At 43.8% G+C, this 134646-nt stretch overlaps 2 protein-coding genes across 2 annotated transcripts; one reads left to right on the top strand and one right to left on the bottom strand.

The window, feature by feature from the left end:
- Positions 1 to 34829: 34829 nt before the first annotated feature.
- USP31 (ubiquitin specific peptidase 31) lies at positions 34830 to 71520 on the bottom strand. Its single transcript, XM_075830367.1, has 16 exons — positions 70891 to 71520; positions 58048 to 58173; positions 57076 to 57164; positions 56818 to 56910; positions 55023 to 55158; positions 54259 to 54403; positions 52637 to 52805; positions 52438 to 52549; positions 51754 to 51848; positions 49417 to 49494; positions 43402 to 43531; positions 43082 to 43201; positions 41752 to 41977; positions 41308 to 41466; positions 40324 to 40476; positions 34830 to 40053 (listed from the first exon to the last, which is right to left on the bottom strand). Exons 1-16 carry the CDS (start codon positions 71404 to 71406, stop codon positions 38663 to 38665), a joined length of 3738 nt encoding a protein of 1245 aa, XP_075686482.1. The 5' UTR covers positions 71407 to 71520; the 3' UTR covers positions 34830 to 38662.
- Positions 71521 to 78249: 6729 nt separating this feature from the next.
- SCNN1G (sodium channel epithelial 1 subunit gamma) lies at positions 78250 to 105120 on the top strand. The gene is made up of 13 exons (XM_075831430.1): positions 78250 to 80427; positions 84698 to 85027; positions 93197 to 93497; positions 95130 to 95323; positions 96890 to 96993; positions 97098 to 97261; positions 98320 to 98418; positions 99108 to 99225; positions 99681 to 99759; positions 100323 to 100380; positions 101443 to 101504; positions 102687 to 102762; positions 102929 to 105120. The coding sequence occupies exons 2-13, from the start codon at positions 84705 to 84707 to the stop codon at positions 103313 to 103315; spliced, it is 1965 nt and encodes a 654-aa protein (XP_075687545.1). The 5' UTR covers positions 78250 to 80427; positions 84698 to 84704; the 3' UTR covers positions 103316 to 105120.
- Positions 105121 to 134646: the final 29526 nt, after the last annotated feature.

Below are 134646 nucleotides of genomic sequence, written 5' to 3' on the forward strand. Positions count from 1 at the left end.
TAATTTTTTTCCTAATGCATAGTCCTATTCTTTTCAATGGAATTGCCACCAGCATTACTCAAGCTGAAGAGATATGATGCTGGCGCCTCTTCATTCCAGCAATTGGCGCGGGTCCCAGCTCACAGACCTCCAACAATGCTTTTTTTATGGCATGTTAATGACCATAGAAGGGATTTTCTGGTATAGAAAATAATTTTTAAATACCCTATTAGGAAATTCTAAGTTAATAGCGGGGGATCCAATACAGAGATGCTACAAAGTGTGTCCCTTCCTCTGGAGGACCTAGCAATTCCATGGATTACACAGACAGTCTATTGATTTAAAAGGAAACTGAGTAATGCTTAATTTCTCCTGTGGTGGCGCTGCAGGGAAAATGAACACTTGCTGCCTTGTCCATCACAGATTACACATGATCACTGCGGAGTGGGGACCCAGCAGTAGTACAACTTGATATCAGTTTCTTGTCGGGATATACTTCTAACAAAAAGAGATTTCCAAAACGGTCAACCCCTTTAAACATTCATATACTCTACAAGGTGACAGCTAAAATGCTCTGACACTAAAATACCCATTAAAAAAACCTTATACCGGTATTGTTAATCTGAGGTTTCAAGAAACTAAAAAGATATTGTAATTTTTTTATATATATTTTGTTTATTAAGCCCATTTCCATATTCCAGCTCATAGTGGCACCAGTGAGGCATGAGGCACACTAGGCCTCATACCTGTATTACTAGCAAAGTATCTGACTGAGGAGACATACTTTACAACGTTTGTTTCTTTTGTCCTTTCCCTTAGGACCCATTCACACGAATGTGAATCTCGTCCGTGTGCTGTGCATGGAACTCACGCACAGCACACGGACCCATTGATTTCAAAGGGGCCGTTCACACATACAGGAATTTTCATGCAGCGAGAGTCCGTTGCGTGAAACTCACTGCATGTCCTATATTCGTGTGTTTTCATGCACCTACGCGCCCATTGAAGTCAATGGATGCCTCAAATCCACGCACAGCACAAGGAAGCACATCCGTGTTCTCTGCGTGACTTGCGCAATAATTCCATTTAAAAAAAATAAATTACTTTCTGAGTGCGCAAAAACACATGCCACTCTTAAAGCACAGACGCAATAACGCAACGCACACGGACCAGATTTAGACGCGTTTTTTTACGTGGGTAGATCTGATACGCTCGTGTGAATGTGGCCTAACGGGTTATATGTTCTGCTGTTCCCATGGTCTGGGGGATTAGTATTGTGATTATACAGAGATAAGACTTGTTCGAGGCACCGTCCAAGTCATTACAACAATCCTCCCTGGTTTTGAATATCTTCACTCAGAAGAAATTAAACTTTGGAGTAAGAAGCCTCGTCTGCCAGGAGGCTACGGGCATATTACGAAACATTTAAATCCAATAAAACCAGTGCGTGATGCTCTATAGATGTGTGGCATTTAATCTCTTCCTGCCTCTACATACCCATGATGCATTGCACCACTAAGACGCTGCATCAAGGGATCTTTTTTGGTCAGCATTGATTCCACAAATTGTATACTGTCTGCCAGGTAGTAGACCGCACAGTGCAGGATAAAAGGTTCGTCGTTCTTCACACCTGGTTATTAAAGTAGGTCTGTTACCCCCGGAGAAAAACCACAAAACCTCCAATAAAATGTTAACTGTATATTCAAACATAACTAAATCTACAGTATGTGCTTCTTTATATGATATTATGCAAAGATATTGCTAAATTGAATTCTCTCGCACGGTACATGACACTTCTTTTCCCACAGCAGCAAATATTTGTCAGACTCCACCCCTTAAAGGGGTTGTCTGGTTTAGAAAACCTATATTCACTTATGCTCATCTACAGTATTAGCTGAGTGGAGAGAGCAGCTACAAAGAGCGTCTCTCGCTCTGGAGGATCTAAGATGTCCATGTATTGTACAGACAGTCCATTAATTTCAATAGGCACTGTATAATGCTTTATTTCTCCACTGGTGGTGCTGCAGGGAAATAGAACACTTGCTGCCAGGTTTCCCGACAGATTACAGATGATTGATAGGCTCCAGTAGCAGGGTGCCCATTGATCACCTCATTGTCAGGGTAGCTTTCCAACAAAAGGCATTGTTCAAAGTGGACAATCCCTTTAGGTATTTTCCTGACTCACCCTACAGAGGTGTAATTTGGCAGGTGTATACAATTAGGTGACAACTAAGCTCCACCCCCTAATTACAAGAATATTTTTTTCTTTAGGATAGCTATTTATAAGCATATGTTTACCTTTGAACACCATTTTACAGTTTACATAGAGAATGAATCTACATAAAATGTTCAGTAAATTTTTAAATACATGACATTACTTATCTTGTACTGATTCTGAGATGCAGCCTGTTTTATATTCCAGAGCTGCATTCACAATTTTGCAGGCTTCAGAGCTGAAATCTCCTAGTATTTCCTGCTGGATCACTGTATGTAAAGTCACAGAAAAAACCGACTGATCAAATAAAGCTACACAATAAAACGTAACTTTTACTTCATATTGATAAAAATGGAGGTTGTCCTTTAAAAAAGAGGGTGGGTCAAAAAATGCTAAAAGGGAAAACAAACTGACCCTGTTAAACCCTTCCAGGTCACCCTGCCTAAACAGAGCAACGCGCCTGCTCAAGGTACGGCCCCTACCTCCAACCTATACCCTGTTAATGGCCTATCCGATTTAATAGTCTAGAGAATGGGTGGGGAGTAAACACACAGTGAGATTTGGTGTGATACCAATAGGTCAAAAAAAGAAGAAAAAAACAGCAGTGCAGTATTCAGATAAATAACATATTGGCCTCAAGGATGGAAAAGGTGTATTGTAAAAAGTAATAATATACATGTTACATTCCAGATCTTATGTTTCTCTAATAGAGGGAGGTCCTGCACATTAAAAAGAAACAAAATAAGTACAGATAATAAACACAGTTCTGACGCGTTTCACCTGGTAAAATTACAGGTTCATCAGGGAACCACACAATCAAGAAAACAGATTGCCACCAGGATAACTAGTGCAACCTAAAAGAAAAAATGGATCAAGGAGCTGTCATAATGTATAAACTGCCCAATATATTAGACAGAGAAGAAAACACTTCAGTAGTCACAGTGTTGTCTGGGTCATTTGTATGTTGCTACTTCCGACCCCTGTCAGCATGTCAAGTCTGGGGCAGACCGCTGATGGGTCTGATCATGTCCAGTGGTGATAGTCCAGAGATGATGAGGATGGAGATCCCTCACTGTGGATGGTAATGGATGTGTTGATGATAAGCGTTTCCCTGGACATGATCTGACCTACCAGTGGTCTCTGGCAGACTTCAAATGGCGACAGGGATCGTGAGTAGCAACATACAAATAAGGTGCTACTCACGACTACCACATTCAATTGTATGTGCATCCTCAGGACACAGATACAATTGAATACTATAGGCTGCAGGCCTTGTTAGGCCTGCAGCCTATAAGGCGCTAGGAAGAATCCCTGCGCAGGCCAGCGTGATGACATCACTGTGCAATGTACCCGCCCGGAGGTTGTGAAGCGATGTCCGTTGGGGGAAAGGGGCAAGGTAAGTACAATTTTTAAAAATTTTTGTGAGGGCTGTGTGGCACTATATACAGGGGGGAAGCTGCGTGGCACTATATACAAGGGGGCAGATGTGTGGCACGATATACAAGATGGGGCTGTGTGGCACTATATACAAGGGGGGGCTGTGTGACACTATATACAAGGGGGGAAAGCCGCATGGCACTATATACAAGGGGGGCTGGGTGGCACTATATACAAGGAGGGGGCTGCATTGAGCTATCTACTAAGGGGGGGCTGTGTGGCGCTATCTACAGGGGGCTGTATGTGGTACTATCTACATCGGGCTGTGTGGCACTATATACAAGGGGAGGGCTGTGTGGCACTATATACAAGGGGGGAGGGTTGTGCAGCACTATATACAAGGGGTAATGTCTTGTGGCACTATATACAGGGGAGGGCTGTGTGGTGGCACTATATACAAGGGGAAAAGCTATGTGGCACTATATACAAGGAGGGCTGTGTGGTGCTAACTACTAAGGGCGCTGTATGTGTGTGGCACTACTTACAACGGGCTGTGTGTGGTGCTATCTACAGGGGGCTGTGTGTGGCTATCTACAGGGGGCTGTGTGTCGTGCTATATACAGGGGGCTGTTTGTGGCTCTATCTACAGAGGGCTGTAAGTGGCGCTGCCTACAGGGGATACTGTGGCGCTATATACAGTAGGAACAAAGGGGGCATTATTACTATGGGGACACAAAGGAGGCACGTCTACTGAGGGGTCACTTGTATTGTGTCGAGCATTAAGGGATCATTATTATCATCTAGGGCCCTGTGGATTATGAGTTTGTTTAGAGTATGGGGAATAAGTGGGGATGATGCTGGAAAAGCGAGAAACCGACATGTCTGTGTGTCAAATCCTGCAGAGATGAGAGGTGGCTGGAATAAGTTGTCACAGTGGTTTGGGCCGGATGGAGAAAAAAAGGGAAAGTGAATGACTCTAATCAGAGAAGACATCACCTGTGAGTCACTGGATATAAATGTGCTGTAATTACTTATATCGTCTGCAGAGCTCCTGTGTAGGACTGGTATCTACCACTATATGGACACTACATGGTGGTAATATTTGTCTTTGTTTAGTGTTTTTTTTTTCAGTATCCGTGTGGGGGTATTATTCAGTCACTATGTGGTTATGGTGTGGTGGTATTATTCAGTAACTGTATGGGGTATTATTCAGTCACTATGTGGTTATGGTGTGGTGGTATTATTCAGTAACAGTATGGCGGTATTATTCAGTCACTATGTGGTTATGGTGTGGTGGTATTAATCAGTAACAGTATGGGGGTATTATTCAGTGACTATGTGGGTATGGTATGGTGGTATTCAGTAAGAGTATGGGAGTATTATTCAGTCACTATGTGGTTATGGTGTGCCGGTATTATTCAGTATCAGTACGGTAGTATTATTTCATCACTATTTGGTCAGGGTGTGATGGTATTATTCAGTATCAGTATGGGGATATTATTCAGTCACTATGTGGTTATGGTGTGGTGATATTATTCAGTAACAGTATGGGAGTATTATTCAGTCACTGTTGTTATGGTATGGCAGTATTATTCAGTAACAGTATGGGGGTATTATTCAGTCAGTATGTGATTGTGGTGTGGTGGTATTATTCAGTAACACTGTTAGGGTATTATTCAGTCACTATGTGGTTATGGTGTGGCGGTATTATTCAGTAACAGTATGGGGGTATTATTCAGTGACTGTGGTTATGGTATGGTGGTATTCAGTAACAGTATGGAAGTATTTTTCAGTCACTATGTGGTTATGATGTGGCGGAATTATTCAGTAACAGTATGGGGGTATTATTCAGTCACTATGTGGTTATGGTGCGGCGGTATTATTCAGTAACAGTATGGTGGTATAATTCAGCCACTATGTGGTTATGGTGTGCTTGTATTATTCAGTATCAGTACAGTAGTATTATTCCGTCACTATGTGGTCAGGGTGTGATGGTATTATTCAGTAACAGTATGGGGATATTATTCAGTCACTATGTGGTTATGGTGTGGCAGTATTATTTAGTAACAGTAAGGGGGTATTATTCAATCACTATGTGGTTGAGGTGTGGTGGTATTATTCAGTAACAGTATAGGGGTATTATTCTGTCACTATGTGGTTATGGTGTGGCAGTATTATTCAGTAACAGTATGAGGGTATTATTCATTCAGTATGTGGTTGTGGTGTGGTGGTATTATTCAGTAACACTGTGAGGGTATTATTCAGCCACTATGTGGTTATGGTGTGGTAGTATTATTTAGTATCAGTATGGTAGTATTATTTAGTAACTCTGTGAAGGTATTATTCAGTCACTATGCGGTCATGGTGTTATGGTATTATCCAGTAATGGTATGGGGGCATTATTCAATCACTATGTGGTTGTGGTGGTATTATTCAGTAACACTGTGAGGGTGTTATTCAGTCACTATGTGGTTATGGTGTGGCAGTATTATTCCGTAACAGTATGGGGGTATTATTCCGTCACTGTGGTTATGGTGTGGTGGTATTATTCATTAACCGTTCGGGGGTATTTATCAGTCACTATGTGGTTATGGGGTGGCGGTATTATTCAGTAACTGTATGGGGTATTATTTAGTCTTTATGTGGTCATGGTGTGGCTGTATTATTCAGTAACAGTATGGGGATTTTATTCAGGCACTATGTGGTTATGGTGTGGCGGTATTATTCAGTAACTGTATGGGGGTATTATTCAGGCACTATGTGGTTATGGTGTGGCGGTATTATTCAGTAACTGTATGGGGGTGTTATTCAGGCACTATGTGGTTATGGTGTGGCAGTATTATTCAGTCACTATGTGGTTATGGTGTGGTGGTATTATTCAGTACCAGTATAGGGGTATTATTCAGTAACAGTATGGGGGAATTATTCAGTCACTATGTGGTTATGGTTTAGCGGTATTATTCAGTAACAGTATGGGGGTATTATTTGGACCTTATATTGTGTTATTATTGGTAATATTGGTCCTATAATAGTGAGTTGCGTTCAGTAGCAGTATGCAGGTAATATTTCATTGGTATACGGGTATCATGCGCCGTTTTAAAAGTTGATTTTTTAGATTTTGCTGCATCTGAGAAAAACATACAAGGGAATGTTTCAAAATATTGTCAGGTCATGTATTACCGCATGGTGGAGGTTCAAGGGGTTAAAACTACCTCACAAATTCCCATTAAATATACAATGAACTGAAAACAACTACATCTGCCCTGAAATGTTGTTGTTATAAATATATCCTATATAATTACAGCTCCAGAACCAAGCTCATACATATATACAGCACCAGAACAAAGCTCAGTACATAAATACAGCACCAGAACAAAGCTCACTACATATATACAGTACCACAACCAAGCTCAATACATATACACAGCACCAGAACCAAGCTCACTACATATATAAAGTACCACAACCAAGCTCAGTACATAAATACAGCACCAGAACAAAGCTCAGTACATAAATATGAACCAGAGCAAAGCTGAGTATATATATATATATATATATATATATACACAACACCAGAAACAAGCTCATACATATAGACAGACCAGAACCAAGCTCAGCACATATATAGATCCCCAGAACCAAGCTAATTACATATATACATCCCCAGTCCCAAGTTGAGTACATATATAGATCCCCAGAACCAAGCTCATTACATATATACAGTACCAGAACATAGCTAGCGCTCTCTCTATCTATCTATCTATCTATCTATCTATATATATATATATATATATATATATATATATATATATATATATATATATATATACACAGAGGATTGGAGCAGCACTGTGAACAAATGCCTGACTAGGCTGGTGCAAAGCTTCAAAAATAAAGGAGTGACCTCTCCTTATGTGTTAGATATCCAAAAAAGAGAACGTGAAGCAGCACGTCAGTGATTATTAAGATGGCGATAGCCCCCCCGACATGTTTCGTTGCAGAAGCAGGCAGTTTTATTTTATTGACAATGATTTGTCATTTATGACTGCCTGATTGGCAGATAGGAGAGCCGTTGCCGACACACGTCACACATACGTCAGGCATACGAGTCTATGTAAGGAGCAGGAATTCACACGCGCGCTCATTAGCCCCGTGTTATCCCCTGAGGACGTTGCTTCTGCAACGAAACATGTCGGGGGGGCTATCGCCATCTTAATAATCACTGACGGTTCAGTTATTTTCTCTATTTGTGTGGGACTGATCCTACGTACGGCAGTCTGCAGCTGCCGAATCAGTCTCTCTCACTGCGTCCAGCGATGTGCTGGGTGCATGCACCTTGATCTTTACGATACATACTAGCCGTCTTTTGATACAATTTTAACTTTTTGTTGTTGTCTGTCTGTTTGATTCATTAATAAAAGTTATATTTTAACTGCTACTACTGACACCAATCCTATGGTGGCTGGGAAATTGGGACCTCTGTGCCCGGCACATTTTTCCTCATTGTTCATTTATCCCTGCCAGCCACTAGGGGTCTTCCTTTCGCTTTTCAGTACATAAATACAGCTCCAGATTATAGCGCATAACATATATGCAGCACCAGAACAAAGCTCAGTGCATATATACAACGCCAGAGCAAAGCTCATACATATATATATACAACGCCAGAACAAAGCTCATACATATATACAGCATAAGAACCAAGCTCAGTACATATACACAGCACCAGAACAAAGCTCAGTACATAAATACAGCACCAGAACCAAGATCATAACATATATAGAGCACCAGCACAAATACAGCTCAATTTAGTGCAACCCCTGCTGTATAGGTTTGTACGGCATAAGACTACAGCTCCCAGCATGGTCCAAACAATGGTAAGGATATCCTGCGAGTTGCTGTTTCACAAAAAAAATCATACCACCCATCATCTCACTGCAGATCATACAGTGACTACAGTGCTGATTAGAGGCAGAATAAATACATTAAGTAACTCACCGGTGACGTCTCAGATTCTAGTTCTTTTTCTCTTTACTTCTCCATCCGGTCCAGACCTCTATAATGACTTCTCCAAGCCACAGCCCATTTCTGCAGTTTGCCGCTCAGATGTGTGAGGCTTCTCACTTTTCAAACATTTCTGCACCCATAAACGAAGATAAAATTCTCATGGTGGGACACACTAAGCCACTAAACATAATAGCACCATACACTGCACCTCTAATTATAATAGCACCATACACCTTGTCCCCGATTATAAAAGCACCATAGACTGTGTCCCCAATTATAATAGCACCATACACTGTCACACACACACACACACACACACACAATTCTCCCTGTAGATAGTGTCCCCATAGAGCCCCCTGCAGATGCTGCCCCACATAGATGCCCCTGTAGATAGTGCTGTATATAAATGAAACGACCTTATAGCACATAAGGGTGTGGTGTGCCAATGAGATGCTTCACTTAATCTCAGAAATAGCCAAAATGTAGAAATCATAAAAGGAAAGTCAACAACCCTTTGTATAAATATAATTAAATACAAAAACACTATGAGAATAGTGTAAAAGTGCAAAGTAGTAGTCACCCATATGGCGAAGTCCTTACAGGAAGCCGGTGAGATATTATGTATTCCGAACTAGAGATCTGGAGGACTTCAGCAGAGACCTACGTGGAGGATAAGTCGGCGTTTGACTACGCCAGGTGCAACGTTTTGGGGACCTCCCCCTTTCTCAAGAGTGGGGAAAGGGGGAGGTCTTCCCTTCACAGAGACCTTGGTCCTGATAAATTGGGCCTCCTCTACCACAGAGCCCTTGTCCGCTTACAGATTGGCCCCTTGCACCTACTAAGCCCTTTTCCCTTGGTAGATAGGGCCCCCTTCCCCCATAGAGACATTGCCCCTGATAGCTTGTGCCCCTTATCTCCACAAGGGCCCTTTGCCTCTTCTAGATTGTGCCCCCTTTGGATATACACTTGATAGACCAAAAATCCAGAATGGTGGCGTCACCAATCCTGAGAACAAGGGTCGTGGTGGAGAAGTGGTTGAGCATGCCCTGACACTCACCATATGATAGATATGGAAACAACCTAGTGAGTGTACTCTCTCTATAGGCTTTCCCTGTCCTCAGGATCAGTGGGGCCCCAGAGGTCAGAAATCACTATTCAGACTTTTAATATTTATCCTGCGGATAGGCTCTAAAACATTAGTTTTTTTTTTATTAGCCCCTTAAATATGTTTCACAAATAGTTTTCTGTAAAAAAAATAAAAAATATATATATATATTAATACGTATTGTATAGTTTAATTCTTATTATATTTTTTTTTTTAAAAACTCCTTTTTAATGTTAAATTATATTTAACAAATTGGAAAATAGGATTCTAACATATGTCATGTGTCTGCATTTATATATTTGTCACGTTTTACGTGAATAAATATGAGACACAACAAGAAAGGCAAGTGTTATGGTATGCTCACACGGCCTATTTACGGACGTAATTCGGGCGTTTTAACCCCCGAATTACGTCCGAAATTACGGCTTGAAAGCGTTGACAAACATCTGCCAATTGAAAGCAATGGGCTGACGTTTGTCTGTTCACACGAGGTGTATATTTACGCATCGCTGTCAAAAGACGCCAAAGAAGTGTCATGTCACTTCTTCAGACGTAAATGGAGCCGTTTTCCATGGACTCCATGTAAAACCAGCTCCAGTTACATCCGTAATGGAAAATGGCGTTCAAGCACCTGCACATGCCGTTACGGCTGAAATGACGGGGCTGTTTTCTCCTGGAAACAGCCCCGTAATTTCGGCCGTTACGGACGCTGCCGTGTGAACATACCCTTATAAGGACAAAGCGCCAAGGGGAACAAGAAGAAGGACCAATAAAGGTGAGAAGATACAAAGTGGCAGACGCATTCGAACGAACCATGCCTACCTTCAATGGTGAATGACTATACGGTTGTGCCATGGTTACCACTGTTTTACCTGAAAACTCATGCTGACATTCGCCACCACCTGTGGACGTGGTTTCACCTGCGTGCGGCTGCCGGGCCGTGCTTTATTACATTAATGGGGGGCCCTGACTTTGGCTGTATTGGGCCCAGAATTTCTTGTCGCCAGCGCTGAGGGTACCATGTAGATAAGTAACTTCCAACCTGTGGCTAACCACTCGTTGGGACACTACAACTCTCAGCATGCCCTGACAGCTCCAGGCTGACCGTATAAATGGGACTTTGACAATCCATATTCCGTTTTTATATTTCAATACACTAATATGAATGAGATCTTATGGGATTGACTTGCTCTTTCAATATATACAAGCTCAGACATAGTTTATGCGTACTTTCCCTTAAAGAATTCCGTGAGATGGCGAGTTTGAATTATCTATTTGCAGTAAAAAAGAGGTAATAGATGGATTTAATATTATACGTGACAACAGACCCGTTCAGAAGCCTCCGATACGGCTATCAGCTGGATGTTATGTCAGGTCCTCGGCTGCAGATTATAATGTGATTGTTGGGTATCTTTTTTCGGCACATGAACATTTATTAATCATAGCTTCTTCTCGTTGATCTTAAGATCTGGCTCGGGAGAAAGTTTTTCTCTATATTCGCCATTACCATTTACAATATATATGTCTAGCATCTGCACAGAGAGATATCAGAGCAGAGTCACTTGTGCATTGTGAATAATAGTCTTTCCGGGAAAATGAGTTCTGCCTGTGTTCCAGATAAAATCTGCGCACCCCTGAAATGTAAAGCAGGTAGGCGTGAAGTGACTTACTGTATGCGTCTTATGACTTCACTTATCATTAGACAAGTTGGAGAGGGGCACTGAGCGGTCCGCAACTGAATTGGAAATGACAGAAAATGCCAAAATCTCAGGTTTTGATCTTATTTATAAAGCTTCATTGACCTGGGTTGAGCTTAGTTAACTGGGTGCATCTGTAGACTAAGAGAAATAAGATGGGGAATGGGATCTGAAACAGATTGGTGTCATTCAGATAATTGTCACTACTTGCTACGATGTGGAAACCCTACTGCAACAGTGAATATAGGAAACACAAAGCTTTTACAATCTGAAGATAAGGGCTGCATATAGGAAACAACCAATATATCGTTACAATGTGTTTATAAGTAAGTCTGAATAAAGGTGAAACTTTTTAACAACTGTTAGCTACCCGTGCCAGTAAATTATCTAAATTGTCATCCATATACAGTCACTTGCTACAGTATATGGACAAAAGTATTAGGACACAACTCTTAATTATTGAATTCTGGTCCTTCATTCAGTCCCATTGTCACAGGTGTATAATATCCAGCCCCTCGCCATGCAGTCGCCTTTACACACAATACTGATAGAATTGGTCGTTGTAAACAGATCACTGATTCCCAGCGCGGTCCTGTAATAGGACGCCACCGCTGTCACAAGTCAGTTCATGACGTTTCTTCCCTCCTAGATATTCCACCATCAACTGGGAGTGATATTATTGTAAACTGGAAGAAATTAGGAACTGCAGCAACTCAGCCACGAAGTGCAGACCACGTAATTACGACTGAAAAGATGGCTCCAATACGTCTGCAAACATCTGGCCATTGCTTGCAATGGGTCTTACGATGTTCTGTGCAGACGAGCTGTCATTTTACGCGTCGCTGTCAAAATACGGCGCGTAAAATGACGGATCGTCAAAAGAAGTGCAGGACACTTCTTGGGACGTTTTTGGAGCCGTTTTCTGATAGACTCTATTGAAAACAGCTCCAAAAACGGCCGTAAAAAATGGAGCAAAAAACGCTGCGAAAAACGCGAGTTGCTCAAAAAACTTTTGAAAATCAGGACCTGTTTTCCCTTGAAAACAGATCCGTATTTTCAGACATATTTTGTTAATCGTGTGAACATAGCCTAACACAACCCCCATCGTGTACCACCAGTCCGTGTGTAAATATGTGCCCCTCATCTAGATTTTACCTCTGTTTCAGAGGATTATTCTGAGTACTTTTATCTTAGGTGTAAATGTGATTAAATTCTCCAGCTTAGATTTATTAATATCTGATTTGATTAAAGATTTAGTCGCCTCCAGTTGTATGGAATTATATTAATAAGATTTTTCTCATGATTCAGCAGATAGCGGTCTCTAACATTAAGTAAAACACTTTGCATAGAAAAAGCCCTACATATCCGCATATGATCCATAACTATGTAACGTCCATGGACCGTCGTTCCGACTTACCCCTTACTTGTGAGTGCTGGCCGGCATGTCCTTCCTAGGAGACACCACCACTCACTTCTGCTCCGCAGCATCCTCTAGTGTGCTGGCGCTCGCTCTTGCCCGGTTTTAAACGGCCAGCGCGCACACATGAAAAATATCAGCACTAATCACCCTGGAGTATAAAAAGCCCTCTGCCCTTTCACTCTTTGCCTGAGCATTGTTGTGTTTACCCATGTTAGTCTTAGCAAATTGTCCCTTAGTGTTATCCTGTTTCTGTGCACTGATACCTGTATCCCGTGCTGTATTTGTTCCTGTGCCTTAGAGTGTTGGAGTCGTGTTGTGCCACTTGTCACACCTGCTGTCATACACCACGTGTGGTGTCATCTTCCACGCCCAATATCATCCGTCACGTGTGGCGCCATCAAGTTCATCTGGGCCTAAGCCTCTGCTACTGTCTGGACTATCAAAGGTACTCTAGTACTAGGACTTTGTATAGACTGTTGTTTGGCCAGTTGCTATTCTGCTACGGCGGTGCGGCCTAGTGGGTCCACGTACCCGCGGATCGTGACAAACTGTTTGTTAAATCTGTCTTTGAATCTTTCATTATCTGTACGGTAGATGAAGAATATTGCTCTTTGCCGGGCATGCGTTCATGATCCAGTCTACTTCATATTTCAAGATCTGAACATGAGAACATGAGCTTAAAGTACAACAGCCCATAATAGTTTGGTGGGAACACCTGCTCTATTTCAAGATCACTTGGGTAGAGTATATTGAGAAGAGATGTTACCATCAAGAAGAGGCTGGCCTGCTCCATCTGTGTGAGATGCCGTTGTCCATGTATAGGCGCTCGGTAGTTCGACACCTGGTGAATGCGGCTAGAGCATGTATTCCCGCGTTGTGGAGACAAACCTGTCCCCCTTCCGTGGGCATGTGGTGTGGCAAGATACAGGAGATTATGAGAATGGAGGACCTCACTGCTTCAATGAAAGGGTCCCACGCAGCCTTCCTCAGAACCTGGCGCGAATGGATCCAGTTTCAAACCTCTGTGGAATACAAGGCCATCATGGCCTCTCGACCTCTTCTGTAGGCCCAATTATGTCAGGTGCGTCCCTCTCCCTTTCTCCCTCCCCCTCTGACCCTGTTCTTTCTTTCTTGCTTTCTCTTACTGTTATACCTGCGCACTCACGGAGTATCAAGCATCGGCGCGGGTTCAGGATGCACATCTAACTTTCTTTGGGAAAATTTTGAGTGGTATATTACCTTTCATTGTAATGTTAAGCACTGCCATCATGCACGACTACTGGCCTGTGGCTGATGTTAATTCCGACATGGTGTGTACTGAGTGTATTGCTTGTTTTTCTTTATGCTTTAAAAATAAAATAAAAGAATTTATAAAAATAAAAAAAGAAGAGGCTGGATTTGACCCACACATTAACAAGTTACGCCACCTAATGTTTAGTCCCAAACCCCCCCCCCCCCCCGTTACATTTACTCAGGATATAGGGGTGTTATACGTGACCTACACTCTTGTCCTCACTGTTTCTCTTATTAAAGTGGCTACAATTTGGCTTGAACTTTAGCCAAGAAGAAACCGGGAATGCAGCCACCACCATTTTTGAAAAAACTTAAGGTTGTGGGGTCTTTAATGGAGCCAGTAGACCTTGTCTTGTTCTTTCCAGAATGATAGATAAAGCGTATTGACATCTGAACTAGATGTAGATTGCTGGTCTGGAGAGGGAGGGCCATAACACCAGGACAATATTCGATGTCAGTGTAAATGGGGGGGTCTTCATGTGCCAATATATATTTAGGATAAACGTATACATTTGGTTTCCAAATGTAAAAACGTTCCGTCACTAGGCCCCAGCTATATCTGTGGGTCCCAGGCGCCTATGTTAGGTGGCACATGCATGGTGCGCACAGCCACATGATGAATCTGAAAAGAGATTCTGTTCTGTTGTTGGTGCCATTTATAATGTTTTATACCCTGTACCTTGCGGGTATCCTTAATGTGCTCATTGTTTACTTGATCAGTAAATATTTGACCAGTCTTTTCGTTTGTGACCCCTCTGTACCTTGCCTGGACTGCTGATCTCTGTTTACTAACCTCCTCGAGTTGTATGTTTCCTATTAGTTTGTGCCCCCTTGTACTGTTTAGGCAACTCTACTTTTCTGTTAAGACCCAGGCTCACTAAATTTTTGCTGCACTTATGTATCCTGACCGGGCTATGCAACTACGAGACTCCCATTGCTTCCGGCAACCACTGGCTCCATTAAATTTTTTTGCCTCAGTTCCACGTTATGTTATCCAGAGAATGAGTTACCGAAGAACCTCCTTGCAATACATCCTTGGACCTCTCTCTCTGAATATCAGGTTCTTTATCCCAAAGAAGGTAAAGATTCAACATACATCTAATAGTATAATTCTGGTAACGCATAATCTGCCGTTCCACTTCACATAGCATGTAATATACATAGTAGATCTATGCATAGAATAAGTAAGTCAAGGGTTTCATACAAGACCATGGAGTATGGTATATTGACTCTTTCTGTCCTATAAATGTCACATTGAACGTTTCACATTCGGTAGGGTTCATACCCTATGGAACAATTGTCCAGTCACAGTGGGGTATTACCTCGTATCTTTGGGGTGGATTATAGACAGATTAATTTGATGTCTCCATTATAACATCAAATGCTCATCAGAGAAAAGAATCAGAGAAGAATAAATTGGTATCACAATATTTTTCTCCAAGGCTGTCTCCAGCTACTAGAAAGATTTGTAGAACCAGAATATAGTGCATATAACAAGATAGAGAGAGAGATAAACTTCCCACAAAAAGGTGAAGGTTCTTCATCAGCCATGATCAGTGATGTGAGGTTCCTCCTAATTGGATGTAGAAGGTCTGTAGATCTGATGCACCTCTTCATGTAATTTTTTTATTGTAAAGCCGTCACATTGTTTTCTTATTTGCTCAAACTCAGCACGGATAATATAGAATCCACCATCTTTCTACCTGCTCAATCTGTTCCTCTACCTCAACTACCACTGTTGATAACTTATTAACCTCATCTCACCAGACCACACATTTATCATCTCCAAGTTTAAGACATGTCCACCGTTTCCTTACCAAAATGCTAGTATATGACCTTATTATATCCTGGTCATCTACTACAACATCCTACTTGTGTGGTCTACATATAAACCAATTACCACCTCTCCAATCTATCCTGAGTGCTCGTCTTACTCCTCCAACCTGGAACAAATCTCTTTCAGTCCTTTTACTGACTGATAATCTTTAGGAGAATATAATTAAAATTCCTTACACGTTCTCCAACCTAGATCCATACACCGTGTTACTAATCTCCAGATGCCAGCCCCAGCATAGCCTCCACTCTGTACATAACCTTCTCCTCTCTACTCTTACCACCTCACCTCCAGGACTTCTCTGGTGCCTCTCCCCTCTTCTGTAATCCCCTACCATAGGCTATATGGCATCCCCTTACTGTTCAAGCCTTAAACACAAGCAACCTAAAATCCTACATCTTCATACAACCAAATAATCTATAAAGCACCCCATTACCAAAAAGGAGCACACCATTGCTAATCTAAAAGACACCATGCACATTTCTGCCCTCTTCTCTCTAACCCTAATCCTTTCAGGGCTCTCTTAAAAGGTGTCCCATTGGGCAAACTATTTTTATATTGAAGCCCTTGCAGTCGCTCATTGGTTGTGTTGAGTCTACCAGAGTGGAAAACCACTCTTTGCAGCGGCTTTCTGCTCTGGCTCATAGAGGGTTTCTGAGCGAAAGACCCTCTATATGACGTTCAAGTAATATCTTCCTTGAGGATCTTGTTCCTGTTTTGCTTTAATAATGGTGCCTGCAAACCTTTTCTGATATATCAGAGTAGCTGACAGTGGAGGACACATATAGAGAATCACAGTATCTGTGCAAGATGTCCAAGGCAGGGGTAGTAAGGTATTATCTCAAAAGCGATTTAATGGGCTGCATGGGCTATACCCACATAAATTCATCATCAATTAAGCAGGTAAAAGGTCTGGAGTTGATTCCAGCTGCGGCATTTGCATTTGGAAGCTGTTGCTGTGAACCCACAACATGAGGTCAATTGAGCTCTCAATGCAAGTGAAACAGACCATTGTTAGGCTGAAAAAAATGAAGAAATCCATTAGAGAGAGAGCATAAATGTTAGGAGTGGCCAAATCAACAGTTTGGTACATTCTTGAAAAAAAAGAGCGCATTGTTGACCTAGTGAACTCCAAAAGGCCTGGACATCCACGGAAGACAACAGTGGTGGATGATCACAGAATCATTTCCATGGTGAAGAAAAACCCCTTCACAAAATCTACCCAAGTGAAGAACACTCTCCTGGAAGTAGGTGGATCAGTATCTAAGTCTACCATAAAGAGAAGACTTCATGAGAGCAAATACAGAGGGTTCACCACAAGGTGCAAACCATTAATCAGCCTCAAAAGTAGAAAGGCCAGATTAGACTTTGCCGAACAACATGTAAAGAAGCCGCCCAGTTCTGGAACAGCATGAAACTAAGATCAACCTGGACCAGAATGATGGGAGGAAGAAAGTATGGAGAAGGCTTGGAACGGCTCATGATCCAAAGCCACCACATCCTCTGTACAACATGGTGGAGGCAGTGTGATGGCATGGTGGGGGCAGTGTGATGGCATGGTGGGGGCAGTGTGATGGCATGGTGAGGGCGGTGTGATGGCATGGTGGGGGCAGTGTGATGGCATGGTGGGGGCAGTGTGATGGCAGAGTGATGGCATGGTGGGGGCAGTGTGATGGCATGGTGGGGGCAGTGTGATGGCATGGTGGGGGCAGTGTGATGGCATGGTGGAGGCAGTGTGATGGCATGGTGGAGGCAGTGTGATGGCATGGTGGGGGCAGTGTGATGGCAGAGTGATGGCATGGTGGGGGCAGTGTGATGGCATGGTGGGGGCAGTGTGATGGCATGGTGGAGGCAGTGTGATGGCATGGTGGAGGCAGTGTGATGGCATGGTGGGGGCAGTGTGATGGCATGGGTATGCATGGCTGCCAAAGGCACCGGGTCACTAGTGTTTATTGATGATGTGACTGAAGACAGAAGCAGCCGGATATATTCTGAAGTGTTCAGGGATTTACTTTCTGTTCAGATTCAACCACATGCAGCAAGGTTGATTGGACGTCGCTTCACAGGACAGATGGACAATGATCCAAAACGTACTGCAAAAGCAAACCAGGAGTTTATAAGGCAAAGCAGTGGAATATTCTGCAATGGCCGAGTCACCAGATCTCAACCCGATCCAGCATTTCACTTGCTTAAGACAAAGCTTAAGGCAGAAAGACCCACAAACAAGCAACAAGTGAAGACGCTGCAGTAAAGGCCGGGCAAAGCCTCACAAAGGAGGAAACCCGGCGTTTGGTGATGTCCATGGGTTCCAGACTTCAGGCCGTCATTGCCCGCAAAGGATTCTCTACAAAGTATTAAAAAAAACAAAAAAAACAAAACATTTTATTTATGGTAATGTTAATTTCACCAATTACTTTTGAGCCCCTGGAATGAGGAGGTTGTGTAGAAAAATGGCTGCAATTCCTAAACGTTTCACTGGATATTTTTATTCAACCCCTTGACTTAAACCTGAAAGTCTAAACTTCAATTGCATCTCCGATGTTTCATTTCAAATCCAATGTGGTGGCAGCAGAGCCCAAATCTTGAAGATTGTGTCACTGTCCAAATAATTCTGGACCTAACTGTATCTGGGTGAGAGCTGCTCCACACCATGAAGAAGGGCTGAGGCCCCTTCCCATACCTTACATCTGGTGGGTTGCAGGCAGTGGCGTAACTACCGCTATGGCAGCCGTAGCGGCTGCTACGGGGCCCGCACCACCCGCCGGCACGGGCCCCCCTCCCATGGCCGGAGGCTCCGCTAGCAGCCGCTATGGCTGCTACAGCGCAGCGCAGCGCCACTGAAGGGGTTGTTCCTACAAAAGACATGCATCCCCTATCCACAGGATAGGGGATACATGTGGGATCGCTGGGACGCCCTGCGATAAGGAGAACGGGGGACCGAAAGTCCCCCGAAGTTCTCCATGACAGACCTCGGACTTCCGGGGTCTGTCTGCAGCTCCATAGAAATGACTTGCGCACCTGTCGCGCTTGTGCGCATGCGTGACCAGCGCTCCTTTAATTTTTATTGAACTGCGCAGACGCCGGAAGTCCGAGGTTTGTCATGGAGAACTTCGGGGGACTTTCGGTCCGTTCTCCCTATCGCTGCCAGCGATCACATATGCATACATCTTTTGTAGGACAAACTGTAGGGCGTCTTTTTTTTTTGGGGGGGGGGTCTGTATGGTGTTATCTAAAAGGGGGGTTCTGTATGGTGTTATCTACAGGGGGGTCTGTATGGCATTATGTACAGGGGGGGTCTGTATGGTGTTATCTACAGGAGGGTCTGTATGGAGTTATCTACAGGGGGGGTCTGTATGGCGTTATCTACAGGGGGGTCTGTATGGCGTTATCTACAGGGGGGTTCTGTATGGCGTTATCTACAGGGGGTTTGTATGGCGTTATCTACAGGGGGGTTCTGTATGGCGTTATCTACAGGGGGTTTGTATGGCGTTATCTACAGGGGGGTCTGTATGGTGTTATCTACACGGGGATCTGTATGGCGTTATCTACAGGGGGGTCTGTATGGCGTTATCTACCGGGGGTGTCTGTATGGTGTTATCTACAGGGGGGTCTGTATGGCATTATCTACAGGGGGGTCTGTATGGCGTTATCTACAGGGGGTCTGTATGGCATTATCTACAGGGGGAGTCTGTATGGCGTTATCTACTGGGGGGCTGTATGGCGTTATATACTGGGGGGCTGTATGGCGTTATATACAGGGGGTCTGTATGGCGTTATCTACAGGGGGGTCTGTATGGCGTTATCTACAGGGGGGTCTGTATGGCGTTATCTACAGGGGGGTCTGTATGGCGTTATCTACAGGGGGCTGTATGGCGTTATCTACAGGGGGATTTGGGGCTGTAAGACGTTATGTACAGGGGGGCTGTAAGGCGTTATCTACAGGGGCTGTGTATGGTGCTATCTATAGGGGGTGCTGTGTGGTGGAATCTATAGGGAAGCACTATCTACAGGGGGGGATTTACGTGATACCCAGTGGAGGGGGGGCCCTAGTCAAAAGTTTGCTATGGGGCCCAGTCTTTCCTAGTTACGCCCCTGGCTGCATGTGAACCTGCTCGTGATATTTGGCTTGATCCCGGCATTTTTCTGAGCTGAGACGTATAAATTAGGTCAGAGCATTATTGTACCTGCTTTTTCCATACACCTCATTTCTGGCCTTTGAATCAGATGTTTTTCACAACCTCTAAACGAGATTATTAAACGCGCTCCCCAGGTCCTCAGCAAAATCAATTCTTATCGATCCACTTCCTGAGTTTCCAGATGTCTCCGTACAGCAGCTGAAAGAATCCTCAGAAAGCGTCCACACCAACCAATAAAAATATATCTGTTTAACAAGACACAAGTCCGATACATGCGTGATCCGCGGCACACAGAGGAGCGCAGGAATGTACGCTGACGCAGGAGAACATCTACATCACTTTTCTGACCAATTCACAATGGAGATCTTTTCCATTTACTCTATAGAGAAGTGAGAAAACTATAAGGTCAAGTTCAGCAAATTTGTGGCCACACCGGGATTACATCCGATAGACACGAGTAGGGTTCGTGGCCACATGGCGTTGCCCACAATTTGCAGTAATTTTCCATATGGAAAAAATGTGCAAGTTAACTTGCGACTAGCTCAAAAAATCCAATATGGTCAGATTTTTTGTGATGGTCGTTAGGTGGTCATCCGACAAATTTGCCGTGACTCACAAGTAACGCTCTGTACCACCAAGTATAATCTCAGGAGAACTAGAGGCATTAGGCGACATAAAAAATAGACATTGAGAAATCCTCCAGCTCTAAAGTCGATGTTTTAAAGGAGTTTTCCAGCCTTATAAAAACATGGCTGCATTCTTCCAGAAACAGCGCCACACCTGTGCATGGGTTGTGTCTGGTATTGCAGCTCAACGCTATTGAAGTGAATAGGGCTGAACTGCAATACCACACACAACCTGTGGACAAGGGTGGTGCTGTTTTTGCAAGAAAAAAAAAGCCATGTTTTTCTAATCCTGTACAACCCCTTTAATTTATGAGGTCATAAATATTGCCCTACAAAAAGAGGGACAAAAAGAAGAGGGATTGATTGAGCTATATGAATAGGGCCTTTTCCAGAATATATTTTCTTATTTCTAGAGATCCCACTATCAATGTACAGTGATACTCCTTCAATCCGACATCCAAAAAATCCGGAAAATCTGATAATATGAAAATTCCCAAAAGACTAAGGGTATGTGCACACACACTAATTACGTCCGTAATTGACGGACGTATTTCGGCCGCAAGTAGTGGACCGAACACAGTGCAGGGAGCCGGGCTCCTAGCATCATAGTTATATACGATGCTAGGAGTCCCTGCCTCTCCGTGGAACTGCTGTCCCGTACTGAAAACATGATTACAGTACGGGACAGTTGTCCTGCAGAGAGGCAGGGACTCCTAGCATCGTATATAACTATGATGCTAGGAGCCCGGCTCCCTGCACTGTGTTCGGTCCGGGACTTGCGGCCGAAATACGTCCGTCAATTACGGACGTAATTAGTGTGTGTGCACATACCCTAAGTCGAAAGGAACAATTACAAAATTTCTCTGATTAAAAAAAACAAGTTTAATCCATACTTTGTTTTCTTGAACGTTCTTTTCAGTAACCATTTTTCTAATCCAGAACATTTGATAATCCGGCACCTGTCCGATAAGGACATGTTATGGGATTTTACTGTATAAAAACAGCCAAATAATTGCATAACAATAAGGCTAGAGAGGTTGTAGTGGCCTTTGGACCCTGTGGACATCCAATTCCCTTTCACTTGAATGGGGATAAACTGCAATACCAGACACAGCCTATAGACAATAGTGGCGCTGTTTCTGGAACAAAACAAAAAAAGTAGATCCTTAGGAGCCTCACACACGAGCGTGTTCGGTCCGTGATATAAGGTTCGTATGTCGGTCGCATTTCCAAACACGCTCATGTGAATGCGGCCTTATACTTAATTTGTTTGGATGCATAGTAATATACAGGATTTCAGGCGCCCATGTATTATAAGCTTTGTAACAAATATCAACACTTATGGGATTTTATAAACACTGCAGGTAATATAATAGGACCCAGATGGCTCTATACGCGCACTTGTACTTGTTACAGCACCTTAGCTTTTATAATGGAAATATATCAGGCATTGCCTCCAATGTCACCAGTTCCTGCATTCTCTGAATATTGCTTCACCCCACAAGATGCCGGCCCCACATGGCGTGTAGGAGAGCGGCACAATTTAGCAGAGCCTGTACTAAGAGACCTGAACATCTTATTGCTGTACATGACTGACTGGCTTATATAGTTACCTTCCCGTTAGCCACACATTCTTCTATGATAGCGATATAATAATATAGAGCGGGATGTAACCTATATAATAACTTATTTCATGTCTGCATTTTTTTTAACCAAAAAAACATCAGACAAGGTGGTTCAGTGCCATTGCAAAAGTATGATGCCGGAGTGGTTTTAGGCACTGCCACTGTATGAGGGATCCTCTTGATGTCATAGTTATGGGGCTTCTGTGTTTGGCACTGTATATGAGGGGTCATTCGTCTTGCTATCACTATTATGGGGCTTCTGTGTCTGGCACTGTATATGAGGGGTCCTCTTGCTGTCATTGTTATTAGGCTTCTGTTCCTGGCACTGTATATGAGAGGTCCCCTTGCTATCACTATTATTGGCCTTCTGTTCCCGGCACTGCATATGAGGGATCCTCTTTCTGTCACTGTTATAGGGCTTCTGTAGCTGGTTCTGAATATGAGGGGCACTCTTTATGTCAGTATTATGGGGCTTCTGTGGCTGGCGCTGTATATGAGGGCTCCCCTTGCTTTTACTGTTTTGGGCCTCCTATATCTGGAAATGTATATGGTGGGTCCTCTAGTTGTCACTGCTATAGGGCTACTTTGTCTGGCATTGTATGAGTACGGTAATTCTCTTGCTGTCACATATGGGGCTTGTGTGTCTGACTGCATATCAGGGTTCCTCTTGCTTTCAGTTATGCTACTCCTTTGTCTGGCACATTATATGAGTAATTCTCTTTCTGTCACTTATGGGGCTTGTGTGTTTGGCACTGTATATGAGGAGTTCTCTTGCTGGCACTTCTTGTTCTGGCACTGTATATGAGGGGTCCTCATGATGTCACTGTTATGGGTCTTCTGTGGTTGTCGCCTTGCCCCTTGCTATTGTTTTGGGGCTTCTGTTTCTGGCACTGTATATGAGGAGTCATCTTGTTGTCACTTCTGGGTCTGACACTGTATATGAGGGGTTCTCTTGCTATTATTGATATGTGGCTTCTATGGCTGGCACTGTATATGAGGGATTCTTTTGTTGTCACTGTTATGGGGCTTCTGTGTTTAGCACTGTATATTAGGAGTCCTCTTTCTGTCACTGTTATGGGGCTCCTTTGGCTGGCACTGTATATGGGTGGCTCTCTTGCTGTCACTCATGGGGCTCATATTCTGGCACTGTATATGAGGGGTCCTCTTGCTATCACGTCAAGGGGCTTCTGTGGCTGCCACTGTATATAAGGGGACCTCTTGCTATCACTGTCATGGGGCTTCTGTGGCTGCCACTGTATATAAGGGGTCCTCTTGCTGTCACGGGACTTCTGTGTCTGGGAATGTATATAAGGGGTCCTCTTGCTGTCACTTATTCGGCTCACGTTGCTATGACTGTAAGTGAGGGGTCCTCTTGCTTTCATTGCTATGGGACTCCTGTGTTTGGCACTGTGTATGAGGGGTTTTCTTTCTGGCACTGTATATGAGGGGTCCTGTGCCAAGCTCTCTATATGTTAACATTTTGTGTTTATACCTAGGCTAAATCCCACTAAATCACTGTACAATCTTGTTGCAATTTACTGTCGCTAGGTGGTAGTCCCATTCGTGTTGGTGCTTCGGCGAAAAAGGAGAATTTCCTGAGACTCTGGGCACACTCCCAGAAAATGGTTCAACACCCCTGGGATAGGTGATAAATGTTAAATTGCTGGGACCCCCATGATTACTAGTCCCGTTTCTCCTCACCAGAAAAATAGTTTGTATGGCTCAGCGGTCAAGCGTGCATGTTTCTGTAATTTCCATAGCGTTTGTGTGAAGTGCAATGTGCATGCTTTACCGCTGCTCCGTGCAAGCTGTTTCTCACTGCGGTCATGCTGGTGAGCAGGAGCAGGGCACTCAGACCCCCGTCCTAGTGATTGGTGGGGTCCTAGCGATCTAACATTTATCACTTCTCCTGTGACTGGGTGATAAATACCAATTATGGGAAAATTTTAAATGCGGTTGTCTAAGACTAGAAAAAAAAGGTCTGCTTTTCTATTTTACCCAGAAACAGCGCCACTCTTGATACGTGTCTGGAATTGTAAACCAGCCCTATTCACTTGAATTTTGGAGGAGAAGGAAGTAACAGAGCATGGACCGTGCACACACACAAAATGTGCATTGATTTCAATGAGCCCGGACCGCAATTGTGGACCGTATAATGAGATGTCCTATTTTTTGCGGTCAAGGATCCGGGCAATGCACATACCGTTAAAGCCATGGTCGTGTGCATTGGCCCATGGGTTAACACGTGTCCTATGTAGTTTACGGCCGCATATGCACGGTCGTGTGCTTGAGGCCTAAATGTATGGGGTGAAGTATTTATTTTCATTATTATATTACAGAAAAACGTTTTCAAGCACAGTCCGGCTTTAATGATGAAACCATTATCAGAATGTTGCCGGCTTGCCATGCCGAAGTGCTTTCCATTTCCATCAAAGCTCAAGAATCCCATTGCCTTTATTGCCCCTTTTTATGAGACCCTCCACGTTTATTCCTTCCACGTAGTTTTACAGTTAACTGAGCGTTGCCTTCACTTCAGGTCAGGCCGCGTTAACATTGCGTGAACTGGTTCCTGTCCTGTACTTAGACCGGAGCTACAGTCCGAGCGGATGATCCTTTCATTCCAGTGAACTGGCACAAGTCCACTCTATCAGCACTACATTAAAGGCTGTTTGCCACAATACATTATTACCAGCCCTGTGAGCCTCGGCGTGGCCTGACTGCAGCGCGGTTGCAGCTTTGTCACAAGTAATTCATGCTTGCAGTTGTTAATCAGATTGGTGTTCATGGGACAGTAATTCCTTTCTCAAGAGATTATCCGTCTGATCGGCTGCAGCTTGTAGGGGGAGGCTCAGAGCGGCTCAGAGATTTGTTGTTTTCTAATTTCTTCTAACGCGTTGTGTTTACAGGGATAAGGATGCTCAAGACGACAGGACACACGGTTTATAGACTACAAGAAATCCTCCCTTTCCCGACTATTCCCCAAAGGGCGACGCAGTTGCGGACAGGTATTGCTGCTGAAATAGAACGGATGAGCTTATAAAGCGTGTTTAGTTTGGGGACATTATTAGGGGAAAATACAGTTTACTGGTAGAAAAAAAAAGATAAAGTATTCAGCATCGTCTTTAGGGCATATTCAGACGAACATTAAAACAACGGCCGTCACACTGACGCATGTTTTTCAATCGGGCCGTTCACACGACTATTGTTGTCAACGGATCGTGTGAAGGGTCCATGAAGAATAGAACATGTCCTATTTTCTTCCGTTTTCGCAGATCCCTCCATAGACTAAAGTCTATAGGGATCAATGAAAACATGAGCATACAGGGGAAACACTGCCTCGCTGCGGGAAATCTGTCCCGTACTGTAATCATGTTTTCAGTACGGGACAGTAGTTCCCACGGAGAGGCAGGGACTCCTAGCGTCGTACATAACTATGATGCTAGGAGCCCGGCTCCCTGCACTGTGTTCAGTCAGGGAAATGCGACCGACCTACAGGCTGTATATCATGGACCGAACACGCTCGTGTGCATGGGGCCTTACTGTGTATAACTATGAGGACCTGTAACCAATGCAAGAGCAAGTGACAGTATAAGACTAGATCAACACACCATAGTGTATAAGGGATAATGCACATGACCGTGTGCCCTCCAAGTCCCATCTGTGGAAAGATAGGACATGTTCTACCTTTCCACGGATCAGAGAGACGGTTCTGTTTTCATAGACCCGATTCACCTGCTAACGTGAATGGCTCTGTAAAAACCATTGGGTGCCACTCGGATGCGGTGAAAAAGGGCCCGAGTTGCACTATGTGGTGTGCAACTAGGCTAAGTGGAGGTCCACCACACATGGAAGTCTTAGCCAAAACCAGAATTGGATCCAGGAAAGAAAACCTATAAAGCCTTACGTCATATATTTCTTGTGTTTAGGTTCTGTTCCTGATTTTGGTTAAAAAAACGCATGCAAAATCTGCACTGTGGGAACCCAGCCGTAGGGCTTATCCACAATGGAGTTGCTGCAGAAAATTTGTAAAACCATAAGGTGGTCACAGAGGAGAAACACAGATGACACAGAAACCCGACTGTCGCAACATGAACAGGGTTACGAATGAAAAATGGCCCGTTTGTTGCAGACCCAAATCAGACACGCTCGTGTGAATAAGGCCTTAACAAGATATTGGGGGGGGGGGGGGGTTGTATAAATAGTAGCCTTCCAATGATATACATTCAAAACAGCAGCGGATTTCAAAATCCCCACCATCCAAGCCGTTACTTAATGGAAGTTGTGTGTATTGATGTTCTATTAGGACATACAGATGTTATAGGGCCCCTCTCACTTTAGGGGCCAGTGCATTACAGCCCATGATTTATAGAGGTGGTCTACAAAGTTTTATTTCCTCTGATGAATCGCTCACTTTCCCAGGGATATTCCTAGATTTCCAGCAGAAGACACACCCCCCCCCCCCCCGATCTTCAATAAAAGGTGTTTTTGGCAGAAACATAAGACCAACCCTTTAAAGTTAATATCCTCCTTTATATAATTTTCAGGACCAACATTTTGTGCTGATTCATTATTATATATTTATATTTTCTGATACAGAGCTCCAAATCACCTGTATAGACAGTAAAATAATAACATTCTGGCTGCCTACATCCACCACTAGAGGGAGCTTACCGTATACAGTGTTATTATGGCGATCAATGTATATGTTGTATGCAGCATCTAGTGGTAAGACGGAGCTACGACCGGATAAAAGATATATTATTGAAAGAATTAGTACATAATGTTAGACAGAAATGGTGTTCAAGGATGAATGTCAACATTAAGGTTTGAATGGCAGATACGACGTAGACACGCCATGGGAAATCATCTTCTTCTAATATGTAGGACTCTAAAAACTTTAATATTATGGAATTACTCTTTACGCAGTTACCTAGCATATTCTTGCAGTTTTAAAGGAACTGAATTGCAGTATTTTAGGCCATCCTACCAATACGTGTTAAGGGTAATTACGGATGTAATTCGGGCGTTTTTGCCCCGAATTACGTCCGAAAATAGCGCCTCAATAGCGCTGACAAACATCTGCCCATTGAAAGCAATGGGCAGACGTTTGTCTGTTCACACGAGGCGTAATCTACGCGCCGCTGTCAAATGACAGCGCGTAAATAGACGCCCGCGTCAAAGAAGTGACCTGTCACTTCTTTGGCCTTAATTGGAGCCGTTATTCATTGACTCCAATGAATAGCAGCGCCAATTACGTCCGTAATGGACGCGGCGTTCAAGCGCCTGCACATGCCGTTACGGCTGAAATTACGGGGATGTTTTCAGGCTGAAACATCCCCGTAATTTCAGCCGCTACGGACGCCCTCTTGTGAACATACCCTCACATTAAAGGAGATGTATCTTCTCTAACCATGGAGGCCATGTAATGCATGGACGGGCCAGGTCCACCAGAGCAGGAGTCGCTCCTACATAGGGACTCTCCATAAAGGCTCATATACCGTCCATCTCCCCTAATGGGACATATGGATGGGGATTATGGTGGAACAGCCCCGTTAAGAAAACACCATTAAAGCAATTTCCTATCATCCCATTTGAAAAACCACACATTTCCTGACTAACTAATCTGGAATGGGTTCACATTTTAATATGCAGTCCCACAACCTGTCTGTGATGGGAAATGACCCAAGAATCCGGAGCACTCGGAGATTATTGCGCGCATTACTGACAAAACTCATAAAGCTTTAATCTCGACTTTCCTTCATTAGGAAACTTCATTTAAATATATCAGTTAATGCGTTTCAGAAAGAAATTTAAAAAAATAAAAGTGCAGCAGTGGGGCGTAATACTGCTTATCTGTAACCGCGCGCACGCGAAAGAAAAAGGCGGTGTTTGATTCGTCTCTTGGGCATTAGATTAGGTTAAAAGCAGCACAAAAAAGGGGAGAGAAGAAGGCGCACCGCAGTCTATCATATTTCTGGAATTAGTGCGATAAAAGCTTTCAAAAATAATTTGGGGTTATGAAGCAAATTCTAAAAATGGAACCTGCGGTGTCAGATTGAGGACCTTAATGAAAATCTAATAAACTTCACAAAGGAAGTCAGGTTCTTAAAGGTACAGAAACTAACAGCTTGGCCGCCTGACGCTTGGTATAATTATTTATACAATATACACTATATGGACAAAAGTATTGGGACACCTCACCTCTTATTGAATTCCGGTGCCTTATTCAGTCCCATTCCCCCAGGTGTATGATATCCAGCCCCTCGCCATGCGGTCGCCTTTACAAACATTCGTGATAGAATGGGTCGTTGTAAAGAGATCAGTGAATCCCAGCGCGGTCCTGTAATAGGACGTCACCGGTGTAACAAGTCAGTTCCTGAAATTTCTTGCCTCCTAGATATTCCACCATCACCTGTGAGTGATATTATTGTAAAGTGGCAGCGTTCAGGAACCTGAGCCACAAAGTGCAGACCACGTAAGGTTACAGAGCGGGGTCGCCGAGTGCTGAGGTGCATAGTGTATAAAAGTCGCCAACAATCTGCTGACTCAATAACTGCAGAAAACAGACCTCCTCTGGTATTATCAGCACAAAACCTGTGCCCGGGAGCTCCATGGCAGCCTTACGTCACCAAGCGTCAGATGGAGAGGTGTAAAACATGCCGTCACTGGACTCTGGCATCGCGCTTCTCCGTCTGATGGAGGAGTCTGGGTTTGGTGAATGCCAGGACGTTACCTGCCCGACTACATTGTGCCACGTGTAAAGTTTAGTGGAGAAGGGGTAATGCTCTGGGATTGTTTTTCAGGGGTCGGCCTGGGCATCTACATTCCAGTGAAGGGAAATCTTAATGCTTCAGCATACAAAGACAGACATTCTGGACGATTGTAGCTTCCAACTTTGTGGGAACAGTTTGAGGTCCAGCCCTTTTCTGTTCAAGCATGACTGTGCCCCAGTGCACAAGGTCCATAAAGACGTGGCTGGTTGGTTGGTGGAGTTTGGTGTGGAAGAACTTGACTGGCCACACAGAGCCCTGACCTCAACCCCATCCAACAGCTTTGGGATGAATTAGATTGGAGTTTGCAAGCCCTGAATCCCATTGAAAATCTGTGGGGTGACCTGGAGGGGGCTTTACACAGGAGATGACCTCACAATCTGACAGATTTGGAGCTTTTGCAAGGAAGAGTGGCCAACAATTGCCAAGTCAAGATGTTCCATGCTGATCGACTTCTCCCCAAAAAGACTGAATGCTGTCATAAAGTCAAAGGGTAATTCCACAAAGTATTAGTTTAAAGAGGCTCTGTCACCAGATTTTGCAGCCCCTATCTGCTATTGCAGCAGATCGGCGCTGCAATGTAGATTACAGTAACGTTTTTATTTTTTAAAAACGAGCATTTTTGGCCAAGTTATGACCATTTTCGTATTTATGCAAATGAGGCTTGCAAAAGTACAACTGGGCGTGTTGAAAAGTAAAAGTACAACTGGGCGTGTATTATGTGCGTACATCGGGGCGTGTTTACTACTTTTACTAGCTGGGCGTTGTGTATAGAAGTGTCATCCACTTCTCTTCACAACGCCCAGCTTCTGGCAGTGCAGCACTGTGACGTCACTCACAGGTCCTGCATCGTGTCGGCACCAGAGGCTACAGATGATTCTGCAGCAGCATCGGTGTTTGCAGGTAAGTCGATGTAGCTACTTACCTGCAAATGCTGATGCTGCTGCAGAATCATCTGTAGCCTCTGGTGCCGACACGATGCAGGACCTGTGAGTGACGTCACAGTGCTGCACTGCCAGAAGCGGGGCGTTGTGAAGAGAAGTGGATGACACTTCTATACACAACGCCCAGCTAGTAATAGTAGTAAACACGCCCCGATGTACGCACATAATACACACCCAGTTGTACTTTTACTTTTCAACACGCCCAGTTGTACTTTTGCGAGCCTCATTTGCATAAATACGAAAATGGTCATAACTTGGCCAAAAATGCTCGTTTTTTAAAAATAAAAACGTTACTGTAATCTACATTGCAGCGCCGATCTGCTGCAATAGCAGATAGGGGCTGCAAAATCTGGTGACAGAGCCTCTTTAAGGGTGTGCAGATTTATGCAACCACATTATTTTTGTTTATTTTTATTTTACCACCCTAAAAGATTTCAGTTTGTTTTTCAATGGAATTGTACAGATTATAGGTGACATTAAAAGGTGAAAAAAGTTCTGAAATAATTCATCTTGTACTGAATTAAATATATATATATATACACACATACACACACACACAGCTGGATAGACAACCAGGTGGGGGTGCAGTGATGGGAAGTCGTGTTTCCGTTGTAGGTCTTTAAACCGTGAGGAAAAAGTTTGCCATCTGCTCCCGTTAAAATAAGCACCAGTGTGAGCAGCGCTATAAACGGACTTCTAATACATTCATAATTAAGATTTAGCTCGTTAGACGATTAATACTCTACCAGCGTGAAATCAAAATTTCAAACACTTCATATTTAATAGTCGACCGCAAACCTGTCAGCACGATCCAATTCTCCTAAAAAAAATAATTCAATCGGCTTTCAAAGATGAATTAATATTACCTGGATAACGGTGCGGTCTATTACGGCACAACTCATTATCGCCCTCTGGAGGGAAAATGAAGCAGCACACAGATTATAAAGAAGAAAACGCAGAGTCTATTTGTCCGTTTTGATGCTTTTAATTTCCGCATTATAATATTTTCAACTACAGGTTATCAAACGTGTCTCCCACAAAGAAGCATTCTTGAACGTAAAAAATATAAATTCTGCATATTAAAAGTGCATACACCTGGCATAATAAAACATAAAAATAAATAAAAAGGCATTGTTACAGTCATGCACCAGGCCCGACGTATTAGAACCAGTGTTCCCAAAAAGAGCAGAGTAGGAGAGGTCTGGGAAGGTAAGCGGGCCATATCCATCACTCTCCCCCACACCCGCAGGTAGCAAATATCAGAGATCTACATTCCAAATAAAAAACAGAAACACATTTGAATATACTGCAAAAACGAGAAGGCAAATCGGTAATGACCGTAAAAAAGGAGAATGAAGCCGGTCACAGCCATATACAAATCCAGTGTAGCCAGAATGGTCGACTCGAAGTAGATGTAAGACGGAGTTGCTCCGATAAAAGGTTTTTCTTAGGAGAACTTGACACAACGTAATCGGCCTAGAGCAGGAGGTATCAGAACTGGCAGCCTTCAGAAGACCTATGGCCCCCACAATGACCTATAGCACCATAGGAGGGGTCATGATACACTTTGGGCTATTATGTAGTGTGTTGTACAAGTTGCCACCGGTTTTGCCCAATTTTCCCAGTAGGGGCGTAATACCATGGAGGACCACCCAATCTGGTCATTATTGAATGTCCGGGGGACACATCGATCTCGTTTTCTGGTGGGGAACTAGACCAGAAGGTTGTGCTATGAAGCCACCAGGAGACCACACCCGTCCATGGTTGTCCGGCACATGATGTTGATGCCCCCAGAGGGGGTCGATGGCTGAGCGGAGCATTTATCACTGGTTTTATAAACCTGCCCTATAGAGAAGACTGAACAGAGGCGACAAAAATTACAGCTTTCTAAACATAGGTGGACTCAAAGCACAAACGATGGAACTTCTACCACCCAACACTATATGTTCCTTGGACGATAATAGTGATGTTTTTTATTATAGCAGCAAAAACTACAAAAGAAATATAGGGATAATTGAAGGATCCTCCAAAACCATGACGTGATAGGTGGCAGAAATGTGCATTTGGCAACCGATTAGATCTAAGAAGGGGTTCAGATAAGAAAGCTCACTTAAGACCTGGGCTCCGTGGCACAACTTGAGTAGTAGATTTGATTTTCATGAGACTAGAGGGGTCTTTTTTCAAAAGGGTTAGTAAGAAATTAGACAAAACAAAAGGGTGTTTTCTTTGTTTCCCCCACAAACAGCGCCACCCGTGTCTACAGGCGGTGTCTGGTATTGCAGCTCAACTAAATAGAGCCGTTTTACTACAAGACACAGCCTTTACGGGGGAAAATGGCTGCATCATCAGTAGTGATATACATCCCAGGTCTAAACCTTCACATATGTGACCCTTGTGTTCTAAAATCATCACCGACATGCAAAGCAGAAAGCCAATGTATGGGTTGGATGGGTTTAAGAAAACAAGTCCTATAAACAATTATAAAATGGACAATTAGGGAGACATATAGGGAGGCCACCTCTACCTGGTCAAGTATGGCGGGATGGAACACCGAAGATTGATGCTACATTCTTAGGTCCCTGCCGTGCCAAGGATGAATCATCAATTGCAAAGCAAGTTGGAAACTCTGATGACCCAAAGGGCCGGGCATTGCATGCAGAGACGCAGTGGCCAGCAAGTAAGTGTACCCATATTTATTATTGTATGCTCCCAGACTACACCTATGCATCTGGCACCAATAGAACATATAACGCATGTCATAATACGTGCCTCATGTTATTTGAGCTGTACAAATTATTCCCTCCAAAGTTGAAAGCTGCGCTGCCGCCGCGTGTAACAGCGCTAACCGTCACTGACTACAGGGTGTAGATGTCGACAGAGTATGGCATTGTGGTCAATAGCCAATTTTGGCATTAAAGAGGCTCTGTCACCAGATTTTCCAACCCCTATCTCCTATTGCATGTGATCGGCGCTGCAATGTAGATAACAGTAACGTTTGTTTGTTTTTTTAAACTTTCATTTTTGGCCAAGTTATGAGCGATTTTATATATATGCAAATGAGCTTTGAAAAGGACAACTGGGCGTTTTTATTTCGTTATGTCCAACTGGGCGTGTTTACGTGTATGACGCTGACCAATCAGTGACCAGTCAGCATCATACACTCATCTCCATTCATTTACAAGCAGCGCAGTGTTCTTACTAGAACGATGTGCAGCCACATACACAAGTGTCCTGATAATAAATACACATGAAATCCAGCCTGGACGTCATGTGTACTCAGAATCCTGACACTTCTGACTCGCAAGAGAAACGAAATCTCGTTTAGCTCCGTAATCTCGCGAGATTTCGTTTCTCTTGCTGGAAATCTCAGAGAAAAGAGTCAGAAGTGTCAGGATTCTGAATACACATGACGTCCAGGCTGGATTTCATGTGTATTCATTATCAGGACACTGTAGTAACGTTAATCTCTGTTTATGTGGCTGCACATCGCTGCTTGTAAATGAATGTTGAGGAGTGTATGATGCCGACTGGTCACTGATTGGTCAGCGTCATACACGTAAACACGCCCAGTTAAAAACACAATACACGCCCAGTTGGACATAACGAAATAAAAACGCCCAGTTGTCCATTTCAAACCTCATTTGCATATATATAAAATAGCTCATAACTTGGCCAAAAATGAACGTTTAGTAAAAAAAAAAAAACACAAAAAAAAACTTTAGTTCTCTACATTGCAGCGCCGATCACATGCAATAGGAGATAGGGATTTGAGAATCTGGTGACAGAGCCTCTTTAAGCGTGCCACCGCCAGATTTCGTGAAGCACAAAGCATTGCAATGGAGCAGCTTGTCCTCGAGTGCCGCACGTCCAGTCACCTGGGTCTTAGAAACAGAAGCAAAAGGGTCGGAGGCAAATTAATTACCACGCTGCATGTCCATCAATGCTTCTGGATAATGGTCAATATCGTCAAAAAGAAGATACTAAAACATAACAAAAACCTTCCTAAGAGGTTTAGGCTTAAAGAGGCTCTGTCACCAGATTTTGCAACCCCTATCTGCTATTGCAGCAGATCGGCGCTGCAATGTAGATTACAGTAACGTTTTTATTTTAAAAAAACGAGCATTTTTGGCCAAGTTATGACCATTTTTGTAGTTATGCAAATGAGGCTTGCAAAAGTCCAAGTGGGTGTGTTTAAAAGTACAAGTCCAAGTGGGTGTGTATTATGTGCGTACATCGGGGCGTTTTTAATACTTTCACTAGCTGGGCGCTCTGATGAGAAGTAACATCCTCTTCTCTTCAGAACGCCCAGCTTGTGACAGTGCAGATCTGTGACGTCACTCACAGGTCCTGCATCGTGACGGCCACATCGGCACCAGAGGCTACAGTTGATTCTGCAGCAGCATCAGCGTTTGCAGGTAAGTCGATCTTACCTGCAAACGCTGATGCTGCTGCAGAATCAACTGTAGCCTCTGCTGCCGATGTGGCCGTCACGATGCAGGACCTGTGAGTGACGTCACAGATCTGCACTGTCAGATGCTGGGCGTTCTGAAGAGAAGAGGATGTTACTTCTCATCAGAGCGCCCAGCTAGTGAAAGTATTAAAAACGCCCCGATGTACGCACATAATACACACCCACTTGGACTTGTACTTTTAAACACACCCACTTGGACTTTTGCAAGCCTCATTTGCATAATTACAAAAATGGTCATAACTTGGCCAAAAATGCTCGTTTTTTTAAAAATAAAAACGTTACTGTAATCTACATTGCAGCGCCGATCTGCTGCAATAGCAGATAGGGGTTGCACAATCTGGTGACAGAGCCTCTTTAAAATGAATATCCAGCCTTGGACACCATAGTTTTTTTACAAAAAATGTAACAATTCTGAACGGATTCATTTTTTTTATATATTATTATAGGGATCGGAGAGCTTTGGTTTTCTGATACAGAGCTCTAAATCCTCTGCATAGGTAGAGTTAAAGGAGTATTCCCATCTTAGTCATTTACGTCATATCTAAAAGGATATCCCCGGCCCCTGTACAGACTGGTGAGGCAGCAGCTGGCCGTCGCATTCAGGCAGAGAATCAGCGGATGGGGGAGGGGGGGGGGTTTACGGAAACAGTCAATCTTGCTGTGTTAAGCAGTTTCCGCAGCTCCCATTCACTTCGATGGGCGTTACGGAGGCTCAGCTGTTTCTTTAATCCCATCCACCTCTACATTTGTTCTCAGTCTGAATGTGGCGGCTATCCTCTCCGAGCAGGACGGGGTCAAAGGACCCCTGTACTGGGGATAGGTGCAGTCCCGAAAGGTGGGACCCATATATTTCAGTCAGTTTAAAAGATAACATTCGGTCTGCCTTGAGTCAAAACTAGGGGGGGCTTAGAGCAGACTGGTTTATTATTGAATTCAATGTATGCAGTGAGCTCCCCCTAGTGGTGGCAGCAGGCAGACAGAATTTTGGAGCCATAACTGCTATAAAGATAAAGAAAATCAATCAACACAGAATTTAGGGCCTTAAAACTACATGATAAAAAGTGGATACCTTAAAAAAACAAAAAACATTAAAATAAGTGGACATTTCTCAGTCACTAAACAGGACATTAATCCAATGTGAACTTCCCAATGACGCGTGCGGCATAAAACTGCTGGACAAGAATATGACCCAGGGACACGATAACCGCTATAACCGGGACGGCAGTAGGGTTTACACTTTCCGGTCTTAGAAAGTGCGGCCTCGTACAGTTGGCACAACTAGGTCCTAGATACCAACACTGCGATGCCAAAAGCAATGCGGAGTGCAATACAAATGGGGCCGCACATTTAGAGGATACTATTTAACCGTAAGATTCTTTTTACCCTTTAGTGCCCGGTCTTTAGTGTTTTTTATATTGTTCCTGATCTGCATTTGGCAGCTCTCAGCTTCTCCAGCCTTGTAAACTAAACCTGCCAGCAGTAGTGTACGCTCCGAAGAAAGAAAAAACCATCAAACTTTGCGATTTCACTGCTGCGATGATAGACGAGAAAATATAACAAAGTGCAAGAGATACAATGAATAACACAACAAACGTCGGGTAGGCTTCTTTTTCTAAGGTACCAAAAGAAAGCAGCTGCTCCTTTACTTATTATTCTTCTAGTGTGGCCATAAAAGCTGCATTTGGACTATTTTAACTAAAGGGATTTTCCAGTTTTAGGTAAATTAGGATTATTTGTTGTATAACTGCAAAGTTCTGAAACTTTCTAATATGCTTTATGTTTCATTGTCAAGATCTCTGCCGGTTGTCAGTGAATTAAAACATTCTTGCTTTCATCTAAAAGGCTAAAAACTTGTCATACCCGACCAATGAAGATTCACAGCTTGTTACAGCGTATCAGATCTCTCTACTCATTCTCTGAAAGTAAACAAAAATGTTCCTATTCCCTGACTGCAATCAGATGTCTTAAAAATTGAGGAACTAAAACAGAGCCAACTGCATGGAAGCCGTACAAGCTCCAGTCTCCCTGTGCTGCTGTACAGACTGTCGAGTGCTGTATATATAGAAATTAGAAGTTGGAGGGGGTCCGACCGCTGGGACCCCATTCCTCCTGACCAGGACGTCTATAGCATTTGTAACTATTTTATGTGACTAAATTCTATAATCCAAAATGTGAAGGAGAAAGAATTGGTCACGACAGGATCTATCCACATTACAGAATATGGGTGCTCGGTGCCCCTTCCTCCAGAACGGTGGGTGTCGCTTTGGTTGTAAACTGTGCGACCCATCATGCCAATCCGACAGAAGCTTTCTCCAGCTTTATATTCCTAAACAGCAGCAGTGAATATAAAAGAGGATAAAAGATATAATAATCTTAGGTCACCTCCGCGCTAAAAACGGCTGCAAAAACTTTACATATGAAGAGCGGAATACCAGCAATAACCAAGAAAATCAAAACCAAAAGCCGCCATCAACATGTCAAACACGACACACACGAGCAGATATGTTGGCCGCGTGCCGAGAGCACCGAGTAAATTACCATTATTAGTTTGCATAGGATACAAGTGTGTGCACATTCAAAACACTGCCATGCAAAACAAAGTGCCTGAGCAAAGGGACAGAGGACTAGGGAGAGGTCCAGCCGAGCGTCCAGTCGTACGCCAGCCTGTGCTACAAAAAGAAAGAAGAAGTACTCCGCAACGCTTCTATTTCACCCGAGCAGCAATGAAAGTATAAAAAAAACATAAAAGAACATATAAAACAGTTCACTTTGTGGTCGCTCGATCTAAAACAGGGAATTTTTAGTGTTCTACTGTATTCTTGGCACCCACAACGTTCACAACTAAACTAATGGGTTGAAGTAGGGGGAGGGGGAGCACCATGTGATTGGCAAATCAGAAGTAACAGATATAATGGTCTGCAATAAAAGCCAACCTTCTGGAATGTCTGTTGTTGTACACAAAATGTATAATAAAATTCTTGTCTCGATTTTCTTGGGATCTCCAATACTGCTACTAAAACTGCCCCGGGGATATCCGCCCCCCTGAAACACGATTCCTTCCTGAGGTCATACATGAGGTTAAACACTGGGATGGTGCAGGAGAGCGAAAATAATTGAGTCGTTCATAGGCTACGATAACCCAGAAAACTAAACCAAAATGTCATACATTACCCTACGGCCCAGAGCCCGGATTGCAGAGACCGCACTCCTTAAAAGAGCCATCAGTCCTGCAGCGCGTCAACTATTAACCGTCTATAAAGCAGCTTCGGAGCTTGTTAAAATCTAGGACTATATGGCGCGAGGATTTACAGTTCTTCCCGCCTGTGCTTACGGACGCTTTATATTCAAAAGCAGTAAGTATACAGTGCAATGGTACAGCATAGACTGGAGATACGACGAGAATATGAGAGCGCGCAAAAGTGGTGATACATGGAGGATGAAAACCACCCATATAATGGGGGAGGGTATAAGATATTGACCAAGGGATCCGGCAGTGGCTGCCCCGCCGACCGAGCTTATAGAATGAACCGCTATATCTAGACGTAGAATAACATCACTATTATGATATCAAGTAATTATTGAGAGTTGATAAAAGATGAGAGTGGGATATGAGAAGTCAACACCACAGAAGACCATCAATGTATTATATGCCACGCGAGGGGTGATATAGCGAGATAATGGAAGAGTGCTGGTAAGAAAGTGCTCCAATGACTTCAAGGAAGGGTGTGCAATGCGGAACTTCAATCTCGTATGCAAAAGTTTCCTCCTTAGCTTGAGAAGTCACCCAACCTTCATCCTACCCTCCTAGAGTCACAGCCGGGCTTTGGTAAGAAAGAGGAGAGATAAAAAGCAGCATTCTGTTGGCAGAAGAGAAAACGATCTTCTTCCCTTGAGAATTAGGACAAGCGGTTCAGCAGGACTGGCTGGATAATACAGTTTATCTGCTGGTAGGGGCACGGCTCACGCCACCAGCAGGGTTAACGCAACAAAAGTCAAACTTCCATGCGCAAGCAATGCTGGGAGAATACAAGGACAAGACCCTCAACCCCAAAAAAGTAAAAAAAAAAGTGCATACATTCCCAAACAACAGCGTAGGCAGGGGCAGCTCATCCTGCATTTCTCGGCAGTCAGGACTTGTGGTACGGCTGCCCCTGCACCCTGGGTCACTGAGCTTTAGGCGATGGCTTTGTTGAAGATGGGAATTTTTTAAGGTACTTGTCAGAAGTCTTTTTGCCACCAGGCGATGACTGGGCTTGTCTTTCATCAGAGGAAGACTTGGCTTTGTTTTGAGGTAAGGCAGAATGCTTTTTTGGACTTGGGGCCACCTCAGCGGTTGGCGACAAGGGCACGATCTCCGGTTTCTCCTGACTTATACCCTTGGTTCCAGTTGCTTTCTTACATAACAGGGTTGTCTTTCCCAAGTCTGCTGACCGCCTATTTTCCTTCTGCCTTAGGGCAGACTTAAAGAAGCTCAGTCCTTTTTCCTCTGACTTGCTGTCCCGCTTGAGACTGGACCGAGCTGCGGTCTGAGGTGTGCGGAGGCTAGCCATGGAGGAACTTCGTACAGTCCGACTATCTGCTGGAGTATCGCTGCTCTTGGGATTGGCAGCACGGATGGCGCTGATAGGTTTGGTAGCGCCGGCTTTGTCTGAGCCCAGGCTTACTTTAGATCCCTCCCTGCTGATAGTCTTTTCAGGTGCTCTATGTTTACTGGATGAGCTGGATACAGAGGAGGTTTTAGAAGGAGTAGGTTTCTTAGGTGCAGGAGAGGAGGTGTTTCCATGTGTAGAACTTGAGGATTTTTGCCTTTGCTGAGACCCCGGGGTGGAGGCTTCCTGCGGTTTCGCAGTGTCTTTCTTCTGCTGTGTGGATGAACGACGCGTTGGCGTTTTCACCTCACTCCTCTTGGAAACCGGTTTTCCACTACTGCTCGGCGCCGCTGACATGGTTTTATTACCCTCCTTTTCTGGAGTTCGTGTGGCCTTTTCCTGGACAGTTGACGCTTTACTGGTCACCGGCTTCTTAGTCTGTATTTCCTCACTCTGTGGCGACTCACGTACAGGGGATGAACTCACAGAATCACTTTGATCAACAAAGGCGATGTGGTTATTGTTATCTATAGGATCCAATGGGTTACTACTAACTAGCTCAGCCGCAGTCTTTACTGGTGTCTCCGCAGTCACAGTTTTTTTAGCTGCCGGATCTCTCTGAGCACCGCATTCTGCTACTGCCAATGGGGCCCGGTAAGCTGCGCGATGCTCCCGCCGAACCCCTTCAAGGTGATCGTGTAAGCTGCCGGATAAATTGCGAAGGCTTCCAAAGCAGGATGTTGATACGTGATCATCGGCCTCACCAATCTTGCTGAGGGAAGACCCGTGTATGGGAGAGTCTGAGGGGTGACGGCAGGAAGTGGCTGCACGCAAGTGGAGTTTTGCTGCCAGCGACCAAGAAGGTCTAAAACCATTCTCATTGGAGACGAGAGGACTGGTGACAGAGGCTCGCCCAGAGCTTTGACGCTGGACACTGCGGACAAACGGCCGGGAGGAGAAGCCACCTAATATGGGAGGAAAAATACATTAAGTCCGTGCGTACAAAATACAAGCTTTTAAAATCAGAGGTCTTGGCTAGATATTTGTAACAAACACTTAGCCCCTATATGATCTGTTTGAGTGGTTATGTCACCAGCTTTCCAGATATGTGAATGGCAAATATACCAAACTAGAGAGATTTGACAACTGGGAGCCTGAGAAAGCTGGGTGGCAACTAGCGGAGTTTGAAGCCGAAACTAAGCATCCGTATTAAGAGATAGATAATGAGGCCTCACCATCGTCTTCACTCCTCTCTCCTGTCAGTTCCACAGACTCTGCTAGCGATGCCAGAGATGTTCGCCTGGAAGAGGCTGCCGAAGCAATGCTGGGCGGTCGACTGCCTGGGAGCCTAGAAATCCAGTGATCACATAATGAGGAGCTCGTGGAACCTGCAACGTAAAGAATAGAGATCTTCCAGCACAAGCTTGAACCCGGTAACATGACTGTCCGCTTCACCTTTCGGTGTGAAATTAATTCAATAGACGTAGAGAGACGAGCATCTTTAAAGATATGAAGGGTATGTTCACACTTGGCGGACTAGCTGCTGATTTTCCACAATAGATTTCATTATGGAGAATCCACAGCGTGTAATAGCAACAAAGCGGATGAGATATGAACAGATCTTTTTAATCTGCAGCTTGTCAATTTATGCTGCGGAATCGTTGCACTTTTGTTGCAGGTTTTACTGATTGAATTCAATAGGCAGGTAAAACCCGCAACAAACCCACAAAGGAAAAGCTGCTAACCCGCCGCAAAAATTGCAAATCAGAAAAAAACAAGCCCTTTTTATGTCTAAATTTAATCACAGAAAGTCTTTACTTACCCCAACGGGCATTGCCATAGCGACGTATCCCTCTGTTTTGGGTGCAGCCCAGCCACCTGGGAGGACGTTTCAACAAATGTGACTGCTGCAGCCAATCACAAACTGTAGAGGTCACATGGGTTCAGTGTGATCACAGGAGGTCGGGCTGCCTGGAGAACAGAGGGATGCGTCACTATGTCAGCACCAGGTGGATAAGTATAGACTTTTTATATTTCATTTTTTTTACCAACTCTGTTTTCCACAGCAGAGATGCCGGACGAAATTCTGCACCACAATTAGGTGCGGTTTTTCAACCGGAATTCCCCGCGGGTTCTAGGTCGGATATGCTGCGTACTTGCAGGAGTATCCACCCAATGTGAACTTACCCTTGGAGTGGTGGAAGTGACTGAGAACATACCTGCCACAGAGCTGTTTGCCGACCAGGATGGCACAGCGGCTCTGCGCTGGTAGAAGAGGATGTAGGCTGTTGGTTTACACACTTCATCCTCTGCCAGGGGCTGCACGTCACTGTCATCAAAGCAGTACCACATGCCGTCCACAGAGTTCTTACAGTATGCTGGGACAGAAACACGAAGGTTACACCAAGAGTCAGACAACGCAGGACAAACATGATACAATGTGCATGCACTCCAGTCCATATAATGGGGGGACATCACAATCACAGTAAACTTTTACAATTCTAGGCAATTTGCAGCTATCTAAACTTAGCTCGCTGATTGCCAGAACAGGGTAGGATACTGCGCTATTCTCTCCCGTGATTAAAGATAGAAACATGAGGAGTCCATGGGTACATCGTGGATCCAGTAAAAACCGAAGCAGCTTGTCCATAATTGCAACATACCTGTATAGTGCCCCCCCTGCATGGTCCCATGGTGATTGCACACAGCATAAAGGTCATATATGAAGTCCTCAGGGTCACGCCCCAGGCCATAAGGACGTCTCCATGGTGACCAGTGTGACGGGAGGCTCCAGGAACTTTGACTGCGCTTGACCACATGGGGTGTCATATCCAATCCTACCAATGGGAAGCGGACAATGTTCTGCAACTTCAGCCTTCGATCCCCGTCCTGTGCAGACAAAGAAGGTTACAGGCAGGCGGACAACAATGACCGTATTCAAGGCTCTTCCAATGTTTGTGATATTAATGAAACAGTTTCGTTCTAGAAACTGTACTAAACAGGATAATTTTATATGTATGTATATATACATACATATTCTGGAAATATTCCAATCCAACATTTACCCTCACTTTGAAGATAACGGACCTGAACCCCCAGTAACAGTACGGGAAAATGTATAGATACGGTGTTGTAGAGTTTAAAGAAGACTAGTCCGCTCTCCTGACACGCCTGTTTTAGCGAATACGTGTATTGCCCATAAAATCATAATTCCGGAGCATCAAATCTTAGAAGTCGTTCATTTCGGTTATTCCTCCTAGAAATGTATGAATAAATTAACTGGGCGCTACCATTCCCCTTGTCAAAGGGGCGTGTCCCTACAGTCTTATATCAGCACTGATTGGACATTGCGAGTCTGTGTAGTGACACACCCCCAAGTGGTAACACCCGGTTGTTTATTCATAAATTTGTAGGAGGAATAAAAGAGGAAAGTCCTAAGAAAAGCTCCAGAATTGGGATTTTATAAGAATACGATTATTTACTAAAACAGCCGTGTCAGGAGAGCGGGCAGGTCCTCTATACAGTTAGCGTTAACGAAGTACGGGCCAAAATGTGATGACAATTACTTATCTACATATTAAACATTTCTTAAATAGGTTGTAATCAATACAGACTAAAACCAATTGCAGGGGAACACGGGCGGCTAGAAAGAACGGAAAACCAGTGCTGCATTCAGCGCTGCAGCGGTTGGCAAGCTATCCAGCCGGTTTTAGATGTCAGAGGACGGGCCGGGCTCATCTTTAAGCCAGCACTCTGTAAAAAAAAAGTCCTACTCAATGAAAACAAGTTGCCCAAAATGGAGAAACCCCAGAGGTGATTACAGGAGGATAGAGCAGTAGTTAGCAGTTAGTATCCTGATATTCTACATTCGCTCTACGGTCAGTGGTTGCACCAGCAGATGGTCAGTATTTATGGTTAGTAAAGCCTTGAAACCGCCATACAGATGGTTACGGCGGTCATTAATTTTACTTTGCGGAGCGGACGCCATCTTACCTGTCGGAATCTTTTCAGATGTAGTATAAGCACATCAGGCAGGGTCCACAGGCTGAGTTTAATGCTGCCCTGTTGAAGCTGTTTACAGTGAGGACAGCGCCAGGCATTGCCGGGAGCCAGCTGCAAATAGGCGGCACAAGCGGTCAGGCAGATGGATATAGAAGCATAAAATACATAGCACAGGCAGCAAATACTCGACAGGAAAATTGTAATGACGTCATAAAGTTTGATGACCGTCTCCCCAGACAATGCAAACTCCTAAACGGTCAGACTCTTATGGCGCCATCATTCACCTGCGCTGTTCCTAGACTTCCACTAACCTGCTCCTCTTTGGTATACAGCTGGAAACACTGGGAGAGGCTGCAGCACTGCGGCTGATGATGTAGATCCCGCTGCAGGCGAACGCTCTCAGAATCTGGGACATATTCCTCTTCTGTGTTCCCGAAAAGGCTGCAAAAGAAGATCAAGAACGGAGCGACGGCTGAAACCATCATTTAAAAGTTATTATGACCATCAGTCATCTTAATGAGGATTCTCCCAAGCAAGGAAAAGGGGGGGGGACACTAAAGTCTGCCGCTTAGCTGCGAATATCATTCATATGTAGGGACAGTAAGGCCGGGTTTACAGACCATAATTTTTCTTGTGTGACCAGACCAATGGTATAGAGTCATATGTGAAAATGACCGGTCTTCCACTGATATTCTATAGTTCTCAATCGTCCTAATAAATCAGATTGCAAGTTGGATCTTCTCAGAATCGTAGCATTTAATCACAGATGAATTTTAATCTGGTGGATGTCGGCACTAGATATGTGACTAGTGATCATGAGGGCTGCAATTATCTGCACTTGACAGTCATTGTATTGAAGAACACGGCAAAAAGTGAGAAAGGGCACGAAATGCAAAGCAGATTTATAATGAGAAAAAGTTGGGCTGTTTTAATCACTTCCATAGAGTTTCAATACAGGTGGCAGCAGGGGCGGATATACCATTGGTGCAACCTGTGCAGCCGCGCAACGGCTCAGTAGGTAAGGGGGCATAAGGGGTGCTATATGATGAGCTATTGCCCATATACTGTATTGCACAGGAGCCCTCTGCGGTCTGTGTTCGCCCCTGAGCGGCAGCGCGCAGGCTCCACCGCTCCTCCAGTCAAATTCTTTCTGAACTCCATCGTGTGGGCAACTAGGGACCCCTGTTCTAATTATGGGTGGTGGTCCCAGTGATCAAACATTTAATCACCTATGATTAGGCGATAAATAGATATGGTGGCGAAACCTCTTAAAAGTGAGTTGCCCAGTGTTTTTTCTCAAAGATCTTACAATGTTATAAAATATCATATAGTAATGTAGTATATATTAGAAGTAGTAAAACGTAAAAATCTGCTGCCGCTCCCGTGTCTACAATTTCCGGTCACCCGTCGGTCTCTGTTCTTCCAGATCCAGCGATGACCTGTCGACACGACTTTTGACTGCTGCAGACGATTACTGGCCGCAGCGGTGACCTCAATGTTGCCGACACATTACCCCTACAGCCAGTGATTGGTTGCAGTAGTCACATGTTTCGACATGTCATCACTGGAGCCGAAGGAAGAGAAACTGGCGGGGGAACAGAAAGAGTCGGCACGGGAGCGGCAGGAAATAGGGGAGCATTACTCTATTTTTGGTATTTTATAGCATTATCATCTCTTTGTACAAAGACAGCATGTGGCTGGACAACCCCTTTAAATATACACAAATAGTGGCTTAGTAGTTACGTGTGAACCTGCAGGATAATAACACACAGAGTTTGGGAAAACATGCACAATGGGGATAAATCATGAAGCTTTACTGCCAGTCACACTAACATCTTAAAAAGCCGATTGTCATTGTTGTGCTAGTGAACAACAAAATTGGTTCTTAGGGAAAAGGATTAAAGCAGCTGATGAGATGTGATTTCCCGCAAGCATGTCATTACTCTGGGTAATGCTGTAAATGAGGAGGGATAAGTAGGAAGTGGTAGGCTGATTCTTGCTGCGAGCTGTCAGGCCGCACTCTTGTGGAGTCTAAATGTTTCCTTCTGACTTTCTCGTGTGCGGCGCAGCCACATTATCCTGTCGCTACAACAACGTGACAGGAACGCGAGACATCATTTAAGCAAACGCTCTGCACTCACCGCATGAACTGGCGGTGGAGAGGGGGGGGGATGCATTTAGCAGGGGTGATACTTTGCATTGAGGAGTGGGAGGTTTAACAATGAATCACTTTAGAAGAATGGATGGTAGCGCTTAAAAGGGGTTGACCAGTTTGGGTACGGTTCTTATACGGATGACCGATCCCACAGGATGGGTCATCAGTATGTGATCACCTGGACCCCGCACCAATCAACTTCCGGTGCCCAGAGGCAGCCGAAACTGCTATCAGTGATTGTTGCCCTTATAGTCCAGAGCTGCATTCATAATTCTGCAGCCTTCAGAGCTGAACTCACTCCACATACCTTGCTTGTTTAGTGACTGCACAGAGATTACCCTGGTGGAAAGTTTAGCCTTTAAACTAGGCAATGTACTGCATCACAAAAAAACTGACTCTCTTAATGCATTATAGGAGCTCAGCTAAGATGTTAGGGGTTTATCTGTCAACAAGCATGTTGACTGTTTCCAGTAACAAGCAGCAGAACGGTGAAATAGGAGACTGAACAGAAGGGGACCCGTTGACTTCTATTCAAGAGTGTAGTGGGCATGCTCTGTGATCTGTGCAGAGGTCATTGTGAAGGGAGAGGGAGAAGGGGAGCGGTGTCCATCACCTATTATCAATGGTGGATCATGTGTTATCTGTATAGAGGTGTTACCCGTCAGTGCAATCCTGCCTGTGATGATAATGAGATGACTGCTGAGAAGTGATCTCTACAGAACAGGAAGGGTTAGTCTATTGTGAGGCTCAGTGGCCAGTGAAAAGTGCAAGAAGAAGATTTCAATATAGATAAATGACATTAAAAATGAAAATAAATAAAAATTAACACCAAAAATTCTTAAAAAAATATGTTCAACATAAAAACGTTATTTGGACAATAGGTCATTTTCTGATGACACATTCCCTTTAAGGTCCCTTTTGCTTATTTTCTGCACAGCGGCCCTCCGGGCCACCTGCTGCGCAGAGATACATAACGGCTCCAATCAAGTGTATGGGCTGTGTAGAAGTTCCTTGTACATTGAGTGCAAATGTAAAAGTCCTCTTCAAACACAAGGCCATAATACAATAAAGAGTGGATAGCACCTACAGTAGGGATGCACGATGCATCGAAACTTCGATACTGTGCATCCCAAAACGGTTCAATACCGTTATTTCATGTATTTCAATACTAAGCTGCGCGGCTGCACAGCTCAGGATAGCAACACATGAATGTATGAGAGCGGGGCTGCGGCTGTGTAATCCAGTCATCTCCCCGCTCCTGAGATCTAAAAGTGCGCGCCGTCAGGATGAAGTGATGCGGCCGGTGCTGCACTAATGAGCGGCGGCACGGAGAACCGAACATGGTGGGCGCACTACAAAACTCCCCCATGTTCTGTACTCAGTGCCTGAACCGCCGCTCATTAATGCGGCGCCAGCCGCATCACCTCATGCTGAGGCGCACGCACTTGTTGTCAGGAGCAGGGCAATGGCTGTATTACACAGACGCAGTCCCGTTCTATAATGGCGGAGATCAGAGAAACCTCTCATCTCCGCCGCTATTCCCCCGAATGCTGCGATCAAAGATAACTGCAGCATTCAGGGGAAAATGAGAAGGGGGGATGCCCCTGGATCGCATCACAGGAATCCCTGTGACGAGATCGAGGGCCATACCATATATGGGCAGACAGCCCAGGGTCCATTGAAGGCCCCCAGGGCTGTCCTACCATATTTCCTGTTAGGGCACACTGAGGTATGTCCTAACAACTGCCTGTGTACTATCAGCACACAGGCTAATGTACTGGCATATAGATATATACCTGTACTTTACTATCAGTATATAGATATATGCCAGTACATGAAAGTTTAAAAAAAAAAAGTAAAAACAATGTAATGTTAAATAAAAAAAATATACACATACACCTTTTTTACAATAAACATTAAAATAAGTCTCAATACATAAAATAACACACATTCAGTATTGGCGCGGCCGTAATAACCTGCACAACCATTTTTTTGCGTCATTTATGATGTGTATGCTGTAAAAAAAAAAAAAAAAAACGCCTTTCTATCACTTATTGTGAGGCACAAGGTGTGATGAATTTAACCTCCATGTCCCTCACATGAATAGTAATTAACCCCATCATGTACCTCACACATTAACCCATTATGACTGAGAAACATGATGGGGTTAATTACTATTCATGTGAGGCACATGGAGGTTAAATTCATCATCACACCTCGCGCGTCACATCAGAAAATGGAAGAATTTTTTTTTTAAATTATTATTATTACTGTTGGCAAAGTATCGAAATCGCAATACTACACAAAGTATCGGTATCGAAGTCCAAATTCTGATATCGTGACATCCCTAACCTCCACTACAAGAATACATGCACTTGTCCTATAGAACTAGCGTGAGGCCGCACATCGCAGGTTCTCGTTCCACAATTTTGCAGGGTTTCCCCAAAAAAAATCACTGCAAGACCGCGACAAAGCCGCTACGTGTGGACTCATTTTTACCTAAACAACCTATTTTATTGAACACGGCTCTATAAATTGCTGACTTAACACCTCGGTCTTGACACGCAGATTGTCGCAGAGTACGGTGTACACTCAAAACATATCTAATTCCAGACAGCAACAGATGAGCGGCTCACAAGGAAGAGAAGAAAGACTATCCTGCCTCCCGAATCTCCAGACAAGCCTGTGACGGAGGTAATTACAGAGCAGGATAGCAGACGTGCTTCAGAGGCAGCGTAATAAAACCAGACAGGTGTAACCTGCATCAACCGAGCTATCAAAACAGCTTCTCAAACACGACAAGGCAGCGCGAGGACCCGAGACCCAGTGTGTAAACAGTTGTCCCGATTTTCTCAATTTTTTTTTTATTCCATAACCTATTTCCCCTCAAGAAGGAAGACGCTGGGTAACCGAGAAGTGATCCAGGGAGGATATAAATGTGTCAAATTGAGTGGAGCAGAATTTAGCAATGATTTCTGCTACTTCTACCTTATCTAACTGTTCTGCAGGTGAATGCAATCTACTGTGATCTGTTATCAGCCATTTCAGGCCGCAGAAAGGCTGACCGGAGTGTTCTTCAATGGGATGACTGATAGAAAGGTCAGAGAAATCCCTGCCCCCATAATCACTTTTGTCAAAACTACAGTTCTCCAAAAGATCCTTAAAGGGTTTGTCTATGTAAAGCACCTATTACATCGGCCTATTTTGGCCGGTGCAGTGAGCGCCGATCAGCGAGACATCGTTGATCGGCGCTCGTTTGCTCCTGTCACACGGAGCTATGGATGGGGACGAGCAGCCGTTACTCCGATCGCTCGTCACCATACATTATTATCCTGTCGGCAGCGCAGGGAGATTTGCTGCCGACAACGATAACATTTAACTTTTTTTAAAACGATACGATCAGCTGATGATCGAGAGTTTGCGCGTTCATCTGCTGATCGCTGCTCTGTTTACACAGGGCAATTATCGTCAACAAGCGTTATATGAATGCTTGTCTGCCCAATAATCGCCCACTGTAAAACCCCCTTTAGAAAACCCATTTTCATATACCCTATTAAGGAATTCTGAGTTAACGGAGGGGTTCCCATGTTCAGGGTCCTCATCTCTTTTCCAGAGTGGTTACAAAGAGCGTCTCTCGCTCTGGAGGTCCTGAATACAGATAACACAGGCAACCCCTTGATATGAATGGGCACTGTGTAATGTTCACTCTCTCCTGTGGTGGCGCTTCAGAGTAATTGAACACTTACTGCCAGGTTTTCCCACAGATTACAGATAATCGTTGGGGGTGCCGGCAGGGGAACCATTTGTAATCAGCTTATTGTCAATAGAACCTTCTAACAAGTAGGGTTTGTCCAAAGCGGAGAACCCTTTTAAAGGGATACTCCACACTTAGACATTTATGGCACATCCACAGGATATGTGGATGTCCAGGATTAGTAAAAAGGGTATATTTGTTGGAAGTCCTCTAAAGCGAGAGCTGCACTTCGTTAGTGGAAAGACACTTCGGCTAATAGAGAGGTTCTGAGCAGAGAAACCCCCCCCCCCCCCCATCACTTTTTAGGATGCTCATATACCCTAATAGGACTCCTATTAAAAATGAAAAAAAGTCATTTAAAGATGCAGAGACCAATATTGTAAAAAAAAAACAAAAAGCGTGTATTTCTATACTCACTATTCTTTAGTCTCCCTGTCCCATTCCACCACCAGCTTTACATGAGCTGCTCCTCCGATACCACAGGATTTAAGAGCCCTGAAAACAATCAAAAAAATGTTATATACACAAATGCAGAATATATTTTCAGAAGAAAAGAGAACGACGGGATTGATCCCTGGAACCAGACAATGTGTTTATCAATCAGTAACCAAATAAGCGGTGTAGAGAAACCCCACACCAAGGTAGATTAATAATGATGATGATGATACTCTAATACTAGGGACTAATAAACCAATCAGAGCACACGTTCACCATAGTTATAGATTATTGATCTGTTACATTTTGTTTAAGTAATGAATCACATTCACAGCATTGCTCACGATTTGCGTCCCAGTGTTTCAATAGATACAGTCCTGTTTTAATTTGTATATTATGGTCTATAAGCAAAAAGCTCTCATTAGATTAGACCGGTCAGCTCTCCATATTTTAGTATAAACACTTGTATATTTGCGTAGAACTGTTGTGCCACTCCTGTTATTCCTCCTGGAAATGCACAAATACCTTGACAACTGGGTGTTACCATGTCAACAGGACATGTCTCTACAGTTTGATATGGTCAGCGGATTACACACACTGACAGCGTCCAGAGAGCAGATATGGTAACAGGCCAGTCAATATGTTCATACATTACCAAGAGGAATAAAAGAGTAAAACCACAATGCGGAGTTATAAGAAAAGATGTTCCAGAATGGATATTTTACAGGGAAATATTTACTAAGTTAACAGATATGTATTTGTCTTTATTTTTTCTGAGCATAATTAAATTAAAAAAATGATTCTTTTTGAGAAAAACACATGAATGGCCTATGCACAATGTGTGGTCTGGTAACTAGAAGGAATGTGCTGAGCTACAGTACCAGGTACAGTCGCATGTACACACAAGCTAATGTGCCTGTATTAGCATCTTCTGTGGATTGTATGGATCCAAGGGATCGGACGCCCACCGCTTACACATCTTAAGAAAAGGGAAATCAAATATGTTTTGCCAGAAAAATCCTTCAATTTAACCCCTTCCCCCTGCTTGCATTCTGGGCCCTAATGACCAAGCCATTTTCTAAAATTTTCCATAGTCACATTCGAAGAGCTATAACTTTTTTATTTTTGCGTCGACATAGCTGTTTAAGGTCTTGTTTTTTGCAACACGTTTTGTAGTTTTTATTGGTACCATTTTGGAGAAGATGCGACTTTTTGATAACTTTTTATCACATTTTTTTAAAGTCAGGATTAACAGAAAACAGCAATTCTTCCATAGTTTTTTATTTTATTTTTTACGGCGTTCACCGTGCGGGTTAAATAATGTAATCGATTTATAGTCGGGGTCGTTACGGACGCGGCGATACCAAATATGTGCAACTTTTTTGCTTTATTGTGGTTTTTTTTCAATAGTAAAGCAGTTTATAAGGGGAAAAGTGGGTTTTTCATTTATTTTTTTTTTACATTTTTTTTAAATTAACTTTATTCAACTTTTTTTTAACTTTTATACTAGTCCCACTAGGGGACTTCACAATGCGATCCTCATTATAATACACTGCAATACTTCTGTTTAAAACGGACAGGCATCTGCTAGGTCATGCCTGCGGCATGACCTAGCAGGCATTCATTACAGGCAGACCTGGGGGCCTTTATTAGACCCCCGGCTGCCATCGGAGACACAGACACTCGGCGATCGTATCGCCAGGTGTCGGTGGGGGGGAGAGGGAGCTCCCTCTCTCCAAAACCACTCAGATGCGGTGCACGCTATTGAGCACCGCATCTGAGGGGTTAAACGGGTGGCAGCTGAGAGCAGGGAGATTTGACAGCTCCCTGCTCTGTTTACTTTATTCTACAGCAGCGCCGTGGAATGGCGGCGCTGTAGAATAAAGCCCATTAATGACCGCCGTGAAAAGGCTTATCGGCGGTCATTAAGGGGTTAAAGGGGTTATCCCGGCTCGGGACTGTTTTTTCTATAAATGACCTATGTACAGGAAAGGTCATCAGTATGTGATTTGTGGGGGTCCGACACCCAGACCCCGCACTGATCAACCGTTCCGGCTGCCTACACACACGCCGGAAGTTGTGCAGGGTTCTGCCAGAATAAGATCGCTCCGACCACTGTATGACGGCCGTGCTTAAGTACTGCAGCTCTTCTCCACTTGAATAGGTGGACAGCTGCAGTTCTGCAGCACGTCCGCCATACAGTGGTCGGAGCGATAGGATTCCGGCACCGACCCTGCATAGCTTCCGGCGCACGAAACGGCTGATCGGTGTAGGTTCACCAGCCTCATATGAAATAAGTTAAGCGGTGTACGGATTTACCTTTCGACTGTGGGGTGGCACAGAGGTTTTTCTTCCTGAGGTAAGAGGTAAGTTATTCCGACAGCTGTCACCACCCGGAGGCTGAAGGGACACACCTGCAATTTAAAGTTTACATAAAACATAAGCAAGTTGTGAACGCCTGGTTAACAAGACCATGAAACATTATATATGACAAATCAACAGTATGTACAGATTATTAGAACTAATTATCCCTAATAAATGTCCCTCTTGATCTGTAATGTAGTGAAGCGAGAAGCGGCAGCTCCTATACGTCTCCTTACACCGAAGGCCCTGAAAAAGTCACTGACGAGACTTGGGGGACATACCAATACAACAGTCCCTATTAAGATGCCACTAGCCTCTGTACAGGGGATAAGTGGCACCTGAATAGTTCACAATCAATATAAGCTGCCATGTTTCACCAGTCTAAAGGATCAGGTTGTATGTTGGAAATTAGAAAAAGGATCTACTTTTTTCTATAAAGAGCACCACCCCTTAACAAAGGCTGTGCGTGGTATTGCAGCTAAGTCCCATTCAAGTAAACAGGACTAAGCTGTGGTACCGAACATGACCAATCAACAAGACTGGCGCGATTTTGGGAGAGAAAAGTAGACCCTTTTTTTCTAATATCCTACAAACATGTTCGGGATTGGTAGCGAGTTAACAAGCACAGACATCACTCACCTGAACACAGACTGAGGGCCGCAAGGAATACTGCATTTTCTCCAAGATCTCTTTTTGCAGGACGTCCCACGTGATGTTCCTCTCCAAATGTAAAACAAATGGCTGACCAAACCTGTAGGAATTTACAATAAATCCTAAAACATTAGATTATTGTAATTCAGAACAGTTCTAAGACGCGGAGCCTGCCCAGCGCGCTCACCTCTTGCCATGCTGCCCGCTGTAGGATCGGTTACACACCAGGATTACAATCCGATCTCCTACTCCAAACCTATTCGTGGAAAGCCGCGTTGAGCCGGAAGAGTAGTGGGAAGACCTATGCTGATCAATCCCATTCCTTATATAATTCTGGTTATTGTTCACACAGACTCCTGTTGGAGACAAAAAAAGGAGCCTTCAACTCCATAACAACTAAGAGGCTCTGTTCACATTACACTTACCGCATACGTCAGACATGTGTAGTATCAGTAATATCCAAATAGGTTTCATTTTGCATACGGTCCTCATTTACATCCGATAATAGGTCTTCTGGTGGATTCTATTGTGCGGCTTCTCTTCTCCACCTGTAATTGGCCATACAGCCTGCACCCCATATTACAGGACTGGAGACTATTGTATTGTTACTAACACGCACGGTGGCTCTGCAATGTCATTCTCTAATACTGTAGAGCTACTTCCACACCTCTAACAAAAATAGCAATATGTCTCTATTATGAAAGTTTATACCCGTGCAGGCTGTAGACTTCCACCATGTATTTATTTCCGTTACTTATATAGCGCCAACATATTCCGCAGCACTGTACAGAGGTCCTCACTTACTGTCCCCGCTGGGGCTCACAATCTAAATTCCCTATTGGTATGTTTTTGGTGTGTGGGAGGAAACCGGAAGCATCCGGAGAAAACCCAGGCAAACACGGGGAGAATATACAAACTCCATGCAGATGTGGTCCTTGGTTGGATTTGAACCCAGGACCCCAACACTGCAAAGCAAAAGTGCTAACCACGGAGCCAATTTTGTCCCTCTTTAGAGTACAAGAAAAGGTAACATGCATTTTAAGGCCGGGTTCACAAATAGCGTGAATGCTGCGACATTTTCCGCAACGGAATTTGTGTGAGGAAATTCCGCAACATTTACAGTAGCAGCAAAGTGGATGAGATTTAGAAAATCTCATGCCCACGCCACGGGAAAAACACGCAGCGTAAACGTTAATAAATTGACCCGCGGTGCAGAATTTAATTCCGCAGCATGTCAATTTATGCTGCATTTTAGTTGATTATCCGTTGTGGGTTTTCCCCATTGAATTCAATGGGGATGCAAAACCCGCAATAGAAAGCCAAGTGTTGCAACTTTTGCAGCGTATTAGCAGCGATTACGCTGCAAAAACCACAACTACGGAAAAACAAAAAACAAAAATCATACTTACCCAGAACGCCCTCCTCCTTCCTGCCGTCCGGCCTTCTGGGATGACGTTTCATCCCATGTGACCACTGCAGCCAATCAGGCGAAGAGAAGACAGAGGGGGTAAGTATGAACGCTTTTTTCCGCAGCAGAAACTCCGTTTAAAAAAAAACGCACCACAATTTGGTGCGATTTTTCGGACGGAACGTACTGTGGGTTCCAGGTTGGACACGCTGCATGATTTTTACGCGGCGTATCCGACCCGTGGGAACCCGGCCTAAGATCTGTTCACACCGGCATCACGGTTTCCATTTTTGGTCCATTTAATTTCCTACCATTGACTTATAATATGTGCCAGCTTTCCCTTTTTACCAGATAGGATAAAAGCAATGGGGACGACTTGCACAATTCTAGAAAATCATTACCTCTCTGGCTTAGGATTCCATCAGAGGTGTAGATCTCTGGGGTCTCAAATGCAAATATACAGTCGCTCTCCTGGATAGTATCCAAGTCATCTGTGTCAGAGAAGGAGCGATGGAAGCCATCAAAATACATTTCAGTTATTACTATCTGGAGTGAGAGAGAAGAGAAGACGCAACGATGTAAGATGGACACACACGAAGTACAGAGTAAAGTGAAAAACACATGCCCCTCCCCCGCTCTCGCATTTACTGCAGGTCATTGCACCCTTTTTAAAAAAGAATTATAAAAATGCACGACATGAAACGGCACGATACTGCAACGGAGTTCAGAATTGTAATATAGTATAGGGGATAAAGTATAGGGGATAAAGTATTCCTGCATATTAATATAAACATTAAATTATGATCATTGCCCTACGTAAACAGGGCTAAGATCAGCCGATAAATAAGCACGCGCTAGTTAGTCGGTTGATCTGCTCGCTTATGCGACCAATGAAATTGTCGCTAGTCGGGAGTACGTCTCCCTGCATAAACAAGACGTGCTGCGGACATAATGGAAATGTATGGGTACGAACGATCATAGTAAGGATCGCTCTTCTCCACGTAACCCATCATTACCCCTCGCGTAAGCCGCAAACTAGTGCAAATCGGCGTGCGGTCTCGTTGATCGACGCTCGTTATCATAGCCAATATCGGGCCGTATAAAAACAAAAAACTCTTAAACTCCACATCCTTAATTAGATTCCTTCATTAGAAGCTTCCTGTACCTGATCGGCTGGAATCTTTGTCTCCATCGATATGGCTTCTCGTAAACGCACCACATTTCCGGACAAGGGAACGGCGACACCAATGCGCATGCAGTGTGAGCACTTCCCCTGATAGACCACAGTCACGTACAGAGGCCTATAGACGGGAAAAAGGAGAGGAAAAGGGTCAAACTTTGATACTTGACGTACAGACGACATCAATGCCAAGAAAAAGAAGTGAAGACATCGCATGCGAATAACGATCTTAAGAGCAAATAGTTCCCTATATTGGTGTGCGGAGTAGAATCGTACTTTTAGGCGAGGGAGGAACGGCGACTTTTCTTGCACATCTGTATAGTCGCATGACTAACGCTTCAATAGAAAAACACAATTGGTGCCACTTCATGCTTCTGTAGCTTCCCATTCACTTCAATGGAACCATGTGCCACTTTTCTATGGCGTGATAATGCTGCGCGACTTGGAAAAAGCCGCCGTGTAGACTCAGCCTAAATAGCATATGGCCGTTCTTCTGACAGGTCTGTTTTAGTAAATACTTGTATTCCCCATAATATAACAATTCTGGTGCAACTTTTGTTAGACCTCTGCATTGTGCCGCTCCTCTGTCATTCCTTCTGGTAATGTACGAATGTTGCCAACTGGGGGTTACCATTTCCCTGGTCTGTAGGACATGTCCCCACACGGTCTGGCACTGTCCAATCAGTGCTGACAGTTTCAGGGATACAACCTATTAACAAGTATCATTACAAAACCCTGTTGTCAATTTAGTCATAATTCCAGGAGGAATAACAGAGGAACGGAACAAAGCAGAGTAATAAGAAAAGCTGCTCCAGAATTATTATTTTATTTGTAATGCAAGGAATTACTAAGAGAGACAATATGCACATTTGGCTTGATCAGATGTTTAATATTGGGGAGCAGATAAGTGGCTGCGAGACACCTCCTGTGCACAGGATGAACCTGAGGTGTCTATATGGTCAGCTTATCTTTTCCTAAAATATTTCCCGAATTGCTGAATATATCATATTACACAATGTAATTTATAATATATCGCTGCCTAATGTGGACCCCTCCGTCATTAGATGTCTGAGTAACATCAGGCACAGAACGGACTCGTATAGAAACCTGTTCAGCATAGAGTTCAAACCCAAGGACATCTGGAGCCGGGCACAGATAGAAGATTGAACGTGCCAAACCCATAAGAGATGAAGCATCTGCAGCATCAGGAAGAATAGATATAATCTGCTTAAATAATGGATCAGTGTCGTATCTACAAAAACACAATGTCTCGGCCTCGTTCATTAGATTAATACCTGAATTATAGACTTCTTTAAATCTGATCTAATCTTTAAACCTGAGCTACAACATTGGATCCACTAAAAAAAAAAAATTAGCGTGCAATTTTGTAATATACTGGCGTTATCTGAATCCCTCCAGAATTAATCCATATGGGTCAGTATTGAAAAATTGTAGGCACTACGTGCGCCAATGTTGGTGTCTACATGGTCACCTCTAGTAGCAACACCTCCGTAATACACCCCACCATGGATACAACATAAAATCGGAGCCATGCATAGGTACAATATGGGGACCATATATTACAAAATCCGTAATATATCCAAGCTGTGTCAGCAATATAGATCAGCTACAATACAGACTTCAAATGTCCATTGTGGGGGGGCAGAGCATCTAATCTCCCTGTATGGACTCCAGTGTACCCCAGGCCACCACATCCGCGCCTCCAGTGGTGTAAAACCAGGTCATACATTATATACTGTAGGCAGGAGTCTATTCTTACCGTGTATGAGGCAAAGGGATTGGTAGAGAGATGCAGAGGAAAGGGTCAAAAGTGTTACTCTGTTTCTGACAATGGGGACACGTCAGGGAGGACCTACAAGGGAAGAGTCAACAGCGACAGCGAGACATTGCGTTAGAAAAGAGACGATGATAAATATTACACAGATAGAGAACCACGGTTAGAACAGATATGGATTAAATAACTTGCAAAATTTGTTACAGGGAAGCAAAAGAGACCGGTGAGGACAATGCATGATACCTATACTGAGCCTGGAAGAGTTCCTGAACAAAGGTCCCACTGGTTAGAAAAGGTGGACAATCTCCGGTCAGATCTTCTTCTACCGGCGGCTGTAAAATAATCATATTTAAGTCAGAACCTCCCCCGTATAGTACAGACCAAGACAAACGCTCGCATACATGACACCCTAGAATACATGGTACAGTATGGCTTAATAGAAGTCTATGAGTGCTGTATCAACTTGGGCCTAAGGGCTCCTGCACATGGGTGTATGATGGCTCCATACAACCTGTAAGTGGAATAGAGTCATAATACGACACCCATAGACTTCTATGAGGCCATACTGTACCTTCGAATTTCCCTCCACCTCTATCTAATCGCCTTCTGAGACCGGCGGCCGGCTGCTGTGTATATGTCCATACACAGCTGCCCGTCAGTCACTGCAGAGAGATGTGGGGGAGATGTGGGGGAGATGAAAAGAAGCAGAGGGAGCGCACCTATGAGGAATACGGCTATGAGTCCGCTGCATTATGTCAGGAATCCGATGAGCCAAACGGCACAGCATTTTTTGTTGCCGTTTTGGCTATTGGGAGTACGAACTTGTACAAATTAAGTTGACGGATCCACTTTAAGGATGGGATCAAAAAACTGACATTTAACAAATACTCATCCACCCATGGGCAGAACATGATGTACTTCACCACCTAAAATGTATCGATTGGCTGTAATTTTGCAGCAAATGAGAACGATTAGTTTTCATGACTCATGGGAAAACTGCCCACATCACGGCAGAAGCAGCGCAATATTAAGGGACGATAACAAACAAGTCTGTATCCCCTGCAATCTACGTGAAGCTCCATTACATATCTCCAGATGTTCTAGAACTATGAAGCGGAGGGCTCACAATTTACATATTTTACATTGATGAAAACCTGCAGATTGCTGTAATTATTACATATAGAGTATTAGATGAAGTCGGAGGCGGCTACACACCCGAGGAGTTTGCTCGACGAGGATATTTAGGTCTTCATGCACCCTGTCCAGCAGCCACAGCAGAAACTCCTGGGCATCGTGCTGGGAGGTGCCTCGATACTGAAGGGCATTCCTGGATACCACCGTCTAAGGGCAAAGAGAAGAAAACACGGTCTTAAATGAATGATTTCCATTATCTAAAAGGAATAAAATAGTAAGGATTTCCCAATTATATTGGAGAGTTGTCTTCTTTACAAGAGAGCGAGGATAGGTGCGAGCGAGAGAGCGAGGATAGGTGCGAGCGAGAGAGCCCGAGGGAGCGAGGATAGGTGCGAGCGAGGATAGGTGCGAGCGAGAGAGCAAGAGGGAGCGAGGATAGGTGCGAGCGAGCAAGAGGGAGCGAGGATAGGTGCAAGCGAGCAAGAGGGAGCGAGGATAGGTGCGAGCGAGAGAGAGCAAGAGGGAGCGAGGATAGATGCGAGCGAGCAAGAGGGAGCAAGAGGAAGCGAGAGGGAGAGAGAGGATAAGAGCAAGTGAGAGACGATAGAGAGGGAATGTTAGAAAGCGAGCAAGAGTGAGTGAGCAAAAGCAAGCGAGCGAGAGACCAAGAGCGAGCAATAGAACAAGGGAAAATGATAGAAAGCGAGAAAACAAAGAGCAGTAGAGGAAGCAAGAGACCTAGCAAGCGTAAGGGACCATGTGAGAGCAAAAGAATGCAAGAACAAGAGAGAGCAAGAAAGAGCAAGAGTGAGTAAGAGCGAGCGAACAAGAGGGATTGATAGAAAGCGACAAAGAGTGAGCGAGCGACCAATAGAACAAGGGAGAACAATAGAAAGTGAGAGAACAAATGAGTAGTAGAGCAAGCAAGAGGGGTAGAAAGCGAGAGAACAAATGAGTAGTAGAGCAAGCAAGAGGGGTAGAAAGCGAGAGAACTAGGAAGTGTAGAGAGAACACATGAGAGCAAAAGAAAGCAAGAAGTGAGAGCAATGGAGAGCGAGGGATATAGTTATTTGTTTTAACCCCTTTTAGTATGTATTTAAATCGTATTTGCGTAAAAAAGCATAAAAAAACGACTCCTGTAAATTCCCCCTATAGCAGTGATCTCCAAACTGCGGCTCCCCAGAGGATGTAAAACTTCCAGTCCAGCTGGGGAGCCGCAGGTCGGAGATCACAATGACCGGGTCATGGATTCTTCTTCATCTTGAGGGGTCTGTGGCCTGAAAACGTTTTGTGCTCATCATTGATCTTCTGGGCACTCAGCTTTTCAGCCTTCTAGTGAAGAGACTATTAGTGCGCCTCAGCCCAAGACACTTTACACTGATGACTGTGTATACTGAAGGGTTCGCCCCTGCCTAGGAGGGCAGACAGACCCAAGCCTGGCGCACGAGGCAGCAAATCTACATGAAATAAAAACATACAGAATGCCGGGATCACAAATCCAAGATCTTCCGAATGGGGATAATTAGCTGGAGAGAAAAGACGTCTACAGGACCTGAGGGAATCCTAAATGAGTCTTATCTGTTTCCCTGGCAACAGAGCTGTGCCCGGCGTTCTTGCACTGGCACAGATAGGCAGGGCCCTTCTGAGAGTGTAATTGCTGGTTGTCAGCGGTGCCCGCCTGCCGTGTCCTCTACAGCCGCCGCTTTTAGCAACAAACATCCCCCGGCCCATTCCGTCGGCAGCACTTAACGGCTGAATTGCTGTGTGATCACAGATTCCTGCGTCAGGACAATCACCGCGGTCAAGTTTTACGTTTCTCCGCAGATAAAACATCCAGTAAATGACTGGTATTAGTCCTGAGAGGCGGCATTATCTAGTATTACGGAGAAGAACACGTCTCCAGACTCCAGCCAAAGAAAAAGACTAAAAATATAAGGCTATTAAGACACCCCATCAGACATGGCATTTAGGGTAAGCTATTGTTCCCTGTTATCAGCTATCCAATTGCTAGGGAGAAGATGAAAACGGTGTTCAATGGTAAGACCAGAAAACTATCTGCCCCCAGATCATTAATCTCCCATCTACACGCTCAAACGTTTACATACACGCGGCTGATAGCAGCTCGTTTTATAAGCTGCCGACGTTTAGCGCTTTCGATATGGAGACTGTAAATCTCTCCACCCTTACCACCCCCTGCACCATCAGCAGCTGCAATAATCTATGTACACATCTCCATCCCTCTTCGCTACGCGCACCAACGATACCAGAGTCTGCATCCAACTGAAACGGACATAAGGACGGAGCACCGTGACTAGATCCTTGTCCGTCATCTGCTCTCAGCCAATCAGCACCTGTAAGAACGCTCCAAAACATGCTGATTGGCTGGACTTTGCTGAGTGACAGGTCTCTCCGTCCATGCTTTACCCTCATGTCCTTTTCAGTTGAATGCAGGCACATATAGGTACATGGGGACTCTTACACATAAAGCAATGCAAAGATCTCCATCTTTACAGCAAGACACCGAGCTCCTCACAACCTCCTCCTTAGGCTCGGTTCACACGTTGCAAATTTGTTGCAGATCTTATCCTTTTGCAGGATGTCGGATGATTCCGAAATATCAGGCCACATGCACACGATGCGGATTACGTGCGGATTTGCCACATGGATGATCCAGCGGCAAATCCGCAGCGTAAGGCCTCATGCACACGGCCGTAAGGGTTCTTACTGTCCGCAAATACGGATGCACATCTGTAGCCAGCCGCAAATATGGAAGCGCCTATAGACTTCTATGGGCGAATCCGTGCTGCGATTGAGGACAAGAATAGGACATGTTTTATATTTTGCGGATCACTTCTACGAACCGGACACACACCCCTAAATATACGGAAAGGCTTCCGTGACCCATGAAAATGAATGTGTCCGCAATTTCAGTCGTAATGACCCGATTCGTAATTACAGACGAAAACTACGGTCGTGTGCACAGGGCCTATCACAGTAGCAGAAAAGTAAATGAGAATTGAAGTAATCGAAGAATTTTTCTGCGCGTAAATTGACCTGCGATGCGGATTTAAAATACGTGCAGCGTGTCAATTTATCTTGTGTTTCCGACTTAGAACTTCATCTGACAAGTTTATTTAAAAAAAAAAAAAAAAAGTACAAACCTAAAATCCGCACCTATTTCCACATGAAAAAAAAATGCAATGTTGAGTGAAGCTCTTACCTGCGGTTTTAACCCCTTAACGACCTCCAATACGCCTTTTCACAGCGTTGTGACATAAGTCCGGCACGGGTGTCCTGTGCCGGCTAAAGCGGGTATCGGGCGGTCTAAAGACAGCCGGGCACCTGCTCTAACGGGCCGTTTAACCCCTTAGATACGGCGCTCAATAGCGAGCGCCGCATCCAAGTGGTTTTGGAGGGAGGGCGCTCCCTCTCTCACCCCATCGGCAACCTGCATTGGCAATCGCAGGGTGCCGATGGCTTCTATGGCAGCCGGGGGCCTAACAAAGGCCCCCAGGTCTGCCTGTAGTGTATGCCTGAGGCATGACCTAGCAGGCGCCTGTCAGTTTTACACGGACAAGCAATAATACACTGCAATACAGAAGTATTGCAGTGTATTATAAGAGTGATCAGAAGATCGCATAGTGAAGTCCGCTAGTGGGACTAAAAACAAAGTTATCAAAAAGTTTAATAAAGTTAATAAATTAAAATCGCCCCCCCAAAAAAAAAAATTCAAAACCCACTTTTTCCCTTATAAAATACTTTAATATGAAAAAACAAATAAAAAATTAAAAACATTACACACATTTGGTATTGCCGCGTCCGTAACGACCCCACCTACTTCCATTACGTTATTTAAACCGCACGGTGAACGCCGTAAAAAAAAAAAAAAAAAATACCAGAATTGCTGTTTTCTGTTCATCCTGCCTTCAAAAAAATTTGATAAAAAGTGATCAAAAAAAAAAAAAGTCTCATGTGCTCCAAAATGGTACCAATAAAAACTAGAAGTCCTCCAGCAAAAGACAAGACCTCAGACGGATGTATCGGCCTAAAAATAAAACAATTATGGCTATATATATATATATTTATTATACGCACATACAAGACAGTAAATCCTCATATAATGACTCTTAGTAATGCAATAATTTACGAGACGTCAACAACGGAGGCGGTTCTGTGACTTGCATTATATAAGCAGGAGGATGAGAGTATTCCCAGGATGCTCGTGTGCTCCGCCGCCAACATCAGTCCTAAATCCTTGGCACTCATTAAGCTCATGTCACCGCTCACATTTAGTATACAGGATAGACAGTACTGAGACGACGAGGCCATACATTAGTGTAATGCTGGGTCACCACTGTAAAGGAGTATTTGCCCCCTCCCAGGCGTCCACTATTATTGCACATGCAAATGCCCGATACACACAGAAATCCACAGTAAGAACGTTATACCAACAGTTGAATATGGCGGCGATGTGATGTGGTCACCTCAGGACCACGACTTCTCACTCTGGAGGGAAAACTGAGACACTGGGGAAGAATTACAAAGCAAAATATGCCAGAAAAGGGGCCCAAAAAAGTGGAGTACTTGGCGTGCACTAAATAAATTCTGCAATTTTTGTTTTTCTTCACGTCTTTTTTTGGAGTTTTGAAAGATCTAGAAAAAAAAGTGGCATGGTTAAGAGAAATCGCGAAAAGCGCCAAAACGACGTGCTCCGTTCATTGCTACAAAAAAACATATGTATAAAGTCAGCCTTAAAATGGCACAAGGAAACCCCCCCAAAAAGTGTTGAACATGTCTAGCGAGTTGCGCCACATTGATAATGCCTTGTGCTCCATTTTTATTTTGCCGCAACGCACGCCATTTTTAGACAGATAAAACCATGCATTTTAGGACGCATATAAAGGAAACCACTGAGAATCCCCGTGGCATGTCCTGCCCCCCTCAGGTCCGGCACTGGGCATAAAACACTGTATACATTTTGCCCGAAATGTTTTCAATTCTAGAGTGCGCGAACATGAAGCGTGCCAGCTGTAGAATACGTATGCCGTCACTGAATGCCGTCACATGCATAGAAGTGGTAACTAAACATTGCAAATAAAACTTTTTCCGATAAACGAATTGGTCTTTATAAAAATGGCAATGCCTGCCGGACCTCAGTGCGCTTAACCTAATGCAGAACTTCTAACACCCTGACCGTCCTCCTGTAAAAGGTCACGGCTTTATTACTGACAGCAATCAGAGGCGATTACCGGCCTGAAGGATATGGAGGCGCGTGAACGGCAATCAGGGAAAGTCAAGACTCCGACCTCGACTGTATGAAGAGTTCTCAAGACATCCAGGAACCGCACATCATTTAGTGGCAGCGCAACATTACACAGACTGACGGGCAGCCACGGGCTGCAGGAAACTCCGCAATGGATTTCTGTGTCCAAATTCTGCAGCATTTACAGAAGCAGCAAAGCGGATGACATTGAGCAGATCTCACGCCCGCGCTGCGGGAAAACAAAACGCAGAAGAGTCGCGCGGAATGAGTTCTGCGGTGCGGCTTCCAATTCCGCAGCACGTCAATGTATGCTGCGGGTTCTGTGCGGAGATGATGCATGTTTGGCCCATAGACTTCAATATGGAGCATGTATTCTGCAACCAATTTGTTTTGTTGCGTTTTTTTGTTTACGCCGTAAAAACCGCTGGAAATCCGCAGGTGCACATATAGTTTGCTGTAATCAATGTTTATTAAAACTAAATCCGGAGTCATATGTGCATCAAAAACACCATTTGCTGCGGATTTCTGTGACTGATTTATCTGCGTTTTATTTTAAAATTCCGCTGCAGATTTTCTGTTGCAGAAAATCTGCAGCGCATCCTGGTGGTGTTCACACCGTGCAGATTTTTTTTGCATTTTTTTTTAAGCTAAAACCAAAATTGGATCCTGGAGTGCAGACATATAAGGCTTTCCTTTATATATTTCCTGTTTAGGCTCCGTTCCTGGAAAGAAAAACTAGCAAAATCTGGAGCAAATCTGCACTGTGTGAACCAGGTCTTATTCACACAAATGGGTGTCAAATCGGCCGTGAGTTTTTCCCGGCTGATTTGCATCCATGCAGGACCGGTTTTCACGGATCCCTCAGACTTGAGTCTATTGATAGGACGTCCTATTTTTTCCACAGGCTCTTAAAAAAAAAGACGTCCATTGATTTTAATTGCAGCCGCTTGTCGGCCGTTACAAAAAAAACGTCTGTCAAAAGGTCAATTATCTAGTCAGTGTGAATATGGCCTTAGAGTGTATTCACACAGTGCGGTTTTGCCTCATGACTGAAAACGCATGTGTTTTTTTACCGCGATTTGCAGAAATGTTGCCGCTAGCACAGAAACCGATAGTCCGCCTGCAAAACCACACTGTATGTATACACCCTAACCCATCCTAATGGTTTGTTTTTTTGGCGTGATTAAAAAAAAAAAAAACAACGAAAAATGATTGTGAACATTCTTGTTAACATCCTAAGGAAACCTGTGCAGACCTTCTACTTCTCACAGCTGAGAGTTTGCTACAATGAATCCCATCAAGACAATCCTCTTAACAGCCTAGACTACAGATTGAACGCTCTTCCCAACGCAGATAAATTGTAGCAAAAACCAGGAGAGGAGATTGGTGCCGCTGCTGTATTTAGCTCAAAGAGGTTTGGACTGGTGAAATTATAAAAAAAAAAACATCAACTGCGGGATGTTTTAGGTCTGTACAGGTTTTCAGCAACTGCATTTGCACAAGAATGCTCCCATTCACTGAAAGCAAGCAGAGCTCCTGAAACTGGAGAGGAATTGAATTACACATTACATTCGAAAGTAGCTGAACTGTTCAGAGATAAGTATTTACACGTTCAAGTATAATGCGTGGGCGATAATCACAAACGCCTCAAGGGTCCGGGCCCCACCCGGCACAGCAGCACCCGCCATTCAACCCTCAACTTTTATTGGGTCTGTGCAGGGTAGATGTGGTTCTTGTGACAGGAGGACAATGCAGAGATATTTTACAAGGCATTGGACAAGCTACAAGCGCTGAGCAAACATCGTATTACTGCCGGCTGAAAGGTAACGCCTGATGGACTAATAAGATGTCACCCGACAGCCGTGACTTTATCCTCCATCGTGACTCTCCAGGAATAGAAGACATTACAAAAGAGCAGAAATGAAAGGGGACAAAAGAGTTTCCCCACTGTAATTATCCACTAGGGCAGCAGTCTCCAACCTGTGCCTACAACTCCTAACATGCCCTGCCAGCTGGGAGTTGTCCCAGTCCTATGGATTCCTATGAAAGTGGTCAAAGCTTGTATATAATTGTAGGTCACAGATGGAAAGATAATGGAGAAGCCCCTACTGCAGACAGGGGCATGTGTAAATACATTATGTATACAGTACTGCAGCTTATGTTGGCCCTTTTTATTGTATGCCAGTAGTACAAAACCCATAGCCCTATGCCATACACTTGCATTATTGTTTTGCTTGACCGCATGTGATGACCAGGCATTAGTTACCAATACAGAAAACAACTGACAGCTGGAGACAAGGAAGAACTACGGGGGAGATAGGAGTGCAAAATACACAGCAGCAAGGGACAAGGTAGAGTATTTCTCAAACTATAAGATGTACCGGACGATATGGAGAATCTGATCTAAGTTTAGGTGGAAGACCAGAAGAAACATTTGATTGGATGTCCCTGTAATGCTACATTTCTCCTATAGAGGTCACTGCAGAGGAAATGCGTGACCAGCAGAAACGATCACCCGTAATATCCGATGATTATAGGCGTGACTTCCTTTTAAAACCGGGTTGTGTCTGGATCTAGGAAGTGTTGAAATACGCGCCAAATTTTAGTGCAAATTGGCACAGTTTGGATATTTGCACCTCACTATACATTTGGAAAAGGCAGCACGGCTTAGTAGGAAACACGTGGCTTGTGGGAAAGGGACGTGCCTTAAAACGCACCACTGTGCGGAAAAGATGCACCATAAAACTGGCACAAAATAAGCCACATCAAAAGTGGTGTAAGAAAAGTGTGTAACAGGTGTGATAAATTTGGTGCATTTTGTGGCGGCCCGGTGTAAGTTTACGCTGCCTATTGGACATCATTAGTAAATGTGGGACAATTCCTATAACTTTTAATAGCTGCTATACTATAGTCCTGTGTGAAGAGTCCTACATATTTTAGGTTCTCCAGCTGGGAGCCCCCCAGTACCAGCAGGACCCACACCGACTGCAGTAAAATAAGGACCTGTTCACAGAGTTTTTTGACGAGTTTTTTTCAATGGGAGTTGGACGAGTTTTTTTACCGCAAGTAAAAAAAACGCGTTGCGGTAAAAAGAAGCGTCATGACCGATCTTGAGGCGGTTTCCGCCTCCAAAACCCCATTTCAATCAGTCAGAAAGAGGAAAAAAACGCCTCGACGAGTGTTTTGACGAGTTTTTGTCAAACCACTGTGCAAAAACCGTCTGGAGCAGTTTTTGCAGGAGGAATTTTCCTCCTGCAAAAAACTCTGTGTGAACACAGCCTAAAAGGTATCTATTAATATGTGCAGGACATTTCTATCTGGCCACATTCCTGCGGCCTCATCGGTTCCCCAGCACCCCCATCATAAGGGCTTCTCAGTAATAAATGATGACGTGCAGGACAACACCCAGTACACAAGTAGCCCGAGGTGTGAGCGAGCTGGAGCAGGACTCTTGTGATCCCATATCATGTCTGATGCCAGACTCCCTGTACTATCCTCTGGTTATGTATTATGCAGGAATCTGACACCAGCGGAGCAGCAGGAGACTCGGGGTGCAGGTTTTGCTTCTTCCTCGGTGACGATGTGACCTGTTCCTCCGTACAGAACACATTCCTCATTAATTCACAGGAGCCGACGTCAAGTCACAACAAATCATCCTTAATAAAGCAACGTCCGGAAGCACTCCCCTTATTGCTGTGTGTTGCTTTAAGGGCCAGTTCACACGTTGCGTAAATACTGCAGTATTTCCATTTTGGAAAACCCGCAGCAAATACAGTAACAGCAAAGTGGATGAGATAAAACAAATCTCCTCCACACGCTGCGTAAATACTGAGCGGAAAAAACGCTCAGAAATTGACCTGCGATGCGGAATTTTATTCCGCAGCTTGTCAATTGTATTTGCGTAAACGCTGCTTATTTGTTGCAGGCTTTCCCCATTGAATTTAATGAAGAGGTAAATCCCGTAACAAATCAAAGTTGTTGCGTTTTTAGCGATGGGTTCGCAGCGATTCCACCACAAGAAAAGCAGCTCGGAAAAAAAAAATCTCATACCTTACCCAGAAATCTTAGACCCTGCCTCCGGCGCGGCCCCGTGGAATAACGTTTTATCCCATGTGCCCGCCGCAGCCAGTTTTCTGCAGCACTTAGCGAAAAACCACACCTCAGTTTGGTGCGGTTTTTCGCCCGGAAATTCCCTGCGGCGCACAGAGCGGATACGCTGCGTGCTTTTACGCAGCGTATCCGCCCTGTGTGAACTCAGCCTAAAACCACCTCCTGACCAGAAGCTTTACCCGAGTACCCCCTCCTTGAGTGTAATGGGTACAGCTCGCTGCCTTATAGAGGGGGTGAGGCATGCTGGTCTACAGGGTCAATTCTGAGCACATAATACAGTGAATGGAATAACCGCCGTCAGGGTCAGTATATACTCTGGGTCAGTATGTGGCAGTGTAAACAACAATCAGGGAATGAGACAGTCTGAGATTCTTTACCCAAAGCTCTTAAAGAGGATCGGTTGGCTCTCCAGACACGTTGAACCTCCTGGAGAATCTTTTCTTAGCACTCCGCATTGTGCTGTTCCCATTATTCCTCCTGGAAATGGATGAATAAATTCACAACTGCACAGATTGGACAGTGATGGCGTAGGGAAATGCCCCATTGACAAGAGGATTGGTAACATCCAGTTGTCAATTAATTGGTACATTTCCAGGATGAATAACAGAGGAACATTACAACGCAGAGGTCTAAGAAAAGATGCTCCGGAAACTTTGTTTCATGGGTGATGCAAGTACTTACTAAAACGGAGAGGACCGGTAGCCTTCAAATATGCAAGAAAAAGATAAAACTCGTAATAAACTTTAAAGGGTTTTGCCCATCAGGGACATTTATGGCATATCCACCTCTGGGACCCGCACCTATCTCTAGAACGGGGCCCCCTAAACCCCGTTCTACCTTTCTCGGTTCCTGCGACTTCCTGGGTCACTTTGTAATTTAACTCCTATAGAAGTGCATGGAAGTTACGGAAACAGCGTAGCTCACTGAGCTGCGCTGTTTTTTTGTTTACATGGTCGGAAACTACAAAGAGGCCCGGGAAGCAGCGGGAACCGAGAAAGGTAGAATGGGGTTTAGGAGGCCCTGTTTTTAGATCGGTGCGGGTCCCAGACGTAGGAGCCACATCTATCGCATATCCTGTGGATTTGCCATTAATGTCCCTGATGGGCAAACCCCTTTAATGGGTTTTCAGTGACTTAACGCTGATGACTTTTCCTTAGGATAGGTCATCGGTGTATGATTGGTGAACGGCTGACCACCTGGAACCCCACCAATCAGCAGAACAAAGGCGGAAGTGGCAAATGATGGCGTGCTGCAGCCCCTTCACTGCAGCCCCTGACACACTGACCTCCATACAAGCGTGTGCTTAGTGCTGCAGCCCCTTCACCGTGCCGGGTACAGCAGTGCTACTGATCCCGGATAACCCTTTTAACACTATCCAATACCCTGCCCAAAAGATCTGGTTTAAAGAGGACCGGTCGTGTCCGCAAAAACTAGAAATTGCCGCCATACCTGGATTTCTGCCTCCCCTGTTTTCTATATCTCTCTACGGACCTCCGTTCCCCCAGAATCCGCCCCGATCTTTTCGAGGGCCTATATGCCGATTTGTACAAAAAATGGACAACTGGGAGGTCTCCAACCAGCGCCAACGAATCAGAGTAGAGGCCAGTGTACAGATTTTCTGGACTTTCTGTTAACCATCCCATAGACCAGTGATGTCCAACCTGTAGATCTACAGCTGTTGCAAAACTACAACTCCCAGAATGCCGACAGCTGCAGCTTACAAAGACATGCTGGTAATTGTAGTTTTGAAACAAATGGGGGAGACCTCTGATATAAACACTACAATCAGCCCCCCCAGTCCAAAATGGCTGATAACAGGAAACAACAGATTGTATGCAACAGTACAGCAAACGTGGACAAGGTAGACTGTAGACTTAAAGGGGCTCTGTCACCACATTATAAGTGCCCTATCTTGTACATGATGTGATCGGCGCTGTAATGTAGATCACAGAAGTGTTTTTTATTTAGAAAAACGATCATTTTTGATGGAGTTATGACCTATATTAGATTTATGCTAATGATTTTCTCAATGGACAACTGGGCGTGTTTTACTTTTTGACCAAGTGGGCGTTGTACAGAGGAGTGTATGACGCTGACCAATCAGTGACCAATCAGCGTCATACACGTCTCCCCATTCATTTACACTGCACATAGTACTCTTACTAGATCACCATGTGCAGCCACATAAACACACTATAACGTTACTACAGTGTCCTGACAATGAATATACATCACCTCTAGCCAGGACGTGATGTGTATTCAGAATCCTGTCACTTCTCTGTGAGTTACAGCATAGCAGGCATAGTCTCACGAGATTACGCTGTAACCTGTCATTTACAGCGAGATCTCGCTATGATGTAGTCTTACACAGACGCTACAGAAGTGTCAGGATTCTGAATAAACATCACATCCAGGCTGGTAGTGATGTATATTCATTGTCAGGACACTGCAGTAATGTTATAGTGTGTGTGTATGTGGCTGCACATCGCGATATAGCTAGATCACTATGCGCTGTGTAAATGAATGGGGAGAAGTGCATGACGCTGATTGGTCACTGATTGTTCAGCGTTATACACTCCCCTATACAACGCTCACTTGGCCAAACACTGCTGTGATCTATATTAAAGCGCCCACCACATCATGTACAAGATAGGGCACTTATAATGTGGTGCCTCTTTAAGGCCATAATACAGAGACATCGTTGATCGGCGCTCGTTTGCTCCTGTCACACAGAGCTATGGATGGGGACGAGCGGTCGTTACTCCGATCACTCGTCCCCATACATTATTACGATGTCGGCACACAGGGACCCGCAGCGCTGCCAGGGGGGGGCACGTTGGGACCCGCAGCGCTGCCAGGGGGGGGCACGCTGGGACCCGCAGCGCTGCCAGGGGGGGGCACGCTGGGACCCGCAGCGCTGCCAGGGGGGGGCACGCTGGGACCCGCAGCGCTGCCAGGGGGGGGCACGCTGGGACCCGCAGCGCTGCCAGGGGGGGGCACGCTGGGACCCGCAGCGCTGCCAGGGGGGGGCACGCTGGGACTCGCAGCGCTGCCAGGGGGGGGCACGCTGGGACCCGCAGCGCTGCCAGGGGGGGGCACGCTGGGACCCGCAGCGCTGCCAGGGGGGGGCACGCTGGGACCCGCAGCGCTGCCAGGGGGGGGCACGCTGGGACCCGCAGCGCTGCCAGGGGGGGGCACGCTGGGACCCGCAGCGCTGCCAGGGGGGGGCACGCTGGGACCCGCAGCGCTGCCAGGGGGGGGCACGCTGGGACCCGCAGCGCTGCCAGGGGGGGGCACGCTGGGACCCGCAGCGCTGCCAGGGGGGGGCACGCTGGGACCCGCAGCGCTGCCAGGGGGGGCACGCTGCGGGGCACGCTGGGACCCGCAGCGCTGCCAGGGGGGCACGCTGGGACCCGCAGCGCTGCCAGGGGGGGCACGCTGGGACCTGCAGCGCTGCCAGGGGGGGCACGCTGGGACCCGCAGCGCTGCCAGGGGGGGCACGCTGGGACCCGCAGTGCTGCCAGGGGGGGGTTGTAGTACCATCTTCTTACCTTGAACTCCCGGCTGTGCTGCGGCGTGTACTCCAGGGTCCACAGGGATCGCAGCAGCTTGGCCAGCTGCTCAGTGACCTCCCCCCGGTCCTGCACCCCCGGGCTGGGTAAGGGGCTCCCAGAGGCCTCGTCCTCCTTGTACTGCTCCAGGCCCAGGAACTCTGCGAACAGGTCGGTGTTACTGAGGCACTGCAGCACGGCGTTCATGAAGCAGGTGTTCCCGTGGTTCTTGAGGCCGGACAGGCCGGGGAGGCGGCTGGGGCTTGGGGAGGGGAGTGGCGGCGGCGGGAGCAGGTGTGGAGACTCCGGAGCTTGCGGCTGTGTACGAGCCGGAGAGCCGCTCTTATCCCGGGCAGCAGCGTCCTCCGCCTGCTCATTGCTGAGGTGAGATAAGGCGCTGAGCGTCCGCAGGAAGCGGCTCACTAACCCGCCGCGCCTCCAGAACTGCTTCTTCCCCAGGGAGACCTTCTTCTCCTTTCCGCCACCGGCCGGGGCAGCGCCCGACACCTGCGACATGAGCGCATTCCCCTCCGGGCCCCGGGGCTGCCTGTCACAGAGAAGTGCAGCACTCACTTCCGGTCCGGGGGCACCCTGCAAAACTGTCCCCCGCACGGTCAGGTCTAGATTGGAGTAGCTCCTGGAAGGTTTGATGACGTATGAGTCACATGGTACAGAACAGTCACATGACACCTCTGCTTTTCTTTCGGATTCCGTGCGGAGCTGTGTAGTAGAGCGCTGTGACTGGGGATGTAGTGCTCTGTGTCTGTACCAGGTTAGGGTTACCTGGGAGAATGTGATTTATATAAAGACCTGGTACTGCAGGGGTTAAAATGGGGGTTTAGGAGGATGTAGTGAAATATGGAGGAGACCACTACTGGAGGTGGGGGGAGTAGTGTAGTATGGAGTAGACCACTGCTGGAGGTGGGGGGAGTAGTGTAGTATGGAGTAGACCACTGCTGGAGGTGGGGGGAGTAGTGTAGTATGGAGCAGACCACTGCTGGAGATGGGGGGAGTAGTGTAGTATGGAGGAGACCACTACTGGAGGTGGGGGGTGTAGTGTAGTATGGAGGAGACCACTACTGGAGGTGGGGGGAGTAGTGTAGTATGGAGCAGACCACTGCTGGAGATGGGGGGAGTAGTGTAGTATGGAGGAGACCACTACTGGAGGTGGGGGGAGTAGTGTAGTATGGAGCAGACCACTACTGGAGGTGGGGGGAGTAGTGTAGTATGGAGTAGACCACTGCTGGAGGTGGGGGGAGTAGTGTAGTATGGAGCAGACCACTGCTGGAGATGGGGGGAGTAGTGTAGTATGGAGGAGACCACTACTGGAGGTGTGGGGAGTAGTGTTGTATGGAGGAGACCACTGCTGGCGGTGAGGGGAGTAGTGTAGTGTGGAGGAGACCACTGCTGGAGGTGCGGGGAGTAGTGTAGTATGGAGGAGACCACTGCTGGAGGTGCGGGGAGTAGTGTAGTATGGAGGAGACCACTGCTGGAGGTGATGGGAGTAGTGTAGTATGGAGGGGACCACTGCTGGAGGTGTGGGAGTAGTGTAGTGTGGAGGAGACCACTGCTGGAGGTGATGGGAGTAGTGTAGTATGGAGCAGACCACTGTGGAGGTGAGGTGAGTAGTGTAGTATGGAGGAGACCACTGCTGGCGGTGTGGGGAGTAGTGTAGTATGGAGGGGACCACTCCTGGAGGTGGGGGGAGTAATGTAGTAAGGAGGAGACCACTGCTGGGGGTGAGGGGAGTAGTGTAGTATGAAGCAGACCACTGCTGGAGGTGAGGTGAGGGGAGTAGTGTAGTATGGAGGAGGCCACTCCTGGAGGTGGGGGGGAGTAGTGTAGTATGGAGGAGGCCACTCCTGGAGGTGGGGGGAGTAGTGTAGTATGGGGGAGACCACTGCTGGCGGTTTGGGGAGTAGTGTAGTATGGAGGAGACCACTGCTGGCGGTGAGGGGAGTAGTGTAGTGTGGAGGAGACCACTGCTGGAGGTGCGCGGTGTAGTGTAGTGTGGAGGAGACCACTGCTGGAGGTGATGGGAGTCACATGGTACAGAACAGTCACATGACACCTCTGCTTTTCTTTCGGATTCCGTGCGGAGCTGTGTAGTAGAGCGCTGTGACTGGGGATGTAGTGCGCTGTGACTGGGGATGTAGTGCTCTGTGTCTGTACCAGGTTAGGGTTACCTGGGAGAATGTGATTTATATAAAGACCTGGTACTGCAGGGGTTAAAATGGGGGTTTAGGAGGATGTAGTGAAATATGGAGGAGACCACTACTGGAGGTGGGGGGAGTAGTGTAGTATGGAGTAGACCACTGCTGGAGGTGGGGGGAGTAGTGTAGTATGGAGTAGACCACTGCTGGAGGTGGGGGGAGTAGTGTAGTATGGAGCAGACCACTGCTGGAGATGGGGGGAGTAGTGTAGTATGGAGGAGACCACTACTGGAGGTGGGGGGTGTAGTGTAGTATGGAGGAGACCACTACTGGAGGTGGGGGGAGTAGTGTAGTATGGAGCAGACCACTGCTGGAGATGGGGGGAGTAGTGTAGTATGGAGGAGACCACTACTGGAGGTGGGGGGAGTAGTGTAGTATGGAGCAGACCACTACTGGAGGTGGGGGGAGTAGTGTAGTATGGAGTAGACCACTGCTGGAGGTGGGGGGAGTAGTGTAGTATGGAGCAGACCACTGCTGGAGATGGGGGGAGTAGTGTAGTATGGAGGAGACCACTACTGGAGGTGTGGGGAGTAGTGTTGTATGGAGGAGACCACTGCTGGCGGTGAGGGGAGTAGTGTAGTGTGGAGGAGACCACTGCTGGAGGTGCGGGGAGTAGTGTAGTATGGAGGAGACCACTGCTGGAGGTGCGGGGAGTAGTGTAGTATGGAGGAGACCACTGCTGGAGGTGATGGGAGTAGTGTAGTATGGAGGGGACCACTGCTGGAGGTGTGGGAGTAGTGTAGTGTGGAGGAGACCACTGCTGGAGGTGATGGGAGTAGTGTAGTATGGAGCAGACCACTGTGGAGGTGAGGTGAGTAGTGTAGTATGGAGGAGACCACTGCTGGCGGTGTGGGGAGTAGTGTAGTATGGAGGGGACCACTCCTGGAGGTGGGGGGAGTAATGTAGTAAGGAGGAGACCACTGCTGGGGGTGAGGGGAGTAGTGTAGTATGAAGCAGACCACTGCTGGAGGTGAGGTGAGGGGAGTAGTGTAGTATGGAGGAGGCCACTCCTGGAGGTGGGGGGGAGTAGTGTAGTATGGAGGAGGCCACTCCTGGAGGTGGGGGGAGTAGTGTAGTATGGGGGAGACCACTGCTGGCGGTTTGGGGAGTAGTGTAGTATGGAGGAGACCACTGCTGGCGGTGAGGGGAGTAGTGTAGTGTGGAGGAGACCACTGCTGGAGGTGCGCGGTGTAGTGTAGTGTGGAGGAGACCACTGCTGGAGGTGATGGGAGTAGTGTAGTATGGAGGAGACCACTGCTGGAGGTGATGGGAGTAGTGTAGTATGGAGCAGACCACTGTGGAGGTGAGGTGAGTAGTGTAGTATGGAGGAGACCACTGCTGGCAGTGTGGGGAGTAGTGTAGTATGGAGGGGACCACTCCTGGAGGTGGGGGGAGTAATGTAGTATGGAGGGGACCACTGCTGGAGGTGGGGGGAGTAGTGTAGTATGGAGAAGACCACTGCTGGGGGTGAGGGGAGTAGTGTAGTGTGGAGGAGACCACTGCTGGAGGTGCGGGGTGTAGTGTGGAGGAGGCCACTCCTGGAGGTGGGGGGAGTAGTGTAGTATGGGGGAGACCACTGCTGGGCGGTTTGGGGAGTAGTGTAGTATGGAGGAGACCACTGCTGGCGGTGAGGGGAGTAGTGTAGTGTGGAGGAGACCACTGCTGGAGGTGCGGGGTGTAGTGTAGTGTGGAGACCACTGCTGGAGGTGATGGGAGTAGTGTAGTATGGAGGAGACCACTGCTGGAGGTGATGGGAGTAGTGTAGTATGGAGCAGACCACTGTGGAGGTGAGGTGAGTAGTGTAGTATGGAGGAGACCACTGCTGGCAGTGTGGGGAGTAGTGTAGTATGGAGGGGACCACTCCTGTAGGTGGGGGGAGTAATGTAGTATGGAGGGGACCACTGCTGGAGGTGGGGGGAGTAGTGTAGTATGGAGAAGACCACTGCTGGGGGTGAGGGGAGTAGTGTAGTGTGGAGGAGACCACTGCTGGAGGTGCGGGGAGTAGTGTAGTATGGAGCAGACCACTGCTGGAGGTGAGGGGAGTAGTGTAGTATGGAGAAGGCCACTCCTGGAAGTGGGGGGAGTAGTGTAGTATGGAGGAGGCCACTCCTGGAGGTGGGGGGAGTAGTGTAGTATGGAGGAGGCCACTCCTGGAGGTGGGGGGAGTAGTGTAGTATGGGGGAGACCACTGCTGGCGGTATGGGGAGTAGTGTAGTATGGAGGAGACCACTGCTGGAGGTGAGGGCAGTAGTGTAATATGGAGGAGACCACTGCTGGAGGTGTGGGGAGTAGTGTAATATGGAGGAGGCCACTGCTGGAGGTGTGGGGAGTAGTGTAATATGGAGGAGACCACTGCTGGAGGTGTGGGGAGTAGTGTAGTATGGAGGAGACCACTGCTGGAGGTGGGGGGAGTAGTGTAGTATGGGGGAGACCACTGCTGGCGGTTTGGGGAGTAGTGTAGTATGGAGGAGACCACTGCTGGAGGTGTGGGGTGTAGTGTGGAGGAGACCACTGCTGGAGGTGAGGGGAGTAATGTAGTGTGGAGGAGACCACTGCTGGAGGTGAGGGGAGTAGTGTAATATGGAGGAGACCACTGCTGGAGGTGTGCGGAGTAGTGTAATATGGAGGAGGCCACTGCTGGAGGTGTGGGGAGTAGTGTAATATGGAGGAGACCACTGCTGGAGGTGTGGGGAGTAGTGTAGTGTGGAGGAGACCACTGTGGAGGTGAGGTGAGTAGTGTAGTATGGAGGAGACCACTGCTGGCAGTGTGGAGAGTAGTGTAGTATGGAGGGGACCACTCCTGGAGGTGGGGGGAGTAATGTAGTATGGAGGGGACCACTGCTGGAGGTGGGGGGAGTAGTGTAGTATGGAGAAGACCACTGCTGGGGGTGAGGGGAGTAGTGTAGTGTGGAGGAGACCACTGCTGGAGGTGCGTGGAGTAGTGTAGTATGGAGCAGACCACTGCTGGAGGTGAGGGGAGTAGTGTAGTATGGAGAAGGCCACTCCTGGAGGTGGGGGGAGTAGTGTAGTATGGAGGAGGCCACTCCTGGAGGTGGGGGGAGTAGTGTAGTATGGAGGAGGCCACTCCTGGAGGTGGGGGGAGTAGTGTAGTATGGGGGAGACCACTGCTGGCGGTTTGGGGAGTAGTGTAGTATGGAGGAGACCACTGCTGGAGGTGAGGGCAGTAGTGTAATATGGAGGAGACCACTGCTGGAGGTGTGGGGAGTAGTGTAATATGGAGGAGGCCACCGCTGGAGGTGTGGGGAGTAGTGTAATATGGAGGAGACCACTGCTGGAGGTGAGGGGAGTAGTGTAGTATGGAGGAGGCCACTCCTGGAGGTGGGGAGAGTAGTGTAGTATGGAGGAGGCCACTCCTGGAGGTGGGGGGAGTAGTGTAGTATGGGGGAGACCACTGCTGGCGGTTTGGGGAGTAGTGTAGTATGGAGGAGACCACTGCTGGAGGTGTGGGGAGTAGTGTAGTGTGGAGGAGACCACTGCTGGAGGTGAGGGGAGTAATGTAGTGTGGAGGAGACCACTGCTGGAGGTGAGGGGAGTAATGTAGTGTGGAGGAGACCACTGCTGGAGGTGCGGGGTGTAGTGTAGTGTGGAGAAGACCACTGCTGGAGGTGTGGGAGTAGTGTAGTATGGAGGAGCCCACTGCTGGAGGTGATGGGAGTAGTGTAGAATGGAGCAGACCACTGTGGAGGTGAGGTGAGTAGTGTAGTATGGAGGAGACCACTGCTGGCAGTGTGGAGAGTAGTGTAGTATGGAGGGGACCACTCCTGGAGGTGGGGGGAGTAATGTAGTATGGAGGGGACCACTGCTGGAGGTGGGGGGAGTAGTGTAGTATGGAGAAGACCACTGCTGGGGGTGAGGGGAGTAGTGTAGTGTGGAGGAGACCACTGCTGGAGGTAAGGGGAGTAGTGTAGTATGGAGGAGGCCACTCCTGGAGGTGGGGGGAGTAGTGTAGTATGTAGGAGGCCACTCCTGGAGGTGTGGGGAGTAGTGTAATATGGAGCAGACCACTGCTGGAGGTGTGTGGAGTAGTGTAGTATGGAGGAGACCACTGCTGGAGGTGTGGGGAGTAGTGTAGTATGGAGGAGACCACTGCTGGAGGTGTGGGAGTAGTGTAGTATGGAGGAGACCACTGCTGGAGGTGATGGGAGTAGTGTAGTATGGAGCAGACTACTGTGGAGGTGAGGTGAGTAGTGTAGTATGGAGGAGACCACTGCTGGAGGTGTGGGGAGTAGGGCAACCAGAGTAGCTGAACAGGGATCCGGACCCTCACCGATGATATACTGATGACCTATTTGCTGTATAGGTCATCAGTTGTCCGGTAGTGGACAACCCCTTTAAAGCAGCCCTCTGAATACGACTGGGATCGGAAGAACATCGTCAATGTACCGACACCAAGAAGAAATGTGACTCGCGTTGAATTATGTTTGGGGGGGACTCTGTTGTTGTATGTTTGAGACCTGCGTCCTAACCTGTCATTGTGATGCACAATGAATCAATATATAATTGCGTGTTCAGCAGATACGCATGTCCTAATAGTGATCCATAACATGTCACAGTACTCTAGAGGCGTGAACTGAAAATGATCTCAGTCTAGTAATTGTATGAGGACAGATAATTAGATTTGATACGTTTTAATTGAAATAATGAGGTGGAAAATAGGCAGTCGTCTTCTTTGCCTTAGGGCAATTTTATATAAATACCACGCACAAACGCTGCCCGCTTGTATCTTTGTAAAGGGAGATTCCAGCTGCTGGGCCCCTCTTTTTAGCTGATACTCTGCTGGAAAAGTAAAGGGGTTGTCTCCATAGTGTCCCAGTAGTCCTCCCGCAACACCATTGCAGGGTGCCAATTGTAGTCATGGCGGACCCCCAGGTCTGCCATCCTTCAACGCCTTTTAAGCCCTCCTGGGAGCCAGTTAAAATCACGATATACTGCAATACAATAGTATATCATGCAAGCGATCCCGGATCGCTGGTTCAAGTCCCTTAGGGGGACTAAAAAAAAAGTTAAACACAGTTTTTTAGTTTTTTTGATCTATAAGAAAAATATTAAAAGTTGACAAATGTAATGTAATGTAAAACAAAATAAAAATGAATGGAACTGGTAAAAGTCAGAACTGTTACAATATAACATTATTTAACCTGCTTGGTGAACACCATTAAAAATAAAAATGAAACTCCAGAATCGCTGTTTTTTGGTCCCCTCATCTCCTACGAAAAATGGAATGAAAAGTGATCAAAAATTCTCATGTACCACAAAATGGGATCAATAATATCTACAGCTCGCCCCGCAAAAAATAATCCCTAACGCCGCTCAATCGACGGAAAAATAAAAAGATATGGCGGCACAAAACAATATTTTTTTCAACAATTCGCTTTTTCCTTGTAAATTTTCTGCGCGGATTTGCATGCAGCAAATCCGCAGAGTAATACAGTACCAGCACAGTCAATGAGTTTTCAAGAAATTTCATGTACACACTGCGGTATTTTTCAGGACGGAAATTGACCTGCGGTGCGTATTTTAAAATCTGTAACATGTCAATTTATCTTGCATTGCCACATGCGAATTGTTTCTGCCTAGTGCTGAGGAAAATCGCACCAAAATCCGCCGCATAAAAACGCACCGAAAAAATGCAACTAGACGTAAGAACCGCACTGAAAAATTCAGGACTAGGTGCGGTTTTTACCTGCGTATTGCTGCGGTTTTGGTGCGTAAATTCCGCAGCAAAATACGCAACGTGTGCATGTAGCCTAAAAGTAGTAAAACATTAAAAAATATATATATAAATTTGGTATCGCCGTAATCGTATTGACCTATAGAATAAAGTTGTCATGTTGTTTTTCCCGCAGAGTGAACGCCAAAGAAACGAATCCCAAAAAACAATAGCGGAATCACTGGGGGTTTTTTTCCCATTCCACCCCACAAATATTTTTTTCCAGTTTCCTAGTACCGTACATTACATGGTACAATAAATGGTGCCATGAAAAAAGGCCATGTCTATAAACATATAAAAAAAAGTTACGGCTTATGGAAGGTGGGGAGGAAAAAGCTCAAATAAAATCTAAAAAATGAGGAGGGAAGGGGTCCCTGAGCTCCTTAGTATGACCCATACTACTAGCAATTTCATGGCTTTGTGCTTGATTTCATGCACCTGTTTGCAATGGGTGTAACTGAAACACCTGAACTCAATAATTAGAAGGGGTGTCCACATAATTTTGGCCATATATTATATGTCTATTGCAGGGCCTGAGGGGAAGCATGACAGAGATTCACCCTTGGATATCTTTTGAATCCCTGTGCCATGCAACGCCCATAGCCACTAGATTAACAATACTATATATGTTTTATCTGGACTGTTCCTTTAAAGGGGTGGGGGTCCCCAGCAATCAAACATTTATCACCTGTTCTGTGGCTAGGGGATAAACATATTTGGTGGGGAAAACCCCTTTAAAGCATTTGCTCTGATCACCTGGTAATACTAGAAAATATAAGTTTCTTTGAACTTTGTGTTGTGCTTTTCCTCTGTTACACATCCTGGTAATATATAAATAAATTGACCACTGGGTATTATTACTTGTCAGAGGCCGGTGTCTGCCATTGTTCAATGAGTTTGGACACTGCCAGAGAAGCAGCATGGTAACAACCAGTTCTCAATATATACACTTCCAGGAGGAATAACAGAGGCACAGCAAGGAGTTCTAAGAAAATATGCTCTATGCAGCAATTCTCTGCTCCAGCTAATTAATAGTCTAAATTTCATCGGGACAACCCCTTTACAGAACAGGTGGGCATCCAGGACTGATGGAGGCCCCTAAATAGTGGGGCAATTGCCCTTTAATCTGCGCCTTGATCGCAGAGAATATTTTTTAAGTAAGTATGGATACTTGTAGGAGTGATTTCCATCTATCACACCCCATTAAGTGGTGTCATGTTTTTGTGGGTGTCCTTAGTTTTTATATTAGTTAATAAAACAGAAATTCCACCACTGGGAGAATAGAAAAGAAAAAGTATGTTATTTCCTACATCAGCCATTAGGAGGCGCTGCAGGACTAAATCTGCACAGTCCCATGCCTATGAGTGATGTGGGAGATCCTGTACTAGAGGCAGGCAGTGATTCCAGGGGCAGATAGTGAATCACAGGTAGGCAGAACTAGCACCTGGAGCTGCCAAGAAAGAAGCCCAGTGATGCACAACCTCAGCCTGCAAATGGAAAATTCCCAGCACTGAAGGATTAATAAACCAAGCAGCAGCCTCCTGTACAGCTCCACAGCTCCTGTGCCTGCCACTGAGACCCTGGATCCTACAGGTGAGAGCAATGTGATAACATGTAATAATGTCACTGATATCACACGAAATACACGGAGACAGGGAGGACTTATTGTAAGAATTGGGGAAATATGGCTTCCCCTAAATATCTATCACAGATCCATCAATCTATCTATCCATCTAATATCTATCTATCTATCTATCTATCTATCTATCTATCTATCGCCATCTATCTATCTAATATCTATCTATCTATCTATCTATCTATCTAATATCTACCTATCTATCTATCTATCTATCTATCTATCTATCTCCCTATCTATCTATTTATCTATCTATCCATCCATCCATCTAATATCTATCGCCATCTATCTATCTATCTATCTATCTATCTATCTATCTATCTATCTATCTATCTATCTATCTATCTATCTCCATCTATCTATCTAATATCTATCTATCTCTATCTATCCATCCATCCATCTAATATCTATCTATATCTATCTATCTATCTATCTATCTATCTATCTATCTATCTAATATCTACCTATCTATTTATCTATCTATCCATCCATCCATCTAATATCTATCTATCTATCTATCTATCTATCTATCTATCTATCTATCTATCTCCATCTATCTATCTATCTCCATCTATCTATCTATCTATCTATCTCCATCTATCTATCTAATATCTATCTATCTATCTATCTCTATCTATCCATCCATCCATCTAATATCTATCTATCTCTATCTATCTATCTATCTATCTATCTATCTATCTATCTATCTATCTCTATCTATCTATCTATCTATCTAATATCTACCTATCTATTTATCTATCCATCCATCCATCTAATATCTATCTATCTATCATCTATCTATCTATCTACCTATCTAATCTATCTATCTATCCTTCTCCTATCTATCTATCTATCTATCTATCTATCTATCTATCTATCTATCTATCTATCTATCTATCTATCTATCTATCTATCTATCTATCATGTATCTATCATGTATCTATCTATCTATCTATCTATCTATCTATCTATCTATCTATCTATCTATCTATCTATCTATCTATCTATCTATCTATCTATCTCCATCTATCTATCTAATATCTATCTATCTCTCTATATATCTATCATCTATCTATCTATCTATTATCTATCTATCTATCTATCTATCTATCTATCTATCTATCTATCTATCTATCTATCTATCATGTATCTATCTATCTATCTATCTATCTATCTATCTATCTATCTATCTATCTATCTATCCAATTGCCCTCTTTTTGAGTTCCAGGATCATATCTACTTGTATATCAATATATCACATCTATCTATCTATCTATCTATCTATCTCATATCTATCTATCTATCTATCTATCTATCTATCTATCTCATATCTATCTATCTATCTATCTATCTATCTATCATCTATCTATCTATCTATCTATCTATCTATCTATCTATCTATCTATCTATCTATCATACATGTATACAGAATTCTTAGTAGATGTAATGTACATGATGCTTTTGATAGTTTTGGATTTTTGTGATATACAATGTGACACCTGAGCATTATATGAGCTCGGCCACGGTCACACTGTCTTCTTGGCATCCACAATCTGCTTTGTCATGAGTGCTGCTATTTTTAATACAGATCCACATGTGCTGCACCCGCTCGTCCTATAGAAATTTCCTCCGGGATAATAGTGAGGTTATCCCAGGTCCTCCCAAATGCCACATGTCATCTCCGCCCTGGAATCTAATGTTACAGCGGCGGGATATGAATAGCTCAGGATGACTTTATAGAGTTCACATCCCCAGCTCCTTCAGTCTATGAGTAAGAATAAGTACAATAGGCCAGACTGGCTCTACCTGTCATGGGATCTAGTCCTTACTGCTTCAGACCAGACCTGGCCAGGTGCATAGACAAGAACATTCACTTCATTCTTGGACAATCTTTATGAGAGCTAAGGGTGAGACACGGATCCTGTTCACATTCAACATCCAGATCCCTCAGACAGGTGAGGTCTATATTTTGGCTTGGTGATCGCAACAACGACCCCCCCCCCCCCTTTCCCCTTTTCCCCCAATGGAAAAACAAAGGGGGCGTTTATTAATAGCATATCGCAGGATTGGTGTCTTATTGGTGCGTCATATATTTTGAGTCTTTTATATCATATATATATATATATACCTTTTATAGGAGAGCGCACTGTCCTATATTCAAGCCCAACGTCACTCGAAACCCTCAAACCCAATATCTTACTATCTTACTTGCTTCAGGTCATTTGTACTTTTTTCTTGGCTTCACATGGTCAAAAATAATTTTTAACTCCGGTCCTTAACCTGGCAGTGCTGCTATTTGGGTGGTATGGGAAAGGAGATGCCCAGGGGCCAGCTCTCCAGTGCCACCGATCTCCGCTTATATGACCTCTTTATATCTGACGTGTCAGATTTCGGGGTTTGCTACTTGAGTTTTTTATTGGAGCACAGTATTACCGCAGAACTGTAGTTGGCCATTTAGGGTCCGTTCACACGGCAGATGTGTAAAGCAGAAAAATCCGAGACTGATTTTAAGAGAAAACAACCTCTGAATCCAGCCGTTTTTGGAACTGATTTTTGCAAGCGTTTTTGAAACATATTTTTGAGGTGTATTTTCGAAGCGTTTTTTTGCAGCGTCAATGGAAAATCAGCTTATAAAACGTTTCAAGAAGTGGCGTGTCCCTTCTTTTTTACGAAGCGTATTTTTACCGGGAGTTTTTTAATTCAGTGGCATAAAAATACGCCTCATATCAACTACACAGAATATTTATCATTGAAATTGAGATAGATAGATAGATAGATAGATAGATAGATAGATAGATAGATAGATAGATAGATAGATAGATAGATAGATAGATAGATAGATAGATAGATAGATAGATATGAGATAGATAGATAGATAGATAGATAGATAGATAGATAGATAGATAGATAGATAGATAGATAGATAGATAGATAGATAGATAGATAGATAGATAGATAGATATGAGTAGATAGATAGATAGATAGATAGATAGATAGATATGAGATAGATATGAGATAGATAGATAGATAGATAGATAGATAGATAGATAGATAGATAGATAGATAGATAGATAGATAGATAGATAGATAGATAGATAGATAGATAGATAGATAGATAGATAGATAGATATGGGATAGATAGATAGATAGATATGGGATAGATAGATAGATAGATAGATAGATAGATATGGGATAGATAGATAGATAGATAGATAGATAGATAGATAGATAGATAGATAGATAGATAGATAGATAGATAGATATGAGTAGATAGATAGATAGATAGATAGATATGAGATAGATATGAGATAGATAGATAGATAGATAGATAGATAGATAGATAGATAGATAGATAGATAGATAGATAGATAGATAGATAGATAGATAGATATGGGATAGATAGATAGATAGATATGGGATAGATAGATAGATAGATAGATAGATAGATAGATAGATAGATAGATAGATAGATAGATAGATAGATAGATAGATAGATAGATAGATAGACTCACTCATCATTTTTCAATGAGCCCCACAAGTCTCTCTGATATTCTTCTGGAATCCCAAATTGTGGTCACTGCAGATATTTATTGTCGAGCTTGTAGTCACGATCTTCCCAAATCAGACTTTTGGACTTTGGGGAACCAACATACAAACCAAATAAATTTTCTGTTTTATAATTTGTGAAGAATTTTAAATTTTGTCAATGCAAAATTATTATGTTCCATGAATGTTCCAGGAATTATCGGCTCGTGTACGACATAGTTGCATCACATTATTCAGCACGCGCACACAATGCACAATGCAGCCACGTTCCACAGACACAATGTAACGCCCCAATATTAAAACTGATGACAATAAGATGGTTGTGTATTTATATCAAACAAGAATATAAGATGCTGGAATCCGATATGTGATCGCATTCGATCCTAATGTGTTTCCTTCAGTCTGGTTGGGCTCTGCTACATCTAAACTATTCCGCTCTGCTTGAGCTGTACTCATTAACGAGCAGAAGATCTATCATTGATGCCAACTTTGCTTCAGCTTGATGAGTGAGAAGGAACTATGTGTGTCTAGGTATGCACTTATACAAGCAAACGGCTGAAGACCTGCCACATATCACATATTAAGAGACCTGATTGCCAGGAAGGGTTAACTGAGTATGGCAGAAAGTTAAAAAATGCTGCAGACTGCAATGTATTGAAGAATGTATCTTACGTGTTCCAGATTCATCATGTCTAACGGTCCTAAGAAGAAACTTACCCAGAAGCTCAAGAAGAACCTTCCTGTGACGGGTCCCCAAGCTCCAACCTTGTATGAGTTGATGCAATGGTACTGCCTGACCACCAACACGCACGGCTGCCGCAGAATAGTGGTGTCTAAAGGTCGTCTACGTAAATGGATTTGGATTGTCCTCACATTGATTGCGGTGGCGCTGATCTTCTGGCAGTGCGCCTTGCTGCTTATGTCCTATTACACCGTGAGTGTGTCCATCACCGTGAACTTCCAGAAGATCACATTTCCTGCCGTCACCATCTGCAACATGAACCCCTACAAGTAAGAAAACTGGGGATTCCTGTCATTGTAAGGGGTGGTTGAATTGAGGGAATTCAGCTTTTATTTGCAACAATATCATTGAAGTCAATCACCTCTCAAAGCCAAAATTTCAGGTGTGATTACCTATGTTACCCCCAATGTCTCATCCCCCCAATTAGTTAAAAGGAGGCCCTATTATGGTGCCGGGTTTGCCACCCAGGACAAAAGGACATCGTGTTTGTTTCCCCCTCCATGCCCTTTCGTAACCTTGAAGGTCCTCTAGAGAGGGGAGTCCTGCACTGGTTGTGCCAAAGGAGATAAGGCTGGACCCCTCTCTACAAGGGACCCTTTAAAGCCGCATGGTCTGCCTTTATGTATCTACGCCCTTGCCTCTCATGTCCCACTCACAGGGGTCTAAGAAGCTGAGATATGAGGAGCTGTTTGTTGGGGTCCTCACAGCTGGTTTAGCTTTGCCTCTGTCTGCCAGTAACTTTCTTTCCAGGTCCGACAAAATAGTGTCTATGGAGGGTGGGTCTGGTTTTTTTTTACCCTGCAGAACCAGGACCACGTTAGTCAGGGAAAGACCTGTGCGTGTGAGTGTCACAACTAAGACCTATACATACTGTATTTCCTAGCATCTATATCCTGGTATACATATATCCTAGCATCTATATCCAGGTATACATATATCCTAGCATCTATATCCAGGTATACATATATAATACCATCTATATCCAAGTATACATATATAATACCATCTATATCCAGGTATACATATATCCTACCATCTATATCCAGGTATACATATATCCTAGCATCATTATTCAGGTATAAGTATATCCTAGCATCTATATCCATGTATACATATATCCTAGCATCTATATCCTGGTATACATATATCCTAGCATCTAAATCCTGGTATACATATATCCTAGCATCTATATCCAGGTATACATATATCCTAGCATCTATATCCTGGTATACATATATCCTATCATCTATATCCAGGTATACATATATCCTAGCATCTATATCCAGGTATACATATATCCTAGCATCTATATCCTGGTATACATATATCCTATCATCTATATCCAGGTATACATATATCCTAGCATCTATATCCAGGTATACATATATCCTAGCATCTATATCCTGGTATACATATATCCTAGCATCTATATCCTGGTATACATATATCCTAGCATCTATATCCAGGTATACATATATCCTAGCATCTATATCCAGGTATACATATATCCTAGCATCTATATCCAGGTATACATATATCCTAGCATCTATATCCAGGTATACATATATCCTAGCATCTATATTCAGGTATACATATATCCTAGCATCTATATCCAGGTATACATATATCCTAGCATCTATATTCAGGTATACATATATCCTAGCATCTATATCCAGGTATACATATATCCTAGCATCTATATTCAGGTATACATATATCCTAGCATCTATATCCAGGTATACATATATCCTAGCATCTATATCCAGGTATACATATATCCTAGCATCTATATCCTGGTATACATATATCCTAGCATCTATATCCAGGTATACATATATCCTAGCATCTATATCCAGGTATACATATATCCTAGCATCTATATTCAGGTATACATATATCCTAGCATCTATATCCAGGTATACATATATCCTAGCATCTATATCCAGGTATACATATATCCTAGCATCTATATTCAGGTATACATATATCCTAGCATCTATATCCAGGTATACATATATCCTAGCATCTATATCCAGGTATACATATATCCTAGCATCTATATCCAGGTATACATATATCCTAGCATCTATATCCAGGTATACATATATCCTAGCATCTATATCCAGGTATACATATATCCTAGCATCTATATCCAGGTATACATATATCCTAGCATCATTATTCAGGTATAAGTATATACTAGCATCTATATCCAGATATACATATATCCTAGCATCTATATCCAGGTATACATATATCCTAGCATCTATATCCAGGTATACATATATCCTAGCATCTATATCCAGGTATACATATATCCTAGCATCTATATCCAGGTATACATATATCCTAGCATCTATATCCAGGTATACATATATCCTAGCATCTATATCCAAGTATACATATATCCTAGCATCTATATCCAGGTATACATATATCCTAGCATCTATATCCAGGTATACATATATCCTAGCATCTATATCCAGGTATACATATATCCTAGCATCTATATCCAGGTATACATATATCCTAGCATCTATATCCTGGTATACATATATCCTAGCATCTATATCCAGGTATACATATATCCTAGCATCTATATCCAAGTATACATATATCCTAGCATCTATATCCAGGTATACATATATCCTAGCATCTATATCCTGGTATACATATATCCTATCATCTATATCCAGGTATACATATATCCTAGCATCTATATCCAGGTATACATATATCCTAGCATCTATATCCTGGTATACATATATCCTATCATCTATATCCAGGTATACATATATCCTAGCATCTATATCCAGGTATAAGTATATCCTAGCATCTATATCCAGGTATACATATATCCTAGCATCTATATCCAGGTATACATATATCCTAGCATCTATATCCAGGTATACATATATCCTAGCATCTATATCCAGGTATACATATATCCTAGCATCTATATCCAGGTATAAGTATATCCTAGCATCTATATCCAGGTATACATATATCCTAGCATCTATATCCAGGTATAAGTATATCCTAGCATCTATATCCAGGTATACATATATCCTAGCATCTATATCCAGGTATACATATATCCTAGCATCTATATCCAAGTATACATATATCCTAGCATCTATATCCAAGTATACATATATCCTAGCATCTATATCCAAGTATACATATATCCTAGCATCTATATCCAGGTATACATATATCCTAGCATCTATATCCAGGTAGTAATAATAATAATAATAATAATAATCTTTATATAGCGTCAACATATTACGCAGCACTTTACAATTTAGAGGGACTATGAAACAAACAATATCAGACATTACATAGTGACACAGTTAATTTACAATTCAAACCTGACGAGTGAGGACCCTGCTCGCAAGAGCTTATATATCCTAGCATATATATCCAGGTATACGTATATCTCAGCATCTATAGCCAGGTAAACATATTTTAGCATCTATAGTTAGGTATACATATATCCTAACATATAAATCCAGGTATACATATATTTTAGCATCTATATCCAAGTAAACATATATTTTAGCTACATAGGTTGGAAAAGTTCATACTTTATAATCAAAGCTGATGGTAACTCATACAGTAAACCTAGAAAGGTGCTAGAACATTACGCGGACGGACAGACAACTGATTTTAATAAATTCTATGTAATGCTTCATGTCTCCTGTGGTGGCGCTGCAGGGGAATGGAACACTTTTTGCCATTTTTCCAATGATTACAGCTGATCACTGTAATCCAGCTTTGTAACGCATTGTGATCAGTTTATTGTGGGGGAACTCTTCTAAAACATATATGAATTTTCCATAGTGAACATCCCCTTTATATCACTACTCGCAGCCCAGAGCACTTTCAGCCCTTTTGTGTCTATGGCAGAAGATATAGGATCAAGAGCTATCCTATGTATTCTATATTGTGGTATTATATGATATGCTTATTAATAGCAAACAGCCGTTTTTATGTTGAATATACAGTTGTCAGGGTGCGATCTGTGCCCCGGGATACTTCACTATTCAGTGCGTGTGTTCTGGAATTTACTTTTTCTAGGAACAAAATGTCAGATGAAACATAAATTCACATTCTGCTATCAATTTATCATTTTTTTTCTCCGTACTACTGAGCTTACAATAGTTTTAGGAACCGTAGGAGACAATTCAGTTGAGTAAGGTCACAAGGAGTTTGGACGGGATCCCAGACTGGGACTCCAGGATGGTTGAGTGTAATCGCCTCACGGCTGCTCCCTCCTTTGGCTTGGTTCTCAGTAGTCCTTAGTAAACTGTAGTTCTTAGAGAGTTATTCCCATTTTTGGTCAAGGAACTGGGTGAAGCCGACCTGTAGACCGAGCCACAACTAGTGATGGTCAAACTCAGGAGAGCTGGTGTCTGAAGCACTGGCGGACATATGGGCATAACCTATGTGCATGGACCCTGTATGGCAGCACACAGGGTCCATTAGGTTCCATATAACAGACCCATAAACCCTCAATGGGCCACACTATATTGTCTCTGTGAGGTATCACTTCTACCTCTATAATACAACAGCCAATGGAGAAAAAAACAGTGTGCCTCAATATAAAATCAGTCACACAGAGGTACAGTATGGGCCTATAGGTGTTGTACACAACATGGATCCCAGGGGCATAGCTATAGGGGGTGAACAGGTAGCAGTCACACCTGGGCTATGGTACCCTAGGAGGTCTAAAGGCCCGTCTGCCACATAAGAAGGCACCAGTACTATAAATGGCACATGGTAAGTGGGGGCCTTAACGATTGTTGTTGTTTTTTCTAGTTATTTGATTTGGGATTTTGTATGATACTGTCGAGAATATGGTGTTATAGTGACTAACATCTGTATTAAGCCCGGAACACCCGCAGTTCTACTAAACCGATCTTAGATCACTGTGGAACCCTATAGTGATCTAAGCTTATTTCAGTAGACTTGCAGGTGGTCTGGAAATTGCTGCTGTATTACGGCTGCGTGAAACAGGCCGGCCATACAGTCAGATAGCTGTCGGCCAAATGCCCATTCGGCCAATAGTTACTCCTCTTGACCCCCTCATACACATGCACGCTCGGCTCTGTCGGGACACTGTCATTCACATAAGATAGTTGGCCGGTTCTGCCGAAAGTAATCAGGTTTGGCCGACGTTCATCTAATGTGTATTGATTTCTGTGGCTTCTATAATGATCCTGATTATTGTATTGTGTGGGTCATTCCACCACGTGGGGTCTACTGAATTTTTGCTCTCCTCTTGGGGACAGCTCAGCTTGGCCCTGTCACCCCTTCTTATTGGTAGGGTGAACTTGCTAGGGATGGATCGACCATCTGAAGGCCACTGTAGAAAGTCTTCTCCAATGGTTTAGAAAAAGGACAAAAATTGGGCAGACAAGCACCAGGTTGTCCGGTAACAGGAGAGTGGTGTGACGGTATGGAAAAAGCACCCAATTGTGGAAGCTCCCCGTAGTCTATGTACATACTGTATATAGGAAATTCTTTATTTTTGTCTTGCTCGAAGTAGTCGGAGTCTTTGTTACAACTCCACCTGTCCCGGCCTCTGTAGTGAACTTGATGTATGTGAAATATGTGTTTATCCTTTACACATAATGTAACACATTCTTCAACGGAGCACTTAAAAAGTACAAGTGGACTGGTTTTATGGTATGTTACTTAAAAACATGCACATAGATGCTATCTGCCCTGCACTTAATGTATATAAGAAAGACATGAGGCCATGCAGGGTCTTTGCCTTACTGTGCATGGTACGGCAAGAAGCAGCAATTTGGGAAACATTTATGTTTTTTATCAAAAAGATATTGTAGAAGATTTATAAAAACGACTACAAAACTTTCCACAATCAGCAATGTCTCTGCACAATGAGAGGGAGGTGTTCTCTCACTGTGATTGGTTGCTAAGAAAAACTGGGAGAGAAAGGGGTTGGGTTCTCTGAGTGACCTGGTGACAGAGATATTCGTCTTTGATAGCTAATATGGCTGACAGGAAGTAGATGTCAGATAGCTACTACCTGTTTGATTAACTGAAGGCAGGAGAAGTCAGCTGAACTTATAAGTGAAGTGACAACACATAAGGATTAAGGGATCATCATCAGGTTTTCCGTTTTGACTTGAGATTTGGTTTAGACAGTTCCTATGTTATAAATATAGATCTAGAAGAGGGAAAAAAATGAAATTCAACGCTTTAAATATATAATTGTTATCTCATGCAAAGTAATTATGACTTGGGAGTATAATTGTGTACTTGTGAAAGGGCTGAATCATTGCCTGCATCTAAGGCCGTGTCGGTATTTTGTGATCTCACGTGATGTCCAGACACGTTTGTTGATCACACGTCTCAGGAAGCACGGGAACTTTCAATTAAAGAGGCATAGACACACATGTTCCCACATCTAAGTAAAATCTGAAATTAGCAGGGTAGTAATTTATCTCCGTGCATAGAGATATCACCAGTGTCATACATACCATGGTGGCAGACCAAGCAGCTGCTATGGGGCCCATGAAAAAAGGGGCCCCAGCTCAGACTAGCTCTATCCACCACTCCCCTCTACACAGCAACATTAGCAAATAAATGACAGGAAAATGGCCAGAGAGTCATGACACCCTTCTCTCCTACAAAAGGGAGCCGCGTTTTAATTTCTGCAATGGGGACCACCCTGCTCTATGTATGCCATTGGATATAGCATTTACTACCCGTTGTTTTATTGCATCCGGTGTATCTAGTAAATCATATCTTGTAAATATATTACATGAGGTATCTTGTAGCCAAGAGCTGCATTCACAATTCTGGTGCCTTCAGAGCTGAAATCTACCAGCATTCTCTGCTTTTTCAGTGTCTGCAAAGAGCTTGCACTGATGATTTGCATTCTGTGAAGTGTAGTCCATATACAATGAACTGTAGAGTGCAGGGTCAGGACGAGGGGTTGGCAAGGTCAGGACAAGGGGTCGGCAGAGTAGACGGCTGCCTAGGGCGCCATTGAGGTAGGGGAGTGAGTTTGATGGATTGGACACTCTGATCAAGGTTCTGATAATACTGTGGGTGAGGGGGTACGATGAGCACTGATAGAGTGATCTAATGTAAGAAGAAATAACCGTCTCACTGCATTATAGAAGCTCAGCTAAGCTGTTAGGGTTGTGTCTGTGGACAAGCTTGCTGTCTGTTATAGCAATCTGTAGAATTATGAATTCAGCTCTGGAGTATAATACAGGCTGTAACTCAGGATCAGTACAGCATAAGTAATTAAGATATTTACAAAGTTACTCAACTTTTTATATAGATTATATCTATTTCTGAACTGCAAAAGTGTTCTGAAAGTTGGACATACCCTTTAAAATCTGATATGTCCCAGGATATGATGGACAGTTCGCGTCTGTGATTATCTACCATTAGGACTGGAAGAAAGGAAATTTATTTGCTATCTACTTACAAATCCAATTCAAGAATATCTCTCCCTGCTATCTAAATGCTAAATATATTATAGCTAATACTAGATGAAAGCCTTGCTTCTTCTTCATTCATCCTTCACATACAGTGCAAATAAGAAAATACATCGCGTCATCTGTAAGTGCCGTCAGTTCCTTGCAGGAACGATACACAGACGTGAGAATATTGTAGCTGCTTTATATAACCCGCGGTTATAGATGAGATGAAGGAATGCATTGTTCCTGTTTCTATATCCTCAGGCTATTGTATAAAGTAATACATTGTAACAACTTCCTCTGTCCTTTAAACACTAATAACGTGTTTTGCCTAATAAACATTCAGAATTTTAAAAAAAATATCTCTTACAATATCTATTGTCTGTATCCATTTTCTCTAGAACTATTTGAATCTATATTTTATATAATCATCCAGGCAAAATCGATACATTGTGTTATTACTAGTGCAGGTTGTTAGGGGGCGGGGCATGACACAGGAAGAACATCAAAGAGAGAATCCCTGTGTCATGCTCCGCCCCCTCAGGCCCTGCATTAGATATAACTATTTCTTAGGGAGTCAAAGTGAATTTCCACCTTCTAACACCATGTCATTTTTTGGTCCGGCATTCTGTGCTAATTCATTTTAAAATATCCGTTTTAAAAAAATAAAGCTTTAAATCCTATGTATAGTCATAGAGCTAATTGTTAAAATTGTGGCTGACTGCAGCGACCACTAGGGGGAGTATATAAACAGTATGCAGTAAGCTCCTAGGCTCCCTCTAGTGGTGGCTGCAGGCAACTAGAATTTATTTACCTGCCTAACAAAACTGTAACGCCAAGAATCCTGCAGTTGTCGGGACATGCTGGGAATTGTAACTTTCACAAAAGCTGTGGAGCCACAAATTGAAGAACACCGCTCTAGACTGATTGCACTTGACTTGTACGATCTATAATAAATATACATTATTTTTGCAGGTATAGTACCATTAAACAATATGTGGGCGGATTGGAAACAGAGACTGTGAATACGCTCAATAAAATATATGGATATACAAAATCCCAAAGTCGCAGGCGCAGAGATGCGGAGACACCACTAGAAATCCCGGCAGAGGAGTTTGATTTTCTCAAAAAGATTAAATTGTTTGAGGTGAAAAACATAAATGGCGATGAGATCGATACCGAAGAGATTCCCACACGGAAAAGGAGCAGAATGAACGCCAGAGTCATTCCCAGGAATACAGACACGGCTCCTGGGAACATTGTGGGCTACAAGATGGTAATTAATACAGACCGCTCTCCACTTTCTCTTATGCTTTCTAAAAGATCTCCGACTTGGGCATCATGCACACGGCCATATTTCGGCTCTGAGTCATAATAGAGCTGCCATAGAGGTACATTGTGCTGTACTGTACCACCGATGACATACGGAGGCATATGGAGGTTGTTTTTGTTCGATTCTGTACGAATCCAAAAATGGTGGCACTCTCCATTGGATACCATATATATGGAGCCATTCTACCCTAGATGCATTACTTGTAGGGCAGAATTGCTCCGTACACACGGCACCCGACAGAACTTATCCATCAGAACTGGAGAGCTCCGTACTGGGAAGCCATACAGCCTCTGTGCACTGCCATAGAGATACATGTACGTAGCCAAAATATATGGATTTATGTTGTATCGGTCCGTGAAACTATTCCCATAGACTGCTATGGTTGCATACTGTGCCTAAGCCGTATATATAAAATCTGGGGCACACGTGTTTTTTCACATGTTCACAGAATTTCTTCTAGGAGAGAATGCAAAGCATCATCATAATACCAGGTAGCAGTACAAAGAGTGTCTACAGATCCGTAATATGGACCTGTAGACACTCCACTGTACAGGGACTGCGCCATTTTACAGTTGAAGTCCTGGACGGGATCTACATAACATGTCTTTTGGTTAATTCATATTCACAATTGCATTTAAAATTTGTCTAATTTCTACTTGGAATCAGTCAACGCTGTGCTGACAGACACACCCCTTAGAAGCTTAGCTATGCATATAATTCCTATAGTACCATATACTCTGCTGCATTGCCTTGTGGGAAATATAATTATTCTCTTCACCGGATTACTGTACAGTACTGCGGGTGTTTGTCTATATCTCCCAGAATGCAAATCATAAGATTATATTCGGTAAAGACTCTGAACCAACAAGGGGTGCTTGAAGATGTGAGCTCAGAGTTAAAGTTCAGCTAAACGTTTGACAAACTTCTGACATGTTATAGTGACATGTCAGAAGTTTGGATTGGTGGGGGTCCGATCACTGAGACCCCCACCAATCGCTAGACCGAAGGAGCTGAAGCACTCGTGTGAGCTCTCTGCCGCTTCGTGTCTGTTCGTTTTTTTCCGAAAATAAATATATTGGTGTACGTACTCAATAGACAGACTATGAGCCTGTACTCCGATACATCGGCTTTCCGGAAAAAGCCGAATCGACACGAAGCGGCTGAGGGCTCACACGAGCGCTTCAGCTCCTTCGTTCTAGCGATTGGTGGGGGTCTCAGTGCTCGGACCCCCACCAATCCAAACTTCTGACATGTCACTATAACATGTCAGAAGTTTGTCAAACGTTTAGCTGCACTTTAACTCTGAGCTCACATCTTCAAGCACCCCTTGTTGGTTCAGAGTCTTTACCGAATATAATCTTATGATTTGCAAGTATTTCCATAAACTTAAGGTACGTTTTAAAAGATTCGACCTTCATTTGACTTTTGCAGTCGGATCTTGTTATTCCAACCTTAATTGTATCTTTTTTTTAATCACATTATGTGTATCATTTGTTTGCTATTTCATTTATTATTGTTTTTATTTATTTTTTATTTATTGATATATGACATTTTCCCATTTTTATCTTGCCACAGTGCGATTATATCAACGTCACCGACTGCGCATTATTTACTTTTAGTTCGGCCATCAACGCAATCCAGGACTGGTACCGGCTACACTATATGAACATCCTGGCAAAAATACCTATGGAGAAGAAGATTGAGATGGGATATTCAGCTGATGAGCTGTTGGTCACTTGTATTTTTGACGGCATGCCCTGTGATTCTCGGTTAGTAGTATATCCAGTTATTTTGTTTTTCCCAGTCCTATACCAAGAGAATTATTTTCGATTTTTATTTTTTTTAGGGTACTTTTCTTTACATTGAGACAATGTTTATAAACTATTTTGTAGACCCCCCCCCCCCTCCCCCAAATTTAAGGCTGTATGTTGTATTTCAAAATCTCATCTTGTATTATTATACTATAGCTATTTTATGACTGATAGCTGTCTCCGTTCAAGTAAACGAAAACCCTAAGGTTATATTCACATGTCGGAGATTTGTTGCCGAAATATCTCAACGGGGTTTGCAAAAATCCATGCACATGCTGCAGGATCAACCCCATTTAGATGTCTGGAATTGTTTTTTTTCAGTCAGACTAGTTTCTGCAATAGATCTGCCAAGAACAGAAGATTGCATTCCTAGCTTTCTTAATGCATGTGGGCTGTCATGTGGGCTGTCATGTGGACATTCCTACCGCAGAGTGTTTGCATTATTTCCTTATGTACTATTCCAAGTAAGCAGAAAAGGCACAGGAATATGACTTAACAAACACAAGATTGACAGATGGGAGAACAGGAAATGCCGGTTTATAGCTGTATGCTTATTCTGTGACCGGGTGACAAAAGACAACTCTCCATATGCTTGACAATGGATACCTATGGCTGAATTCTCCAGTTACAGAAATCAGAGCATTTCCGTAAATTTTCACAAATGTGCTTGGAGAGCTTGGGACCGGTAGGACAGTAGAGTCCATTTTCGTGCAAGGTCCAGTCACGTTTTCTACAGAATACGCAATGTAAAGAAAGAGAAATGTCGATTACACAGGGTTATTATAGATCAGTCACTCACCGATCCAGTTCAGCATTAACATATTTTAATAACGGCCTTATGCAAATTTCCAGATAATGGCGGTGTATTGTAATCTAGACAATGCCGGATATGAATCCTCTGTAGGCATGAACAACTAATAGCAATTACATAAAAATCCACAAATTCATTTGTTTAATGAAGAAAAGTCCTTGTTTTTGGAGTGTCCAAGTATGTAGTGAGTGTCTTCAGCCTACTGCTATTCGGAATAGTAGATCCGATTAGCGTGTGACTCATTCATAATCTGGAAGTGACCAAGTGGTGAGATAGGCGGCCAGAACTGTAGTCACCTTGGACCTTGAAATATATACTGTGGATACGGTGAAGGTAGTCCTCTGGATGTATACTGTATTTGGACAATCACTCGAAGTCCATTTCTATGGAAAGTCCTAAGTCCAATTCTCCAACATTGGAGTTAACCCTTCCTTATTGGCAACATTCGTAAAGGGAGTAGCACACTACTGTGTTCTTCTACAACGCATTGTAAGGGGGTTTCAAATTCTAATCATGGGATGTGGTGGTAAAGGAAGGGGCCCCATTTTGATGTTAAACCTCAGGAATTAGGTTTCCATACCAGTGAGTTGATAGCCAATGTTTTTAAGAACATTATCCCTATCGCGAGATGTCTGTCTCTTCTTGTAGATGATAGTTGAACTTTGCACTATACGTTGTAATTTAGGCTAAGACTGTGTTAATTTCCAACACAGGAACTTTACCCTTTTCCACCACTCACTATATGGCAACTGCTACACCTTCAATGATCAACAACAGGGACAGTTGTTGGAGTCCTCCATGGGTGGTGCCGAGGCTGGTAAGAACCCGTTCGTTATTGCATACATTTTGTAAAGTATATATTAGCTGTTGCCAGAAGGGTGCAGTCTCTATATTAACAATCTTGGGGCTCTTTGACCGTAGGGCTGAAATTGGTCATCTACACTGATGAAGAAGATTACAACCCATTCTTGGCCACAGCAGCAGGTGTCAAGTTACTAGTGCATGATCAAAATGATTTTCCATTCATTGAAGAATCAGGGACGGAACTTGAGACGGCTACTGAAACTTCTATTGGGATGCAACTGGTAGGTGAAGGATTTTTGATTTGTGTAACCCTTGAATTGTGTTGTAACTATACACTACACGTCCACAATCATGAGGTTCTACTAGAGCAGTATAGTCCAACTGGCCCTCAAGATGGTTGTGATACTTCAAGACTTCTTCTGTTTTCACATCTCAGCTCGACTTGGTCTACTCTGTGGCCTCTGACTACTATTATATGGACTGGACTTTCTGGATGACTTAAATAGGGTCTATCACCTCTCCTGACATGTCTATTTTAGTAAATACTTGTATTCCCCATGAAATAACAATTCTAGTGCATCTTTTCTTAGATCCCTGCGTCGTTCCATTCCTCTGTTATTCCTCCTAGAAATTTATGAATACATTCCCAACGGTGTAACCATTCCCCTTGTCCAAGGGGCGTTTCCTACACAGTCTCACACTGTCAGTACTGATTGGACAGTTTCAGCCTGTGTAGAAACACGCCTCCAACTGGTAACACCCAGTCAATTTATTCATAAATTTCTAGGAGGAATAATAGAGGAACGGCACAAGTAAAGATGCTCCAGAATTGATATTTCATGGAGAATACAATTATTTACATTATGTCATAAGGGCCACACAGGTAGAGGTCCAAAAGCTTGGACCCCGACTATGTAAAAAATGAATGGGTTCATCTCTGTATTGAAATCAATGAGGGTAATAGAAACCTATTAGTAAGACCACCATATTATGTCATCACTGCCATAGAATAATCTAGACAACCTGATGCAAGGACAATATGGTGTCTTTCTTTTTCAATCTTCCATATAATGGTTGATACAGTTGTTCCAGGGGATGTGATTTATATAATGATGTGTGATAGCATGACACACTGGAGCTGAGCATGAACAAATGATGCTACCGAAGTCCACATAGCAGCAGCAAGAATTAGGTTTAGTTAAATATGATGCCAGGTAATTGGTGTCTGTCAGGTCTGTCAGGCAGTTCTGGATTGTAGAGATAAGATTATAAATGACTTGGAGAAAATATAGACCAGTAATGAAAGGATATATTCTAATATTATTTTTTTGTTTTCTAGACGGAATCTACAAAGTTAAGTAGTCCGTATAGCGACTGCACCATCGATGGAAGTGACGTCCCTGTTCAAAACCTGTACAACAAAAAATATACCTTTCAGGTGAATGCCAGGTTCTAAAAATATATTTGCATAATATACACTGGCGAGATAAATAGCTAGATATACAGTATATGAGAGAGATCTAGATGGATGGATGGATAGATGGAAAGAAGGATAGCTGGATAGATGGAAAGATGGATGGATGGAAAGATGGATGGATAGATGGAAAGATGGATGGAAAGATGGATAGCTGGAAAGATGGATGGAAAGATGGATGGAAAGATTAATTAATAGATGGATAGCTGGAAAGATGGATGGAAAGATGGATGGAAAGATTAATTAATAGATGGATAGCTGGAAAGATGAATTAATAGATGGATAGATGAGAAGATGGAAAGATGGATAGATGGAATGACTAATTATTAGATGGAAAGATAGATGATAGATAGATAGATAGATAGATAGATAGATAGATAGATAGATAGATAGATAGATAGATAGATAGATAGATAGATAGATAGATAGATAGATAGATAGATAGATAGATTAATTAATGGATGGAAAGATGGGTAGATGGAAAGATTAATTGATAGATGAGAAGATGGAATGATGGATAGATGGATGAATGGAAAGACAGATAAATATTATGATGCCAGTTCCTTGGATATCTAACAATTAACAATTGCCAAAAAGTGCTTAGCATCTATGTTACACATTAAATAATATATGTATGTCCATACTCCACGCAGATCTGCCTGTACTCGTGTTTCCAGAAGGAGATGGTGAAAACCTGCGGATGTGCCCACTATGACCAGCCATTGCCCGAAGGGGCGAAATACTGCAATTATGATGAATTCCCAAGTTGGAGTAAGTTGTTTTCTTAATATCATTTGTTTTCTTGAAAGAGCTAAATTATAAAGTTAAAGTAATTTGCACCTTTGTTTACAATCAATTGGAATGATGACAAAAGGCAGTCATATGGTTACAGCCAAATAGTTCACAGGAACTAGTGACATCACTTAGCGCATGGCAAGTCAATTCCTGAGCCACTGATGGTGGAGCAGATGACAGTCTACTGTAGCTCCATCATTCTATACATGAACCAGGCGGCTCAGGATGAAGAGAGCTAAAGTCGCTTTTGAAATTGAATTCCCAATTTTACAAAATCGAAACGATGAGACAGCGTTAAGTTATTAGGATTATAAAGGGAAGGCTGTTTTTTTCAGAATTGTTTAACTATATATATAGTTTCATGATAATAGTTTTCTAAACCCGACTATTGATCATTTACTTATTTCATTCTCCCCCTTGTGTTTTTCCAGTGTATTGTTACATTCAGCTGCATAAACAATTTGTCCAGGAAGAGATGGGATGTCAGAGTATTTGCCGCGAGTCTTGCAGGTGAGATTAAAACTGAATGCATGTATTAGTTATATTTGCTTCTTCCCTGTGGCTACACAAGACAACTGCCATCGCAGTTCCCATACAGGTTGCCAAAGAGCTTTGCCAGGCTCCTACCTATTTAAAGGAACATTCCAGACACTGCATCAGAGCCTAGTATAGTGCCTGAGGGGGTGGAGCATGACACACGAATTCCAAAAACACCAGTGAGAGAATTCCTGTGTCAAGCTCCGCCCCCTCAGGCACTGCTCTAGACATAACACAGTGTATCAGTTGTGCCCAGAGTTTTCCTTTAAGCAGTCATATATATATATAAATTGGAACCACATCTGAATTCTGAGACTTCTTAACTCTTAGCAATTATTCTTACCTAACAGGAACAAGAACAATTGGTTGGCTCCAGCTGACCTTGCCAGTTTGCTTCTTGATCCTTTCCATCTCCCCCAGGACTTCTCTGGTTACTGTACCTCTTTTGTTCTTCTCTAGCCATGTCTTGTGTGTTGCTATAGGAAATGATGTGTTAGACACGCATATAAACAGAATATATATTTTTGTCTTTTCAGTTTTAAAGAATGGACATTTACAAGAAGTGTGGCTAAATGGCCCTCATTAAGTGCGGAGGTAAGACGATCGTGGTCCCTTCAAACTGATGTTTTTCTAAAAGCTAACCATACAAGAGATGCTTACCATTGCTCCTACTTAAGAAAACCATCAGATCTCTATGGCATGTGTCCTTTGGGAGTGTCTTTACCTTCTCTAAGGAAAAGTGAAAAACCCCTCTAAATGTGACATCTAGTTTAACAGTCCAGGCACCCGTCATTACCATGTGTACAGACCCCGTATAATACATGAAGTCCCTACGTATACGTATTATGGGCGCATAGGCATCCCATTGGGCCCCACGAGGTACCATATTCTCCCTTAGTAGCAATCCTTCTAGGGCAAAATACCTCCATAATACAACATTGTCACAGAATCCATAGGAGATTGCCTCTATGTTCCTCTGTATGAAATTGGAGGCCCACGGTGGTGCAGTATACGCCCATGGGCCCCTTTTTACGGATATATACAGCACGGATCCATAATTTGGCCATGTACAAAGGACTTAAGTAGTGATTTCTTAAAGGGGTTGTCTAGGCACGGACAAGTGATGACCTATGCCCTATCCAGAGGATAGGTCATCAGTATATGATCGGTGGGGGTCCAACACACGGACCCTGCACCGATCAGCTGCCTCCGGGCACCGGATGTCCATGCCAGAAGCAGATGGCTCCAGTCCTTGAATAGCAGCCAAGCTGCTGTACTGCAATATTCAAGTGAATAGGAGCAGAGTTGCCGTTCTACAGCACGGCCACTATGCAGTGGTCGGAGCCATCTGCTTTTGGCATGGACATCCAATGCCCGGAGGCAGCCGGAGCAGCTGATCGGTGCCGGCTCCGGGTGTTGGACCCCCACCGATCATATACTGATGACCTATCCTGTGGATAGGTCATCAACTGTCCATGCCTGGATAACCCCTTTAAGGAAGAGTAAAGAAAGAAAAGGTTTACAGATAATATGGCGAATATTAAGTACCCTATACCTGTGTGTCTATGGAAATGGATCTGTGTCTATAATTAGCTTTACCTAGGAGAATCAACCTTATTATCTGACAGTTTTTATATTTTCTATCTTTTCAATCAGGAGTGGACACTGCGAGTTCTGTCCTGGGAGCTAGGGAGCCGATTAGGCAAAAATCTGACCAAGTAAGTCTCTGCAGATACCTCAAGCGCCATAGACGAAAAGAGAAACTAAGATCAATAGCTTTCACTAGGGTTAATCACCTTTCAACATTTTCGTTGCCCTAAAAGAGAAATCCCCAGCCAATTGTTGTTTTAATACTGTAGCAACAATAGCCAAGAATAATTGTCAAAGGGGATGTCTGGTTTAGAAAACCCAATTTCAAATACCCTATTAAAGAATTTGGAATTAAACAAAGGGGTCCCTCGTTCAGGACCCTAACCTATTAGCCAGCACAAAGAGCAGCATCTGGAAGACCTGACATGTTCATACAATACATGGAAAGCCCATTGATTTCAGTGGGAACGGTGTAATGCTTCAACTCTCCTGTGGTGGCGCTGCAAGGAAATTGAACACTTACTGCCAGGTTCCCCAACATTTACAGCTGATCACTGAGATTCCCAGCAGCCAGACGTCCTGTGATCAGCTTATCGTCGGGGAACCCTTCTAGCAAAAAGGGACTGTACAAAGTGGACTACCCCTTTAAGTATGACTGATAAATTATCCAACCAATAGGATTATTTCATGTATATATATATATATATATATATATATATATATGTTACGTAATGTAGTAACACCAGCGTTATCTTGCTTGTCTGCTCTGGTATCTCACCTGTATTGCATTACCTCTCTGTCATCCTCATAATAAAGCTGGTTCCATATCAAATAACTATCCCTATGAATGCTCAGTTTGTAATTAATTATTAGGGCCTGTTCACATCAGCGTTGGCTTTCCGTTCCGGGGTTCCGTCGGAGGTTTCCATTGGGTGAACCCCGCAATGGAAAGTTAAACTGAAACCACAGCTTCCGTTTCCATCACCATTGATATCAATGGTGACAGAAACATTGCTAATGGTTTCCGTTCGTCACCATTCCGGCAGGTTTCCGTTTTAATGACGGAATCAATAGCGCAGTCGACTTTATATTATTTATAAGCCTACTTATGAGCAGCGGAGAAATCCACTATGTATTCACCTACGTTGTACATGGCCCCGTTAAATATATATAATGACTTTTTTACCGGAAGGACAGCATTGATCTTAATTTAGTCACAATTGGTCCACATGGTCTTAGTATTTAAGTTGATAGCACCTGCTTCAATATGTTCACGTACTTAGCATTCTCCTTCTGCTTTATCTTTTTAGAAATGATCTGGCAAATCTTGACATCTTCTACCAAGACTTGAACCTTAGAACTATTGATGAAAATCCTTCCTCAAGTGTAAGTCCTCACGCTCTGCCACCTGTGACGCAACCTCCATAGTTTTAGTTACTTCTGTCACTTCAGGCCTTGGGCGCTTTGGGCTTAGGAAATATGGCCATTGCAGGTTAAAGGTTTCTTAGTCTTAGAAGCAGAACGACTAACTGACCTTGTTTTCTTTCTATAGCTTTCAAATCTTCTTGCAAACTTTGGAGGTCAACTGGGACTTTGGATGAGTTGTTCTATGGTCTGCGTTCTTGAGATTGTAGAGATATTCCTCATTGACTCTTTTTGGGTGGTCTTACGCCAGAAGTGGCAAAAGCTCATTAAATGGTGGAAAAATCGTAAGGACCGAGACATCGGGCAGTACCCTGGCACTATGGTTGGTCATGACAACCCTTGCTTAACAGATGAGGATCCACCTACGTTTAATACAGCTCTACAGCTACCTCACGCGGACATCTGCCAAGTACCAAGAACACCGCCTCCGTTGTACAAGTCTCTTCAGATACCATCAGATTTCATTGAGAATCCTCCCGACTTTGACGATGAAATAGAAGTAGAACAATTGTAAAGTAATCGTTTTGTTCTGGAGACACGTTTCCTTAAGAGAAAACCTTATTGTACAGACTTTTGTTTAGAAGCCATAGTTCAAAAGGGATGCGAAAACTAAAGCTACATAAGGGTTGGTTGCGTTTGAAAACCAATCTAGAGACATTTATTGCTTTGGAAGACTCCAGGGCTACTTATATGTAAAATTCTCATTAGCTAATGTTTTATATATGGTGCTAGATCGCTATTTACTATAGAAGGTCTTCTATCCCTCACAATGTGCTGCAACTGTGTTGACGGAAAAGTCAATATTTATTACTGGGTTCCATCTGAGCTTTCCGTCGGAGGAACCCAGCAACGGAATCCACCATAGGTTTCCATTTGTACCATTATTGATTTTAATGGTGACAGATCCGGTGCAAATGGTTTCCGGTTGTCTCCGTTTGGATTCCGTTAATGGGTTCCCCTGACGGAAAGCTCAGATGAAACTCATGAATGGAGTCCTGACGTAGATGTGAACGAAGCCTTACTCTGATTTTTTTTTTTGCACATCTTGGTCCTCTGAAGGGTTATCCAGGTTGATGTCGTTGTCTGGATACTAGTAGATCCCTCATATCAGTAAGTTGGCCAAATACACCATAGCCTTTAGCCAATGTGACCATTCTGAAAATGGCCGTAGCATAGTATCAAAACAATTCTAATCTATATAAATCTGTAAAGCAGAAGATATTATTGACATGTTGGAATTTTTTTCTCGCCATATTAACGTTTAGATGCAGTGATTCAGTCATAATGACCAGCTGACAGTCATTTTATGTGTCGTTAATTCAAGTGTTTCTATTATAATATCACTGACACCCTGATAGACAACACCATTTATGTTTCTTTACAAAGATCATGATTAAAAAACATTTTATGTATCAGTAGCATTGATAGCACTGGACACCAGGGATATGTGCCCCAGGTCTAATTCCTGGTGCCCCGGATCTCTCGGCGCCAGTGATCTCTAAATTCAATTGAATCTGTGTCTTCCTCCGGTGCCCTATGGTGGCCCAGGTATGTTCATAGGCTACCAAGACCCTAGGTATGGATGGTTGGAAAATCAAAAAGTCTATGGCCATCTTGAGATAAGAATGAATATCCTGACCACATTGTTGAATTAAGAAATGGATTCATAAGATCAAAACATATGTAGCTTCCTCAGGTTTACAATGTGTAACCAAAATCACCAACAGCTAACCAGATCTTCATGTTGAGCCATCTGAATGTAGAGCTTGTGCGCTTGAATAGGTGCAACATATGGTGCCAATGAATTATTTTTCTAGAAAAAAATCAAAAACTCTACAACCTTGGTTGCCACAGAGAACCGAAGATCATCTAACGCCGTTCTTCTATATTTTTCCAATTACTAAAATGTCGAAATCATGACTCTTTAGTTTTGAATGATCCTGACAATTTTAAGTGACTACAGAATAATATTTGTTTTATATTTTACTGTTGTCAATATGCTAGGGGACAATTGTGCTGTGCACAAAATGCTGCTATATACAGTAATTATTGGCCTGTTCTATGGCCACAGAAGAAGGGGTCAATCTATATGTTCTGTATCAATGTACGCACCTTCAGGTTAAAAAAAAAAAAGTTGAATGTACTCCATGTTTTAATTATCGCGTGCCTCAACTTGGGCATGAGAGTTGGTATACGCACATAGTAAAGTTTAACGATACATGGTGGAATTCATATATATGTATGAGGCATATATGCATATGATGTTATATTGAACATAGTTTGAAGTGAATATTTTTTTAAATAAAGTCTTGTGAACAAGTGTGACTGCGTGTCAATGAATCGAACACTACCTATGAACTGGTTAGCTTGCAACCATCTAGATTTATGACCCTTCAGTCATTGGGGGTTGGGTTGAGTTAATGTGTTCCTGAAAAAAATTAAGCTTCTTATGGGTAAATATATTTTAGCCTATCATGACACTGTTGTGAAAAACCCCTATATTACTTTATATCACTCATTTCGAGCCCTAAGGGAACCCCAACTAGCCATGTTTGGATGATTTTCTCAATTTTTAAAGCTTATATTTATGGTTGTCAACCTGCCATGTTATGAGAGTCTAAATGTGGTCCTTACCTCCATTGGAGGAACATATATCACATTCAACCAGGGTAATGGATAATCATAGACACATACACATATAGAACTCCTCTATATGGGCAACCATTTTTGACAATCCATGATGAGGGGAAAAAAATGTTTCCTGCTGCCAAATTGTTTCTTGCTTTTGGCAAATTTTTCAGATTCCACATTGTCCTTGTAAGTTACTACCACTATGCCTCTCTTGCTTTCTAGCTATGAGAGAGATTAGCGGACTTCCTTGGACTCTGGATTAAGTGCAGACACACAAGTGTCTTATGTTGCCCTCGGGCAAACAGTTGGACACCACTGGCTTATATAATCAGCCTTTCTACTTCTAGTCATCAGAACGAGTACCTTATGTTGCCCCTGGACCACTAGTTGGACATCACTAGCTTATATAATCAGCATTTCTACTTCTAGTTGTGGGAACAAGTGCCTCATGTTGCCCTGAGCCACCAGTTGGGCGTCACTGGCTTATATAATTAGCATTTCTACTTCTAGTTGTGGGAATGAGTGCATCATGTTGCCCTTGGGCCACCGGTTGGATATCACAGGCTTATATAATCAGCATTTCTACTTCTAGTTGTGGGAAGGAGTGCTTCATGTTGCCCCTGGGACCACCAGTTGGGCGTCACTGGCTTATATAATCAGCATTTCTACTTCTAGTTGTGGGAGCGACTTTCTTATGTTGACCCTGGGCCACCAGTTGGACATCACTGGCTTATACAATCAGCATTTCTACTTCTAGTTGTGGGAACGAGTGCCTCATGTTGCCCCTGGGGCCACCAGATGGGCGTCACTGGCTTATATAATCAGCATTTCTACTTCTAGTTGTGAGAGCGAGTTTCTTATGTTGACCCTGGGCCACCAGTTGGACATCACTGGTTTATACAATCAGCATTTCTACTTCTAGTTGGGAAACAAGTGCACCATGCTGCCAGGAAGGAATGCTGGGAGATTTAAGCTCTGAAGCATGCAGAATTACAAATGCAGCTCTGGGCTATAATCCAGACTGTAGTTTAGGGTCAGTTAAAGAGAAGTATTACAATGTATTTATAAAGTTATTTCACTTTTTATATAGCCTTTTAATTCCATATGTCAACTACGCAGATGTGCTGACCCAACAAAAATACCTTTCAAAAGTTTACGCTTTAATGTCCATGTAACACAGAAACTCTTGAAATCCATAGCTTGGAAAATAATTTACATATCACAGAAACTTTATGGCTACAATACTTTATGGACACTGACTTCTACATATTATTTTACAAGCCAAATAAAAAGGAAAATCAACAGTGGACAATACTATAGACAAAATCTTTAGAGTTGTGTGTCGAAAAATTCAATTTCAATTATTACATCACTGAGCGACTGAAGCAAATCACAAATTTAGGAAAAGAGGTCAAAGCTACACATCCTAAAATACATGAAGTAATGCAAAGGTTGGGCTATGGGAAGGGTAAACAATATAATGGAATGGCAATAACCAGTTTGTTCAGATCAGGACTGATAGAGTAACATTGAATTAGAATTCTATTGGGTCATATTATGCAATGTGTCAATAATCTAAAAATGTCCAGTGTGATATTAAATGGTAATGATGGCCATGTATCTCAGAGTAATGATGGAACGATGCACAATAAATCAACTGCGGCTTAATGGAATTTTTCCTTCTAGGCGAATTAGACCGGTTGAAGTAAACAGTTGACTAGGTATGGAGGTGACCTAGGATATTTTATAGACCAGTCCATGCTGATCATTACGTTTTGGATGCAGTATGTAACCACCAACCATCCCTCCCTTAAGCTGTAGGCTTAGTTCTCTAGGTATCTGAGCACTTGCTTGGCATACAACTTTGCCCCGACTCCATTTTTCTGCAGGTGGTGGGTTGTCATAGGATATCTATTAACTTTTTGATTGTCTAAAACTAGGGGTATTTCAGCATGTCTGTTGGAGCGTTCTAGTTCCAGGTGATGTTGGTTTCCATTTAATTGGTTTCCACTTTGGACAATCCTTACTTGTTAGAAGGATCCCTTGACAATAAGCTGATCACAAAGTGTCCGTCCCCCCCCCTTCTGAGAACCCCAGCGATCATCTATAATCTGTGAGTAAACCTGGCAGAAAGTGTTCAATTTCCCTGCAGCGCCACCACAGGGGAAATTAAGCATTACGCAGTGCCTATTAAAATCAATGGGTTGTCTGTGTAATGCAGGACAGTACAGGTCCTCCAGAGCAAGAGACACTCTTTGTAGCCGCTCTCCACTCTGGCAAAGACATGAGGACCCTGAACAGAGGACCGCGCTATATTAACCCATAATTCTCTAATAGGGTATTTTGAGATGAGGTTTATAGACTGGACAACCCCTTTAAACTTCATAAACAGGCAAAAGACAAGCAGGATCTACATGTTGATGACCAGAAAGCCATTTTTTGGCTGGAGTTTAGTTCAGTATTCATATTTAATAATCAATGCATGGCTGAGTACAAATTTATACTAATGCATTATTGCTATGTCTGATATTCTTCTCAAGTCCTGTGGTTTCGTTCCCATGGTGTACTTCTATGGTATGTATGCTCTTGAGGTCATTAGATGCAGAAATGACTCTTTGGGATTGGACCCCGGAATTTTATTTTTATATTTGATCCCCCAGTTTAAAGACTTAGTGCTGCAGAATGAGATAATTTTAGTTCAAATAAAACAGCAGGTTCTAATGTACATTATGTGGAGAAAGGGAGCGTGAGAAAACATAAGAAGCGTGTCATGTGACAATACTAAAGAATGTCATTAGAGGGGTGTATTCAGATGTTGCAGCAGATCAGTCTAAATGAGACTTTACATCATGTCATTGTATCAGAAAGTAAATTCTGAAAAGTATGTGAACTAACAGACGGCAAATCCAAAGTTACCTCTCTCATCTGGAAACCTATTCTTAGCCTGTTTCAAGGGGACCAGCGACAAATGTGTAAGGGGATGTCCCGACTTTCCCCCGATGGCAGATATCGAAGGAAAGAAGGATCGAGTATGTTGGACTGAATATGCCCAATCCTTTGTTCCCGTGGGTGATAAGCAGCCGCCAGAGGTGTCTAAAAGCAATTTATTCCCCTCTCTGCCCCCCTTTCCCATTTTTGACTGCTAAAAGTTTAGTATTGTATGGTGCCATATGGTGCCCTTATAGGGCACATGAAAAGAGATTGTGCCCATTAAAGACTACCTTGTCTCATGAAGATAATACTTGTCCATCCTATTATGGCATATGGACAGGGGGGGCCCCCCATCTATAGCCAGAATAAAAAGCTGCTATCTAAGAGTGGCTCCCACTCTGGCACACCCGGCCCGTCCATGTATTACATGGACAGCCATTTATTTTATTGGTACATTTCCGATGCAGAGGAAATGTCTGGCCCGACATGGCTTCCTCGACGATAAGAGCTGATACCGGGCTTTAGAGAGGCTCCGCTTGCTGCATTTAGCTGACCTCTGCGACAGCTTGGGGTTAATAAAGGGTTGTCTTCATGAAATAACACATGTAAGTCTAAAAACGCCTACCCTGGCTGTGACCTTCACTTCTCCTTATTAAACCACTTAGTTACATAGTATAGTATAGTTACATAGTTACATAGTTAGTACGGCTGAAAAAAGACACATGTCCATCAAGTCCAACCAAGGGAAGGGAAAAGGGAAGGAAAAATTTCTACACATAGGAGCTAATATTTTTTTGTTCTAGGAAATTATCTAACCCTTTTTTAAAGCCATCTACTGTCCCTGCTGTGACCAGCTCCTGCGGTAGGCTATTCCATAAATTCACCGTTCTTACTGTAAAGAAGCCTTGTCGCCTCTGCAGCTTGAACCTTTTTTTCTCCAGACGGAGGGAGTGCCCCCTTGTTTTTTGAGGGGGTTTTACAAGGAACAGGATATCACCATATTTTTTGTATGTGCCATTAATATATTTATATAAGTTAATCATGTCCCCCCTAAGTCGTCTTTTTTCAAGGCTAAATAGGTTTAATTCTTTCAATCTTTCCTCATAACTTAAATTCTCCATGCCCCTTATTAGCTTCGTTGCTCTTCTTTGTATTTTTTCCAACTCCAGGGCATCCTTTCTATGAACTGGAGCCCAGAACTGAACTGCATATTCTAGATGGGGCCTCACTAATGCTTTGTAAAGTGGCAATATTACATCTCTGTCCCGCGAGTCCATGCCTCTTTTAATACACGACAATATCTTGCTGGCCTTTGAAGCAGCTGATTGACACTGCATGCTGTTATTGAGTTTATGATTTACAAGAACACCCAGATCCTTCTCAACAAGTGAATCCGCCAGTGTAGCTCCCCCTAGGACATATGATGCATGCAGGTTGTTGGTACCCAGTGTTAGGGATCTGCCAGGTACTTCATCTAGCTATACTCCTGGGATTAATCAATCCACACCTGAGGCCAGACCTGTTCGACTGACACCATCTCCCACCAACCAGGGTGGCAGGCTCAGGAGTGGGAGAGCCTATCGCGGCCTGGTCTCTCGGAGTTAGCTCCGCCCCCTGCCCTTTATTACCTGCCCTGTGCTCTCCCTCAGTGCTTGTAATTCTTTTGGATTCCTGGCCCCACTGCTGCTTGCTCCAGCCTGCTTCTGCCGTGCTTCTGCCTTGCTGCAGTTCTGCTTGACCTGCTTTGCTTGCCCTGGCTTGCTTCTGTCTCCGTGCCCGCTCGGGTGTACTCACTTCGTCCTGGTCCTGACTGTTCGTTCGCCGCCCCGTTTCCTCGTGGCGTTCCGTGGCTACTGCCCCTTCCCTTGCGTGTTCCCCGTTTGTCTTCCAGTGCACTTAGCCAGCGTAGGGACCGCCGCCCAGTTGTACCTCGTCGCCTAGGGCGGGTCGTTGCAAGTAGGCAGGGACAGGGCGGTGGGTAGATTAGGGCTCACTTTCCCTTCACCTCCTTCCTGCCATTACATAATTACAAGCCCTTACCTAGTCTACCCTTTCTCCTACGCTGACGCTATCATGGACCCCCTTGAGACCCTGACCCAGCAGATGCAGGGCCTCTCCCTACAGGTCCAGGCCCTGGCCCAAAGGGTCAATCAGGGTGACGCTGCTTTAGTAGTACCCCTCACCTCACCTCTAGAACCCGACCTCAAGTTACCTGACCGGTTTTCAGGGGACCGTAAGACGTTTCTCTCCTTCCGGGAGAGTTGCAGACTGTATTTCCGCCTAAAGCCCCACTCCTCAGGTTCCGAGAACCAGCGGGTGGGTATCATCATATCCCGACTCCAGGAAGGGCCCCAAGAGTGGGCCTTCTCCTTGGCTCCTGACGCCCCTGAACTTTCCTCTGTTGATCGTTTTTTCTCTGCCCTCGGACTCATTTACGACGAGACTGACAGGACTGCTTTAGCCGAGAGTCAGCTGGTGACCTTACGTCAGGGTAGGAGACCGGTTGAGGAATACTGTTCTGATTTTAGGAAGTGGTGCGTAGCTTCTCAGTGGAACGATCCGGCCCTAAGGTGCCAGTTTAGGTTAGGATTATCTGACGCCCTGAAGGATCTGCTGGTTAGCTACCCCTCGCCTGACTCCCTTGACCAGGTTATGGCCCTAGCAGTACGACTTGACCGACGTCTCAGGGAACGTCAGCTAGAACGCTTCAGTGTGCTCCCCTCTGACTTTTCTGCGATTCCCCCCGAGGTCCCGTCTCCTCGCCCCTCCACGGAGGACTCGGAGGTACCTATGCAACTCGGGGCCTCCATGTCCCCTCGACAACGTAGGGAGTTTCGCAGAATGAATGGTCTCTGCTTCTACTGTGGGGACGACAAGCATCTACTGAACACCTGTCCCAGGCGCAAGAATAAGAAGCCGGAAAACTTCCGCGCCTAAGTGATCATCGGGGAGGTCACTTGGGCGCACAGGTATTTCCCGTTAATGTGAAACGCAATAAAATTTTGCTTCCCTTTCAGGTCTCGTTTGCTGGCCGGTCTGCCACTGGCAGTGCTTTCGTGGATTCTGGCTCATCTGCTAATATCATGTCTGTGGAATTTGCTATGTCTCTAAAGATGCCTTGTATTGATTTACCTTATCCTATCCCTGTAGTAGGAATCGACTCAACCCCCCTTGCTAATGGTTATTTTACTCAGCATACCCCTGTTTTTGAACTCCTGGTTGGCTCCATGCATTTGGAGCAGTGCTCTGTACTGGTGATGCAGGGATTATCGTCTGATCTGGTATTAGGTCTTCCCTGGTTGCAGTTGCATAATCCCACGTTTGATTGGAATACTGGGGATCTCACCAAATGGGGTAATGAATGTCTGATGTCATGTCTTTCTGTTAACTCTATTTCTCCCCGGGAGGAGGTAAACACGCTTCCTGAGTTTGTTCAGGACTTCGCCGATGTGTTTTCCAAGGAGGCCTCCGAGGTGTTGCCCCCCCATAGAGATTACGATTGCGCCATCGATTTGGTGCCTGGTGCCAAGCTTCCTAAGGGTAGGATATTTAATCTTTCATGTCCTGAACGTGAAGCGATGAGGGTGTATATCCAAGAATGCCTGGCCAAGGGTTTCATTCGCCCCTCGACTTCTCCTGTAGGTGCTGGCTTCTTCTTCGTGGGGAAGAAGGATGGTGGTCTTAGGCCGTGCATTGATTATCGTAACCTGAATAAGGTCACCGTAAGGAACCAGTACCCACTTCCTTTGATTCCGGATCTTTTTAATCAGGTTCAGGGAGCCCAATGGTTTTCTAAGTTCGATCTACGGGGGGCATATAACCTTATCCGCATCAAAGAGGGGGATGAGTGGAAAACTGCGTTCAACACACCCGAGGGTCATTTCGAATACCTGGTCATGCCCTTTGGGTTGTGTAATGCCCCTGCTGTCTTCCAGAATTTTATTAATGAAATCCTGAGAGATTACCTGGGGATATTTCTTGTTGTGTACCTTGATGACATACTGGTGTTTTCCAAGGACTGGTCCTCCCACGTGGAGCATGTCAGGAAGGTGCTCCAGGTCCTTCGGGAGAATAATCTGTTTGCTAAGACTGAAAAATGTGTCTTTGGGGTACAGGAGATACCATTTTTAGGGCAAATCCTCACTCCTCATGAATTCCGCATGGACCCTGCCAAGGTTCAAGCTGTGGCGGAATGGGTCCAACCTGCCTCCCTTAAGGCGTTACAGTGTTTTTTAGGGTTCGCCAACTATTACAGGAGATTTATTGCCAACTTCTCGGTCGTCGCTAAGCCTCTTACGGACCTCACCCGCAAGGGTGCCGATGTCCTCCATTGGCCCCCTGAGGCCGTCCAGGCCTTTGAGACTCTCAAGAAGTGCTTTATCTCGGCCCCCGTGCTGATTCAGCCCAACCAAGAGGAGCCATTTATTGTGGAGGTTGACGCTTCCGAGGTGGGAGTGGGGGCCGTCTTGTCCCAGGGTACCAGCTCCCTCACCCATCTCCGCCCCTGTGCTTACTTCTCTAGGAAGTTTTCGCCCACGGAGAGTAACTATGATATTGGCAACCGCGAACTTCTAGCCATTAAATGGGCGTTTGAGGAGTGGCGGCACTTCCTGGAGGGGGCCAGACACCAGGTAACGGTCCTTACGGATCACAAGAATCTGGTTTTCCTAGAATCGGCCCGGAGGCTTAATCCTAGACAAGCTCGGTGGGCACTATTCTTTACCAGATTTAATTTCTTGGTTACCTATAGGGCTGGGTCCAAGAATATTAAGGCTGACGCTCTGTCACGTAGTTTCATGGCCAATCCTCCTTCCGAGAAGGATCCCGCTTGTATTTTACCCCCTGGTATAATCGTCTCTGCCACGGATTCTGATTTAGCTTCTGATATCGCGGCTGATCAGGGTGCAGCTCCCGGGAACGTCCCTGGGGACAAACTGTTTGTTCCCCTGCAATACCGGCTGAGGGTACTCAGGGAAAACCATGACTCCGCTCTATCTGGTCATCCTGGCATCTTGGGCACCAAACACCTCATTACCAGAAACTATTGGTGGCCTGGGTTGCCTAAAGATGTTAGGGCTTACGTCGCCGCTTGTGAGGTTTGCGCTAGGTCCAAAACCCCTAGGTCCCGACCTGCGGGCCTACTACGTTCCTTGCCCATTCCCCAGAGACCTTGGACCCATATCTCCATGGATTTTATCACCGATTTGCCTCCATCTCAGGGCAAGTCGGTGGTGTGGGTGGTAGTCGACCGCTTCAGCAAGATGTGCCACTTTGTGCCCCTTAAGAAGCTACCTAACGCCAAGACGTTAGCTTCTTTGTTCGTGAAACACATCCTGCGTCTCCATGGGGCCCCAGTCAATATAGTTTCTGACAGAGGGGTACAATTTGTTTCCTTATTTTGGAGAGCTTTTTGTAAAAAGTTGGAGATTGATCTGTCCTTCTCCTCCGCCTTCCATCCCGAAACTAATGGCCAAACGGAAAGGACCAACCAATCCCTGGAACAATATTTAAGGTGTTTCATCTCGGACTGTCAATTCGATTGGGTCTCATTCCTTCCCCTTGCTGAATTTTCCCTGAATAACCGGGTCAGTAACTCGTCAGGGGTCTCCCCGTTTTTCTGTAATTTCGGGTTTAACCCAAGGTTCTCCTCCGTCTCCCCTGGTTGTTCCAATAATCCTGAGGTAGAGGAGGTTCATCGGGAACTGTGCACTGTCTGGGCCCAGGTTCAGAAGAACCTAGAGGCGTCCCAGAGCGCACAAAAGATTCAGGCGGATAGTAGACGTTCTGCTAACCCCCGGTTTGTCGTCGGGGATTTGGTCTGGTTGTCGTCCAGGAACTTGCGCCTTAAGGTCCCGTCCAGGAAGTTTGCTCCCCGATTCATTGGACCTTATAAGATCATTGAAGTCCTCAACCCTGTATCCTTCCGTCTGGAGCTCCCCCCATCCTTTCGCATACATGACGTCTTCCATGCCTCCCTCCTTAAACGCTGCTCCCCGTCCTGGTCCCCCTCGAGGATACCTCCTGTTCCCGTTCTCACCCCTGAGGGGGTGGAATTCGAGGTGGCCAAGATTATGGACAGTAGGATGGTCCAGGGCTCCCTCCAGTACCTGGTCCATTGGAAAGGATACGGGCCGGAGGAGAGGACTTGGGTACCTGCCCGTGATGTTCACGCTGGGGTATTGATCAGGAGGTTCCACCTCCTCTTCCCCACTAAACCGGGTCCCCTTAGTAAGGGTCCGGTGGCCCCTCATAAAAGGGGGAGTACTGTTAGGGATCTGCCAGGTACTTCATCTAGCTATACTCCTGGGATTAATCAATCCACACCTGAGGCCAGACCTGTTCGACTGACACCATCTCCCACCAACCAGGGTGGCAGGCTCAGGAGTGGGAGAGCCTATCGCGGCCTGGTCTCTCGGAGTTAGCTCCGCCCCCTGCCCTTTATTACCTGCCCTGTGCTCTCCCTCAGTGCTTGTAATTCTTTTGGATTCCTGGCCCCACTGCTGCTTGCTCCAGCCTGCTTCTGCCGTGCTTCTGCCTTGCTGCAGTTCTGCTTGACCTGCTTTGCTTGCCCTGGCTTGCTTCTGTCTCCGTGCCCGCTCGGGTGTACTCACTTCGTCCTGGTCCTGACTGTTCGTTCGCCGCCCCGTTTCCTCGTGGCGTTCCGTGGCTACTGCCCCTTCCCTTGCGTGTTCCCCGTTTGTCTTCCAGTGCACTTAGCCAGCGTAGGGACCGCCGCCCAGTTGTACCTCGTCGCCTAGGGCGGGTCGTTGCAAGTAGGCAGGGACAGGGCGGTGGGTAGATTAGGGCTCACTTTCCCTTCACCTCCTTCCTGCCATTACACCCAGATGCATAACTTTACATTTATCTACATTAAACTTCATTTGCCAAGTGGACGCCCAAACACTTAGTTTGTTTAAATCTGCCTGCAATTCACAAACATCTTCCATAGTCTGAACTATATTACATAGCTTGGTGTCATCTGCAAAAATAGAAATAGTGCTATTAATCCCATCCTCTATATCATTAATAAATAAGTTGAATAATAGTGGTCCCAGCACTGAACCCTGGGGTACACCACTTATAACCGGTGACCATTCAGAGAAGGAATCATTGACCACAACTCTCTGGATACGGTCCTTGAGCCAATTCTCAATCCAATTACAAACTATATTTTCTAAACCTATAGTCCGTAATTTACCCATTAGGCGTCTATGGGGGACAGTGTCAAATGCCTTTGCAAAGTCCAAAAACACTAAATCCACAGCGGCCCCTCTGTCTAGACTTCTGCTCACCTCTTCATAAAAACAGATTAGGTTAGTTTGACAACTTCTGTCCTTAGTAAAACCGTGCTGGCTGTCACTTATAATGCTATTTATTGTCACATAATCCTGTATATAGTCCCTCAATAGCCCCTCAAACATTTTCCCCACGATGGATGTTAAGCTTACTGGTCTATAATTACCCGGGGAAGACCTAGAGCCCTTTTTGAAAATAGGCACCACATTTGCCCTGCGCCAGTCCCTTGGCACTATACCAGTCACTAGAGATTCTCTGAATATTATGAAAAGGGGGACAGAAATAACTGAACTAAGCTCTTTAAGAATTCTAGGGTGTAACCCATCTGGTCCCGGAGCCTTGTGCACATTTATTTTATTTAATTTAGCTTGGACCATCTCTACATTCATCCAATTCAGTATATCAGCCGATATATTAACAGCACTGGCATCGGCTACATCAGCTGCTCTTTCTTCAGTTGTATATACAGAGCTAAAGAACCTATTTAGTAACTCTGCCTTCTCTTGATCCCCTGTGATCAACTCCCCATTACCATTATCTAGGGGTCCTACATGTTCAGACCTTGGCTTTTTTGCATTTATATGCTTGAAGAATTTTTTAGGATTTGTTTTACTATCCTTGGCCACCTGCCTTTCATTTTGTATTTTTGCTAATTTTATTACATTTTTACAGATTTTATTAAGCTCTTTATATTTTACAAAGGCTACAGCTGTACCCTCAGATTTGTATTTTTTAAATGCCCTTTTTTTGTCATGTATTGCCCCTTTCACAGAAGGTGTAAGCCATGTGGGGTTTAATTTGAGTCGTTTATACTTATTACCTGTAGGAATAAAGTTTGCACTATAATAACTCAAAGTAGATTTGAAAATCTCCCATTTATCATTTGTTCCATTATTTGACATTAGTTCTTCCCAGTCCATATCCTGAATTGCAGCCCTCATCCTGGGGAAATTGGCTTTCTTAAAATTAAATGTTTTTGCCCTCCCAGCCTGCGTTTGTTTTTTACAGTATAGGTAAAATGTAACTATATTGTGATCACTGTTACCGAGGTTTTCACGAACATTGACATTCCCAACAAGATCTGCATTATTAGAAATGACCAGATCCAACAGAGCTTCACCTCTAGTCGGGTCTTCCACAAACTGGCCCATAAAATTTTCCTGCAACAGGTTGAGGAAATGTCTCCCCTTTGCAGTTGAAGCCGAACCATGACACCAATTAATATCCCGGAAATTAAAATCTCCCATTATCACTACAGTACCCGCCTGTGCAGCCCGCTCCATCTGTTTATATAGCTGAACTTCCATCTCCTCAGTTATATTGGGGGGTCTATAGATTACACCAAAAGTAATTTTTTCAGTGTTTACCTCCCTTTCTAGTTCCACCCACAAGGTTTCAACCTCCTCACAGTCTTCACCCACTATTGTCTCTTTCACACTCGCCTTCATATCACTTCTCACATACAGACATACACCACCACCTTTCCTATTTGTCCTGTCTTTACGAAAAAGTGTAAAACCCTGTAGATTTACAGCTTGAACTACAAGAACGAATCTCCTGGATGACGTCTTGACTCATCAAGGAAAGTGATTCTCATAACAACAATTTTTCCAGATCTGATCTTCGCTGTTTAGGCTGTGTTCACATCAGCGGTGTCTTTTCGTTGGGGTTCTGTCGGTGGTTTCCTTTGGGTGAACTCCTCAACGGAAAGGCAAACGGAAAACTTAGCTTCAATTTGCATCAACATTAAGCTCAATGGTGACGGAATCTTTGCTAATGGTTCGACTGCGCTATTGATTCTGTCAAAACAACGGAACCCTGTCCAAATGGGACAAACAAAAACCATTAGCAAAGTTTCCGTCACCATTGAGATCAATGGTGATGCAAACGGAAGCTAAGGTTTCCATTTGCCTTTCTGTTGAGGGGTTACCTCGACGGAAACCTCCAACGGAACCCCTCAATGAAAAGACAACGCTGATGTGAACAGGCCCTTATTTGTAAATCTTAATAACCGTGCACAAAAATCTTGTTAAGATAATATAATCTAATTACAAACCCGTTCATTATTTTGTAGAACCATTTACTACAGGATACGATCCCATGTGATTCCTAAAACACCTAATGACACGTTTAAAAGATTATAAATGTTATGTAAACTTAATTATGTTTCCAATATAATGTTTCATAGCGACATAAACTTTATGGTACATAATAATTAGAAATAGACTATTTTGCAGAATACCAACAATAATTTGCATCAATGACGCATTACAAGCACTATGATTATCGGGATACATGGCCAATGGTATATCTGTTTATGATTGTTAAGTAGCATGCTGATAATTAGTGGAAAACATTTGATAATAATGTAACATAAGATATGCAAAAAAAAAGTGGCCAGATGTTGAGCAGGTATATAAATTTGCAAAAAGTTCTGTTCCTCTTGAAAGAAACTTAAAAGAACCGTAAACTAAGAACAGAATGATAAAAGTAAACGGGAGATAAGCGTCAATTCCTCCAGATCCCCTTCATTTTTGCCTAACAAATGACTGAAGTGGTGGGATGTAGCCGAGGAACCTTTTGCAGACAGGTTAGTGGGGAGGGCTCCTGCTACAGCCAGTTGCCTTACAACTAGAGACATCCAAGATTTAAAAAAAAAGACTAATCTCCCAGTGTGAATCCAGCCTAACAGCAGTACATTTTCGGAAGGCTGCCTTTAACGCATTATGGGAAAGCCAACCCGAGGTCATGTGATCCTTTTTCTAATCTGTAAAATGACAGTAGGCGCTTGCCAACGGCTGACATTTTGCTGCGATTCATGTAACACGGACTCCAAAAGTTTGGAATTCGGTAAATACTAAACTTTTGGAAAATTTATACCGAATTTCGTTCATGTAGAATTAATTAGTTCATCTCTACTTGTTAACCCTTCGCAGGCTAATTTTTATATCAAGGAAAATCATCTCCTGTGACCACCAGTGTGAAGGAAAAACAATCTATATCATCTTACTAGACCCCTGTGAGTCGGCCATGTAGGTGTAGCGACATTTTGAGCTTGACTTCAGTCACATATTTATTTTTCGAATTTGGGTGCATTGTCTTTTTTATTATTTCTTTTTAATCGTTTTGAGGCTCCTTTCAAGTGATTTTTCTTGACATAACTCCCACTAGGGCAGCAAAGTAGAGCACACACTGTACCGTAGAGAAGCCTGGCACAGGTACACACCACCCTATAAGTAAGGCCAAATTCAGACGACCGTAGAATACGTCCTTGTGACGGCCGTTAAAACAACGGCCGTCACATTGATACATGTATTTCAATGGGGCCGTTCACACAGCCGTTGTTTCAACGGAGCGTGTGAAGGGTCCTTTGAAAAATAGAACATGACCTATTTTGTTCCGTTTTCACGGATCCCTCGATAGACTCAAGTCTATGGGGATCAGTGAAAACGGGACCCGCACGGGGGCAACTCGAGTTAACCCGCGTTCCTCTGATTTCGTCCTAAGAGGAATGGGCTAACCTAAACTGGGGCAGTCTATAACAATTCTGAGTGTTTAGTATATTTGCTCTTGTACCTTACAAATATCGGGTACCACACATGTACCCCAACCGCAGCAAGGGGCAACAAAATACATGTTCCCTGTACTTCCATGGGTCATCTAATACCTTCATCCTCTTTAATCAATCGATTCCAATGAGATTTTTAATACTCATTATAGTAGACCCCCTAAGCGAGTCAGATGATGCTTTATAGACAGAGTATGGAAGAACTGCAGCGTCTATAGGACAAGGAATGCCGTCAGATGGATTTAGATTTAATTGAATTCCGCCTGAGCCCTATCCATGAGGAAGACATTGTCCTGATACTTAGTTATTAGATACGTATTTATCTCACAGTGATAATATGCTCGGCTGCCTATACACATGTAATTTCCTATATGGCATTACCCATAGATTCGCTAAGTCAGCCATGTCAGTCCAGTCATAGATATGAATAAAATAACCGACATTAAAGAGGACCTGTCATCTCTCCTGACATGTCTATTTTAGTATATTCTTGTATTACCCATAAAATAAAAATTCTGGAACATATATTGCATTGTGCTGTTCCTCTGTTATTCCTCCTAGAAATGTATGAATCAATTATAAACTGGGGGTTACCATTCTTCTTGTCAAAGAGGCATGTCCCTACACAGTCGGAGACTGTGAAGACTGATTGGACAGTGTCAGACTGTGCAGGGACACACCCCAAACTAGTAACACAATGTTGTCATTTATTCATATATTTCTAGGAGGAATAACAGATGAATGGCACATAGAGTTCTTAGAAAAGATGCTCCATAATTGTTATTTTATGGGAAATACAATTATTTACTAAGTCGGGAGAGGTGACAGATCCTCTTTAAGGGCGGTTTATGTATATCGATTCATATGTAAATGGGATAAATAGACACTTTTTAATTGAAAGGGTTGTCTCACGAGAAGAACCTCATAGGGCATATGGGAGAGGTTTTAACGACTTAGGACCCCCCTCTATTAGCCAAAATGGAAAACCGCAGACTTGGTCCGGCCACTCATTACATGGTCAGCCATTAATTTGGATGTCCAGCATGTAATACTATATTTCTCCTGTAGTGGCCGCTGCAGGAGAAATGTATGCCCAGCTGCTAAATCAGCTGATCTCCAGGGGTTTCAAAAGCTGGACCTTCATCAACCAGCTAATCACCTGGCCAGCTAAATTGAAAAAATAAGTTATCATAATGAAACAACCTCTTTAATAAATTATGCCTCGCCTTGAGGGCATTCCCACCCCCTACCCCTGCAGGTAGGGGAGCATTCCATCTTGTAAAAAGCTGACCACAGCCTTGTACGCAAAAAAAGTATGGCAATGGTTCAAGCTGCAAAATAATGCGGCAACAATATAAAGCGTCCTAGAATAATTTTAACAAGGTCTAATACAATAATGGAATACATTTCGCATTGGTACCTATCCGTATCTATTCCTGCTTATACATCAGAGGGTTTGTTACAATGTATTAGTGTATGGAAGAGCTATCAGCCTGAACTCCATTAAGTACAGGAGTGGTAGATTTGTTGCTTTTGTGTTTAGTTCACAGAGGATTTCCTAGAATAGTTACAATTATATCAAACTTAGAATGTCAATAGCATGTAAACAGCAAGCAGAGATCTTGAAGATGGTAAGCAATCGGAAAACACAAAGTATATTAAAAAGTCGCAGGACTTTTATTAGGCGATGATTAAAGGAACACTTTGGGTAAAACTAATACACTATGTTATGCCTAGTGCAGGGACTGAGTGGGCGGAGCATGACGCAATGAATCTCTCTTTGGTGTTCTTTGTATATTGTCATGCTCCGCCCCCTGATCCACTGCTTAACTCAGTGTATCAACCATATTATCACTAGGCCTATGGTCATCAATAGATATATCATCGTTTATAATATGTATTGAATTTCAGCAGTCCAGCTACAAGAAAGTACCGTGTTGTATAATGGCCTAATCAGTGACAACTATGTAACTAGGTACCACCCCCCCCCCCCCCTCAAATAAATGACCTCAAAGTGCCTCCGAGGCTTTGATTATACACTGTGCTGCCTAATAAAAGCACGGCATGAGCACGCAGTAGGAGTACGCCCTAGAGGTATTGCATGTACCCCCCGGCGTATACAAGGGTTGAGAACCTAGAAGTTACATAATAGAGAGAGTTTCCAGACACAAAGTTATAAACATCAGGTGAGTATCTGGAATCCTCTTACCCTTTGTATTTCCCAGCTGCACCTGCCAACTGAGCCCTCGACTCAAGTGATTGTATAGAAGAGGTTTCAGCCATAATGTACAGAAAGTTCCTGAACTACGGGAAGTTGTGTAGACTTTATGCATTAGACTTGTGGCCTAATTTCACTTCAGATTTCAGAGTGTTTGTATTACTAGATTTAATAATTATAGGGTATTTTAATGGTTTTCCAATGGCTATATATATATATATGCATGTATTATTAAAATTGATGCATTTGGACGGGCTGGTGAGGTTTTTGCAAGTGGAGTCCCCAATCTTGTGCAAGATTTTACAAACTGCCATAGGCATGGATACCTATCATCATTTCATCCCTTTTATATCTATTGTGTAATGAGAAATTATGACATTTTCTGATACACTTTTCAAGGTCTCTGCTTGTAGTCACTGAATAAGAACTTTAATTGTTCACATCCGGCGTGAAGTAAACACTTGTCCTGGTCATGTGATGATCACATAGGTATACAGATGGTTACAAGACTGTTCTGATAGCTGTAACTTTAATGCGTCCCGTGTTATGTTCACTGTTTGGCACTATTATGTAGGCACTATATGGCAGTATTATTAGGTTGATGTGTGGTATTACTTGGCACTTTATAGTGGCATTACTGATTCATTATAGAGCACTTTTATTAGAGCTGCATTATCACAGTATTTTCATCCTTCAAAAAAAAAAAGAAAAAAGTCAGGGTTCACCATACGTTGGTGCCTCCACATATTTCGGCCCTATTCACTTGACACCCCAGCCAATCGATGTTATCGTGACAATTTTTATCTTTGTAATTACAACATTAGTAGTAATTTTTAAATTCGAGATGCAGTGTGGATATATTGATGATGGATTGAGTGATTGATCGATCAATTGATCGATTGATTGATTGATCGATTGATTGATTGATTGATTGATTGATTGATTGATTGATTGATTGATTGATCGATCGATTGGAACGAACATCAAGCCTATTATACATTTGTGGGGAAAAGTTTCCTAAAATTGGAAACAACTTCAAGATATGCACTCTTCAAATGTCTGGACCTTAGACTCTACCCATTAAGTAGGTCACACCTTAAAGAACCCCTAAAGAAGACAAGCCCTTTCTATAGGTCCTATTGTCTCTCCTCTCACTCCTACACTCCTCACGCCATTTATGTGTGAAAACATTGCTCAGATATCATATATATGTAGTCATGTGTAAATTTTCCCTTTAGTAGAAGAACTTCTAATAAGTGCCCCTCTAGGCATATGCGTACTGTGCCTATGGGTAAATTCAGCTCTGGTAAACTGGATATCAAATCCTGGGGTCTTGGGTTCAGTCTTGACCAGGTTCCTTGAGTTTGCATGTTTTCTTCTTAGCTATATGGATTATTGTGGAGCTTGTATCCTGTATTCGATTCTACAAGGAGCTCATCAGGATACCAAGTTACATGCAGTATAATAAGTAGCCCATTTCTGGAAAGGTGTGAGGAGCTTTTTCTGCTTGCATTTTCACAACTGCTGCTGCCGAACATGAGTGGAAAAGCCAGTCTATCCACCTCAGAATCGAGTATAATATGCAGAGAACTGGCAGCAGCCAGCAGTACATTACGTATGTGGCAGCTGCACCATTCAGATGGATTTAATAAACATAAAAATCATGTATCACATAATAAACACAGATGCAGTAGAGTTTTCCTTGAAGGCATAATTACCATTGTCGGGAAAAAGCTGAGTTTCATATATGACAAGGAGAAAATTGGCTGAACTAAAATCATTTTATTGAGCAGCTGCAATAAAAGACAGAGAAACTGCAGCTGCATCCCCCTCCTCCCCATCTACAGTTGACACATATTTGAGGACTAAGAAGGTTTCCAAACAGAGAGACTACAGGAAGGGAAAGTGCAACAAGAGGCTGATGGAAGGTGAGAAATATACCAATCACCCCTATTTACGTACATGAGACAATGAGATAGTCTTCCTAAAAAGGGGAGTAGCGCTCCGTCATTAAAGTGGCTGTCCAATCGTGGTCCTAAAAAATTCTATGTTAGTGACTACCTATGGGTATAGCTTACTTGCTATGTATTTCCTTCTCCATTAGGGCACAGCTTAGATACAAAGGAATCTGTGGTGGTTTGAAATCCACTTCCTGCCTCATCTGAGGCTCAGGCTGCTGCTCTTTCACTCCCCCATGCTTTACACACCAGCCCTGCTTGCCCAGATTGTCTACTTTGTATATGCATACATTATTCTGTTATTTTACTTTATTAATTAAATAAATCATGAATTCATGCTATAAGATTCTTATTGTCTATGAGACTTGTTTTTTCTCTTTTTTTTTCTTGTTGCTAAAAGCTAGATGTAAGATCTGCCGTTGGGAAGAGAGCCAAGAATTAACCATCTATCCTGGCAGAAAGTGGGTTTTGATATTTGTTCACCTGCCTCTTCTGGTAGCACACATTCCTCCTGAACGTTGCAGTACACCGCTGGGGACACACTTGAGGCACAAATCACCTGGAATGCTGTTGCTGTTATGCATTTGCATTGTAGGAGGACAGAGGGGACACAGTGAAGACCAAAATAATCATGTTTTTTATATCCTGGTGGAGCAGAGCCCAAGTTTTCCTATAGGTCCTCATGGGTCCTTGTTACACCCCTGTCCATCTTTTACCTCGTAGGAGAGGAGGTCAGGCCAGTTCCCTTTTTCTATTACTAATGTTGCATTTGTAGAGAAGGAGAGCCCTGTACAACGTTACACTACCCAGTGTGACCAACATGGCCGGGCAGCCTCCTATACAGGCCACATAGGGGCCATGGTGGTGATGGTATAGAGGATATGAACAACATGACCTGGTAGCCCCCTTTCCACATGCCGCATAGCAGCCTTGGTGGTGATGGTCGTATAGAGGACTTGACCAAGTTGACTCAGTAGCCCACTCACCACAGGCCACACAGCGGCCATGGTGGTGGTGTTGGTAGGGAGGATGTGACCAATATGACCCAGTAGTAGTCCACTCTCCACAGGCCACATAGCAGCCATGGTGGTGATGGTTGTATAGAGGACTTGACCAAGTTGACTCAGTAGCCCACTCTCCACAGGCAACATAGTGGCCATGGTGATGGTGGAGGTAGGGAGGATGTGACCAATATGACCCAGTAGTAGTCCACTCTCCTCAGGCCACAAAGCTGCCATGGTGGTGGGGGTGGTGGTAGAGAGGATGTGACCAAGAAGACCCAGTAGTCCACTATCCATAGGCCTCATAGTGGCCATAGTGGTGGTGGTTGGGAGTAGGGATGCACGGTGCATCGAAACTTCGATACTGTTTCGATACTGTGCATCCCTAAACGGTTCGATACCGCTATTTCCTGTATTTCGATACTTCGCTGCGCAGCCGCACAGCTCAGTATAGTAATACATGACTGTATGGGAGCGCGGCTGCGGCTGTGTAATTCAGCCACAGCCCCGCTCCTGAGTCCTGATAACATGTGCGCACGGTCAGGATGATGCGATGTGGCCAGCGCTGTACTTATGAGCGGCGGCACTGAAGACAGAACATAGCGGCCGCGCTGCAAAACACCCCCATGTTCTGTGTTCAGTGCCTGAACTGCCGCTCATTAGTGCAGCGCCGGCAGCATCTCCTCATGCTGACCGCGCGCGCACTTCCTGTCAGGAGCGGGGCAATGACTGTATTACACAGCCGCAGCCCCGCTCTATAACGGCGGAGATCAGAGAAACCTCTCATCTCCGCCGTTATTCCCCTGAATGCTGCGATCACAGCTGACTGCAGCATTCAGGGGAAAATGAGCAGGGGGGATGCCCCTGGATCGCGTCACAGGGAATTCCTGTGACGCGATCGAGGGCCATACCATATATGGGCAGACAGCCCAGGGTCTATTGACGGACCCCAGGGCTGTCTTACCATATTTCTTGTTGTTAGGACATACCCAAGTATGTCCTAACAACAGCCTGTGTGCTATCTGTCCACAGGCTAATGTACTGGGATATATCTGATATATGTCAGTACATTAAAGTTTAAAAATAAAGTATTGTTAAATTTAAAAAAAATACACATTCACGTTTTTTACAATAAACATTAAAATAAGCCTCAATACATAAAATCTTCACACATTCAGTAATGGCGCGCACAACAATTTTTTTGCATCATTTATGATGTGTACGCTGTAAAAAAATAAAATAAACACGGCTTTCATTCACTTATTAATGTGAGGCGCGAGGTGCGATGAATTTACCCTCCATGTTCCTCACATTAATAGTAATTAACCCCATCATGTACCTTACATATTAACCCATTATGACTGAGAAACATGATGGGATTAATTACTATTAATGTGAGGCGCATTCAAAATTCATCACACGTCGCGCCTCACATCAGAAAATGGAAGAATTTTTTTTTTATTACTGTTGGCAAAAGTATCGAAATTGGTATCGAAATCGCAATACTAAACGAAGTATCGGTATCGAAGTCCAAATTCTGGTATCGTGACATCCCTAGTTGGGAGTATATGAGCAAGATGACCTGGTAGCCCCCTCTCCACAGGCCCCATAGTGGCCATGGTGATTGTGGAGAGGATGTGACCAACATGACCCATTAGTCCAATTTCCACAGGCCACATAGTGGCCATATTGGGGGTGGTATAGAGGATGTGACCAAGATGACCTACCAGCCCACTCTCCACGAGCCCCATAGTGGTCTTGGTGGTGGTGGCCTCTTTGGTGCTTGTGCCCTTGATTTGCAATTCAAGCAGAAACAAAGTCAGTGAGGACAGGACAACTGATTCAGGTATCTATGAAACCACATGAAGTACCCACTTTTCCTAATGGTTTTTACTCAATTTCACATCAAAGCAAGTTCATCAATAAGAGTATTGCAATTGATTATCTGAGATACTGGAGCAGAGCAGTGAAAATAATGAAAGTTAAACAATAGCAATAAACTTGAAAGCTGTTCATGTTATGGGGGATGCAGTAATTATGGGGTTTAGAAAAGGAATCGCCGCTTAATCCAACTGTGGAATGTTATTACATTCCCATAATGCACTAGGGTGTGGGTGAAATTACAGCCTTCCTACCTGCAATTCATTATATGATGATATACGTACAGGAAAATGGCATTTAAAAGAGGTTTTAAAACGAAGCATCTTTTGTAAAATATCGGGTCAGATTTATCAATCTGTTGCATTAAAGGGTCGCTCTATTAGAAGCTGCAACTTTTTTAAGACCGTTAAAAGTATTGTTTTTGAATTTTCCCTTTAAGAGAGGGAGTGGCAGAATGGTGGGGGTGTGGCTTATTACTTGTAATTATGAGACATATAGAAAAACATGACTGCTTCCTTCCAAAAACAGCTCCACACCAGGTTGTCTGTGGTATTACAGCTCAGTATCATTAAAGTGAATGGGGCTAAATTGCAATACCACACACAGCCAGTGGACAGGGATGGTGCTGTTTTTGGAGGGCAGCAGACATTTTTATCTAAATTACGAGAGATTGTAAATATATTTTCTACATCACAAAAGTTTCCTTGGTGACCACTTTGGTTACCAAGTCTTTCCAAAATATAATGTTTCTCTTCTGTAGGGACATTTGTCGTGCTTTTGCATTCACAGGTAATACAATCTACAATGAATCGCACTCAACTATTATGTAATACAATTTCATCAGCTGAGTAACAATATCATCAACACTTGAGGGAACAATATGCAGGTTATTCAAATGCAAATGTTAAGAACTGACATTTAATTCAATGTAAATGATGTGGCTTTTTTTCCCTGTTTTTCAGTGTACCCCTGGTGGGGGCAGCGGCGGGGACGTCTCTGCAGGTTTAATTCATTTATTCATTTGCTTTGCATACAGGACTCCCCTCCTGTCTGCCCAAGTTGGATGGAGGACTATGCTCAAGTGCTCCCACACAGGAGCTGTTTCCCTGCTTTGTTTGCAGGGCATAATGCTTCCCGCTATTAGAAATTTGCTATATTATGTTTTATCAATCAGCAGTATATAATATTCCTATGGGTCACATGTGCTATATTGTAGTGATAGGTAGACAGATAGACAGACATAGATGATAGATAGATAGATAGATAGATAGATAGATAGATAGATAGATAGATAGATAGATAGATAGATAGATAGATAGATAGATAGATAGATAGATAGATAGATAGATAGATAGATAGATAGATAGATAGATAGATGATAGATAGAATTTTTCATATAAATATAATGAAAAGTAACTTGGATAATGAGCAGGTAGAGTTCCTGTCATCTCTTTAAGCTCCTTAACACCAATTACCTATAATTACTTTTGTAATATACACAGATTTTGAGGGAAAATAGGTCACAGTAAACTATAGCTGTTGCTACTATTATGAAATTGATACATAAACTTGCAACCCAACACCAATCTGTAAAGATGAATTACGTCACGGTTTTTCCATTACAAAGTTCTGGTATATGATGAATTACAGCATGCAGGAGTTGACTAAAAGTGTCAGTAGGCTGCACGCTTTCCATCAGCTTCAGCGTCAGCAGTTTATTATGAATATAGACTGTAATATGTTTCACACTAACAGCTCATGCGAGTATAGCTTTATAACATCCCTCTCGGTATTTATTATATCTTTATTATATCTTATAGTATAAGATTGGGAAAAAAAGTTTCACATTATTGGGGACCTCCATGGGCTTCACAGACACCCTAGATTGAGAGTTTATGGAGGTTTATGTGAGTCATTTCCATGAAGAGTGAACCTGCCCATATACATTACACAGATGTCAAGGGATCCCTATCATACATGTATGAGGACCTTTCAACCTTTCTTATATGTATGAAGACTTCTCGAACAGTCTTATATGTATGAGAACCTCTCAAACTTTCTTATATGTATGAGGACATCTCGACCGATCTTATATGTATGAGGACCTCTCGACCATTCTTATATTTATGAAGACTTCTCGACCGATCTTATATGTATTAGAACCTCTCAAACTTTCTTATATTTATGAAGACTTCTCGACCGATCTTATATGTATTAGAACCTCTCAAACTTTCTTATATGTATGAGGACCTCTCGACCTTTCTTATATTTATGAAGACTTCTCGACCGATCTTATATGTATTAGAACCTCTCAACTTATCTTATGTGTTTGAGGAACTCTCGACCTATCTTATGTGTATGAGGACCTCTCGACCTATCCAATGCATATGAGGACCTCTCGACCATTCTTATATGTATGAGACCTTGTAGTTAGCGTCCCCTACATTCCCATCTACATAGTGCCATGCACCCCACCATGTAGATAGTGGCCCACCACCTCCCCATTCTAGATAGTGTTATACAGCCACCTGTATGTAGTGCCCCCCTGTAGATACTAGTAGATAGTGCCATACAGACCTCTGTAGATAGTGCTCCTCCTTGTAGATAGTGCCATACAGCCCCCCCTGTAGATAGTGCCCCCACCTCTCCATTTTTCATGCTTTCATTTAGGAAGATTGATAGATTTGTACTAATGCTTTTAAGTCAAAGCCCAAGTGAGTGCTCTTTACAAAGCAAAGACAAAGGGTCACATTTTAGAAATTGCTTGGCGTGTAACTGTATGACCTCTTTCATGAGACCCACTGTATTTTCTCATTGGTTTTATGGCAGCTTGTCAATGTTAACTACAAAGAGGAAAATTAATGGTGCTTCATTTTTAAGAAGTGGTATGAGATCTTATCTGGTCAAGCAGGTTCTGGATGGTTGTATAGCATACCAATAAAAGCAAGTGTTGAGAAATAACCTGAATTATTCATTTCTATGTTAAACTTACGCTTTGACTTTCATGCCAACATTCTTTTTTAATTGATTTATCTAAAATTTTAGATTAGGAAGTAAAAGCCAAATATGTAGCAAAAGAAGAATAGAATCGTAAGGCTCTGTTCACACGATATGTATTCGTCGTGCTTTTTGGCGTGATTGAAGCGCCGAAAAATGCGTAAAAAAACCTGCTATAATGGGAAAGCGCGCCGTCAGTGCTTACGACACATTAAAAATTAAGCATCAGGTCAATTCTTTGGCACATAAAACGAATATATGTCCCATAGGAGAAGCTCTTGCAGTGCTATGAGGCCAGAGACAGCCTTACACTAAACGGTGCCCTATGCTGTACCTTCGGTTGAGACCTACCCATATAGTGTACTGTCATACAGTGTACAAGTAACAATACCATCCAGTGTCTAATTATAAATGCCATACAGTATGGTGCCCAAATAACAGTGCCATAGATTGGCCAAGTAACACTTTCGTTCAGTTGTCTAAATTTCAAGTGCTGCCACCACCACCATAAACTGCAAAAATAATGTACTGTACAATACCTAGCGGTGCCCCACAATGCCTCCATATAGTGCTCAAATAATACCAACATACAGTCAGCAAATAACAGCTCCGTTCATAAACTGATCTAATAACAGTGCTAAGATTGGTAGCGGTCACAAGTGCCAGTCCCCCCTACAGCAGGGGTGTACTGGTGGCACAACCCAAAAAGCCTGGCCCTGTAGGAGGCCCTTGGTAAGGAAGCTCCATGGGTGGTGGGGCACCAGGTACCACTTTATGAGGAAGCAAGAGGAGCAAACAATGATCTGAAATTGGGGGTTGCCGTGGCCTAAACCGGGACCAATATGGGCCATCATTTTAAAATTTGCCATTGAGCCTCCTATTCTCTATGTACTTATATCAAGAGAACATAGGAACCATGGTGACAACTCTGCTTCGTGTCTTTGCTTGGCCTAAGACTTCATGCACATGGTCATGTTACACGGATCCAGAATACGGCGCCTATAGTCTGCTATGGCATTCCATGTGCTGCTGTATGCTGCCACCATAATAAAGTATCGGATGCTGCATGGATGCAGGAATTCAGCAGGAGGACTTGGGAAGGAGAACTGAACTACTGCAGTCTCTCACTCCAGACCCCATAATTTTTGTGGGGAATGTCCCACCCCTGTATAAAACACATAGCATCAAGGTAACATAAGATTCTGCAACCCATTGAATAATGGGAAATGATGTGTCAAGCAGGTGCAAATAGGACACCATGTGGTCATGCTGATCCTTGGTAATGATGACAGCAGCAGGAGACGAGTATGCTGATTTTGTGGGATGCAGTGACCTGTCCAATCATCAAGGACATCTGTTTTGGTTGGCACAGACGTTCTGTACTTATAGGTGACCCACTTGGAAGAGCGGCTGTTTGAGTACAAGGCATAGTGTCACCTAAAAGAAAAAAATTCCATCAAGATTTCTGATGTGGAGGTTGATGGGAAGAAGAATTTGTGCCTCTCAGTCCCTGAGATGTTGGAAAGCCTAATGTGACCATGAAAAATGTGGCACCCAAAGTAGGAAATAGCCAAAGTCTGTCCACATTAGTGAACTTTGCTTGTATGCCATATTTTCAAATCGGTACATGTTTTATTGGAGTGTGACCTCCATGGAACTGGGTCTGGCACCCACATTCTCAGGATCGGTGGGGGTCCCAGCTGTTGGACCCCACCAATCTGACTTTTTGGGAATATTCATATTATATAACATAAGTCAATTAATGGATAGTCCTTTAACTTTACATTCAGCATGGCATGCAAAATTGGTAAAAAAAAATGTTGAGGCGTTATGCTAACATTCTCAATATCATCCAATCCAACAAAGTATGAATGGAAAAAGGGTGTCTCGTGTGCATACCCTACGTAGAGTTGATATGTCCTTCACTCTTTAGATGATGTACTCACTCAACAATAGCCCTCACTTCTTCTGTTTCCGGACCTGCTAAACTGGTTCTTATAACAGTTATCAGCAGCAATGAGTCAGACACCGCATATGAATGACCTTGACGGCAGAACCGGAGACGTGAGAGTTGTTATTCTAAGGAAAGTTTTATGGTATGTTTTCTTGTCCTCCGTACTGTACTAGTCCATACAATAGATTCCGAGAAACAAAAACAATGTGAAATGTCGAAATTACTGTGAGGAACATTAAAAAAAACAGCTGTCTAGTGAAACTAAATTGGTATTTATCTATTATTCCTCCAAGCAGTTAAACTGCATAAGGTTAAGGTACCTATTCAACATTATAGCTGCCACCATATCTGGCCCTTCCACCATCTCTGTGTTACGGTTCTCATCCGATAAATGGATCCTTATAACATAATTGGTTTAGCGCAGTGTAAACTGAGGTGCAGGGTCTTAGGAATCTTCACATTTTTCACCCTAGAACTCCCGGAAGGCTTTCCCGGGCAGATTTCCAGGTTGCATTCTCCAGAGTAGTCAACGTTTGTGGCAGGTGCGCTGGCTGTGAGGATAGTTGAAACGTGGTCAGGAACGGAGCCAGAAGTCTGTAACAGAGGGGCATTAGAAGATTCGACAAAGCCAGAGGAGAAGACAAGCATGTAACCAGGAGAGGGGTCAGGAATCGAAACCAAGAGGTCGGAAAAAAAGTGCGACAAGTACGATGGAGGAGTACAAAGGCAAAATCCTGTTAACTAACTACAATGGGGCAGATTTACTAAGACTACCGTTTCATACTATCTGCTCCGCTGGAGTAAGATGCAACAGATTTATTAAGAGGCGAATGATACTCCGGCAGATCCTTCCTATTGAATCTCCAATTTGCATGATGTGATCAGAGTGGTCCGTTCATCATGTAGACCCAAGGCAGCTCGTGAGTGAGAAGAAAATCAGCAGCAAATAGCCCGCAACCTTTTACGGAAGAGATTGTATGAAAGTGGTCGTAATGTTAGGAAATGACTGCCATCTATGGACTTCAGAATTACGGCCATAATACCTGGACCACCTACAGTTCTCTTAAACCAAAATGAGAATACCACAGAACCCAATGGTGGCGTATATTTGGTTCACTTGGACTAGAAGTTGCAACTATAATATGGACTTTAATCTGTGGCTGCTTTACAGCTATCTGAATCTGGCCTTAGGCACCTACCTAGGTTGCCTACACGCTGCTCGGGAAGGGAGAAGGGCACATACAAAAGTGTGGCATGGGGCCCAGAACGCTCTAGTTACGCCCATGTGTCCATAGACCCTTATTAGTCTGGCGTATGTCAAAAGTGTGTCCTTCTGGCATCTGCTGGACTGGTATATGTGGGTATAACTTTATTTTCCGCTGTATAGGAACGTGCAGCCTATTGCTTCCTGCTATACAGTCGGGCACTGCAAAAAGAAGCATAAAACGTAGTATACATTTTTTTTCCAATGGTGGCCTATGGGTGATGTATGCAACTATGTGGCACACAGGTTTTCATCTGAGTTATGCTTCAGGTTTATTTTCTGATGTATTCATCACATGGATGCCTCTAGGCCGGTAACTCCATGTTATTTAAACTTCGAAGACTGAATATAGTCTTAAACTTTGTTGTTCTACACGATCAGTTTACCAACACATTACTCATGCCAAAAGTGTACAAAAAATTCATAGCAGATCCAACACAAGCCGGTTTGAGGTGGATATTGAGGCAAAGTCGTCCATAGGTATTTAGTCACTACTCCCATTATAAATATAGTTTAACACATGGCACAATGTTCTAAGTAGAAACACAATTGCTATGACGCTTGATAAGAACTAGTGAGTACGCCTTGTCCTCTAGAGTAACCTGTTTCATTTTGAACATTTTGGGTGTCAGTATGATGATACCCTGTCATTTTTCTAGGTGACAGCTTCGTTAGTAAAGTGACAAGAATTTTTTAATGTCCAAGTAAACACCTAATGCCATTAATTAGATATAGAAAAGTAGCAGATAACTTTGACCGGTCCGGCGTCCAGCAAAACAATGATACAATGAGGTCACCTAGATGCTGCTACCTCACAGGGCTTTGTTTAAAGAGGACCCACATGGCACGTCTCTTGGCATATCTGTTTTTGTAAATAGCTGTATTCCCCATAAAAAATTATTCCGTAGCATCTTTACTTAGAATTTTGCGTTGTACCGTTCCTCAGTTATTTCTCCTAGAAATTTATGAATAAATCGACAACTGGGTGTTACCAGTTGGGGGTGTGTCTGACACCATCCAACCAGTGCTCGCAGTCACAGACTGTGTAGTGCCACACCCCCTTGCACAAGGGTAATGGTAACACCCAGTTGTTAATTTATTCATACATTTCTGGGAGGAATAACAGAGGAACGACACATCACATTGTTCTAAGAAAATATTATTTTAAGGGGAATACAAGTATTTACTAAAACAGACATGTTAGAAGAGCAGACAGGTCCTCATTAAATCGTTAGGAAACCTGTACCCGGGGTCCCAGAGTGACCTGTAGGTTCTGCCGCCTCTTTTGTATGACTCACTGCTCATGACACCTGGGAATAGGATCCTATGCTCTGGAGGAGTCAGGCAGGGGGAGCCTCTGAAGTAAGATTTAAAAAATTGATCCCCACCTTAGAAGGGTTTTCCAACAAAGACGACTAGATAAACTATAACCGTTTTAGATATATGAGTTTATGACTTATTGGTAACGGGGTGTCCACTGCCAGTTCTCTAGTAAAGAAGTGGCTATGCATGTGCTAGTTTCATATAATGCAGCTCATGTTTTGATGGACTAAGATGTCTTGGCATAATATCTAGTGTTCAGTCAATGGGTTGTTAGTTAGGGCTGGTATGAAGTAATATATAGTGAATGGAAATACTACCATACATCAAACTGTACCACGTGAACTCCATCACTCAACCAACCAACAATGCCAAGATCAACAGGACACCAGTTGCATTGTAAGTGGCCAAAGTCCCATTGCAGACTATCCGAATTTTATCATGTCCCTATTTGCAAGATGACCATTACTCTCTTTAAGATGTGCAATCTGGAAAATAAACAGTTAAAGGCTATGTAAACCTTTGATTTATTTTCTTAATAAACAGGTCAATCACTGTGATTGGTCTAACTTTATAATTAGTTTTTATTAAAAATTAGTTTTACTTTTTTAGATAGAACTGCTTTGTATTCTGTAAACAGAGCAGCTGTATCGTTCCCTAAATCCTGCTCCCGTCAGGTCCGCGGGACTGACGGGTTTCAGTGAGAGCGGGTCTCTGACATGCAGGATCTACCTGTAATCTGTCACATCTAAGTTATGAACTCGCTGACACTGAACCAGTCAGTACTGCGGTACTGACGGATTCAGGTCTTAGCAAACGATACAGC

Source organism: Rhinoderma darwinii, chromosome 6, assembly GCF_050947455.1.
Source record: "Rhinoderma darwinii isolate aRhiDar2 chromosome 6, aRhiDar2.hap1, whole genome shotgun sequence".
NCBI classification, from domain to species: Eukaryota; Metazoa; Chordata; class Amphibia; order Anura; family Rhinodermatidae; genus Rhinoderma; species Rhinoderma darwinii.

Bases quoted from the DNA above. Each gene is read 5' to 3' on its own strand.
- SCNN1G (XM_075831430.1), top strand. From the start codon at position 84,705: ATGTCTAACGGTCCTAAGAAGAAACTTACCCAGAAGCTCAAGAAGAAC. The intron at 99,226-99,680 runs GTAAGTTGTTTT...GTGTTTTTCCAG, and splicing joins TGATGAATTCCCAAGTTGGA to TGTATTGTTACATTCAGCTG. The intron at 99,760-100,322 runs GTGAGATTAAAA...TTGTCTTTTCAG, and splicing joins ATTTGCCGCGAGTCTTGCAG to TTTTAAAGAATGGACATTTA.
- USP31 (XM_075830367.1), bottom strand. From the start codon at position 71,406: ATGTCGCAGGTGTCGGGCGCTGCCCCGGCCGGTGGCGGAAAGGAGAAG. The intron at 54,404-55,022 runs GTACAGGAAGCT...CTCTCACTCCAG, and splicing joins CAAAGATTCCAGCCGATCAG to ATAGTAATAACTGAAATGTA. The intron at 41,978-43,081 runs GTAAGATGGCGT...TTGTCTGCACAG, and splicing joins ATCTGAAAAGATTCCGACAG to GACGGGGATCGAAGGCTGAA.